Source organism: Oryza glaberrima, chromosome 1 (genome assembly GCF_000147395.1).
Source record: "Oryza glaberrima chromosome 1, OglaRS2, whole genome shotgun sequence".
Classification (NCBI taxonomy): Eukaryota; Viridiplantae; Streptophyta; class Magnoliopsida; order Poales; family Poaceae; genus Oryza; species Oryza glaberrima.
This window is the reverse complement of record NC_068326.1, coordinates 15,362,969-15,507,147: the sequence shown is the minus strand read 5'-3', so window position 1 is coordinate 15,507,147 and position 144,179 is coordinate 15,362,969. Positions and strand designations below refer to the sequence as shown.

General features: G+C 43.3%; 4 protein-coding genes and 2 long non-coding RNA genes across 33 annotated transcripts in view; 3 read left to right on the top strand and 3 right to left on the bottom strand.

The window, feature by feature from the left end:
- Positions 1–7,102, bottom strand: part of LOC127774575 (uncharacterized) — a 7,172-nt gene extending 70 nt beyond the window's left edge. Inside the window, exons 1-10 of one of the 14 annotated variants that reach the window (XR_008017784.1) lie at positions 7,020–7,102; positions 6,485–6,697; positions 5,867–5,933; positions 5,482–5,584; positions 3,173–4,727; positions 2,940–3,007; positions 2,264–2,324; positions 1,813–1,911; positions 1,639–1,736; positions 1–208 (exon numbers count right to left, since the gene is read on the bottom strand). The exon at positions 1–208 is cut by the window's left edge and continues 70 nt beyond it. This is a non-coding gene — a long non-coding RNA (uncharacterized LOC127774575). Of the gene's footprint in view, positions 209–1,638; positions 1,737–1,812; positions 1,912–2,263; positions 4,728–5,481; positions 5,585–5,866; positions 5,934–6,484; positions 6,701–7,019 lie in introns of those variants that run through there. The other 13 variants (XR_008017783.1, XR_008017775.1, XR_008017778.1 and 10 more) reach the window with 13 other exon arrangements.
- Positions 7,103–48,026: 40,924 nt separating this feature from the next.
- On the top strand, positions 48,027–52,583 carry LOC127760822 (uncharacterized). 3 transcript variants are annotated; one of them, XR_008015145.1, is made up of 5 exons: positions 48,027–48,826; positions 48,905–49,011; positions 49,229–50,321; positions 51,080–51,172; positions 51,785–52,580. It is a non-coding gene; the product is annotated as an uncharacterized LOC127760822 (long non-coding RNA). The 3 variants fall into 3 exon arrangements; XR_008015146.1 differs by having other exon boundaries at positions 48,030–49,011; positions 49,229–49,338; positions 49,970–50,321; positions 51,785–52,583; XR_008015144.1 differs by having other exon boundaries at positions 48,027–49,011; positions 51,785–52,581.
- An 18,235-nt stretch (positions 52,584–70,818) lies between these two features.
- Positions 70,819–78,022, top strand: LOC127753387 (dual specificity protein phosphatase 1B-like). The gene is made up of 5 exons (XM_052278875.1): positions 70,819–71,091; positions 71,622–71,757; positions 72,782–72,902; positions 76,535–76,680; positions 77,518–78,022. The coding sequence occupies exons 1-5, from the start codon at positions 70,936–70,938 to the stop codon at positions 77,556–77,558; spliced, it is 600 nt and encodes a 199-aa protein (XP_052134835.1). The 5' UTR covers positions 70,819–70,935; the 3' UTR covers positions 77,559–78,022.
- Positions 78,023–85,808: 7,786 nt separating this feature from the next.
- Positions 85,809–93,792, bottom strand: LOC127759682 (pentatricopeptide repeat-containing protein At5g19020, mitochondrial). 13 transcript variants are annotated; one of them, XM_052284021.1, is made up of 4 exons: positions 90,690–93,792; positions 90,503–90,589; positions 86,415–90,310; positions 85,809–86,201 (listed from the first exon to the last, which is right to left on the bottom strand). In XM_052284021.1, exon 1 carries the CDS (start codon positions 93,613–93,615, stop codon positions 91,642–91,644), a length of 1,974 nt encoding a protein of 657 aa, XP_052139981.1. In that variant the 5' UTR covers positions 93,616–93,792; the 3' UTR covers positions 85,809–86,201; positions 86,415–90,310; positions 90,503–90,589; positions 90,690–91,641. The 13 variants fall into 13 exon arrangements, with proteins under 13 accessions (XP_052139981.1, XP_052139969.1, XP_052139966.1 ...); XM_052284009.1 differs by having other exon boundaries at positions 85,809–86,886; positions 89,088–90,310; XM_052284006.1 differs by having other exon boundaries at positions 85,809–90,310; positions 90,690–90,808; positions 91,225–93,792.
- Positions 93,793–94,730: 938 nt separating this feature from the next.
- On the bottom strand, positions 94,731–108,850 carry LOC127776666 (tRNA (guanine(37)-N1)-methyltransferase 1). Its single transcript, XM_052303177.1, has 9 exons — positions 107,900–108,850; positions 107,314–107,412; positions 105,764–105,883; positions 105,527–105,693; positions 98,333–98,406; positions 97,372–97,514; positions 96,940–97,051; positions 95,778–95,893; positions 94,731–95,680 (listed from the first exon to the last, which is right to left on the bottom strand). The coding sequence occupies exons 1-9, from the start codon at positions 108,683–108,685 to the stop codon at positions 95,534–95,536; spliced, it is 1,764 nt and encodes a 587-aa protein (XP_052159137.1). The 5' UTR covers positions 108,686–108,850; the 3' UTR covers positions 94,731–95,533.
- Positions 108,851–119,642: 10,792 nt separating this feature from the next.
- Positions 119,643–120,488, top strand: LOC127763600 (uncharacterized). The gene is made up of 4 exons (XM_052288357.1): positions 119,643–119,786; positions 119,877–120,147; positions 120,238–120,340; positions 120,452–120,488. Exons 1-4 carry the CDS (start codon positions 119,643–119,645, stop codon positions 120,486–120,488), a joined length of 555 nt encoding a protein of 184 aa, XP_052144317.1.
- Positions 120,489–144,179: the final 23,691 nt, after the last annotated feature.

The following is a 144,179-nucleotide window of genomic DNA, read 5'->3' as shown; positions in this document are numbered from 1 at the left end:
TTTTAGTTCAAACATGAACACAATGCTTTCATTATATAAAAAATATAAGTAATTCCGCGTACAAATTGCTTTGGTGCATACACCAAGAGAATGCATTGGTGTCATAAATAATTGATGACAAATTTAAAGGTCATAATCATTGCAAATAGGACAATTGAAGAACAAAGGGCTCGACTTTCCAATATTAGATTCAGCATCGCATCACATCCTGAAAAATGTAAACAGGTTGAAATGAAAGCAAACATTAGCTAATTAAATCACATTCAAAAGAACCTGCAGACCTGCAGGTACATACTAATACCCTAATAGTAACATCTTATCATAGTGCGCACACACTAAGGGAAAAAAGGACAACCTTGTTTCTAGGCCTATCAGTGCTAGAGGAACATTGATCCATGGATGTATTTTTATGAGGTAGCAGCAATATATAGGAGTATTTTGCAAAATCACATTCATCAAGTTATAAACCAAAAAAAAATAGGATTTTACCCTTGAAGTAATGCCATTCTATCTTCTCACAGCTGCAGTTTTGTAGCCATATACAGGATAGTGTAAGTGGAGCCAAAATTGTAGCATATCTATTGTGTCATTTGTGGAATTACTAATATTAGTATCCTTCAAGCTGAAAGTGAGAAAAGCATAAGTAACTTAATAACTTATAAGTCTCCAAAGGCTCATCCATCTTTTACTAATATAAAAAAACATAGTGGCGGTGATGGTAGCATTCTATGATGAATAATATTGTACTATCTTTTTGGTAAATGAGTGAATCATTCCATTAGATACTCATCTGTATATGCATGAGGCCATTTCATTTAACGTGAACTATGTAGGAAATATTTTAGATTTGGGGATACCATTTTTTTTCTAGTTTAGAACTTTTGATATATTTATGACAACCATCGACAAAATACTAATTTCAACCAAGTATAACTTCCCAATTTTTTGCTGAAAACTAATCAACGTCTAGCATAAGATGCAGGGATACACAAACATGATTTACATATTTATAAAAATAGTCATGTGCAGAGCACCCACACAATACCAAGTGACCGCTGGCCCTTTTGAAAGCATGAAAGAGCAGGGAAAATAGATGGCTAAATCCACAATATATACATGCATTTTTTTGCGAGGATTATATACATGTAATCCATACACCTTTCTTAAATGAAATACATAAACAACTTGCAAACCAAAAATAAAAGCACAAAGGGACGCTTAAATACATAAAAAGAAGATATATTGACATTTAAAAGAAATCTTAATCGTATGAGTAAAAGCTAGAGAAATACTACCTCCGTTTTTTAATAGATGACGCTGTTGACTTTTTCTCACATGTTTGACCATTTGTCTTATTCAAAAAATTTACGAAATTATAATTTATTTTGTTATGAGTTGTTTTATCACTCATAGTACTTTAAGTGTGATTTATATCTTATACATTTGCATAAAATTTTTGAATAAGATGAATGATCAAACATGTGAGAAAAAGTCAATGGCGTCATCTATTAAAAAACGGAGGGAGTATGTATATAATTCAGCATCAATCCATGTATCAGTATTATATCTCAGTGCTGACATGAGTAAAAAAAATTGAGGTAGCAAATTCTTATATTAAAGGAGAAAAACAACACTCACCTTCCTGGTTAATGGGACTTTTTAGCCCACAGTGCACAACCTTTTCTGTAAGCTTGCAATTCATATCTACAGCAAAGCATTTGTAGCTTGCAATTCATCTGTAGGACAGGCATATAATAAAATCTGTCAGCCATCGGCAATGGCAGTGTGAGCATTTCTATTTTCTTTACTTACCAAACACTGTGAGGCTCTCAACAGAACTGGATAGGGCTCTCTCAATCATTTCATGGCCAAGGTACAACAATCCTCATCTAACTTAGATGCTTCACTTTCCTGATTACAAGTTTACAACAACATCTCCTTAAAAGTTTTGAACCATAAGCAAAATTTATGTATATGCCATATGGAACCAAAACCTTCAAGATCAAACTAAAAGGTAGTCTAAGGAACAAAATCTATGCCAAAACGGCAACGATAACTACTATATTTGAAAAAAAATACTTGATAATTCCAAAAAAAATATATCCACGAGATTCATTTGAGTAAATAATGAGATGGAAATAAAATGTAGCCTTGAAAGCTATTGTACCAATCAACAGCATTCTGCTTACTCATGTTCAAATGAAAAGGAGCACATACCATGCCCAGAGATTTGGAAGTATAAAACAACTGAAGCATCACTCACCATGGCTTCCACAATGTCCTTGACTGTTTCAAGGCTGAAATATTTTTCTATAGCCTCCAGCCTATAGTAACACAGAGAACAAATGAGATATACATGAACAAATAATACATTTTTCCTAATCAGTGACATGAACAATGTGGATGCTATACATACATTCACATGAAAATTCATCATTATTTAAGAATATAAAAAAGCATGCAAGGTGACCCCATTCTCAGCACATTCAAAGTGCAACCAATGTATATTACTACCAGTCAATTATATTACCAAGCGAACCTAGCTCCCAAAGAAATATATAAACCACAGCTTTACAGGTAATGCAAAGATTCATGAACCACACAAAACAGCACTCGGCTTGATTAAATGAATTAAGAACTATATGCCTTATAAATATAGAACTATCTATTCCATATTTCCATGACAGTTTTGTGTGTCTTTCTGCAGAATAATGTAATTACACTGAAATAGATGATGGTCTGAGTTCTGAAATGCAGTCCAAAACATTTTTACCAAGCAAAGGAAAGCATCTTGATTCTACTATAATTCCCATGCTATGTTTAAAAGAGGACAAGATTATCTAGCATTCCAGCAACTTCTGCATATGACATGTTAAAGCACTTAATAATACATTCTCAGTTTATAAATTAGAAATATATTTACTTCTTATATGTCTTACCTACAAATAATGCTATTCTTATCCGGATACACAATATCCCCATGTATAGAAATAATGCTGTCATCATGCTGAGAGAGAGAGAGGTCATTTGTGAAGAAGAGCAATACTGATTCAGAACTAATCATCAGCTGAGAAAAATAAATCATATTATAGTTTCAGGTTTGTCACTCTATTTAGTAAATAATGTTGTTCCACTTTTTTTTGTTAATGCGTAAGTTCCAATCTTAGCATACCTTTGTCGAGTTAAAATGATAACTACACAAGTTTCTTCTGTCTTTGACACCTTGGTCTCCACAGTTTCATTTCACTTTTCAAGGATGAATACAAATTACCAAAGGGGTCCGTGATTGAGCCCTCAAGAGAATCAAGACATGTGCTTAAAATAAGTAGTAAGCTCTATCTTCACCTTTTCTTCCCTTTCTTTGTCGTTTTTCCATTGACAGCTTTGTAGTTGATTTGAGACAGTGCAGATAGTATTTACTTTGATGGCATGAAGAATTTTGAGAATCAAACTGAAATGTTGTTAGAATGAATGGGCATGTGTCTGATACAGTTTCCCGATACCTGGGACTATTTTCTCATTCTATTCATGCATTTGGTTAGCATTGAGTGCATGAAGAGTAGCAAATAAGTCACCACAGATAATGCTGTAGAAAATCCATGGCCTTTTCATAATTAAACCAACTTCTATCCTGTTTTCATTTTATCATGCCAAAAGGAAAAGAAAGAAGAAAGAAGCATCATAATCATGTAACACTGTGAGGTAGCATTTCAATGCAATGATAAATCCCTGTCACGTTTTATTGCTGCTTATTTCATTTCATATTAGTTCCAGGTAAAATTTAAACAGGCACACTCCGCTCTTCATTAATAAGCTTATCTTCTGTGTTTTTGTGTAGTTGAAGGAGAAGAATTGGGGAGCATACACAACATGCTTTTGTGCAAGTCTATTTTAGATCTCCAGAAAGGAGACGATCCATTTGGCAGAAAATCAAAAGAAATCCAAGAAGACATGGCTTCTACTCTTAAAACTGAAAGGGGCACTTAAGGTTTAAATGGCATATATCATGTTTCGAAGAGCTTGACGTTTTATTTCTGGGAGTTCAGACTTATGACTTATGAGAGCATTCTTAGCTCTGATCAAGTATATTCTTTGCATCATTTTTATTTGCTTACTAACTTTACTCTTCTAGCCTTGAACTCTCTCAAAACAGAATGAGCGGAGTAACCTTGAATTTTAATCTTGCAAGACATTTCAATGTCTGGAAATTGACCTAAGTAAACATGTTCAGAGGGGAAAAAAAGGAAGAAGAGAGAAACAGCTGGCTGCTGGGTTATGCAAATGATCTATAGAATAGTTAGCAGAAACTCGTCTGGGGAAGCAAATTATGTGCATATTTCACGCAGGATCATTTGCACAAGGCCCAGCTTGTGAAGCCAATAATCTAATGCGGTAACCCAGTAATAAATTCGAGGTTCAGAGAGCATTGACATTCCAACTCGATGTAATCGAAGTAACCAAATCACCAAATACCCCCCATGAAAGCAAGGACAGCGGTATTGATTTCAGTATTTTACACCCCAAAATCAGAACACGAATTCGGCCACAGTAATCCAGATCTTCAGATGCATGAGGCCCGTCAAATACAGCAGAATAAAAATTATCATCAGAATTAATTTAGAGCCTCAACTGACCTGAATATATTGATCAATACAGCAGGGCCTAATCTGGAAGCTCAGGACGACATTAGCAAGATGCATGTTTGCATGGCTCCAACTCCTGGACTCCTGAGAAACCAAACATGGCCTTAGATATTTTCTCCTTTAACCACATCAAATCATTGAAGCAAATTACATTCAAATAAAAAGAAATAACAGAACCAGCCATAGAATATATGCATCACATCATTAGTAATTAGAAGTCATCAGAACACTGCAACTTAAAATGCCAGAGAAAACACATCTTTACTGCTATCAACCAATAGCACTTGGTTTCACTGGATATATTGGCATGATTTAATTTCCATATAGATACCAATTAATAGTGATGTTATCGTGTAATAAAAATATACTGCATATATGGAAAGCGAGTGATTCCTTTAAAGGAGCAGCTTGGAATATGCTGCTCATACAATGGAAGATGATTCTAAGGAACAAAACCTCTGGACCGATACAATGTAAACAAGACCAAAAATCATCTGGCTTTGCATCACTTGAAACAAAATAAAGTAAATACATAGTCTGAAATATACACTTCCTGATAATCTTGAAAAATCTAAGGCTTGATGACATATTTTATATCCACGGATAGTTTAACCTGCCATATTTATCTTCGCCCTAGCTTATCTGTATTCCACAAATTTATGAAGTAGAAGAAGTATATCTGCATATCTGACCTCATAGTACTGAATACACATAGGTAAAAGAGAAATGCATTCTTCAGTCTTGGTGAGACAGAATCAACAGTTAAGAAGACACTACAGATGGTCGACATATAAAACCACTCAGACATTGTTGTGGCTTGGATTAAGAATGTACGTACCCTGAAATTAGTGTCAGGTTCAAGAAAATTACCAGCATAACTGGTGCCCGTCGCAATCTGTCAAATTCTTCACTTACAAATTTTCCTCACTTCCCTTTCTCCTCTACACAAGCCATAGAACAAATAAATTTACATACTTTTAGTAAAAGAACTATAGCAGCCACATCAAACAGTACACTGGGGGAGGTTCGGTTTGGAATTGTGGCGCTTATGACATAGGTTTCGCTAGACTACTCTAGATCTTGCAACACATCACGAGCTTGCAAATAAGCATTGTGGTAGCTAAAGCGACAACCCATAAGAAAGATCAATGTTGCAGTGCTGATCAATTTATTTTCACCCCTTGATGCAAATCATCTAAAAACCTGGACTACCATCATATTACCTGAAGATGAATTATTGAGAGCTGAAGAACATGGAAAATTCTGGTATGCAATCCAAAGGTGTCAAACCTGACATGAAAAAGGAAAATGATCAGATCAACAGAGGCTCATCATACCACACCATCCTCAATTTTAAGTCAACCAATCTCATATTATTTGCAATTGACTGAAACCTCTGCATGAATTAATTATTTTTGTCTCTCTTTTCCTTATGGCTATCAAGCAACCATCAGTGACCAACTGCAGTCCCATTTTAAGTATTTAACATTTAAGAAACATTAAGTACAGTAAAATGGGAGATTGAGATTAACATCTTTTGAATAATAGTGCCAAATATAAGCTCATCCTCCTACCAGTTGTACTAAAAAAATTTGACTGCCAATAACCAATACGCTAACTACTAAAAAATTTCATCCAGTATGTGAAGCTTCTAAATTTTTCCACAAACACACTCCAAAATCCTATTCTATAACTAAGTCCCAAGAAAACCTAAAATACCAAGAAAAATACTAAGAAAGAGAATAGATTAATGCATCTAGAAATGAATCATAACAGATTGCTAGAAGTGATTCGCTATTGATTGTCCAGAGGGCAACGAGTATGAAATATAGCTAACCAACCTGGTCCTCTGTGTTTTCGGATGTCATGGCATGGTCACAGCAAGCAGAACAACCAGCTATGGTGGAGGATTGATCAGAGTCGTTTATATGATCCTCAAGCACAACACTGGAATGAAAAGGTGCCACATGTATAGAAATACAAATCTGAAATATTAAGTAACCATGGGGAAAAAATGGCTCACTCATTGGGGAAGCATGATATATTGCAGATTCCTTCAACCAAAAAAGCCAAAACCACCAAATACAAAACAAATTTTGAGACATTATCCAAATGCATTGGCTCTGAAGTGAAATGATAGGCATGTTACTGCAGATTTATTCGCGGCAAAAGAGTTTCAACTTTCCAATCACCCCTCCACAAACCCACTCCAAAACCCTATTCTATAACTAAGCCCCAAGAAAACCTAAAATACCAAGTAAAGTACTAAGAAAGAGAATAGATTAATGCATCTGGAAATGAATCATAACAGATTGCTAGAAGTGATTCTCTATTGATTGTTCAGAGGGCAACGAGTATGAAATATGGCTAACCAACCTGGTCCTCTGTGTTTTCGGATGTCGTGGCATGGTCACAGCAAGCAGAGCAACCAGCTAAGGTGGAGGATTGATCAGAGTCATTTATATGATCCTCAGGCACAACACTGGAATGAAAACCCAGTCAAAAAAACACTAGAATGAAAAGGTGCCACATGTATAGAAATACATATCTGAAATAGTAAGTAATCATGGGGAAAAAATGGCTCACTCATTGGGTAATTGCAGATTTTTGATGGGATGTCTCCATCTCTAAAGCAGCTTCTAGTATTAGTGCAAGACTGCTTCACTATGGAAGACATATAATCCTTTGAATAAGCATTGTAGTCCCTTTCTTTACTTGGCACTGCATGAGACACCTTGATGTGAGTTTATGGAAATTGTTCACAATTTTTTTATAAAAAAAGAAATCTCTAAATGCTATACAAATGGGAGAACCTATGGCAATGAGCATAGTGTTGATATTAGGTTCCGATGTTGTGATTGCAATGTCCCATTTTTCGAACTTTCTTCTAGAGTTCACCTAGAAAAAAAGATCTGATCAGTACTTCAATCCCAGCTGATGAGTTCTTTTAGATGGAATGGATGCAGGTTCTGTAGAACATCATAAACATGGCAAGATTAGGGTCTCTCAAAATTTCATCACCAACAGTGGCATTAGAGCACCTGGTAAATTGGTATAATAGTTAGGTTGCTCCATTGCATTAATAAAAAAATGAAAATCACTGTCAATGTTGATGTGCAACAATTCATGGTGTATAGGGGAAAAAACGAGATTAACTATTCCTCATGGCAACCTTAAAAGAACAACTCACACAAACCTGCACATCCTTTGTAAGCTCCTGTGCCAAGAGTTTAGTAGTCACCGTCGCCACCGCCGTCTCTGGTGCCATGAGTTGCTCGCTGCTGGTCATTGGCCTTGTACATTGACGGCAACGCGGCTGCCGATGAAGCGACTACCTGTGACCCAGAGGGCACAGATGGGAGGGAAGGGGAAGGCATTGGTGCGGCGTACGGTGGATGCCCCTGCTGCTGCTGCTGGTGGAGTGGCTTCTTAACGCAGTCTGTTGGCGACGGCGACAGTGAGGGCGACGCCGACGACCATGGCGACGCCGATGAGTGGTGGGCTGGGGTGTCCTTGTGGAGATGAGAAGCAGATCTGGCGCCGGGAGGACGAAGACCGCGCCCGCCTCAACCCCCACTCCCTCCGCCGTCTCCCCCTCGAGTTGATGCGTCCGGAACCTCGCGGCAGTCCCGCCGCCAGGATTGGGCCCTCAGCTTTTCGCGCCGCCTGTGATGCAGCCGTCGGCGCTCCGACCTCGTCGTTGACGGAGGCCGGAGGCGGAGACGGCTGCACTCGGTGACGGCGGTCGGAGACGGCGACGCAATGGCGCCAGCGGCGCAGGGCGACGGGGACGATGATGGCGACGACGCGAGGGGGATGCGGAAGCAGAGGCGCTTGGAGACGGTGACGCGACGACAGCGGCTGCGTAGGCGGAGGCAATGGCGCGAGGGGAAGGCGGAGGCGAGGGTGGGGGAGGAGACGGCGGAGGGAGAGGGAAAGGGAGAAGGAGAGAGTGGGGGAAGAGAGGGCGGAGGGGAGACGGACGGCGGCAGCTCGGCCGGCGATGGGGACGGCGGGAGGCGGAGGTGGCAGCGCGATGGGGAGGCGGCGGCGGGGGTGGAGGCGGCGGCGCGAGGCGACGGGGACGGCGTGAGGGGGAGGCGGAGGCGGCAGTGCTTGGTAGCGGCGCGAGAGAGGGAGAGCAAGCGGCTAGGGTTTGAGGGGTATGCGCTAGTGGGAGTATTTTTGCGAAAAAGCCCCTCGTCTTCCACATATCACAACAAAGCCCCTGTCCGCGATTTTTTCTCTTCAAACACAGGACGCGAGGGGCCTATACCTGATTACGAAAAACCGGAGGGCTTTTTCGAAAAAATCCAACCTCGCACTGTAGCTACTGTAGCAAAATCCGACGTGGACACGCCCAGCGTCCGACCCTTCCGCCACACTTAATAGTTTCTAATGAACCATGGCATATAGAATAATCAATTCATTATCATGAACAGGTCTAAGATCCCCTCTAGCAAACAGAGTCATGGCAATCCATTTGTGCATAAGCCTAAGAGTTAGATTATGGATGTCATTGGTTCTGGGTTTCTTATAAATCGGTGCACCAGAAATATCTTCCCAGAATATGTTTTTCTCAAAACCGGAAGTTGCCTTCCAAAAATCGACTCTACAGGATTCGGGGAAACCGAGAAGTGTACTCAATCCACTACATAAAAGATTAAACTCTTTACGGAAAAGTCAAAAAGTAACACCACCCTCTACTTCTCTAAGTGTGCACAGAAACTGTATAGTTAGTAGACAAGAGCCAAGCTCGTCTACCGTTGCAAAGGCGTGCCAACCCATGGTCCATACTTGTTTTCCGGAGTAGCTTTGGATCGTACGCTCGGTTGTGAGCGAATGATCAGTCCTTCAGCATCTGGTAGGCTTGTTTCTCTCGTCTGTCAACGATATCGAGGTCGTTGTCGGTCAGGAGCTGTGGTACAGCGTTAGTGTTCTCCATTGACACGTCGGCAGATGCCCGATCGCTCGACTGGTTGGATCGGGAGCCGGATCCCTTGAGCAAGTGGGAAAGCCGTCTCCTCATGACTGCACAAAGGCAAGAATACAAAGCGAACTCGAGCAGGGGTTAGCACAAGACAATATACCCGCCGGTTAACTTTGCACCAAAAGCAACTTGCTAATGCGAGAATGGAGGATTTTAACTATGAGGCTGTTGGCTGTTGTTAATGACAGACTTTATGCCACCAATACCTGCATAAATCAAGGAAATAAAACATCCAACATAGTGATAGGGTTAAATTCTGACATATTCCACGAGTGTTGGTGTATATTTGTATGCAGGTAATAAACCACCAAAGTTGGACCAAAAATAGACTTGAGTGAAGAATAATTCCTATCCATACCAAGAGTGGGCCAGAAACTACCAGAAAACATCTTTAAATGGGCTTTCCACTCACAGAAATGGATAGAGGACGCAGAGAAGGAGCAACAGGCCGAAGATAGGCTCTGTCGAGCCAGACCTGGGTTCGGCCCAACCACTACCATAGCCGTTCGAACTGGGGCTTCGTGTGGACGGTCTAGATGAGCTCCTAAATGACGGTTGGAGGGCAGAAGTGTCTTTTCGCGTTCCATAACCATCATACCTGTTGGTGATAAGCCCTAGAGGCAATCATAGAGATGATTGTATCACATACTATATTTACATATTTATCCGATATTGTTCCTTGAAATAGATAACTCATTATTGGTTAATGAATATGTGATTCTTTCATGAGACTCTTTATGTTGTATGCTGCTATTTTGGATGAAGCACAAAGAACAACTCGCACTAAGGTAATAAAGTTGTTTAAAGTCCAATGGAATCACCATACAGAGGACGAAGCAACCTGGAAACGGGAAGATTATTTACAATTAGAATTCCCGTATCTTTTTGAAGACTCCTAAGCAAATCTCGGGACGAGATTTATTTAAGGTGGGTAGGTTTGTAACATCCTCAAATTTTAAACTAAAATTTGACTGCATCATGCTGGCTTTTGACTATATTAGCAAAATTAAAATCATTGTTATTTGAACTCTTTTTATTCTTAATTTTGGTTCAAGTATTATTTCTTTAGAACTCTTTTAACCTACCCTAATTATTTCCTTTACCCTAAACCTTAGTGAATGTTGGCGGCTGTTAAATGCCGATTCTATACCGACAACATCTGCATAAAGTTCAGATAATAAAACATCCAACATAGTGATAGGTGCTTAATCTCACATATTCCACAAGTGTTCGTGTATATGTATATGCAGGTGATAAACCTCGATGTTGGGAGGAAATCTAGACTAAAGTGAGGAGAATTATGTATCCCTACAAGGATGGGTTATGAACTTCATCAAAATACTCGAGAGTCAACCCAAAATCCTGAGAAATAGGTAGAGAAGGTCTGGGGGGAAGATGCGCAAAGAGCCAGGCCAGATGGGCCTAGCTGTAACGCCCCGATTTTCGTTCGGGATTAAAAATCATTAAATAATGCATTTTCTAGAAATTAAATAAAAGCTAAAGCAATTTAATCAAGCGAAATATTGAGGGAATTAAAAATTTCCTTTAAAAATCATTGGCCGAGAATATTTTGTAATATTCTTTGTGCCCTAAATATTCTCTGAAATTTTCCCGTGAATTTTCGAAGCTCAAGAAGTAATTATAATAATACAAAGTTCATTTAATCAATTTAAATAAAAAGAAAAGAAAATAATCTTCCCCTTCCTCCCTTTCGGGCTCGGCCCAAATTCCTTCCCCCTTCCCCTCCGTCCCGGCCGCCCTCCTCCCTCCTTTGGGCCGCCGGCCCAGCTCCTCCCCTCCCTCTCCCTCAAGTCCTCTTTTCCTCCCCTAACCGGCCCCCTCTTGCTTTGGTCGACAGGTTGTCAGCTCCTCCTCCTTCCTCTGGCTGGCCGGCTGCAACCGCCATGGCCGCCTGAGCCGCCCCACGTCGCCGCTTTCCCCGCCCACCTCCTCCACCCTGCACCGCTCCCGCCCGACCGTGGGACCTCGTCACCCACGACCCCGCTCCCCTCCCCCACTCCGTCCCGCGAAAAACCGCCGCCACCACCCCCACGACGTCGTCCCACTCCCCCTCGAAATCCGCCGCTCCCCGGCCCTCTCCTCGCCCCCTTGAGCTGTAAAATCAATCCTCGTGGCCTCCTCTTCCTTTTTCCCCGTTTTCCCGAGTCCCCACGCCCTCTACCGAGATCTCCACGCCGATCCCCATCACCGCCGCTCGCCGGCGATCTCCAGCCGCGCGCCGCCGCTGCTCCCGCCGTCGTCGCGCCTCACCGCGTGTGCCATCCGCTTCGCCATCCCGCGCCGCACGCCGGCCTCCACTCGGTTTCCTTCCACCGCCATCGGAACCACCTCCCCACCGTGTAACCTCTCTCCGCCGCTTGCCGCCGAACTCCGGCCGCCTCTCCTCGCCACGCTAGCCACCGCCAAGCCGCGCCACCGCCACTATCGGCTTCGCCGCTCCAAGCCGAGCACCGGCCACTGCCTCGTTCCACCAATCCGTGGCCGAGTCATCACCTCCACCACCCACCCGAGCCGTTACTATCCTCCGCCACTCCGGTCGTCGCCTCCGGCCGCACCTCACTGCTCTCAGCCACCCCGCGGCCGCCATTAGCTTCACCACCGCGAGGGCAAGCTCGGCCGCCCATCCCTTTTTCCCCTGCACCACCAGAACCACCTCCCCGCCATACCACCCTACCGGTCGCCTTTTTCCGCCTTCGGTCGCCGTTCGCCTTCACCCCGGCTGCCGCCGCGACGCATCACCCACATCGCCGGCTTCGCCGCGTCCCGCTCTTCCCCGTCCGCCGCCCGGTCGCCGCCTTCCGCCGCCGGGAGCCCCTCCTCATTGTCGACCTGTGGAGCACCGCCGCCTCCCTCCGCCGGCTGCTCTCGCCGTCGCTGTGCCCCTCGGTGAGCTCCGCCACCTCCCTCTTCCTCACTGCCTCCGTTTCCTCTCGCCGCTTCCCGCGCTGCGCGCCGCCGCTCCTTGTGCCGCCCGCCGCCCGCCGTCGCCGGTGACTGCGCGCCGCCGCCCTCTGTGGTCGGTCGGGCCAGCCCCGGCTGTGCCCGTGCCCAGCCACCGCTCTCCTCAGCCGCCCGATCGGCTTGGGCCGATCTGGGCCGTCCATCCCGTGGACGGGCGGTAGACCGCCCTTGTGGTCCCGGTCCATGGTGGACCGAGCCCCCTTGAGCCGCTGACGCTTGGGACCCGCCTGTCGGCGCCGGCCACCTCTCTTGCTGACGTCAGCGGCAGTCCTTTTCCTTTGTGAAAATATTTAATAATTGCGCAATAATTCGGTAATAATTATAGATATTAATTTAATGGCTCAAAACCTTCTAAAATTCATATCTAATTCATTCGAACTCCGAATTGAGCCATTCAACTTGCAAAATTCATCTAAAATTGAGCTCTACATGTTTGTTTACTTTTTATGTACTGTTTTCTTGGTTTTTATTAGAGTTTTTCCTTGTTTTGCGTGCCAGCGTGTAGTTCCCGTCGTTTCGGAAGTCCGCGGTCGCGAGGAAAAGAGTTCGGAAGATCAAAGTGAAGAAGCAAGGCAAGTCACACATTCCCCTTTAGCATGTTGATCCCAATTTACAAATGTTTTACTGTTTGCATATAAATATGCATGTTTTGCTAATTAGCATGTTATGGGCGGTCGACCAGATTCACCGTGATTAGTCCCACCTTAATGAATCGACTCAATGCACTGTAGTTCAGGTGGGTTGGTTGGGCCTGTTCAATGTGGTGTAGTGTTGATCAGTGGAGATTTAATATTACCTTAATTACTCAACAGTTTTAGTGTTTTGCTCAATAAAATGTTTTACAACTGTCTTTATGCAAATAGCCACAAACCGTCCTTGTGTCCCCTTGCACGTCTGCATCGTTGGTGTGGCTTGCTGAGTACGGTAGTTGTACTCAGTCTTGCTATTATTCCCCCTTTTTAGAAGTGTAGTGCTTCTGAGCTGAAGACGAGGTTAGAAGACCAAGGCTCAGACCCCAGTTGAGTTTTGCCTGTGGAGTGGAGCTGAAGCCCCGCTAGGATCGCCTTTTTCCACTGCTGCTGCTTTTGTTTCGGTGTGAGGACTAAGTGCCTCTTCTGTAAGTATTTTACGCTTTATTTACGTTTGGAACTGTATATTACTTGTCGTTTTGTGTACCCTAGCTGGTCCTGGACAGGGATTTAATACACAAAATAGTCTGGAAATTTGGGTTAAATTTCTGGGCGTGACATTAGCCCAGGTTCAGCCGAGGTTCGGCCGAACTACAATCTCAGCCATCCAGGCTGGGGTTTGGCGTGGACGGTCCTGATCATCTCCTGATGGCGGTTGCAGGGCATTTCCGACAATTCACATTGTATAACCGTCATACCTACCCCTATATAAGGACATCACTCCCTCACTTCATTCACACACTTCCAAACTTGAGCTGAATTATAAGAGGCTCTATTGTACTATATTGTATACTAGAAATAGGAAGAGAGTAGAGTAGAAGAAGTCGGAAGAATTCCGGAGTTGTCGGTAATCTTCTCCTATTTCTTTTATTCTATTTATTACTCTGAATTCAATATTATATTCTTCCTGAGTAATTTAGATTTATCTTGTGAGAATTATTTCTTGGTTAGTTCCTAAGTAGCATATGGGATTATTGTTCACTATAAATTAACTAAAATATAGTGATTGCTTTGGTGAGTTATAAACACTAAAGTAGATATTAATTGCTTAGACGTGGTGTTTAGGTAATTATTATCCAGTAAATGCTGCGTATCCCACAGTACGTTTGAGGTAGGTGTAGAGGTGGTGACAGCCCTCGAGATCACTTAAGTCCTCCCTACCCGGGTACGTAGTAGAGCGACATCTGGAACAGTGGGATGCCAGTGCCTGAAGTATTGCATTAGGATTAAAGTTAAGCTTTCCCTAAACACTGTTTCTCACTAGAAAATCCTCTCTATCCTGGCCTATCATTTGCTTGGTGTCCTTGGATGAACCGGAGGAAGATTTGACCACACACGTTCCCTTGGACTACTCCGTAGGGGAAGTGCTATATCGGTATATCCATGCGCTTGCGGATTCTATCTGTGATCGTAAGAAATACCAACAGTGAATTTTAGCAAATTCTCTCAAATTTCAAACTTTAGCTTATTTTCTTAATTTACCCCTTTTAATAGTGAGAGTTTGCTATACTCTAAATCCTAGCGAAACCCTTTCAAACTTATAGATTAAATTCATTCTTTTCTAGGGAAAATATTCAAAATTCCTATTCGGCACTGTTCATTGCACCAAAGGTGCTTGATGAATTGCCTAGCCCAACTAGAGCAGCCCAACCTATTGCAAAGTCTAGGTTTGGTCCTTGGGGACCACAACCCACCCAAACCCGTGATTCTATTTGCCTTTCCACCCCCTTCCGACTTCGTCGCGCGCTGAGCCGCCGCGCGTCGGCTTTGAAGTCGCTCGCGCGTGCCCGACTGCCTTGGCACGCTGCCAGCCGCTCGACACACTCAGGCCACCGCCGCCGCACCAATCTTGATGAAGACAAAGCCGGGACGACCTCCGCCGCAAGTTACCGCCGCTGGACGCCTTGCACGCCCGTCCAAAGCCGCCGCCGAGTCCGATTTTGCTTCTACCCAGGGTGATTCGCGCCAATTCTTGCCGCAGGTTGGATTGAAGATAAATGGTGGTTTCCCCTCTCACAATTCAAATTAACCATTGCCGAGCTAGCCGTTTCAACCCTCGCCGCCGCCACGCACCAAGCTTGGGTTGGCGCCAACACATTGCCAGCCGTTTTCACCCATGGTCAAGTCAAGCCTTCGTCAGTAAGAATTCGAACGTGGCCTCCCGCCACTCAATTTGATCTCGCCTTCCCTCTCTCGGCCCTCTTGATGAGGACATCCCTTCCAACGATACAACCATGCCTATTGCACAACAAGGACCAATGACTAGAGCTCGAGCTCTCGTCAACGTAATTATCAGGTAAAGTCATTTCTAGCTAATCATACAAGTTCTTCCTAGAATTGGGTGCTACTAAGTGGTTGTTGTGATCTACTTGTTAGGAATATGGGAGAGGAACCAGATCGCAAGCAGCACTAGCAGCGCTGATTTGATGAAGTCAATGCTCTTCACTCTGGAGGGCAAACGGGGCAAATGAGTACTTGTTGGAAAGATCTCGTCGTCTACTTTCAGCTATGTGTGGCCTCACCATCAAATTTGACCCAGGCTGCTCAGAATGACGAAAATAGTTTTTCACATCAGAAACTTGGGCTTTGGCCTTGTATCTTTACAGCCCATTAGGGGTCCACAAAACTTAGGGTTTGCTGCCACCTCCTCTCCTGGTCATTCCTCCACCTATATAAACTCCTAGCAGCCACCATTTTGCACTTTGGGTTTTGTTTGGATGTAAGTTTAGCAGCTGCTACTTCCTTGTACTCGCGTGTGTCGGCTAGACCACCCGGATACTTGTATTCAGAAACCCCATTTTGGTTTATTTTAGTTTCATCTTTTGACAAGTGCCATGAGCTGTTTCCTTGTCATCTTGTTCTTCCTTGTTCTTCGATTGCTTGCAGGTTCAAGGTTGTTCTTGGCACGGCAAGAACAGCAACAACGTGGAGTCGGTGTACCGGTTGCTAAGGCGCAGCACCCCTGTGGTAGTTTTAGTCGGACCGCCAACGTCGTGCCCTCCCCCAAATCGAAGTTTATCCTCCTCTCATCGAAAGATCGGGAACCCCCATTGCTGCATCAAGTGGTATCAGAGCTCAAGTTGCTCGGTGAGAGATTTTATCACTTCTTTGTTTTTACCTATAACCCAAAAAAACCACAAAAATAGGTCAGATCCGAAATCACCAAAACAAGTTGAGCCTTTGCTATTCTACTTAGTCTTTGCTTGCTGAGTATTTGGTTGCATCGATTGGTTGAGTTGCTGGTTCTAATAGTTTAGTCCTTTAGAGTTTCGAGTTCTGCTCACGATTTCATCACCACAAACACTTCCACGATCACCTCATTCATCTTCATCCCGCAGCCACCATCACAACCATATTCACCACAAAATCCACCTTCAACCCCACCAAATTTTCGTCCACCACAACCAGCAGCACCCTCATCACCACATCAGCCACCCCCAAATGCATTTATTGCTGCCTCCACCAACAGCCAACCCTTTTGCAACTTTGTGAAGTGAATCAGCCCTTCCCAAGAAAGCATTCAAATGCTCTCACTTTTGACTTGTTGGCTGAATCATGTAACTAGCCAATCAACCCATCATTACTTCTTGTTTTGATTTGTTGGCTTAAACTTGTGAAATTTCGAAAATGTTTGGGAAAAGGTTATTTTGCTAAGGCTTGTTTTGACTTGTTGGCTAAAGCTTTGAGCTTGCTGTACAAAAAAAAGAAAAAAAAGAAAAAAAATCAGAAGTGAAGAGAAGGAAAAAAAAGGAAGGGAAGAGAGGAAGTTGTTGCTGCTGCTGTTTTGTTTGTGTTATTTTCGTGCTATTTTGAGTGGCTACGCTTGTGACTAGGCTCGCGTCTCTAAAGGGTTTTGCCTAGGACCAGCACAATACCATCGTTGAGCGATTATTCAACTTGCTTTGATTATTGTGATTCTAGCAGTACCTTGATATTACTTGCAGCCACCTATAGCTCCACAAATTTTTATCTACTACATCACAGGATCGTGCTTGTTGTCGGCTTCGGTACTACTAACCATTGTTGCTGTTCTTGCTGGTTGCTAACGCCTTTTACATAACAAAGTAAGAACATGTAAGAACTCGTTTGCACAAGTTTGGTAGAAATGGAGGTGGACAACACCTTGCTCCAATAGTTGATAGGACATATTTCTTGTGAATTGTTTCTTCCTATTAACCATGACAGGAGGATCGGGGGAGCACCCTCAACATTCTCCACGTACGAGGGGCATCATACAACATTTTGAGCGCCAAGTGAGGGAGCATGCTGAAGGCCTTGATGAGGATGTTAGGGTCGCCAATGATCGCCTTGGTCAATTGGAGGCTGCTCAAATTGACACCAACTCCAAGCTTTCCTCATTGGAGAGGTCCCTTGTGGCTGTGAACACTTCTCTTGCAGGTATCTTGAATACGTTGGAGAGAATGAGCAAAGATGGTCATGATGGATCGGCTAGGCGCAACCACAATGGCCATGATGCTAATAGCAGCATCGCAGCAAGGGAAGAACTGGAGTACGCTGCTGACACCGAGCATGATGAGGAGGTACTTGGTCGTCAACGAAGACAACAGCGCCGGCAGCGCCATGGCATGGGCGCTCCACCACAGCGGGAGGTACGTGATAATGATGATTCTTTAGGCAAGATCAAGTTCACCATTCCTTGTTTTGATGGAAAATATGACCCTGATGCATATCTTACTTGGGAGTTAGCCATTGATCAGAAATTTGCTTGCCATGATTTTCCTGAGAATAAACGTGTTAGGGTTGCTACTAGTGAGTTCACTGATTTTGCATCCATTTAGTGGAGTGAATTTGTTTGTTCCAATCCAAATAACACTCCCCAAACCTGGGATGCAATGAAAAGATTCATGCGAGCTAGATTTGTTCCTTCATATCATGCACGTGATTTGTTGCATAAATTGCAACAACTTAGACAGGAAAACAAATCTGTAGAAGAGTATTATCAAGCTTTGCAAACATGAATGCTTTGTTGTGGATTGGTGGAAAATGATGATGCTGGTATGGATAGATTCATGGGTGGGCTGAACCGAGAAATTCAGGACATTCTAGCCTACAAAGAATATAATTCAATATATCGTTTGTTTCATCTTGCTTGTAAAGCTGAAATGGAAGTGCAGGGACGAAGAGCTAGCTTCAGGACTAACATTTCTGCAGGTCGTGCTAGCTCTTGGACACCTTCCAACGCTGCTGCACCGTCAACTTGAGCAGCAGCACCATCGTCCTCAAGCAACAAGCTGCATCCCTCTACAACAAACTCTACACCATGCCCGAGTGAACCCACAAGAGGGGTTGCTGCTACATCTTCCAAGAGCTCATCATCAGTGGCATCATCAGGAAGGACAAGAGATATTCAGTGCCTACGCTGCAAGGGCTTTGGTCACGTGCGCAAGGACTGCCCAAGCACTCATGTAATGATCGTGAGAGCTGATGGTGGGTACTCCTCCGCTAGTGCTTTAGATGAAGAAACCTATGCTTTGCTTGCAACTAACAATGCAGGGGAAGGTGACGCGCCCCACCAAGATGAGGAACACATTGGGGCTGAGGCTGCAGAGGACTATGAGAGCCTCGTGGTGCAGCGAGTGCTAAGCGCATAAATGGAAAGGGCTGAACAGAATCAGCGCCACACCTTGTTTCAAACCAAGTGTGTGATCAAGGAACGCTCTTGTCGCATGATCATAGATGGAGGAAGCTGCAATAATTTGGCTAGTGCTGAAATGGTGAAGAAACTTGCATTGAGCACACAGCCACATCTGCAGCCCTACTATATTCAATGGCTTAATAGCAGCGGCAAGGTAAAGGTAACACGATTGGTAAGAGTACATTTTGCCATTGGTTCTTATCATGATTCAATCAACTATGATGTTGTGTCTATGCAAGCATGTTCTATGTTATTACGTAGGCCATGGCAGTTTGATAAAGATTCCTTACACTTTGGCAAATCCAATCAATACTCCTTTGTGCATAATGGAAAAAAACTTGTGTTACATCCTATGTCTCCTTAAGTTATTTTAAAGAATGAACTTGCTAGAGCTAGCAAACAAAAAAACAGGAGCATACTAGGAGTGAGCATCATATTGTGGCTAATGAACTTGAGAAGCATAAGAATAAATCCACCAACTCTATTCAAAATAATAAAAATGAGATTAAGCTGAAGGGATCTTGTTTCATTGCAACAAAATCAGATTTGGATGAAGCTGACACTGACACTGTTGTTTGCTATGCTTTGGTTTGCAAACAAACTTTATTTCCAATTGAGGATACTCCTATTTCTTTGCCTCCTCCGGTCACTAACATTTTGCAGGAGTATGCTGATGTTTTTGCAAAGGAGGTTCCACCGGGGCTGCCACCAATTCGAGGGATTGAGCTCCAAATTGACCTCATTCCTGGGGCCTCTTTGCCAAACCGTGCACCATACAGGACCCACCCGGAGGAAACAAAGGAGATTCAACGTCAAGTGCAAGAGTTACTCGACAAGGGGTATGTGCGTGAGTCTCTTAGTCCTTGTGCTATCCCTGTGCTTTTAGTTCCTAAGAAAGATGGCTCATGGCGCATGAGTGTGGATTGTAGAGCAATTAACAACATCACAATCAGATATCCTCATCCTATCCCTAGGCTAGATGATATGCTTGATGAATTGAGTGGTTCACTTGTGTTCTCTAAAATTGATTTGCGTAGTGGTTACCACTAGATTCGCATGAAGTTAGGAGATGAATGGAAAACAACTTTTAAAACTAAATTCGGCCTATATGAGTGGTTAGTCATGCCCTTTGGTCTCACTAATGCACCCAGTACTTTCATGAGATTAATGAATGAAGTTTTACGTGCTTTCATTGGCAGATTTGTGGTGGTATATTTTGATGACATTCTTATATATAACAGATCAATAGAGGATCATCATGGTCATTTGCCTGCTATTTTTGATGCTCTACGAGATGCACGTTTATTTGGTAACCTTGAGAAATGCACATTTTGCACAGATCGAGTCTCTTTTCTTGGCTATGTTATGACTCCACAGGGAATTGAAGTAGATCAAGCCAAGGTTGAAGCCATACATAGCTGGCCGGTTCCAACAACTATCACACAAGTGAGAAGCTTTCTAGGACTTGCTGGGTTCTATCGCCGCTTTGTGAAGGATTTTAGCACCATTGCAGCCCCACTACATGAGCTTACCAAGAGAAATGTGACATTCACTTGGTCTGCAGCACAAAGGAATGCATTCGACACTTTGAAAGATGAGTTAACACACGCTCCTTTACTCCAACTTCCTGATTTCAACAAAACTTTTGAGCTTGAATGTGATGCTAGTGGGATTGGATTGGGTGGTGTGTTGTTACAAGAAGGCAAACCTGTAGCATATTTCCGCGAGAAATTGAGTGGGCCTAGTTTGAATTATTCTACTTATGATAAGGAATTGTTTGCTCTAGTGCGAACATTGGAAACATGACAGCATTATTTATGGCCCAAAGAATTTGTTATACACTCTGATCATGAATCTTTGAAACACATTTGAAGTCAAGCAAAACTTAACCATAGGCATGCTAAATGGGTTGAATTTATTGAATTTTTTCCATATGTCATCAAACATAAGAAGGGAAAAGAAAATGTCATTGCTAATGCTTTGTCTAGACGTTACACAATGCTATCCCAACTTGACTTCAAAATTTTTGGCTTGGAAACAATAAAAGAGCAATATGCGCACGATGATGATTTTAAAGATGTGTTGTTGAATTGCAAAAAGGGAAGGACTTGGAACAAATTCATTCTCACCAATGGGTTTGTGTTTAGAGCTAATAAGTTATGCATTCCAGCTAGCTCCGTGCGTATGCTATTATTGCAGGAAGCACATGGTGGAGGGCTGATGGGAAACTTTGGTGTGAAGAAGAGAGAGGATATCCTTGCTGATCATTTCTTTTGGCCCAAGATGAGGAGAGACGTGGAGAGGTTTGTTGCTCACTGCACAACATGCCAAAAAGCTAAGTCACGCCTTAACCCTCATGGTTTGTATATGCCTTTGCATGTTCCTAGTGTGCCTTGGGAGGATATTTCTATGAACTTTGTTTTAGGGCTGCCTAGAACAAAGAAGGGGAGGGACAGTATCTTTGTTGTTGTAGATAGATTTTCTAAGATGGCGCATTTCATACCTTGTCATAAGAGTGATGATGCTACACATGTTGCTGATTTGTTCTTTCATGAGACTGTTCGCTTGCATGGAGTGCCAAACACCATAGTTTCTGATCACGATACAAAATTCCTTAGTCATTTTTGGAGAACCTTGTGGGCTAAGTTGGGGACTAAACTTTTATTTTCTACTACATGTCACCCCCAAACTGATGGACAAACCGAGGTTGTGACTAGAACATTATCTACAATGCTTAGGGCTGTTTTGAAAAAGAATATTAAAATGTGGGAAGAATGTTTGCCTCATGTTGAGTTTGCTTATAATCGTTCACAACATTCTACTACTAAGAAGTGCCCTTTTGAGATTGTTTATGGCCTTCTGCCCCATACTCCAATTGATCTTTTGCCCCTCCCAACTTCAGAGAGAGTGAACTTTGATGCAAAACAGCGCGCTGAATTGATGTTAAAACTGCATGAGACCACTAAGGAGAACATAGAGTGCATGAATATTAAGTATAAACTTGCTGGGAGCAAAGGAAAGAAACATGTTACTTTTGAACCTGATGATTTGGTTTGGTTGCATTTGAGAAAGGATAGGTTCCCTAATTTGAGAAAATCTAAGTTGCTACCTAGAGCTGATGGTCCTTTCAAAGTGCTACAAAAGATTAATGATAACGCATACAAGCTTAAGTTGCCTGCCAATTTTGGGGTTAGCCCGACATTTAACATTGCAGATTTAAAGCCATATTTGGGAGAAGAAGATGAGTTAGAGTCGAGGACGATTCAAATGCAAGAAGGGGAGGATGATGAGGACATCCCTTCCAACGATACAACCATGCCTATTGCACAACAAGGACCAATGACTAGAGCTCGAGCTCGTGAACTTAATTATCAGGTAAAGTCATTCCTAGCTAATCATACAAGTTCTTCTCAGAATTGGGTGCTACTAAGTGGTTGTTGTGATTTACTTGTTGTTAGGAATATGGGAGAGGAACCAGATCGCAAGCAGCACTAGCAGCGCTGATTTGATGAAGTCAATGCTCTTCACTCCGGAGGGCAAACGGGGCAAATGAGTACTTGTTGGAAAGATCTCGCCGTCTACTTTCAGCTATGTGTGGCCTCACCATCAAATTTGACCCAGGCTGCTCAGAATGACGAAAATAGTTCTTCACATCAGAAACTTGGGCTTGGGCCTTGTGTCTTTACAGCCCATTAGGGGTCCACAAAACCTAGGGTTTGCTCCCACCTCCTCTCCTGGTCATTCCTCCACCTATATAAACTCCTAGCAGCCACCATTTTGCACTTTGGGTTTTGTTTGGATGTAAGTTTAGCTGCTGCTACTTCCTTATACTCGCGTGTGTCGGCTAGACCACCCGGATACTTGTATTCAGAACCCCATTTTGGTTTATTTCAGTTTCATCTTTTGACAAGTGCCATGAGCTGTTTCCTTATCATCTTGTTCTTGCTTGTTCTTCGATTGCTTGCAGGTTCAAGGTTGTTCTTGGCACGGCAAGAACAGCAACAACGTGGAGTCGGTGTACCGGTTGCTAAGGCGCAGCACCCCTGTGGTAGTTGTAGTCGGACCGCCAACGTCGTGCCCTCACCCAAATCGAAGTTTATGCTCCTCTCATCAAAAGATCGGGAACCCCCGTTGCTGCATCACCTCTACCACCCCTGCCATACCCAATTTCCGAGCTCATCAATGGCGTTGATGGCGCCCGAGCTCATCGACATCTTGTGACCCTATAAGTAGGACCCCAATCCCTTCCTTGTCCATCATCGATCATCACCAACCATAACCCCACAACCCCAAAGCTCTGCTTTACCAATCCATCTCATCAACCATCCTCGCCCGCCGGTCGAATACCTTGTGCGCGAGCGACTTCACACCACTCCATCCACCCTCTACCCTAACCAACCCATAGAACAGCTATATTCAACCATGTTCTAGCATACTAAAGCCTAACCGAAGCTCTGCGTCGACACCTCGTCGCACCGAGCCGAGCATTGCCGCCCCTGCTCTGCTCTGTTCTTCGCTGCCGAGAAGTTTTTCCGGTCGCAATCCGTCGTTTCAACCTATCTCGGTGAGTTCTTCCGTTTTAACCATCTACATACTCCTTAGATTCCATTTTCGTAATTGGTTAGCACTAACATCACCCTCTTGACTGCCGACGTGAGCTCGACCACCGCCAATGGAGGCGCAAGTCAGCAAGTATCTTCCATACCTTGCCGAACGTCGGCAAGCTACTTAAATCCCTCTAGACACCTCATAGATGCTCTAGGAACCTTCCCTGAGCCATGCCTAACTCTCACCACCCCGATCACCTTCTCAGCTCATCCATGTCACCGCCACCCTAGCCGCTAGGTTACTCACACACCAAATTAACCCCTCCGCCGCCGCTCACCATCGCCGGGGAACCCTATCTACCTCCCCTCCTCGGCCGCAACACCTTTCCCCCTTTATTACCGCCGTAATCCCTAACCCTAGCGCCGCCGGCCGTAAATGGGGAACAGTTGGAGGTTGAAGAAGAGAAGAGAGGGAGAGACTGATCGGTGGGACCCACACACAATACCATTTAACATTTAATTTGATTTTCAAACTTTAGAAGCCCATATCTTTTAAAATATAGATCCATTTCTAGTGAAACTTGAACCAAAATTCTTCTAAAATCATTCTCTATCTTTTGAGACCACTTTTGCTATTTTTATATTTTATTTTATTTTTACCTATTTTTGGATTTTATTTGAATCCCTTTTGAATTTGAATTTTACATGTTTAACCCTAGGTCTTGAGGAATCTTATGACACATTAGATAATATCAGTCAATCTCAGGACATCGAGCAAAGCAAGTTACTATACACCTTTTGATCGTTTAAGCCTATATTTTACAAGTTATTTATTTATAACCTTTCTACTCAATACTCTACTTTCACATGCATAATTCAACCATAGAAACCCAGATAATTTAGTATTGCTTATTCTGCTTACAATCTGGTTAAAATGTTTTATACTTAGATTGGGACAGTACATGTGAATTGGATGATTTCCGGGTGGCTAGTACTGTCTCGATCGATATAAGTTGTCACCAGGTACTTATGTCAAACGAACGGGTGCGACCGCAGTTTCTAGAATGGGGACTGACCTAGTCATTATGTTAATTAGCAATGTGGTACCTCTGTATAGTGGCTCTTATTGTTAAGTCCTTGAGCAGGAGGCAACTGTCACACCCTGAAGTTCTTCTCCTAAGCCAAAATTGAATTTATAATTGGTCTCGAGAAAATACCGGTGTAAAAGCAAGAGTGAAAACCTAAATAAATTAATGCAAATAATAATCGGAATTGGCATGTGGAATTTTTCTTGAGTTCTACATGTTGAAATGTGCTAACAAGATTTTTAGTGGAATTTTCAGAGCTCTAGAAATAATTTTAACCAATCAAAAATGAGCACAAGCAATATTTAATCCCAAGAAAATTCATTTCCTCCTTTTTCTTTTTCTTTTTCCCCTTTTTCTTTTTCGAATGGGCCGCCGGCCCATTCTCTTCCTCCTGCCCCTCCCCGCTGGGCCGGCCGAAGGCCACGGCCCAGCTGAGCCGGCCGCATGAGCCCCTCCTCTCTCCCGGGGTCACCGACAGGTGGGGCCCACCTGTCGGGCCCGTCTCCCACCTCCAGCCGGCGCCGCCGCATCCCGCAACCGCCGCCGCCCCTCGCTCCCACGTCTCCCAGGCCACGTCGCCCACGTCGCCGCTCACGCCCGCCTTCCCTGCGCCCACTCCCTCTCTCTCACGCCCGCGCCCGCGCTCGAGACGGCCGGGATTCAATTTTTGAATCCCACCTCTCTCTCCTCCCCACCTCTCCCCACTCCGCCGGCGAAATCGCGGTCACCCCGGCCACGATCAACCCCCGCGGGCCTATATAAAGGTTCCCCGTTCCCTCCTCTCTCTTTTTCGTTTTGCAACCATCCGTTCCCGTGCCCTCCATCGCCCTAGCGCCGTCGTCCTCTTTTCCACCGCTGCCGACACCGGTCCGGCCACCGCTAGCCGTTGCTAGCCGCTGCGCCGAGCGCGCCGTAGACGCCGTCGCGTTCGCCGTCGTGCGGGCCACCCCGTCCACCCCTCCCGTCAGATTCCGCCGCCGGAACTCACTCCGCGCCGTGCGCCGATGAGCACTGCCATGGCCGCCGCCTTCGGCCGGCGTCCTCGCCCTCTTCCATATTCCTCTCCCTCTCTAACCCCTTTCACCGTGTTCACTAGGTGGTTCCGGAGCTCGTCCCGTCACCGTCATCGCCCTCCGTCGCTTGCCGTCGTCAATCGCCGTCGGTGAGACACCTCCTCCCCTTCCTCTCTCTCTCTCCCACGCCGCTTAGCCGCCACGCCGCCGCCTAGCCGCTTAGCCGCCGCTATCGCCGCCCGCGCCGTCGCGCCGCCGCCGCTCGTCACGCCGCCATCGGTCGACGCCGTCTGCCGCCGCCGCCCCGCGTTAGCGCCGCCGTGCGCCATGGCCGCCGGGCCGGCTTGAGCCGCCCGTGCACGCCGGCCGTGCGCTCCCCGCCACCATCCGATCTACCCTCGGGTAGATCGGGGCCGTCGGTTCGGCCGCCCGCATGGCGTGCCACATGGCCGCCACGTGTGCGCCACGTCGGCGCCACGTCAGCGCCACGTGGTGCGCCGCCTCCTTCCCCGGTCCGTGGACCCGGTCCACCGTGGACCGCCACCCGAGTCACTGCCATGTGGGGCCCGCTGTCGGCGCCGCCCCCCCTGTTGACGTCAGCCCTGGGATATATTGCGCAATAAATCAATTAAGGATTTTTCTGTTTAAAGTAAAAACACAGTGAATCTTCTAAAATTCATATCTAATTCATCCGAGCTTCGTTTAAGCCCATTCAAGTCGCAGTAAATCAAGAAAAATGCATAGAATCCATTAAAAATGTTTTTGTTCTCTGTTTCAGTAGTCTTATAGCCTGTTTGTATTGTTTGCTTTGTATGTCGCTTAGATTCCGGCTCTCCTGACGCTCCGGTGTACTTTGAAATAGTCGCCGAGGTTCCTCCAGCAGCAGAGCGAGGCAAGTCATGCTTGTCACTTGAACATGTTGATCCTATATTGCAAATGCTCTATCGTTTTCCTTTAAATACTGCATCGTTTTATAATGTTACTATGGGATCTTTACCTACTGTTACAGCCATGCTATTTTTGTACCATGCTCCTTTGTTAGCTTGGGAATATAACATGACTATATATTGGATTAGGGATTGCTTAGCCATGCTTAGTTCAACTAGCACACAATGGGGAAAATACATTATTGAGTAGATATCAGATTCTAGTAATAATGTTGGTTAATGCCACAGCTCCGGTGTTGGTTAATTAAAATATATTAAATGGTGGGTTGTGGGTGCATGGTTTTGATGGTCGCGCCCATGGCAATTAAGGACCAGTTCGCGGGATGCCCTGGAAGAACTTATCGTACTTACCACAAGCCAGCGTGGGCAACGGCTGGGCTTGTAGTGTAGCTTTCCTCTAGTTGACGCATCCAGGCAAGGGTGGGCGTGATGGAGCGGGGCGGGCCCTGCGACGGCCTCTGTCGCTTCCGGATTCACCTAGGCACGAGAGGGGACTGCCCGTTGCCGCTGGGGACGGGGGTGAAACCTGAGGTGTGGTGTGCTTGGCTAGAGGGGGTTATGCGAAGGGTCCTGTCATGGTCTCTTTCCGGTATGTCGTGGTGGTATGTCGGCGCACGGTAACGTGTCGTGGGGCTGTGTCTTGTAGGTATAGTTGTAAACCTCTGATCAGAGTAAAACTATTCGAATAGCCGTACCCGCGATTACGGGCGGTCAACCAGATTCACCGTGATTAGTCTCACCCCTAGTTAGCTAATGAACTGGTGTAGTTCAGGTGGTTGGTTGGGCTTGTTGCAACGTGGTGTAGCGTTGGACAGTGATTGGTTAATACTGATTAATTACTACAACTGTTTTACTGCTTTGAACTATCGTCTTTAAATGCCCGCTTTATGCAAATGAACCGTTCTAGCCATACCTTGATTATACCCTGCATCATACCCCCTATTCCGGTATGACTTGCTGAGTACGGTGGTTGTACTCAGCCTTGCTCTATTTTCCCCAAAACCCCAGAGTTTGAGTACGTGTCAGATGGTGGCTTCTCCGAGGAGTAGGTTTCGTCCGTGCCGTTGAGGATGCCTGTGGAGTGGCGTTCCCGCTGCAGTTCAAGTCAAGGCTTAGCTCCATTTATCTTTTAATTTTCCGCTGCATTTATGTAAGACTTTTATCATGTTTGTGAGACGTGGATCTGTATGTCAACTTTATCGTTTGTGTACCCCGGCCGGTCCTGGACGGGGGTTTTAATGCACATTCTGCTTGGAATTCTATTCGGGAATTTCTGGGCGTGACAAGTTGGTATCGGAGCCGACCTTGACCGTAGGACAAGCCAAATGGAACCTAAGAGCCCTCTGAATCCTTTTCATTGCATGTGTTGTTTGCAATTAGATTTGTTCTAGGAAAATTGGGATCTGTTCTTGTGGTTCAAGGGAAAAATCTTGGTCGCTCGTTTAAAGTGAGATTTGTCAAATTAGGTCAGTCTAGGGTTTTAGTAAAATTATTTGAGATTTATTCGACAGTCAATCGGGATTTGATGGGAGGAATGCATTAGGTCCTAACTCAGGAATATGGGTTGCAAGGTATTTATGCTCTTATTTTTATTATTAGTATGTATCTAATTTCTCATTATTTTATCGCTATGTAAGTCCGTCTTATTTATTCGCTCTCATGCAAAAATGATCTATTTGAGTTTTAATTGACAAAATTATGCTCTCATTTGTTCATTTTAATTGAGTTTTTTTTACTGCTTTATTTAAATTGGATTTGAGCATGCATTGATCCTACCCCTTTGTCTTCTCTAGATGGCCGACCACCCACCCAACCACCGCGGAGACGGCATGGATGATTTTGTGGCTGAGTTGGCTCGCATGACCTTGGTGGTGGGCTACCCCAACGCGCCGGAGTACTCGACCGTTCTGCCGCTCAGTGGCGAGCTTCCCCACCGTGTTCGTCTGGAGGTTCATGGCTATGTGGGCACTAGCCTCGCTAACATGGTGGTTGAGGCATCTGGAGGCACCGCAGATCACGCCTATCAGGAGGCAGCATACCTAATGATGGCCAGGCTTCGTGATCGCCACAGCTACATCTTCTGCAACACGGCGTACCGTTTCCACCCTCACCGAGCAAGTGGCAACGATATCAGCACCTTCCGCCCGACAGTCGGCGAGAATGACACCACCTTCGGCCACATGTGCGCCGTGATGAGGGGAATGGACAGGATGCACTCTGACCTGCACAAGGCATGCAAAGCCTTGAATGATGGGAAGCTTGTGAGGATCATAGCTCTGAAGGATGAGATAGCACGCCTGAAGAAGGAGAACGCTCAGTTGAAGGGTCTCCCAGCGCCAGGAGGAGTCCAGATCCGCACCACGCCCCGCAAGTCGACGACTACACCCGTGCGCATTCAGCTTGCACCCAGGGACCCACCTCCTCCCGCAGTGTCACGCTATGAAAATCGCCTATTTTAAAAGCTTACAAGTTAAACACTAATAACCTAGGAAAAATTTCAACATAAAATTGAGCTAGATAAAATTTCATTAAATACTTTGCTTGTTTATCTATTTTCTAGATTTTTCTGGGAATTATTTGAGCAAGGAAAGTATTTTTAATAAATGAAACATCATTTCACGAATTATTTTAATTGGAAAAGTTTTTAAAATCCTCTCCTAAGCCGTTGGGCTGATTTCAGCCCAACATCTCTCTCCCTCGCGCGCGTGCTGTGCAGCCCAAGCCGGCCCAAGTCGAGCTGCCCTTTTCTTTCCCTGTTCTGTTCTCAGCCCATCCGAAAGTCTAATTTGCTTCCCTTTGCACTGTTCATTTTCAACCTCAGGACAGCCGAACTGAGACCGAGTGGGCTCGGATTTTCCCCTCCAAATCCGACCTTTTCTCTTGTGTTTTCCTAAAATTAGTTGAGGGGAAATTATCTCCTCCTTATCCTCTTCCTTTCCCCTAAAGTCTCGGAGATTAATTTTGCCCGGATAAACCGAATCAAATTCGTTTTCGAGTTTATCTCTCCAAACTAACCCTCGGATTTTCCGGCTCAAATCCTCTCATTTGGAGTCCGATCTCTCTAGTCCAAGCCTATATAAAGCATCCCCTTGTCGTCCTCTTCCGTTTGCCTCAGGTCCCAAGCCGAGCCGTCGCCCGTAGCGCCGCCGCCGCCGACGCCGCTCCATCCGCGTGGCGCCGCCGCTAGCGCCGTCGTCGTCGTCGTCCGTCGCCGCCACCGGGTTCGCACGGTGGAGGAGCACCCCGTCCGCCCCTTCGCAGCCGCCAAAGACCACCGGAGCGCCGTCGCCGTCGGGGACCCGAGCGAGCCGCCGTCGGACCTCGTCGCCGGCCGTCGTTCGTCGTCGTCCGTCGTTGTTCTTTGCACCGGTGAGTTCGCGTCGTCGTCCTCTTCGCGTTGGTTTCCTCGGATAGCCTGACCAAGCTCTCTATCGCCGGTGGCCGCATCGTCCAGTGCTATGCCGGCGATGACGTCATCGTGACGTCATAAATCCTTTATTTAATTCGTAATAATTTTCTGTATTAGATGAAAATCGATTAAACTTCGGAAATTCATAACTAAATCATCGTAACTCGGATTCGAGTGGTTCAAGTTGCTAAATTCATCTAAAATCGAGATCTACATGTTAAAAATATGCACATGTACTGTTTATGCTTGTTTTTGTACTGTTTTGTTGATTTTGTTGATTTGCTTTAGTTTCCAACGTTCTGGAGGAGAGCGTTTACGTTGAGGAAGGTTCAGAAGCGTTTGCGGAAGCTTAAGGCAAGTCACACAGATCCCAAACAACCCTTTGAACATGTTGAACCCATTTAAAGCTAATGTTTTATTTCAACTTATGCATTATTTTCGAATGTCATCGGGTGGTGAGCCTTTCCCAATTAATTAATGGCCGAAGATGACTTTATTTTTCCTATGGGTTATAATTTGATTAGCTAGAACCTTATATATTGGTTTGGTTCAGCTAAATGCTATATGTATAATTGCTTAGCCATGCTTAGAAACATTAGCTAATTAATGGGATGAATCATACTACATTATTAATTATGGTTATATCTAATGGTAGCTCACGATGGTTAATCGTGTTATGATAATTAATTGATAATTAAAACCTGATTAAAGATGGGTTGTGAGCATATGGTTTTGATGGTTGTGCTCATGACAATTAAGGACTGATTCGCGAGCTACTGTTGTGAAACATTATTCGTGCCAACCACAAGCCAGCGTGGGCAACGGCTTTACCTTTTGTATAGCATGGTTCATTACGGGGTGCTAGACTGTGAAGCGGCGAGAAGTCCGTGGGGGTCGCTGGGGAGTCCATTGCCTCTGGTTTTGAGGGGGAGATTATGATCCAGGAACGGTGCACTGTGGTGAGTTGTGTTGTGTGAGAGGTATTGTCACAGTTCCTTTCGAAGGTATCGTGGTGGTATCGAGGCGCATGGTAATATATTGTGGAGCTGTGTCTTGTGGGTATAGTGGTACATCTCTGGCCAGAGTAAAACTATTCGAATAGCCGTGCCCACGATTATGGGTGAGTTTAACAATGTTTTTCGTGATTAGTATCACACTACTCATTAATGATAATACTGTGATAATTAATTTGACTCCTGGTTTGGAATGGTATATTCCTGGTATGGAGGTTTGATCTGTACAACCGGGGTGGGTTGTTCAGATGAGGTTGGGCCTATACAACACGGGTGTGTTGTATAGTGTTTATTTAATATTGCTTAATTACTCAACTGTTTTACTATTCTCAAATGTTTATTAATTGTTGTTGATGCAAATAAGCTATATAATGTCATCCTTTGTTATCCTGTGCACTTGCATATTTACTGTGTGGCTTGTTGAGTATGTCATATGCTCATTCTTGCAATATTCATTCATCAGAGGAGGAGTACTTCAGTGAAGGTGATGATCAGGAGGATTAGGCTTTGTTCGGGTCAAGTTGCTTGTGGAGTGGAGTCACCATAGCTATTTAGTCTTTTGTTTTTATTTTCGCTGCGTAGAATTTTATTCTTTTGAGAGGAACTGTCCACCTCTGTAACAATTATTTAGTTTGCGAATATTAATTAGCTGTTTAATAGTACTCTATTATCAATTTGTTATTGTGTGCCTCGCCTGATTCCTGGACGAGGATTTAACACACATGTAAGCGTTTGGAATTTTGGATAGAAATTCCGGGCGTGACACGGAGCTCCTCCAGCACCTCCCGCAGTTCCCGCAGCGCCCGCAGCTCCAGCTCCGGTCCCGGCTCCTGTTCCAGTGTCAGCTCCGGTGTCCGCTCTCTCCTTCGCTCCAGCGTCAGCCGCCAGGGGTCCAGCTAGTGGCAACGGAGGTTGGTTGCCTGCTACTCCCAGTGGCAGCCGCGACCACAGCAGCAGCAGTTCTAGTGGCTCCGAGCCGGACAGCAGCAAGACGTATCTGCCAGACTCCAGGAGCCGCTTAAAGGGACCCGGCGACGAGCAGGAGGACGCCTTCTACTCCACCAACCGCAGGAGCCGTTCCGAGCATTAGGCTCGTTTTCCCTTAGTTTATCGACTGCTTAGTAATTGCCTGTTAGTTTGTGTGTCTAGGTTTGTTCGCTTGTGGGTCAGTCGACGGTCGACATCATGTGCCTATGATGTGGCTGTCTTAATAGGGATTTTGCTTGCTGTTTTAAGTGTTTTAATTCATATCAGAACAATTGCAGTTTAAATTCCTATATAATAAAGCTTAGTTCCTGAGCATCTGTTTTTCTTCTTTTCCACCCCCTCCGTCTGCTCTTCCTTCAGATGGTCAACACCAGGAATGGCAGCCGCGCAGCCGGTGAGGGCAGCAACGGCGAAGAGTGCACCGACGGTGGATATCCCAACAGCGCCTCTGGCAACGGTCCGCCACCGCTCCTAGAGAACCCGACACTTGCACAAGTGATGGCCCATCAGACTCAGATGATGGCGGCCATGATGCAGCAGATGCAGCAGCAGCACCAGCAGATGCACCAGAGGATGTAGCAGCAAGCCGAGCAGTAGCAGCAGTAGTTTGGTCCCCCTCCCCCTCAGTCCAAGCTGCCGGAGTTTCTACGCGTCAGGCCACCCACCTTCTCTAGCACCAACAACCCCATGGAGGCGAATGATTGGTCCATGCCATAGAGAAGAAGCTCAATCTTCTGCAGTGCAATGATCAGGAGAAGGTCGCCTTCGCCACACACCAGCTCCAGGGTCCCGCGTCAGCTTGGTGGGACAATCACATGGCTACCCGTCCGCCAGGTACGGAGGTCACTTGGGCGGAGTTCTATTCAGGAAGGCACAGGTGCTAGACGGGGTCGTGGCACAAAAGAAGAGAGAATTCCAGGCACTCCACCAGGGCAACAGGGCAGTAACTAAGTACCTCCATGAGTTCAATCGCCAAGCGCGATATGCACCGGAGGATGTCCGCACTGACGCGGAGAAGCAGGAGAAGTTCCTAGCAGGCCTGGATGATGAGCTGACCAACCAGTTGATCTCCGGGGATTACGCTGACTTCGAGAAGCTGGTAGACAAGGCAATCCGCCAGGAGGATCAGCGCAACAAAATGGACAGGAAGAGAAAGGCAGCGCAGTTCCGGTCCAACCAAGGAAGTCACCAGCGACCGCGCTTCACTCCCGGACAGCAGGGTGGACCTACCACCATGATTGTCCACCAGCATCGCCCGTTCAACTCAAGCAGCTTCCACCAGGTCGCCAGTGGCAGCCAGAACCACCCGGAAGGTCAGCCCAACCGCAGTGCAGCTCCGCGCCCACCAATGGCCACAGCACAGGCAGCTCCATCAGTCCAAGCCAAGAAGGAGACTGGAGTAAAGCCAGGGTCCTGCTTCAACTGTGGTGAGCATGGCCACTTTGCTGACAAGTGCCCGAAGCTAAGGCGTGCCGGGCCAAGGTTTGCCCAAGCTCGTGTCAACCATGCGTCCGCGGAAGAGGCGCAAGCAGCACTAGAGGTCGTACTGGGTACGTTTCCTGTCAACTCAATTTATGCAACAGTACTTTTCGATTCTGGTGCAACGCATTCATTCATTTCAAAGAAGTTTGTTGGGGAACATGGGCTAATAAGAGAAGAACTTAGTACACCAATACGGGTTCATACCCCCGGGAATAGTTCCACCTCGGTTTAATTCAGCCCTTCTGTAACAATAGAAATCCAAAGATCACCATTTCTAGCCAACCTCATCCTTCTCGAATCCAAAGACCTAGATGTCATTCTTGGGATGGATTGGCTGACCAAGTTCAAGGGTGTCATTGATTGTGCGAATCGCACGGTAACCTTGACCAATGAGAGAGGGGAAACAGTGGTGTACAAGTCACCAGTCGCACTGAAGCAGGGAATCTCCTTAAATCAGATTGAGGTGGAGAATTCGGTGGTCACCGCGGAGAAAAGTTCGAGGAAATTGGAAGATATCCCTATAGTCTGCGAGTATTCAGAGGTGTTCCCTAAGGACCTCACTACCATGCCACCCAAGAGAGAGATTGAATTCCGGATTGATTTGGCACCGGGGACTGCTCCAATTTACAAGAGACTGTACAGAATGGTAGCCAATGAGCTGGCAGAGGTCAAGAAGCAGGTTGATGAGCAACTGCAGAAAGGGTACATTCGACCAAGTACTTCACCTTGGGGTGCTCCGGTCATTTTTGTGTAGAAGAAGGACAAGACGAAGAGAATGTGCGTCGATTATCGCGCACTCAATGAGGTCACAATCAAGAACAAATACCCTTTGCCGCGGATTGATGATCTGTTTGATCAGCAGAAAGGAGCCAAGGTGTTTTCCAAAATAGACCTGCGATCAGGTTACCACCAGTTGAGGATTCGGGAAGAGGATATTCCCAAGACAGCTTTCACCACTCGGTATGGGTTGTATGAGTGCACGGTTATGTCTTTTGGACTTACCAATGCACCTGCATTCTTCATGAACCTGATGAGCAAAGTGTTTATGGAGTTTCTTGACAAGTTTGTCATGGTGTTCATTGACGACATACTTATCTATTCAAAGTCCGCAGAAGAACATGAGCAACATCTCCGTCTGGTACTCGAGAAGTTGAAGGAGCACCAGTTATATGCCAAGTTCAGTAAGTGTGACTTTTGGTTGTCGGAAGTCAAATTTCTGGGTCACGTCATTACTGCTCAAGGTGTGGCAGTGGATCCATCGAATGTGGAGTCAGTTACCAAGTGGACCCCACCTAAGACAGTGTCACAGATTCGGAGTTTCCTTGGACTTGCGGGTTATTACCGTCGGTTCATTGAAAATTTCTCCAGGATTGCCAGACCTATGACTCAGTTGCTTAAGAAAGACGAGAAATTCAAGTGGACAGCCAAGTGTGACAAGGGTTTTGAGGAGCTCAAGAAGAAATTAGTGTCTGCTCCAGTTCTGAATTTGCCTGACCAGACGAAAGACTTCCAAGTCTATTGCGACGCGTCTCGTCATGGGCTTGGATGCGTTCTAATGCAAGAGGGCAGAGTGGTCGCTTATGCCTCACGGCAGTTGCGTCCGCATGAAGGAAACTATCCAACACATGACCTGGAATTGGCAGCGGTGGTTCACGCCTTGAAAATCTGGAGGCATTACCTGATTGGCAATCGCTGTGAAGTATATACGGAACACAAGAGTTTGAAATATATCTTCACCCAACCTGACCTGAATCTCCGACAGCGAAGATGGTTGGAGTTAATCAAAGATTATGACATGAGCATTCACTACCATCCGGGCAAAGCCAATGTGGTGGAGATGCATTGAGCAGGAAGAGCTACTACAATGCTTTGTGCACTGAGGGCATGTGTAAGGAATTGCAGCAGGAGCTTAAACATCTCAACTTGGGAATCGTAGAACACAGGTTTGTGGCTGCTCTAGAGGCACGGCCTACGCTCGTGGATCAAGTCAGAGCAGCTCATGTAAATGATCCTGAGATAGCTGAACTGAAAAAGAATATGAGGGTCGGAAAAGCCCGGGATTTCCACGAAGATGAACATGGCACAATCTGGTTGGGAGAAAGATTGTGTGTACCTGATGACAAAGAGCTGAAAGATCTGATACTCACCGAGGCTCACCAGACTCAGTACTCCATTCATCCAGGTAGTACCAAGATGTACCAAGATCTCAAAGAGAAATTTTGGTGGGCCAGTATGAGAAGAGAAATCGCTGAATTCGTCGCACTCTGTGATGTTTGTCAGCGAGACAAAGCAGAACATCAGAGGCCCGCAGGACTGCTTCAACCTCTTCAGATCCCGGAATGGAAATGGGAAGAGATTGGGACGGATTTCATCACAGGTTTGCCCAGGACATCATCTGGCCACGATTCAATTTGGGTAATCGTGGATCGACTCACCAAAGTTGCTCATTTCATACCAGTGCACGCTACTTATACAGGCAAAAGGTTGGTAGAGCTCTATCTCTCAAGAATCATGTGTTTGGATAGAGTACCCAAAAAGATAGTATCTGATCGAGGGAGGTAGTTCACCTCAAAATTTTGGCAGAAGTTGCAAGAAGAATTGGGTACCCGTTTGAATTTCAGCACAGCTTACCATCCGTAGACAGATGGCCAGACCGAGAGGGTCAATCAGATTTTGGAAGATATGTTGTGAGCCTGTGCGCTTGATTTTGGAGGAGCTTGGGATAAAAGTCTGCCTTATGCGGAGTTCTCCTACAACAACAATTACCAGGCTAGTCTGCAAATGGCACCGTTCGAAGCGTTGTATGGCCGGAAGTGCCGCACACCTCTCTTCTGGGATCAAACAGGCGAACGTCAACTGTTTGGAACAGAAGTGCTAACGGAAGCAGAGGAGAAAGTCAGAACCGTCAGAGAGAGGCTGAGAATTGCACAATCTCGACAGAAGAGCCACGCAGACAACCGCCGAAGGGAGCTCACTTTTGAAGCAGGGGATTATGTGTACCTTCGTGTTACTCCGCTCCGGGGAGTACACCGTTTCCAGATGAAAGGCAAGTTGGCACCACGCTTCGTGGGACCATACAAAATTTTTGAACGAAGAGGAGAAGTTACCTATCAGCTAGAACTTCCATCCAACATGGTCGGTATCCATGACGTGTTCCACGTGTCCCAGTTAAAGAAGTGTTTGATGGTACCCGAAGAACAAGCCGATTCGGAACACATTGACATTCAAGAAGATCTGACATATATGGAGAAGCCAGTTCACATCCTTGAGACCAGTGAAAGGAGGACTAGGAACAAGGTCACCAGGTTTTGCAGGGTTCAGTGGAGCCACCACTCAGAAGAAGAAGCAACCTGGGAAAGGGAAGATGAGTTGAAGGCCGCCCATCCGCACCTCTTCGCCAGCTCTTCCAAATCTCAGGGTCGAGATTCCGTTTAAGGGGGGTAGGTTTGTCACACCCTGAAGTTCTTCTCCCAAGACAAAATTGAATTTACAATTGGTCTCGAGAAAATACCGGTGTAAAAGCAAGAGTGAAACCCTAAATAAATTAATGCAAATAATAATCGGAATTGGCATGTGGAATTTTTCTTGAGTTCTACATGTCGAAATGTGCTAACAAGATTTTTAGTGGAATTCTCAGAGCTCTAGAAATAATTTTAACCAATTAAAAATGAGCACAAGCAATATTTAATCCCAGGAAAATTCATTTCCTCCTTTTTCTTTTTCTTTTTCTTTTTCGAATGGGCCGCCGGCCCATTCTCTTCCTCCTCCCCCTCCCCGCTAGGCCAGCCGAAGGCCACGACCCAGCTGAGCCGGCCGCCCGAGCCCCTCCTCTCTCCCGGGGTCGCCGACAGGTGGGGCCCACCTCTCGGGCCCCTCGCTCCTGCGTCTCCCGGGCCACGTCGCCCACGTCGCCGCTCGCGCCCACTCCCTCTCTCTCCCTCCCACGCCCACACTCGAGACGGTCGGGATTCAATTTTTGAATCCCGCCTCTCTCTCCTCCCCACCTCTCCCCACTCCGCCGGCGAAATCGCGGTCACCCCGGCCACGATCGACCCCCGTGGACCTATATAAAGGTTCCCCGTTCCATCCTCTCTCTTTTTCATTTTGCAACCATCCGTTCCCGTACCCTCCATCGCCCTAGCGCCGTCGCCCTCTTTTCCGCCGCCGCCGCCACTGCTCCGGCCGCCGCTAGCCGTCTCTAGCCGCTGCGCCGAGCCGCGCCGTAGACGCCGTCGCGTTCGCCGACGTGCGGGCCACCCTATACACCCCTCTCCTGTCGGATTCCGCCGCCGGAACCCACTCCGCGCCGTGCGTCACCGCCATGGCCGCCGCCTTCGGCCGGCGACCTCGCCCTCTTCCATCTTCCTCTCCCTCTCTAACCCCTTTCACCGTGTTCGCTAGGTGGTTCAGGAGCTCGTCCCGTCGCCGTCATCGCCCTCCATCGCTCGCCGTCGTCAATCGCCGTCGGTGAGACACCTCGTCCCCTTCCCCTCTCTCTCTCTCCCGCCCCGCTTAGCCGCTGCACCGCCGCCTAGCCACTTAGCCGCCACTAGCGCCGCCCGCGCTGTCGCGCCGCCGCCGCTCGCCGTCGGTCGCCGCCGTCTGCCACCGCCGCCCCGCGGTAGCGCCGCCGTGCGTCATGGCCGCCGGGCCGGCTTGAGCCGCCCGTGCGCGCCGGCCGCGCGCTCCCCTCCGCCGTCTGATCTACCCTCGGGTAGATCGGGGCCGTCGGTTCGGCCACCCGCGTGGCGTGCCACGTGGCCACCACATGTGCGCCACGTCAGCGCCACGTCAGCGCCACGTGGTGCGCCGCCTCCTTCCCCGGTCCGTGGACCCGGTCCACCGCGGACCACCACCCGAGTCACTGCCATGTGGGGCCCGCATGTCGGCGCCGCCCCCCCCCCCCCCGCCCTTGTTGACGTCAGCCCTGGGATATATTGCGCAATAAATCAATTAAGGATTTTTTCTGTTTGTAATAAAAACACAGTGAATCTTCTAAAATTCATATCTAATTCATCCGAGCTCCGTTTAAGCCCATTCAAGTCTCAGTAAATCAAGAAAAATGCATAGAATCCATAAAAAATGATTTTGTTTTCTGTTTCAGTAGTCTTATAGCATGTTTGTATTGTTTGCTTTGTATGTCGCTTAGATTCCGGCTCTCCTGACGCTCCGGTGTACTTTGAAATAGTCGCCGAGGTTCCTCCAGCAGCAGAGCGAGGCAAATCATGCTTGTCACTTGAACATGTTGATCCTATATTGCAAATGCTCTATCGTTTTCCTTTAAAAACTGCATCGTTTTATAATGTTACTATGGGATATTTACCTACTGTTACAGCCATGCTATTTTTGTACCATGCTCCTTTGTTAGCTTGGGCATATAACATGACTAGATATTGGACTAGAGATTGCTTAGCCATGCTTAGTTCAACTACCACACAATGGGGAAAATACATTATTGAGTTGATATCAGATTCTAGTAATAATGTTGATTAATGCCACCGCTCCGGTGTTGGTTAATTAAAATATATTAAATGGTGGGTTGTGGGTGCATGGTTTTGATGGTCGCGCCCATGGCAATTAAGGACCGGTTCGCGGGATGCCCTGGAAGAACTTATCGTACTTACCACAAGCCATTGTGGGCAACGGCTGGGCTTGTAGTGTAGCTTTCCTCTAGTTGACGCATCTAGGCAAGGGTGGGCGTGATGGAGCGAGGCGGGCCCTGCGACGGCGTCTGTCGCTTCCAGATTCACCTAGGCACGAGAGGGGACTGCCCGTTGCCCGCTGGGGACGGGGGTGAAACCTGAGGTGTGGTGTGCTTGGCTAGAGGGGGTTATGCGAAGGGTCCTGTCACGGCCTCTTTCCGGTATGTCGTGGTGGCATGTCGGCGCACGGTAACGTGTCGTGGGGCCGTCTCTTGTGGGTATAGTTGTACACCTTTGATCAGAGTAAAACTATTCGAATAGCCGTGCCCGCGGTTACGGGCGGTCAACCAGATTCACCGTGATTAGTCTCACCCCTAGTTAGCTAATGAACTGGTGTAGTTCAGGTAGTTGGTTGGGCCTGTTGCAACGTGGTGTAGCGTTGGACAGTGATTGGTTAATACTGATTAATTACTACAACTGTTTTACTGCTTTGAACTACCGTCTTTAAATGCCCGCTTTATGCAAATGAACCGTTCTAGCCATACCTTGATTATACCCTGCATCATACCCCCTATTCCGGTATGACTTGTTGAGTACGGTGGTTGTACTCAGCCTTACTCTATTTTCCCCAAAACCCCAGAGTTTGAGTACGTGTCAGATGGTGGCTTCTCCGAGGAGTAGGCTTCGTCCGTGCCGTCGAGGATGCATGTGGAGTGGCGTTCCCGCTGCAGTTCAAGTCAAGGCTTAGCTCCATTTATCTTTTAATTTTCCGCTGCATTTATGTAAGACTTTTATAATGTTTGTAAGACGTGGATCTGTATGTCAACTTTGTCGTTTGTGTACCCCGGTTGGTCCTGGACGGGGGTTTTAATGCACATTCTGCTTGGAATTCTATTCGGGAATTTCTGGGCATGACAACAACTATAGCCGCGAAGGGCAAATTTTTCCATTACCATGTACAGGTAAATGGTCTATGATACTCGAGTATAATTATGATTATAATTCTAAACCCTGATTGAGATGACGTGTAATGGGTAAGGCTTAACTCGGTGCTCAGTCTAGTCCTGAATAAAAGGACACGGATAGAGATGGATGAAGTGGTTGCGACGATGGATATCTCTGAGGCAAATGAAAGCTACACAAGCTGCGGCTCGGCAGTCGAGATGTCTAGGCAAATGAAGGCTACACGGGCCGGTGTCCGTTAGTCGAGATGCCATGGCACTGGACTAGTACGCGGGTGGTCTCACCCCTATGTGTGTGGCGCACCCGGTCTAGGTCCTGTTGCTAGGGGCTCAATCCTGGCCTGCTTGTCCCGGGATACCGGCCGTAGGCAGGGTTGGGTCGGTTCTTTTGTTCATGGCTAGGATGGGTGAAGGGTTATTGTGGGTATTTCTTAACGACATTGCTGGAAATATAATTCCTAACAATGGCACAGAAATACTTCTGGTATATTATGGTTACAGAGTTCATCCGCAAGCGCACGGATATACCATTATAGCATTTCACCCAAGAGTATTCCAAGGGTATCGTATTTATTTTATCCCTTGGGAAGATCATGTAGAGAGAGCTTGACTAATAATTTATATATTACTTGTGATAATCATATTCTAAACAGGGGTTAAGATAATCCAAGGGTAGAGTGACAGACAAGCATGAACTACTCATTCTCATAATAACTCATCTAAGCTAAGTGGAAAGAAAAGAGAAAGGAAATCTATTCCTATACTTCTATTATACATAGTATACATATATTCTAGTTAACTGATATACTAGCTAATACCCTATATCCGATGCCCTCTTGGTACTTCGAGAAGCCACCCCTGACTGCCGAGTTCCTTACGATAGCCCGTCATGACCATACAACCGGGGCTAAATACGGAGGAATACCCTCCCTAGGAAATTAACTTAGGATTATATACCGGCGCGGAGGAATACCTGTACTGAGCTGTCACCATCAGCGGCCCACCTCTCATCCGCAATATATAACCTCAAATAATGATATCCCATAATCTAGACACCACGTCTAAACTACCAGATACTACTCTAATATCATCGTCATGACATAGAGTAATTGCATAAGCAAACATTATACCCGCACCAAAGCATCTCCCAAATAAGCTAGCCGTATATTCAGTGTAACATGAACATAATGTAAAATTGGCATTCAAATACTCGGAAAGTGTTTCAATACCATAAATGTATAAAGAAGAGTATTCTAATAAAAGTACAATGCTTACAAAAGAGAAGAGAAGAGCTCTTCCGAAGGCTTCCGGACTCTTGATTTCTACTCTATTCCTATTCCACCAGCTAGATACTACTAAACTAAACTTGACAGAAATGAGAAAGCTATTGCTTGTGGTCTGTGAGTAAAGTGAGAATGGCAACTCCTTATATAGCCTCACAATGACGGTTGTGACGGTTGGAATGGTCGGAAATACCCTCCAACCGTCATTGGGGGCTAATCCACACCGTCCAGGCGAAGCCTTGGATCGGATGGCGCTGAGGAGGGTTCGGCCAAACCTGGGGTCGGCCCAATCCAGCCCAATTTCGGCAGGCGGCCTCCTCTGTTGCTTCTATTCACTGACTTGTCAATTTTGGCCCAATTCTTTGTATCAATTCTGAGTTCTTGGCCCATTCATACATAAGTCTGGTTCTCGACATCGTCCGATATATGCATTGCAAGCATCACTAGTTTATTATTGGAGATATATGCATCACTAGTTCTCTGCAAAAGGTTAATATACCTAATACTAGTGGAAGTTTATTATTCTAACAGATATATGCATTGCAAGCATCACTAAATCTCCTCTATTTTAGTAATATTGACGGTTGAAACTGATCGATAACGACCGTCAACAAAACCCCCCAAGCTTGAACCTTTGCTCGTCCCGAGTGAAGGACAAAAGGAAACAAAGACTTGGTTGTTGATCATGAGTTGCTACTATGATGCATATCTCAAAGATACAGGTGCAAGGTATATGTACTCTCTCTCAGATTAAATAATCTTTGGCACGGTGGCTTACCCTTACCCCTGATTCCCACGAGACACTGCTTCTCCTTGTCTTGGGTGGTTGAAAGACAGAACAGCAATTTAGAGTACCAATCACCCAATCTTTATTTAACTCTCATTCCGGAAGTTTTCAAATGATTTTGCTAAAGAAAGCCAAGTTCCTCAAATGATTCGCTCAGTCCCTCTAAGTGTATCAATATGAATTCCTCACCAAATGTTGCCTTTTTGATTCCCACTCTAAGGTTTGGTATGTGGAGCTCGGTAGGGATCAAACATGGCATACTTGCATTCACATTTATTACTAAGTCAAAAACTTAGACTAAAGCAGATAATTAAACATACTCAAGATCAAGATCGTGCAAAATGTGTGTGTGGTATATGGTGGAAATGGTATATGAGGAAAGATAAAAGAAAAATGCTTCTCCTTTGTGCTTACTTTCTTCTCCCAAAATCCTTCTTTTATTGATTAGGAGAGGGCATAGCTACATATTTTTTTTAACATCATGCTCATGCTTGATGGAGCATAACTTTATTTTTTTTATTTTTTTTCATGATCATGCCTTTCCCTCCTTTTCTTTCTCTGTTTTTTTTCAAAAGGACTTTTCTCTTTAGGGGAAGAAAGCACATGAAAGCATGGAGAATTTATTTTGGTGGTAATATGGAAATGGAATGGAATATTGCTTAGCTCCCAGTGTAGGAGTTTAGCATGTGCATATATGTGGGTGTATGATCTTGATCATAGAGCATGAGAAGTATCTACACAAGTCACAAGAGTTTGACAAAGTTCAATAGAATGACAAGTAACCAAAATGTATATGGTTTAATCATGATAGCATATTTTTGGCTCTGGTAGGAATTTATATCAAATGAGGAACTTTCAATTTTATCATTTTGAAAAACAAAACATCCGGAATTCAAGTCAAACTAGTATCAGGATCATAGCAACTCATATTACTATCTCATATCTCGCAACAACTTAGATTTAGATCAGCAAGTGCAGCCCATTTACCTCAGGTTCCCGGATAATTGTTGGCTACTTATATTTAACCTTTGAGAGAGCACTTACCAAGAACCCATATATCAGAGATATAAAACAGAGCAACTATTCATCATTTCAACAAAGAGAACTAGCTTGTCTTACCTAGCATGACTCAATCCTATCCTATCTTTTTTGTATTTTTCTATTTTGCAAATTTTTATGTTGTTTTCAAGTTTTGTAAGATGCAATTAGAAAGCAAATATGCAATTTGGAAAAGGAAATATGCAATTGGAAAGGGAAATATGCAATGTGATACAAGTTACCTCAGTGGGGGGAGAGATATCTCCCCCCAAGCTTGGCTTTCGCTCAGGGTCCTTGATGCGGATTGAACCCCTGAAAACGAAAGTACGCCTGAAGGTCATCGTGTTGTTGCTGCATCATGTTGTTGATGTTGGCAAACTGAGCATCAGCAGATTGTTGCCATTCTTGCGTTTGAGCTATGTGTTCCGTGAGGTTGTACTGGATCTCCCCTGTCTGCATATCAAGGGTGTCCATTCTCCTAGTGATTTCACCTAAGTCCCAACAAGAGGAACTCGAGCGCCATTCACTTGGAGATGGAGGCACAACACTTGATCTGGGAGGTTGATTGTCCCCCCATTGGATGTCATGAGGCGCATGCCACCGGTCCTCACTGGCACTTGCCCAGGTTGAGACTCCGATGCTATGGCGTGGAGCTTGGGTCCATCCGGGTGCATCCCTGGTTAGTGCCCAACCTGCCTCATACATCTGCACGGGTGTCGAGGATGATGAACTTTCTCGTTTCATCATTGTCACGTTGCGCGTCTCCCTGTATGTTCCACCTGCACAAGGTTCTTCTATGGTCTACAGGGGAATGGTTAGTTCATGGCAGTTGTACAAATGATACCCCGCATTTGGCAATGGGATTTCATTTGTACAACCAGGGAAAAAGTATACCAAAGATCCATCTACTCCATGTTTCAGAAAATGCCCTTGCACTAGATAAGCCTCATCAATACGCGGATGAGCAGCTGAGATAAAAACAATTTGTTCGCTAACGACACCTAGCCCTTTTGCTATCCGAGTAATCAGAGAAGTGCACTTAACAGGAGCAGAGAACTTTATACTTTCTAACCATTGTCTTATCATACATTTCACAGGAACAATTTTGATCTTTCTAACCATGATGATAATCAATTCATCTCCCCTAATGGGTCTCATATCACCTCTAGGAAACAAAGTCATAGCAATCAATTTGTGCATGAGTCTAATTGTAGGATTATGGATATCATTTGTTCTAGGTTTCTTGCAAATTGGAGCACCAGAAATATCTTCCCAAAACCTATTTGTCTCGAACCCAGAAATTCCTTTCTGGAGATCGATTTTACAGGAATCGTGAAAACCAAGAAGTGTACTTAAGCCTTTCCATGTAAGTGTGAACTCCTTATGGAAAAAGTGAAACGAAATACCATATTCTATTTCTTTCAAAGTGCACAGAAATTGCAAAGTAAGCAAATGAGAACCAGGCTCATCTACCACAGCAAATCTCTGCCAACCAACCGCTTTCCAAATAGAACGAAATTCAACATCCATACCTATCTTTTTCAGCAGCTCCGGTGCGTGTCAGCATACTCCCGGTCGCTCAGCATGTGGTAGACTTGTCTCTCCCGATCACTGACAAGGTCGAGGTCGGTGTCGTTCAGGAGTCGTCGCGGAACTTCGGCATCCTCCATCGAAACATCAGCTGATGAACGAGTAATAGACTCGTCATGATGACTTGATGAAGAGCCGGATCCCTTGAACAGACGAGACAGTCGCCTCCTCATTCTGTACAATGAAGCAAGAACGGACTAACTCGGCGGGGGTTAGGAATGACAAGAGTTTCACCCGCCGGTTAGTTTCACCAAAGCAACTTGTATAAATGCAACTAAGTGATTTGAATTTGAGGGAAACTATCAAAGCTTGAATGAGCTTGAGAGCAAATTTTGGAGAGGGAATGAAAATGTGTTGAAATGGGGTGCAGTCCCCTCTCCCGGCCGGTTGGCTTAAGTAATTGTAACACACCCGAATTCTAGGATTAAGAAATTTCCATCAAAACTAGTTGAAAGGAAAGTTCTTCAATTTTGTGAACCAAAAATTTCCATTTTAAATCTAGGTGAAGTTGATCTAACTCTTGCGTGAATAAAATTTTAGAATAAATTAAAACTTTTTCATCTTCAACCTAGGACTAGATGCAACTCAAGTGAAAGCATGGATACTTGCATAAAACATGTTTTGACTTGAGTCTTTCTTGTGCATTTAGATTTTTGGTTGGCATTGCATACTAGGACTCATGAGCATAAATAAAAGATAAAGTTTCACTAAGCAAACCTACAACCACACTTGAGCAATAATTATAAAGACATGAAAATGAGGTTAAATAGTATCACTATAGATCAAGAGTAGTCTAAATAAATTTCTTACAACTATTTAGATGCATCTAAGATTTGGAAATGTCCATATAAAGAAAAGACCTTGCTAATTATCTAAAATAATTCGTGCAAGATAAAATTATGGAAAAATTCATGTAGTCCCTACTTAATACATGCAACTCACTGTAATTTTGGTATAATTTAATAACTAAATTTGATACCTAAAATAAATCGGTCAAACCAGTCAAACAGTAGGTTAATTATAATCCTTAATCGGCTAAAAACCTACCCTCAATAAATGTGCATTAAACTGCATGGAAGTGTATAGGGGAAATAATTTATTCAAATATTAGGTTAATTATCATGAATAAATATAATTTTTACAGAATTTATCTTCTCTTCTAAGCCTCTTAAAAATTCAAACTAGTTTCCAATGAGTCCATCTTCTCCTAATTTTTTGAACAATCTATCCATAATTTTTTAGTACAACCAAATAAAATGGAAACTAGGTACATTCATCTGCCTCCAATAAAATCCATGTGATTTTATTGGAAACTCATATGCAATAAAAATTAATCTATAAATTAACAAAGAAGGGAGAAGAAATAAAATCAAGAAAAATTCCTGGAATTTGCCTGAGACCTGTGTCGGCTGTGCCCACCTGCTTCTGGACCCAAACTTCTCATCCTCACCTAATTTGCTCCGACCTGGGCCCACCTGACGGTGTCACAAGCTAGCTCCAACTCTGTGCATAACTTTTCCACCAATCTAAAGACCCAGAAAGAACGAGAGAGAGTGATCGGCTCTGGGCGTGCGCGACGCGTGGCCGAGACGTGGCAACGCCGAGCCGAGCCTCCTTCTCTTCCCAGCCACATCGCCCATCCTCACTCCTCACTCCAGTGCCGACCAAACCGAGAGAACAAGCTCTAGCTGCTTTCCTCGCCTTCGATCTCACCGCCGGCTGTGATGAAGACGACGCTCGTCCTCGCCTACGAGTCTTCGCCAACCCTATCTCTTCCACGTTCCATACTCACCTCACCATACGGAAAACTTCTCCTTTTGATTTCATCCTCTCTCGTGCAGCGGATCGACGGGAACGCCGACGTGCCCTCAAGAGCTCCAGAGCGCGCTCCAAACGTCGCTGTGGTGGCATCGTCGCCGTCGCCACCGATCTGGACCAAGCCGGGCCATGCCATCGCGCCATCGTCTTCGCCTCGTACTCCTCTCCATTTCCCCTCAAGAACCACGAATAATGGTGCTACGAGTGTGGAGATCGGCCACCGTCTTCTTCACCTCCGGTTGCCGTCGCCATTGTCGTTTCCGCCTCCTCCGGTGAGCCATTGCTCGATTACTCGCGCACACACCATCTCTCTGGCCTCACTAACCTCATGGACACATTTGCACGATAGTTCTTGGTGCCGATTGAGCCGTCGCCGTTCACCCGGGAGGTTCTTGCCGTCGCCAAGCCATTCTGCAAGCCACCGCTGCCGCCAAGACCACGGCAACCTTCGCTAGACTCATGGCGAGCATTCTTGAGGCTTTAGTGTCGCATGCATGCACTTTATTCATCTAGATCCAACCCCTAAAGTCACATGCACCACCACCCGAAACCATCTTTCGCTCGGACCCGCCGCTGGCGCTACTCCGATGTCCACTAATCGAGAAAAGTAGAGGAATGGAATCGTGAGAGAGTTCTCTTTATTTTATATTTGTACCCCAACCCCAAACGAGCCACCAATCGCCTCCGGTGAACCTGAGATCGAGCTCAGCCATGGCTGCTCTGCCTCTGTAGAAGACGAGGACCTCATTTTGAGAATTTAAACAACTATAAGGTTTATTGTACAATCTTTCCACTCAATGACATATATATGGGCCTAGGACTGCGGATTGATTCTTAAAAACTGTAAGGGTCTTTCTGCATATTCGCAAATCACTGACAGTGGACCCCCTGGAGATAAAATCTGAGACTATACAAGAGAGGAACTTGTAAAATCCATATAAAATCAAATAAAGCTTATTTTGAGATGATTCAAATTTCTTTGAACTCACTAGATTATGAACTTTAAAGTTATGAAATAAAAACTTGCACTCACAGTACAAATTTAGCCTCTAAAATTCATCTAAGATAAATCATATATAAAGTATATACAAATTTATAAAATGCATACAAAATACATTTCAACTCATTTTAGAGCAAACTTAGTTTCTACAGATCCACCAACATGTTCTCTAAAAACAAAGTGAAATAAAACATATACACACTTTACATCAAATGCCTCTAAAACTATTACCTTTAAAATGACTAGTTTTAGATTAGCTGAACTTTAGAAGTTTATATAAAATTCATCTTAGACCTTTTTTGAGTAAACACAAGTTCTATAGCATCATAAAGTGATGCACTTCAATGTTATCTATACTAATATAAAAAGTACGAGTTCATCCACAATTCTGCAATCCTTCGCGTGGGACCCACCTGTCATCTGGCCCAAAGAAACCGCACCATATCTCGCGCACGAAAAAAAGGAAACTACTCATATACAAAAAAAAAAGAACGGGAACACGATCTAACCTCTGCAATCCCCACGCCGCCGCCTCCTCATTCCTTCCCGAACCGTCGCACATCGACGCTCCGCCGCTCCTCCATCCCCTCCCGCTCCATCGCGCCGCCGCAACGCCAGATTCATCGCCGCCTCATCGGCGCCGAGAGCGAGGGTATCGTTGCCCCTCCCCTCCCCATCAGTCGCCGCGCCACCGCCCCATCGATCTCCGCCCGGCCGTCACCAATCTCGCAGCGCCAACCGTCGCCGGGTCCCCGTCGCCACGCGCAGCTGTCGTTGGAGCGAGCACCGTCGCATCGATCTCCTCCGCCCCTCTCTATCAGTCGTCGTGCCGTCGACGCCATCTTCACCGACGCTGGCTCGATTGAGGCACAGCCCTTGCTGACCGACAGCGTCGCCCGCCGCTGACATCTTTACCATCACCGACCTCCTCCTCGGACCATCGCACCTCGTCATGGTTGGGGTCCTTTGTGTCCGCCCGTTGGATCACCACACCGTGAATTCGGAGTTTGTTTGTTTTTAGGCCTGTTAACTTTAATGTCATTTTCAACCTTACCAATTTTTGGTAAAGTTTACAAAAAAAAGTAGCTACATTTAGTTTGCTGTCAAATTTTAGTAACTATATAAGAAATTCTACCAAAATTTTGGTAAATTTTGGCAAATTTTGGTAACTATGCCAAAATTTTGGCATTGACAAAATTTGGTAAGGTTTTTTTTGGCATCAAAGTGAACAGGCCCTTTCCTTTGTTTTCGTCTGCTCAGGTGACCAGCTCTTCAAACGCTTCCTATTGCTATATCTGTGACATATTGATTGGTTTGGGCTTTAATAAACAAATGCAGGCAAAGAAAACTCTGGATTTTTCTGGTGCGTGTGAGGATTGCTTTGGCAAGAGCTTTGTTTATGAATCCAACCATCCTTTTGCTTGATGAGCCAACAAACCATCTTGGTGAGTCTTCTAAAGGAAATCTAAGGGAAATATGATAACTTTAGGAAAATATGATGACTTTGATTATTCAATTTGATTTAATCGACATATAAAATGGGATCTTAATGTACTGCTGCTCCCTCTTGCCTTTGTTATGAGCTTCTTTTCACATATGGATCTATCAGTACTCAAGTATTATAAAATCAGTTCTAATCCATGTGGGGTATTACATGGGTAGATATGGCATGACGGAAGACGTGGATGCGGCTCTGGCGGTCGATTGGGTGGCAACGAGGATGAACCACAGCTGCGACTGCGCCCATGCACAACCACAACCAACTAGCTAAGGTACGACTACAAGTCCTGCGAGCAACTAACCACCATGACGCAATTCCGTTTGGGCGGTGCTCCATGTGGCTTTCCAGTAGATTTGATCCCCAAATTGATATGATGTAGCATCAAATGCTGTGAATACACTTTGTGAGTTTTGCCTTTGATCGAGACGAACTCCTGATTATAGCGTCCTAAGCCCCACATGGTGCGTGTCGGCATCCCTTTGTCAATTTCTAGGCCAAAAATTGGTGAAAGGTTTGTCAAGTGGTCTACTTTTGATTGGAAGCGTGGCTACTTAATTACTTATATCAATGTTGTTTGTCTGACTGATGCTCTACAGCTACAGTTTGTGTTATCTAATATAACTATTTTTTTTTCTTTTATTTTGGATAGATGTGGAAATGAAGCTTAGTAATTTTTATATTTTTGTTCTGTGAAGGAAATAGAAATAATACATGTTGTTTTTCACGATCATTTTGCATTGAAACTGAAATAAACTGACGACATCCTTTGTTTACATCAGACGACATCTTTCTAAAAGATTATTTGTTTATGTTGTTATTGCACTTGTCATACATGTTAGACTAAAATCAGGCCTCAAATTTTGACATCCAACTATTCGAAATCAATTGTTTTGTTTGTATAGCAATGAAGCCTATTCTCTTCAAAAAAAAAAAAGGCATAAATATGCTGAAAATGAGCTTCTGCTAATCCTGACATAAAAAGGAGTTGCAGCGATGTTGGGGATTTGGTCCTTGAGCTCATGCATATTGCAAGAGGTACCTAATTTGAGTTTCAAAAGTGGATGGTGCAGCTGTTCCACTTGATTGGTTACTATCAGGTGTTTGGGGTCAAGTCTGTAGTTTGCAAGGAATGAACCTCAGTGTCTGTTTGTTGCGGAGCCCTCCTCCACCGTCGTCCAGTCTGCTGCCCCCATTGCTGGTCGCGCCATCCAGTCCGCCACCCCCCTACGCACCCTCGGACGCCATCTCCAAAAGGTACAGATCCCCTCCTCCTACCCCCTCCCCCCCTCCCCACATCGATATGTGCTCTTTGCCCATCAGTAGCCCTGCCGTCGATCTTCCATCAACGTCGTGACATTGGGGTCAATTGAGCTATCATTGAAGTGTTATCTCTGTATAAACCACCACCTTTCTAGATACACTAGAGTAGTAAGAGTGTTGGAAGTAGTATTGCCCCTGCCTAAATAGATCAATTTATATATAAAGTTTCATTCAGTTTGGACCTGCATTGTTTTCCTATCATTTTGACGCATGATTGAGTTTCCAGGTTAGGAACACCATTCAGTTCCCTTGAATTTTTCTTATTAGCAAGCTTCTTGAGATACAAATATGCTCAATGTACAAAACTTCTTCCTGCGACGTACTTTGTTAATTTCCTCGTAGTGTCCTATAATCCTCCATATCAATTACCTTGCTACTTAAAATAATTTTGAATTCTGTTGTTAACTGCAGCTCAATAGGCATATATGTTTAAGCTGATCTGAATACTTTTTATAGAAACAACATGGAACCACAATTTGTGTATATGTAAAATTTTCAGCATTACTAAATGCTGCTACAGATCTTGGCTTTTATAGATTGCTGGTGCTGAATGTATCTGCCTTTTATCAAATAAAGCTCTTGTTTCTTAAGTTACTAATGGCAACTATTAATTTTATTTTTCTTGGTACGAGCTCTGCAAAGCATTTCCATTTCTCAGTGGTTGTTTATGTAAACCAATATATCTTTTTCAGGCTTCAGAAGCTTCTGGAGATATTATTGTGAGGGAAGAATAATATTTTGCTTACGTTGACAACCGAGAACTCTGCCATCTGAATTAAAAATTTGTATGATTCCATCTAATCCCATGATAAATAGTGAGAATCTATTTATAAAATATGTAGATCCCATCCTATTTTTATCCTGAATTATTCCATAACATGCAACACAATTTCCTATCCAAGACGATGCTGCTGAAACTATGCCGAAACTATAATAACTTGCCTTGAACATAAAGGTTCAGAAAAAAAAATGGAGTCTTTTAGCGCAGGTAGAGCTATAGAGCACTATCTTTCGAGAAAAAAATATACAACAAATATTCATATTATATTTTTTATTACACAACATTGCATGGCTCCTTAGTGTAGGTTGGTTTCCTTTAAGTCAGTTTTTTTTTATGTTTCTTTAGCATAGACGTAGATTTAGCACCAAAATTAAAAACGAATGTAGCAAGATAATGTTGAAATCTTGTGGTATAGATTATGAAAAATGACTCATCTGACAGGTTTGGTGCACCAAAATTGCCCCTCAGTTTAATTTGTGTGCTACCTAGAAAAGAGTAGTAACTAATTATGCTAAATGCATCATTATAGAAAGTATATAATGCTTTTTTATTATAGTGATAGGGATTGCCAATAGTTTCTGCAAGTAATTCTTTTTGCTTTCTCCCATTCTATTAGGTGTTTTTCAGGGTTTTCTTCCCAGGCATATATGCACATCATAACCAGGTGACCAAGGAAGCTATAACTTACATAAAGGACTCTCTCTCTCTCTCTCTCTCTCTCTCTCTGTGTGTGTATATATATATATATAATATGTATGTATGTATGTATGTATGTATGTATGTATATGTGGCAATTATACACTTCATATTATGCCAAACATTTATCAAACTATGACAAATTGTATATTTGGTATCATTGGTTGTTTTCCGTTTATATGACAAACTGTAAACAGAGAGATATGTGGTCTGTTTAATATGCATAGTGGGAAAACATAATAAACTCGTATTTATACGTGAGGGAACGTGCAAGCACGTTCACTAGTAAAATAAAAAGACATACTTACAGTATAATAAAAACCCCTAAACATTTGTGTAAGGAATAAGCAACATAGAGCATACCTTAATTTGTAAAATTTGTAGAAAATTCATCTTTAGTCCAAATGGAGTGAACCAAGTTACTATAGAACCAGCAAATAGTGGAATTCAATATAGTAAAATAAAATATGGCACATTTTGTACAGATTATAGCTCTAATATTTAAATAGATAACCTAGAAGTTAATCACCTAGTAATGGTTAAGCAAAATATATGTGTAGAGGTATTTAAAATGCACTCTAGCTATGAATAAACCAAAACAAAACTTGTTGGACCAGAGAAAACATAAGTTCCGTCCCTAACCACTAGAACTTGGCAACTATGCTCGTATATCAATTTCTAGGTTAAGTCACTAACATAGAACACTCTCTAGCTTATAAAATATGTAGTAGAGTAATATAAACTCTAAAATTTTGAACTAAGATTAAATTGGTTAGCTAAATTATTCATTTTTATGCATCTCTAGTAAATAGAACATGTTTTGGACATAAAACTTCTAAAGCCATATATTCATAGAGACTATATGCCTAGAACACGTTATAACTTGTAAAATACATAAAGAATTCATATTAACTCCAAAAATTATGAAACCAAATGTGTTAGTCTTAGAAAACACTCCTCTACACCTCTGTGAAGTCAAACTTAATAAACATCACTTTATAAAAATATTTTTTAACACTCCCTAGGTGATACTATCTTATACCGAGCAAACTTCTAAAATTCATAACTCCCAAATAAAAAGAGATAAAATAGAAATTCTTTCACCTAAAATTCATCTTAAACCAGTGCCTATCCTCTGTGCACAAATCATGCATTTTAGAGCATTTTGGATTTTTTTCGCATATTTCGGTGTTTAATTGCATAACGTGTACTTTATATAGATGAATGTTTAAACGGTGAAGAAGTGATTTAGGTGCTGATATTTTCCAGTTGCAAGGCAAGTCCCACCTCCCTCTCTTTGATCACTTTGAACCTATGTTTTGGAGGTTATTGAAAATGTTTGCAAATCTTGCATGTCGATTGTACACTAATAAATTAAAATTTTGTTAAACTTGTTAAACAAACTTCTATTACTTGCATTATCACCCTAACCCCACATATATCCATATCCTACATTCCTAACCTTAGGAACAATATGACTATACCACTTTATATATGAGTTTTGGAGTCATTAGGTTACTATAATGCTTAGCCATGCTTAGAATGATCTTCTTTATCATTATGGGTTCATTACAAATATGAAAATTGATTTTGAAATAATCTGAACAGAACTTTAATACTTGTGATTTTGATAAATAAAATGATGGAAAACATGGAGTTTAGGTTTGGGCCTCAAGTGGTACACATATGGTGATTAGTTGTGTACCGATAGGGGGAGAGTGCGCCCAAACCGACCTAAGGACTTCACTCAATGTTTGTTCATTATATTTACTGTACATCCACATGTGTTATTATGGGGTGACCTTGGCCTATTAAGTTAAGTGCTTGTCTAACCTTGCATTCGGGAGGCCGTTGTAGTAGTGATAGTGCCTACGAGTGAACTTTAGGGCTATTTGTGTTTATGTGAATTGCAAAGGGGACGACTGTACTGATCCGCTTTTTATGTGCATGATGTTTATGAGGGGACAACTGTAACGTTCCGCCTCACTTTTATTTATGGTTTGGTAGGGAACAACTGTATTGTTCCGCGTGAGGGGACGACTGCAATGTTCCGCCTCACGTACAACGTTGAGTGCCACATAGGAAGCGACTGTACCGGCTTGCCTATGGCGTTATATTGGTAAAGACCCCCCCAATATAATGACATTAAGATTCTAGACTTAGTGTGGAACAACACTCATCTTGCTCATGCAAGAATTGGACAAGACTTAATGTAAAAGCCTCGTTGTGACCTCTAGACGCACTCAATGTGTAGAGTGTGGTGGTACCGACGGGTACCGGATAAACTAGAGCGATTCACATCATGTGGGTAAATCTGTACAAACTCTGCAGAGTCTAAAAATTAATCGATTAGCCGTGCTTGCGGTTACGAGCGGCATGTGGATATGTATTGAGTATAGTCTTGTGTTTATTCTTCTAAATGCTGAAATTTACCTTCAAATTATGTTGAGATTTGAGAATGATCTCCTTGCTGCCATGGATGGCAATAAGGTGAATAGTTATACATGATTAATGCCTACTTTGATGCCCATATGCTAAGTACTAGCTTGCTGAAATTTATTTGAAAGCAAATCTGACTTAGAAATGTTTTATGCAAACAAAACTTGCTTTATGCTAAAAAGAACCATATTATGCCTTTCTTAATTATATGCCTTGCAAGTAGGGTGTTAGGCTTGTCTTGGTGCTTGCCAGTACATTATTTCTAATAATGTACTGACTCTTGCTCTTGAATTAACCTTTTGCTTGCAGGTTTTAGATTTAGTCTTTGAGTGATGCGGGTACCGTCTGCTTCTTCTAGGACTTAAACTTAATGGGGTAAACCCCTAGTCGGTGTGCTTCTGGATTGGGTAGACAAGCTTCCGTTGTTCTATATATTTATTTGGCTACTAGAGCCATACCTGAACTCTTCCGAAGACTTCCAGACTCTTGATTTCTACTCTATTCCTATTCCACCAGCTAGATACTACTAAACTAAACTTGACAGAAATGAGAAAGCTATTGCTTGAGGTCTGTGAGTGAAGTGAGAATGGCAACTCCTTATATAGCCTCACAATGATGGTTGTGACGGTTGGAATGGTCGGAAATACCCTTTAACCGTCATTGGGGGCTAATCCATACCGTCCAGGCGAAGCCCTGGATCGGATGGCGCTGAGGAGGGTTCGGCTGAACTCCCTGGTTCGGCCGAACCTGGGGCCGGCCCAATCCAGCCCAATTTCGGCTAGCGGCCTCCTCTGTTGCTTCTATTCACTGACTTGTGAATTTTGGCCCAATTCTTTGTATCAATTCTGAGTTCTTGGCCCATTCATACATAAGTCTGGTTCTCGACATCGTCCGATTGATTTGTCGTCTGTGTTGATGTCGATTCTCCTCCACTTTATTGTCATTCTCTGCAAAAGGTTAGTATACCTAATACTAGTGGAAATTTATTATTCTAACATATATATGCATTGCAAGCATCACTAGTTCCCCTCTATTTTAGTAATATTGACGGTCGAAACTGATCGATAACGACCATCAACAGTTATGTCACGTTTTTTATGATGGATTCCACTTGCAATGGAATGCAGAGTAAAGACGTGTCTTGTGGGTAAAGATGTACACCTCTGATAAGAGTATAATCTATTCGAATAGCCACACCCTCGGGTATGGACAAGCCTAGCAATGTACTAAAGTTAGTGGTTTACTTCTTAAAACTTGCGTAACAACAAAAATATGGAATGGTTGGCCTGGGTTTGGCTTGGGACGAGTTGGGATCCAGGTCAGGTTGCCAGTTCGGTCTGAATCATCGTAGGCCTTGGGTTAAGGCAGGTTCGTGTGGGTTCACGACCTTGATTAATAATATTGTGTAGCTCTTGGATCGTGTTTACAAAATAGCTTTGGGCAACTAAGTGACTTTTAAATGCTGTTTACTGCAAAACCTAACCTATATTATTATCCCCTTGTATCCCCTCGCATTAATCATGCATCTCCCAGTGTGACTTGCTGAGTACTGTGGTTGTACTCATTCTTGCTCAATCTTTCCCCCTTCAGTAAGAGAAGCTTTGGAGAAGAAGTCCTAGGTGCAGTCCTGGCTTATACCCCAGTTCAGCGCCTGTGAAGATGGAGCCGTAGGCCCGCTAGTCCGCTGCTGTTTATTTTTGATTGTCAGGCCTGAAGTGCCTTTGTAATAATGTAAATATTATCGATATAATAAAGATGCGTCTTTTGTATCATGTTTGTGTGGTGTACCCCGGCTTTTCTAGGACGGGGATTAATACACTAGCGTTCGGGAAAAGGTATTTTTCCGGGCGTGACATCCCGAGTGGATTTTCCTCCCCTCGTGGTGATCGCCTTAACATTTTCTAAGGACGGTTTGGGTTGCCCTAGAATCCGTCCCGCTTCCTTAGCAGGAACTAGAGCAGCTAGCTGCGCCAGCTGAGTCTCTATCATTTTGTTAAAACTCATCTGGTTTTGGAAAGCAAACTTGATGATATTCAATAATCTAAGCACCGTGTTTACATGACTAAGGTCGGCTAACAGCTAACAAACAGCTAATAATCTAGAGAAACAAACAGCTAACAACTTATTCTATGTCGGCTTATTATAATCTAACTTATAGTAATCTGGCTCAATAATCTGGACTGGACTAACCCACTCACTACATTGTATGGGATAAATAATCCAGGCACGCAAGAGTTTCAAGACCTCTTTCTTGATAACTTCTCTCATCGCATTGTTTAGCCGTCTTTGGGGTTCCCTTGACAGTGAGCTCTCAAGCTCAATAGGTATGCAATGGGTGCAGAGAGCGGGACTAATGCCCTTGAGATCTTGAAGAGAGCAGCTCATGATAGAGTGATGTTTCTCTAACACAGTTACAAGACGAATGGTTTCATCCTCAGAAAGCTTGTCACTTATGATGACAGGAGCTTCCTTGTTGCCATGTAGAAAAGCATAGCGAAGGCCCTGAGGAAGATGTTTTATTTCGATCATAGGCCGTGGCGGTGGTGGTTCTAAGGACGACAATTCAAAGGTTTCGCCCGATTCTTCCTCTTGAATGAAATCGGGGACATCATATTCCAGAAGAGATTCAGGGGGCTCAAATGGAAGAACAACCGTCACTTCCTCCGCAAATTCATCTTCAGGAAGGGCATCGGTCAAGGCATATCTTGACCATGAGAATGAGACAGAAAACTCATCCCCTCCTAATGAGAATTCGAGGCTTCCTAATTACGTGGTGTCGATGAGAAGTTTCTTAATTGGATGCCTGATTAGGACGTCAATGTCTTGGATTTCAAAAGCGTGGAAATCCATGACAACCTCTTTGTTATTGTGATGAACAAGAACATCTTTTATAATCGCAAATCCTTCAATCAACTGCCCAACATGATGTTTGAAGAATTTGTAGGTCAGTATTATCAGTCCATTGCCCAAATAGGAGAAAGCGAGAGATTTAGAGATCAGATTAGCACTGGCCGTTTGATGAACCCTGAGCTCCACTCGAGACACTCGAGGCTGTTGTTGGCCCGATCTGTCGGTGAGTTGATGATAACTACGATTTGGGAGAAATGTTGATGACCCGACTACAACCGTACGAGACGTTGTTGTGTTGCGTCTTAGCGATCGATACACCTCTCCGTGGGTTGTTGATCTTGCCGGTGTAGATCAACCTTATTCCTGCAAGCAAATCGAAGAAACAAGCAAGAACAAGATAAAAGCAATCTGAATTGCAGATAGGAATTGAACACAAATGATAAGTTGGGGTTTCGTAACAAGTAAACCGGCGATCTAGCCGATCACGGGATTACACGGCAAAGTAGCAAAGCTAAACTTTAATATAAACAAAACCCAAGAAACTCTAAAGGGCTACCTAGCTAATTATAATGGTGGGAGGACGACCAAAGGGACCCTAGGGTCATGATCCACATGGTTGGGGCGCACCTCACATGGGCCTGTTAACAACCAAATTTGGTAATCTGAGTATCGGAGATGAAGATAGGAGTGGAGTAGAATCCAAGATGGAAATCGTTTCGGAAATAGAGAAAGGATCGGTTAAAGTCCGAATCAGCTGCGATCAGGATCGGCAGAGTCCGAGTTAGACAAGGTTAGCCGATTGAGCTGAATCCGACAATATGACACGGCATACGTTGTCGGGTTGAGTTAATGTGCTTCATGAGGATTGCTATGCATGGATAGAGTTCTGAGAAGGCAATTGTATCTATTAATTAGGATATTTCATGTAATTTCCTTATAGATATGTTTGGGCAAAAGTCTGCTGCAAAGACTTATGGTATCTTAGAGTTTGTTAGAGATAAGAGTCGTGCTGATATGGACATATTTTGTAATCTCGCGTGTAAATAGACCCCGAGCCTCATGTAATTAAACTAACACACACGTTCAATACAATCTCGGCGCATCGCCACCCTTTTACTTTCGTTTTGTTTCGACGAGTTCTTGCTTTCGGGTTGAGCTGCATCGGTTTCGATCTTCAACTAGAGGTAAAACTTGTTATGGCGGTTTGCGTCCTCGGGATTAGTGCTTCCATCTTTATGATACTCTAATCTTGTTTATGTAATTCGTCGAGTTATCATATATCTTATATAATCTCTGGCAATATCGCTATCTAACGTTCAATCGGCTAACGTCTATTGCCAGAAGGCAGCCGATCAAGTTAAATACTGACGTTGACTTAGATTATATAAGATATCTACCACTCTATGAAACATCCAACGGCTTTATTGTCTAGATATTGTCCTTCTTTTCATACTTATAGCTGCATCAGTTGAGTTTGATCTTATAAGTCGTGATTAGAATCTCAATCTTTAGCCTGCCTTTGGTTGCCGATTAGGGTAACATCGGGGTTTCAGCCGATCTTACCTGATTTAACCACTTTTATCTTATATGCTCGATTGACATGTTAAATCTGCCCTTTATGTTAAGATCTTGCTGCATTTAAGTATATTAGGCTTTTGTTTGGTATATTCTACATGCTTTGATATCTTAATATAGAGTGGTATCGGAGTATTAGCCGATACATACTATATCTATCTGGTCGGCTATGCTAAGAACACATATAGTCTTGTTGTTAGTATAAATTTCAATCTAAATGATTTATACTGTCTCGGCATGGCGACCGATCTATCCCAATCACTTGATTTAAGTATCTATCGACATAAGGATTATATATTGTTAATATCTACAGCCGATCGAGTAGATTTAGTTCTTTCTTACTTATTCATGATTGTCGATCAATCTACATATGCCATCGGCTCAAAGATAAATGATATGTCATCGGCAACTAGCTGATCGACTATCGTTTATGGATTTAACCGCGGTTTCTTGTCTTTATTTCTTGTTGATTGCAGGATCAAATCAATTGGCATGTTCACGAACCTAAAGGCAAGTTTTTGGACCTGTACTAGAGTTAAGCAGATCTCCCAGGCCTCGTCTTCTTACATCAATAGGGCCCCACTTGGGCCGGGGTCTCAGACGAAGTTACATGCCCATAGGCCCATGACAGGTGACGCAGCACCTTGTTTCTTTGATTGCGGCCAACTGAGACGAAGTTTGATGATGCGGCTAGATCCGTTGGAAAGAGGACTCCGAGACCTTTCCATCAAGTACTCATGGGCCCAAAACAGAGCTCGTATGCAAATTTGGCGGCCGTTTGAAGTCAGCAGTGTAGTAGGTGGCCGAATCGGATTCCAACACTTGGAGGACTTGATCTTGTATCATCTTGTTCATCCATGATGTGAGCAATGGTTGTATCTGTAGTAGCCATGGTCACATCATCCTTCCCTTCTTCATGGAAAACCGTCCTCGGCTTTTCCATATGGTGCTCGTCACATAGTCCATTCAAAATAACTTGTTTCATCCAATCAAAACTAGAGAAACTCGAAGTTGTGTGATTAGCAATAACATGTTTCTCTGAATCCAAACAAATGAAAACTCTATGCACCAAATATATTCCTCTATCATTATATTCACCAAAGATATGAAAAATAGCATTAGTTGGGTATGGCAAATCAGACTTAGCAAACAATTTCTCCTCCAAATTATTAAGCTCACAAAAATCATCAAACTAAACATAGGCAAAAGTATTTAAAGAAGTTATCAATTTACATTCCTCAACATCGTTAGCAATGTGAACAACATGCTTAAAATCAGCACACAATGAAACACTAGAAATAGCATGTTCATTCACTAGTTGTGGTAGGGATGTAAGTGAAGCATTATCACACAACTCTTCTTTATCACAAGGAACAGCAAGTAAATCAACTTGTGACAAAGGCAAATCAGAAGTAGTTTCCACCAAAATTTGCTCTAGATTAGCATGGATAGTGGACAAATGTGACTCATTAGAAGCACACTCACCTTGAGTAATATCAGCACCATTTAATTTACCTTTTATGCCCTCTTTAGATAATATAGGTGCATCAGTCTTCTCTTCTTCCTTCGTGAGTGATGGAGATGACATCTCGAGCATATTGCTCTTCTCCTCATGGTGAATGTTCTGAGCTCCCTGCAAAATGTCAGTAATCGGAGGCACAAGCATAACCTGTTTCTCCCTTAGGCTCTTTAAAATATTGCTCTCAACACTGCAAGCAAGTATGAAAACACAAAATTTTTCCTCATCATTGTTTTGCATTCATCCCAAGTTTCAAGCTTATTGCCAACAGTATACCACCAAAAAGAAGCAGAACTGGTACACTTATTACTAGCAGCTTTAATCATTTGAGCATTAGAGAAATCATACTTATCAAATTGTTTGTCTACTGTTAGCTCCCAATTAACATAAGCGGCGGAATCATACTTACCATCAAAAACTGGCAATTTAGATTCTACCCTTGCAAGATCATTATCGTGTACCTTATATGCATTGCGTGGAGAAGTCATCATATCTCGTCGAAAGTGAAGAACTTGATGATCTCTTATTCCCTTGCTCAATCCTGCCATGGTTAGTAGCAAACAAGAAACACTACACAAGAATATGCACGCTCCTATCAACTACTAGGTAGTGGCAGCTCATGATATCACACATACTCAAGCTTTTAACCAAGCTCTTACAAGTTCTTACCAAAGCAAGCGGAATGGTGACATACACCGACTCAACCAAGCACCCCGATAGAGGTTGGATGTATCGATGCCTTGGCCAAACACTTGCTATACGGCTGCAATCTATTCTATGGAGCTCTGGGTAAGCTTAAATACGTAGCAAAGGAATAGCAAATGCTCGAATAAGAGAATGCAAAGTTGAATAATTGTTCAAAGTCAAGCACCGTGCTGGTCCTAGGCTAGAACGTGCTAGAGACGCGATCCTAAACACAAACGATACCACAAGATAACACCAGAAACAACTCAAGCACACTCTGATATATTAAATTCAGCTCAAAGATACAACTATTTTTTTCTTCTTTTCCTTCTTTCTTTCTTTCTTTCTTTTTTTTCTCTTTTCTTTCTTTCTTCTCTGTTTTTTTGGTGCAGCTTTTCTTTTTTTTTCTTTTTTTATGCACCATTCTGCCTTTTCTCTCCTTTTTTTATTTTTTTTAACAAAATGGCTTAAGGACCTCAATGCAAAATTACAGGGACTCAAACATAAATATGAAAATTACAGGGACTCGATTGTAAAAGTCCACACCAAAATTTAAAATTATACAAAAATAGAATTCACAAATTATGTCGGTTATGTTTTTCCAAACAGATCTCAAAACCGACATAAAACAGAATTTCTCCAAATTATTTGACACGACTCAGAACTGAGAGATAACGTGATTTGGAGAGGGAGGAGGGAGTTCGACTAATAAGTCTGGGCAGAGAGTTGTGACTGGGCACGTGTGGGACTTGGACTCTATGGAAACCGGAAACACGGTTTGGAAACTGTGCGCTAAAACAAGAAATCAACCGTTCTCCAAATATCCAATCTAATCTAATCTTCTCCTTCCATCTTTCTCACCCGCACATCACAGGCGCATCATCACGGATACAACCACGCAACAGAAAACCTAGATACAACTCAACAACTCCAAAACCGACTGACAGAAACTTCTGAAGACTAGAAAAATGAAACCGTGGCAGCGAGCCGATTCGTTTCCGTAGGTCCCGAAGACAACAAGAACACGGCGGCGGCGATAACAATGGAACAAAACGTGACCAAAACTCGAAACTCTAAATGAACTAGACGCTAAGACCAGCAACACGACGTGACGATGCAACGCAAAATTCAACAAAGCAAAAACTAAAAAGAACAATGCAATGGCATAATATGGCTAGGTAAATGATAAAAAAAAATTGTATGGCTATTTTCTGGTTATGGGAAGATCAAAACTCACCGATCAACGAAAGCTCTGATACCACCTGATGAACCTTGAGCTCCACTCAAGACACTCAAGGCTGTTGTTGGCTCAATCTTTCGGTGAGTGGATGATAACTACGATTTGGGAGAAACGTTGATGACCCGACTACAACCGTACGAGATGTTGTTGTGTTGCGCCTTAGCGATCGATACACCTCTAGGTGGGTTGTTGATCTTGCCGGTGCAGATCAACCTTATTCCTGCAAGCAAATCGAAGAAACAAGCAAGAACAAGATAAAAGCAATCTGAATTGCAGATAGGAATTGAACACAAATGATAAGTTGGGGTTCCGTAACGAGTAAACCGGCGATCTAACCGATCACGGGATTACACGGCAAAGTAGCAAAGCTAAACTTTAATCTAAACAAAACCCAAGAAACTCTAAAGGGGTACGTAGCTAATTATAATGGTGGAAGGACGACCAAAGGGACCCTAGGGTCATGTTCCACCTGGTTGGGGCGCACCCCACATGGGCCCCACTTGGGCCGAGGTCCCAGACAAAGTTACATGCCCATAGGCCCATGACAGGTGACGTAGCACCTTGTTTCTTTGATTGCGGCCAACTGAGACTGAGTTTGGTGATGAGGCTGGATCCGTTGGAAACAGGACTCCTAGACCTTTCCATCAAGTATTCACGGGCCCAAAACGGAGTTCGTATGCAAATTTGGCGGCCGTTTGAAGTCAGCAGTGTAGCAGGTGGCCGAATCGGATTCCAGCACTTGGAGGACTTGATCTTGATATCATCTTGTTCATCCATGATGTGAGCAATGGTTGTATCTGTAGTAGCCATGGTTACATCACCGTTGGACTATACAAAATGCCTACAGTATTCCCTCCTATTTGGCAAGGAATGGTATGAGGAGAAGAATTAACCCGAATTACTTTGGAAGAGAACTCCTTCTCTTTCAACCATTCATTGCTCATGATTGTGGTTAACTCCCCAACGGTTACTCCAAGATATTCATCTTCGATTGGATCGGGAGGTGGAGTAGGAATATGTGGCTTCTTTTTGTTGAAATAATTCAGGGTGTTTCCATAATCTTCATGAAAATCGTCCCTGAAGTCAGGAGGACATCCCGGAGTTCGAATTTCTTTGCTCTCCAGTGTTGATGGCTTGGGAGAGGATTCTTTAATTGAATCTACAGATGTGGAAAGGTCAGACTCAGGTTCGACTAAAGATGGGTCCTCACGACTTGACACAGATGCCTTTTGGAGGGGTTCAGAATATTGCTCAACAAAGGAAGTATTTTCCAAGATTCGATCTAGGATTTCCGTGCCTTCAGATGGGGTGTTATGAAAAAACGACTCTCCAGCAGTGATGTTAAGATGGAATGCAGACTCCTTATCTAAGCCCGTATGAAAATGTTGTAACAACACATTATCGGGTATAGACAAGTTAGGCCTAGATTGTACTAATAAAGTAAATCTGGCCCAAGCTATTGATTGATTCTTTTTCAATCTGCCGAAAACTGAGGATATGTACCTGAAGAGATGTAATATGGGTTACAGGGAAGAAGGCGAGGCATAACCTATCTCACAACATAATCTAGTTACCGTTTACATTCCCAACGATGTATGTGTACCATTGCTTTGCTCCCTCTTAAAGAGAGAACCGAATCAATTTCTACCATATGATTTCTTGTGTCATGTCTTGAATCATGAGGCATGAACACAATTCCTCAAACTCTCGCAGATGATGGTAGGGATTCTTTTGATCTAAGCCAGAGAAGGATTTCACCCTAATCATGTTTATAATTTTAGGACGAATTTCATAGCCAGATGTAAGAATTGGCTTCGATGAAGGAGGTGGCTCATAAAATTCACCCCTAGGAGCTGATAATTGATAGATAGGTTTGTGCTCCATGGTAGAGAAGTGTTTACAGGAAGGCTTCTCTAAAGGTATCCGGGTAGAGGTAGAAGAAAGAAAATTAAAAAGATACGATAATGAACAAGGTTCGGAGATAAACAACAACCGTTCCTCGGCAACGGCGCCAGAAATGCTTGTTGGTATTTCTTACGGTCACAGATAAAATCTGCAAGCACATGAATATACCGTTGTAGCATTTCACCCTGAAGTATTCCAAGGTATTGAATTTCCACAGGGAACGCGTGTGCTTAACTCTTCTCCAGGTTCATCCAAGGACACAAGGCATAAATAGGCAAAGGGGTAGAGAGGATTTGCTAGTGAGGAACAAGGTCTTAAGAAAGCTTAAGTTTAATCCTATCGTAATAATTTAGGCACTGGCTTGCTCGCTTCTACCAAATCACGCTCTACTCCATACCTGGACAGGGAGAACTATAGAGATCTCGAGGGCTGTCACCACTTGTAATACCTTGTATATTAAAAGATATTTAGGTTTTTAGTTTGGGTTGCTTGTTAAAATAAAGATGTTAATAGAAATAAATAAAAGAGCAGTTTCCATGTAAGTGAGCCAACTCAGCTTGGGTCTAGGCCCATGAGCCCAGCCCACTCCCTTGCCCATATGTAAAAACCCTGGAGGAAGGAGGGTTGGAGGAAACCGAACCCCAGCTCCCCAGCCTCCAACGGCGCCCCCTTCCTCCCCTCCTCCTATGCGTGTGTTCGCATCTCTCTCCCCTCTACAACAAATTGCTCTCATAGATCTCAAATCTAATAACCTGGATCAAGAAGTGAAGTGGAAAAAAGGAACGAGGAGAAGGAGAGGAGTAGAAGGAGGGGTTAGAATGGAGTCTCCCCTATTGTCTCCTCGCAAGTTCTTATGTTTTTTTAAAAAAAGCACTCTGGAGGAGGCACGGGACATTTACTATTTGCCATCCTTCCAAATGTCATATATCCAAATGCCACTCCCTCGAAATTTCATATGCCCATATACCACTTCCTCAAAATTTCATTTTCATTTACCATCTGGTCCCCACTAAAACTCTCCCGTGTGCCACTATTTTCATTTTTCTTGTCCATATGATGTTACTTTCTTTGTTTTCACCACTATTTGATATGGAAGATGTGGCAAAAAGACCTAAATGTCATTGGGGTTTGGCCCCATTGAAAATGTTTTCCCTTCCACTCCCTGACATTTAACAAAGCAAACAGCAAGAGGGAGAGGGAGAGAGAGAAAGACGGACAACGACATGAGCCTCAGCCACTTAATTGACGCTAATGCGTCCTCTCGGCGACGCTGCACCACCACTCTGCCTGTAACGCCCCAATTTTCGATTGGGATTAAAAATCATTAAATAATGTATTCCAGAAATTATATTAAAAGTTAAAGCAATTTAATCAAGTGAATTATTGAGGAAATTAAAATTTCCTTTAAAAATCATGGTCGGAAACATTTTTGTAATATTCTCTGTGCCCTAATGTACTCTTTGGAATTTCTCGTGAATTTTCGGAGCTCAAGAAGTAATTTTAAAATCACAAAGTTCAATTAATCAATTAAATTAAACGGAAAACCAATTAAAAATCCCCTCCTTCACTTTTCACTTTGGGCCTCTTCCGGCCCAAAGTCCTGCTTTTCCTCCCTCGTGGCTCATCCCGTCCTCCTTCCTTCCCTCCTTCCTTTCGGGCCGACCTCTCTACCTTGGCCCCTGTCTCCCAAGTCTATTTTTTCTCCCTCCTCCCTCCTCTCCTCGAGCCATCAACAGGTGGGCCCACCTGTCGGGGTCATCCCCTACCTCTGGCCGGTCCCAACCGCCGCCATGCCGCCCCATTCCGCTGCCAAATCCGCCACTACTCGCCCCCATTCCCGAGTCCAAACGGCGTGGACGCGGTCTGCCCCACGTCCTCCACCTCCTTCCCTATTTTCCCCAATTTTCGGCGACGGAATCGAGCCCACCTCCTCCACGTCAGCACCCCCACTTTGCCGGCCGTTGCCGGTTGATTCCGCCCCGATCGGCCACGATCTCCGCATCCGAAGCTATAAAATCCCTCCCCGTGCTCCCCTCGTCTGTTTCCCCTCCTCCCCGAGCTCCTCGCGCCCCCTCCCGCTCTCTTCACGGCGAGTCCATGCGCCGCCGCTTGCCGGAGCTCTCCAGCCAGCTTCTTCGCCGGCTTCTTGCACCCCGACCTTCGCTCTGTTTTCCCCCACCACCACTGAAACGCTGCTTCCACCGCCAAACCGAGCCGCCACTGCCATCCGCCGCCCCCGCCCGGCAACCACCTGCGCCCTAGCCACCGCCACGCCACGCCGCTAGCACCACCGGCTGCCCCGCCGCAAGGGCAAGCCCGGCTGTTGCCTCTTTTCCCCCAACCCGCCGCCGAAACCACCTCCCCAAAGCAAACCCGAGCCACTGCCGCCTCCACTGCCTCCAGCCGCCGTTTGCCATCACCACGGCCACCGCTGCGACGCGCCGCCCGCATCGCTGGCCTCGCCGCATCACGCGCTTCCCTGGCCGCCACCCAGTCGCCTCCGTCCACTGACGGGAGCGTCATTTACACCGTCGTCCCACGGGCGCCGCCGCCATATCCACTGTGGGACCTCCCTGTGCTGCTGCTCGCTGCCATCTGGCGCTCGGTGAGCTCCGCTGCCCCCCTCTTTCCCTCCTCGCCTCCCTCCGCTGCCTCCCGCGCCTGCCGCCACGCCGGTGGTCGCCGCCTCCCGGTCGGTCGGTCGGCTGACGCCTCTCCCGCTCACCCATGGCCGCTCGATTCACCTCGATGAATCTGGGCCGTCCACGTGGCCAGTGCTGCCCCGCGTCGGTACTGTCGTGGCGCCACGTGGGCACCACCTTCTCCCGGCTAGGCTGCCCTGGCCACCACGTGGCTGCCACGTGGTGCGCCCGTGCCTATTCCACCCGTGGACCCGGTCCACCGTGCGCCCGCCGCCTTGAATCACTGACGGGTGGGGGCCGCTTGTCGGCGCCACCCCTTCCCCTCGGCTCTCACCATAACTAATATTAATTGCGCAATAAATTCGGTTTAAATTCTAGAAATTCATTTAAATGGCTCAAAACTTTTAAAATTCATAACTAATTCATATGAACTCCAAATTGGGCCATTCAACTTGCAAAATTCATCTAAAATTAAGCTCTACACATTTTTTAACTTTTTATGTACTTTTTACTAGGTTTTTGTTAGAGTTTTTCCTCATTTTGTGTTCCAGCGCGTTGATTCCGCCGTTTCGGAAGATCGCAATCGCGAGGAAAGAGTTCAGAAGATTATTTTGAAGAAGCAAGGCAAGTCATGCATTCCCCTTGAGCATTTTGAGCCTAATTTACAAATGTTTTATTATTTGCAAATAAAATTGCATGTCTTGCTAATTACATGGGAATAGGGTTTTACCTATCTGTTCGCTTGTGCCATATTACTGATATCCATTCCTTGACAAACTTGGGTGATAATTTGACAAGCTTGTGTTACTTATGTTGACCTAGCTAGAACTATACGCTTAGCCATGCTTAATTACCACTAGCTCACATAATGGGATAATTACATTATTAGACATTTAGTATCATGACGAGTTGCGTGCTCTAGACACCCGACCATGTTTCATTGGTCGTAATTATCCAACTAAAGTGCAACTGAATGGTGGGCTGTGGGCATAGTTATTAAGACCGGACCTGTGATTGAACCGTTAGGGCACTCGGTTCACTGGTTTATTGGTTCAACCGGTCAAACCGCCGGTTTAATACGGTTCAAATATATATGTGTTACAACACTAGTCACAACATGTGGCATAGCCTGGTGGTTGAAACTCTCCTTGGGAACGAGGAGGGTGTAGGTTTGATCCCTTAATCTAGCAGCTTTTTCATATTTTCCCAACGGAAAATATGAACCAACTCCGGTTGAAAACCATTTCATATTTTCCTTTTTCGTATTTTCCCAACAATGCAGCTTCTGCTCCTCCACGTAACCGGCTGAACCAACTCTAATTTTTGTCCGGTTCTACAGAAAACCTTTTCATATTTTCCCAACGCTGCAGCTTCTTCTCCTCAACGTGACCGGTCGAACCAACTTCGGTTTTTGTCCGATTCTGCAGAAAACCATTTCATATTTTCCTTTTTCATATTTTCCCAACGCTGCAGCTTCTGCTCCTCCATGTGACCAGTCGAACCAACTCTGGTTTTTGTCCGGTTCTGTAGAAAACCATTTCATATTTTCCCAACAATGCAGCTTCTGCTCCTCCACGTGACCGGCTGAACCAACTCTAATTTTTGTCCGGTTCTACATAAAACCTTTTCATATTTTCCCAACACTGCAGCTTCTTCTCCTCAACGTGACCGGTCGAACCAACTTCGGTTTTTGTCCGGTTCTGCAGAAAACCATTTCATATTTTCCTTTTTCATATTTTCCCAACGTTGCAGCTTCTGCTCCTCCACGTGACCAGTCGAACCAACTCTGGTTTTTGTCCGGTTCTGCAGAAAACCATTTCATATTTTCCCAACAATGCAGCTTCTGTTTCTCCACGTGACCGGCTGAACCAACTCCAATTTTTGTCCAGTTCTATAGAAAACCTTTTCATATTTTCCCAACGCTGCAGCTTCTTCTCCTCAACGTGACCGATTGAACCAACTTCGGTTTTTGTGCGGTTCTGCAGAAAACCATTTCATATTTTCCTTTTTCATATTTTCCCAACGCTGCAGCTTCTGCTCCTCCACGTGACCAGTCGAACCAACTCTGGTTTTTGTCCGGTTCTGCAGAAAACCATTTCATATTTTCCCAACAATGCAGCTTCTGTTTCTCCACGTGACCGGCTGAACCAACTCCAATTTTTGTCCGGTTCTATAGAAAACCTTTTCATATTTTCCCAACACTGCAGCTTCTGCTCCTCAACGTGACCGGTCGAACCAACTTCGGTTTTTGTCCGATCCTGCAGAAAATCGGCTGGTTCAATTGGTTTTCACCGGTCCGTTTGCTCGCCGATCTTTTAGCTGGACCGGACTGGCCGACACCCTGGTTCTGGTTTTTTTGGTCAGACCGCCAGTCCGGTCTGGTTCTAATAACTATGGCTGCGGGTGCATGGTTTTACTTGTCGCGCCATGGCAATTAAGGACCATTTCGCAGGATGACCTGTAAGAACTTATCGTAGTTACCACAAGCCAGCGTAGGCAACGGCTGGACTTGTAGTGTAGCTTTCCTCTAGCTAACGCATCCAGGCAAGAGTGGCGTGATAGAGTAGGACCTGTGACGGCCTTTGCTGCTTCCGAATTCACCTAGGCACAAGAGGGGGCTGCCCGCTGCCTGTTGAGGAGTGGGGGCGAAACCTGAGGTGTGGTGCGCTTGGTTAGAGGAGGTTATGCGAATGGCCCTGTCACGGCCTCTTTCTGGTATGCCGTGGTGGCATGACGGCGCACAGAAACGTGTCGTGGGGCTGTGTCTTGTGGGTACAGTTGTACACCTCTGATCAGAGTAAAACTATTCAAATAGTCATGCCTGCGGTTATGGGCGGTCGACTAGATTCACCGTGATTAGTCTCACCCTTAATAAATTGGCTTAATGAACTGGTTAGTTCAGGTGGGATGGTTAGGCCTGTTCAACGTGGTGTAGCGTTGATCAGTGGAGATTTAATATTACCTTAATTAATCAACTGTTTTACCGTTTTCAACTATAAATGTTTTGCAACCGCCTTTATGCAAATAGCCACGAACCATCCTTGGATCCCTTTGCACGTCTGCATCATTGGTGTGGCTTGCTGAGTACGGTGGTTGTACTCAGCCTTGCTATTTTCCCCTTTGTGTAGTGCTTCTGAGCTGAAGACGAAATTAGAGGACCAAGGCTCTGACCCCAGTTGAGTTTTGCCTGTGAAGTGGAGCTGAAGCCCCGCTAGGATCGCCTTTTTTCCGCCGCTGCTGCTTTTTTTCGGTGTGAGGAATAAGTGCCTCTTCTGTAAGTATTTACGCTTTATTTACATTTGGATATGTGTATTAATTTGTCATTTTGTGTACACGTCCTGGATAGGGATTTAATACACAAAATAGTCCGAAAATTTGGGCTAAATTTTTGGGCGTGACGCCGCCTCCCCTACATCATACAAACATATAGTCCCTCCATCCCAAAAAACTCAACCTAGATGGAGATGTGACCCATTCTAATACAATGAATCTGGACATGTGTACTAGGATGGGTCAAATCTCCACCTAAATTGAGTTTTTCGAGACAGAGGCAATATATGCATGCCGCTAGTTTTGTCTACATCATCGTCATGGAACACGACTCCATAGTCAAGCGACAAAGCCGGAGATCAACAACAACAACATGCCTTGGTCGTGGTGGCAGCAAAAAGCAGGGCAGCGGCAGGCTCAAGTTTCGAGGGTGAGGCGACGAGCTTTGGACAATGCCAACACTAATAGCTCTCTACTTTTCTCCCTCCCTTCCTTTATCTTGCTTTATCTTGGTGGCCTTTTCTCCCTTTTTTTCATATGCTTTGCTCTTCTCAACTCGATCGGATCGAGTGAGGAGGGAAGAGACTTATAAGTGAGCCGAAAGGCATTTTGGTCTTTTCATCTTATCCTTCATATTGGACTGGATGAAATTGAAAATCTACGCCAGTGAGAAAAGGAAAAATAATGACACGCGCGAGTTGTAGTGAGACCGGATGACAAATAGAAATAAAAATAAAGTAGAATGGATTTTGGGAAAAAAAATTCTTTTCGTGTGAGTGGCAAATAGTTGAATATTTCGGGGGCCACTGCCCACCATGTATTCCTTGGCAGTGCTCCGCGAGTGATCAGCCGGTGTCCTCGCTTCTCTCCTCGCCACTTCCCCTATTCGGTCAGGCACATCTCCCCACCCCCCAACAATCATCGAGGAAGAAGAGGGAGGGACGACGATGTCGATGCCGGAGGCGGGGCGCTCGGAGAGGGACGGGCGGGAGCAGGACGACGACTACGAGCAGCAGCAGGCCAGGGTGCTCATGGCACTGATGCAGGGCTTCTGCGCCGCACGCTACCGGAAGGCCGACAACATCCCGTGCCCCATCGTCCAGGTTCCTTCCTCTTTCCCCGCCCATGTTCTTCTTCCTCCTTGATGTGATCAATCCGTTTGTTCTCGTGCTGCCGATTCGGTGATGGATGCGTCCGCGGGATGTCGGAGGTCAGGTTTCGGCTGATCGATCTGACACCGGATAATCCAAGGAGGTTGAGTTCTTTCGGGCGCTATTTGAGTGGATTTCTTGTTAACTGGTGCAAATCTGGGGAATTGGATGGAAAGAAAAAAAACAGAGTGCCTTTCTTTTTTTTTTATTCTCGCGATGAAGGACAGGATGATTGATTCACCGTTTATCCTAACTTTAGCACCGTTGATTGTCCGTGTCGCGAATGGAGAAACTACACTGATTAATTGGAAATTGGGAAACTCGATTGTGCTAATACGAGCTCTCCAATTCAATTGAATGCAAGGAAAAGCCAATCAAGTAGCAACATATTGCTTCTTTTACCGTATTTTTGCTTGAAGAATGCATTACTATGGTAAAGCTTTTTCCATCTATTTGATAGAATATCTTTGACATATTCGTAGGGGCTATACTTGGGATCTGTTGGGGCAGCAATGAACAAGGATGCTTTAAAGAGCTTGAACATAACCCATATCTTGATTGTTGCCAGATCATTAAATCCAGCCTTTGCAGCTGAATTTAACTACAAGAAGATTGAAGGTAACCACATGCCAGCTTGGTTTATCAGATTAAGTTGCTTGCACCATATAAATTTAGAATGTGTTGCTTGCACCATAACCACATTACAGTTTCTCTTCATAATGAAATGAAGTGCAGTCCTGCGTTTTCAAGAAAAAAAAAAAGTATGTTTGGTTCAAACAGGTCTATGTACTTGAGAGATGCATATTTATATTCCTACAGCTGCATATGTGGGTCAGCTTAAATTCAATTGATCATGGAATGGCAGCCTAGCAGGCGCTCATGTGGCTTTGATGTGCCATTTTTCTCCAGTCTCACCCGCAGCAAAGCTCATCTGTGAGAAAGCCCTCCCATGCTAGTTTCTATCCCCACACTTCCCTTTTCTCCTCCTCCAGCTACACCAGCAGCAAAGCTCACCTGTGAGAAAGCCCTCCCATATGCTTTTTTCTGTCCCCACACTTTTGAAGCACTATTTACTCCTTGTTTTCCATCTCTTCTGCCACACTCATTTTACTTCCTTTTTCTCCTACAATATAAAGCCAGCTATGTTTTGAGGAAGTTGTTTGGGGATGCAACAACTAAATTAGGGTTGTGGCAGGATGCAGAGAGAGTAGAGAGGGTGAGGAGGGATGGAGGGAGGAAGTCATGTAAGTGAAGCAATGAGCCATTCAATCATCCAATCATCTATTGCCAGTAAGAACCTAGTTAGAACCGAAGTATGCATATTTAGGAGTAATAATGCGCATCGCTTAAGTTCACATACCTATTTGAACTCTGTGTGCAAGTTTAAGAAATGTGCTGCATTTACTTCTAAATTATGTACTTTTCATCTGTTGTGTTGTAAGTTTACCAGACATGTTAGATTATCACTCAATCTGGAAAACTGTAATGTCAAGAGAAATGAAATAAGCATGGAGCACTTAAACTTCTTGACTGTGTCATGGTGTTTCAAATACCTATTGATGTGATTATACCCTCTTTTTTCTGTTGCCCTTGTCCAAATTCCCAAGCACTCCTAAATCATTATTTGTTTACCAATATACAGTACTTGACAGCCCAGACATTGACTTGGCAAAGCATTTTGATGAATGCTTTAGTTTCATTGATGAATCTATCAGCTCTGGTGGCAATGTTCTGGTTCATTGCTTTGCTGGACGGTCAAGAAGGTAATCATTCTTTTTCCCAACAGTCGTTTGGTTTCAACCATTTAAAGTGTTTGCTTCTATTTAATAACAATATTATATTGATTAAATTTCATAGAACTGCAACTATTTTTCAAAAATTAATAGCATCACGACAATAATTCATTACTTCTTCCGCAAGACATTTCAGAAAGAGTAAATTTGGTTGGTATCATAATAATAGTAGCAGGTTGCAAGTTATCATCACAAATGTGAAGATTTGCACAATACCATCATGAAGTCCAAAAAAAAAAAAATTGGACTATGGCTTAGCTTTTCCATGGATGACCACTGTTAACATCCAGTTAGTAGAGAGGAAATCAATGACACTATTGCCCCTTCAACCTTCTCCTGTTCTTGCAATTTTCTATCTTGTCGCAGATGAGATCAACAATGAATTGTGGATGCAGCCATGCTCCACCTCAATGCTTTAGTGTGGATATATAATTGATCCATAGTTTGCTCTCTTCTAAATGAAAAGTGAGGGTGAATTGGTCATTTCACACCCTTTAACAGTCAAGAGATATATTCCCCAAATTTCTTTGATTGTTGGTGGTATTTTCCAAACCCTATAGTTTGTGATGGTTCACTTGCCCAAGATTGCGATGGTATACCTCCTTTTCTGTAAACTGCAAGGATAGCACATGGTCTCTACATAAAAGGAGCTAATGGTGGTGGTGACTCTGCCACCCTTACACCTGTTGAGTTTGTGGATCTTCTGCAGACAAGTGGATGCTTGTGCATGTAGCTTTTAATAATGTTATTTGCACATTGATGTTTGTTTCAAATTACAGATGATTTTCTTCTTGGTATTATATAACAAATTCGAAGTTTAAAATTTATAACATTTTTATTTGAAATAAATTATAATTGATGGGTATCTAGCTAGTTCTATTAGAAAACTGCAACTCAACTGGAAATGAGATCGTTTGGCAAGTTGGTCTCAAACAGGGCCAACTCAGGTTGGACTTTAATGTGGTATAGCATGTGGTTATGATGGATGGGCTTGATATGTCCGGCAACCCTTCTATTCATGAAGTTGCAAGTTATTTATTAAATTCTGCACTAGTATTGCAGTTTTTTAATGCCCTGCAAAAGTTTCTGATATAACGACATATATCATTGCAAACTGTGATGATTGACAAAATAATTGCAATTTAATGCTATTTACCCAATTATTTGTATAAGTAATTATATATTTTTTGTATGAACACATTGAAGTTTGTGGCAGTGAAATATCTTCTCGTTTTTTTTATCAAGTGGAGTTGCACAAAAGTTGCTTAAAAAAATCAAATTAATCCATTTTGTTAAAAAACTAGCTAATACTTAATTAATCACGCGCTAATGGACTGCTCCGTTTTCCGTGCGTACTATTCCGGTTGGGAACAAGGAATAGCGAAATAACAGCCTTAATCACTTATATTTTTTTGTGTGTACTCATTCAGTTAAGTGGCAAGGCAATACCTAGTTGGTTTGTTTGATCAAGTGGAACCTTAGTTTCCCAAATTCTAAAACAAGTTAAATAAGATAGAGCTAGATAGTGTGGTATTCCATACAGTGCTAAGAAACTTTATCTTCTTCATCATGGGTTGGTTCAGAAGATGATATTTAGTATCTTGGATGCAACAATGTCACCCGCAGCATTGCAGTAATAATAAGCATGCACTGTTTATCTAACATGACTAAGGGTTTAGCAGTGTACAAGTGATGGATGCCGTCCAATAATAGTATGCCATTCAACAGAAAGTGCAACTTGTAATGTTTTATGGCAAATCAGTACCAATCAACCTAAGTACTTTGTGATGTGGACTATAGTAAAAATTATATCTGAAGACCTTTATGCACTACCAAGGACAATATGACATACATGCATACAAGAGCTATGATCCATTTTATTGTCCTTTCTGGATTTTATGAACTGCTTGTGTCTACTCGTTTTATTTTCCCTTCAAAGTTGATCAGTTCTCTCATTTGCCCTCATGAAATCTGCTCCCTCTTATACCCTTCATTCTCAAATTTTATCTTTTATTTTCCCTTCCTCCGTCAACATACCATTAGTAGATGAGTGAAAAACATGATTTTGACCTTGTGTATCATTTTCTATGTACCAAAAAAGCTTGTTGATTTTGGTAAAAAAAAATCTTGCTGGTTAATTATAAATAAATTAATACATTAGATTTTCACGGTAAAGGTTAAGATGCATCCAAGACAAATGAACCAAGTAAAAATTATTTTAGGGCTAGACTTTTATACTTCAATCTAGCTGTTCAGAAGCCAAGGTTGAAAATAAAAAAAAATTGAAAATCAATCTACAATTAAGTTCTAAAATTCAAATTCTGGCTGTGGTTGACAATTAATGAGCAGCCAATGGCAGTTAATTTCATGCAATATACTAATTGTAAAGGATTTTGCATAAAACTTCATTGCTCAAAGTATAAAATACACTATTGGTCCTTAAACATGGAGCGAGGTGTCATGTAGTTCCATGAACCTCAAAAATGCAAATCTAGATCCCTAATCTTGGTTTAATGTATAACTAAAGGTCTAGAGTGCAAATGACACAGCTCGGGCACTAATGTAGTCATCCACGGGGTCAAGAGTTATGTATTTATGTCCCTCTGCAATAGTATGCCCCCAAATAGACTCCCACTGCAGCCGTGGGAGAAGAGGCAAAGAGACGACGATTAGGGTGGGGACGATCGTCAGTGATCAAAGGTCACCAGGGCTGAAATAGACGACGTGATAGGGAAAGGGCGATTCAATGAGTCCGTTGCAGCATTATTGTTGCCGTGATCCACTGCCTTAATGGTAACAATCACGCAGCCAGGATCACTTTATCCTATATCGGCCACGGGGACCTATCGCCAACAATCCCAGCCCGCATAATTTCTGTTTCTTTGCCTTCCTTCTCACGGGCATGGTGTAGTGAAGGGGTCTAAATGCAAAATTCTCGCCACCATGGATGGCCACGTCAGCGCCTGAGCTCCGTCATCTATAGTTTGGATCTCAAGTGATACATTAAACCAAGATTAGGGAAGCAGATGTTCATTATACATGTTTAAGGACGTAGATGATACCATGGTCCAACTTGTAAGCACTGATCATGTATTTTATTCTTACTAAAATAACATTTAGGTTCATTAGAGATATATGAACCATCAGTTTAGTATAAAAATTGCTCCTGGCAACAAAAATAAAGTATAAAAATAGCTGCTGTGCATAAAAAGATAAGGGCAAAACTATCTTTTCACCCACCTAACAGTAGGTTGACGGAGAACTAACGGAAAGGGCAAATAAAGGATAAAAGTTAAGAATGCGGAGCACTAGAAGGAGCCAATTTTACGAGGGCAAACGATGGAAGCGATCAACTTTTAAGGACAAATAAAGAATTTTCTCGTAAGGAAAATACTCTAATAGATGTTAGCTTTGGCTGTTTTATGATGGTTTTCATAATGTGTATAAATTCTCAATTTCATTCCACTAGGTGAGATCACCCTTGATTAATTACGTGTTTCTTAATATATAGATATTTTGTAAAGAATATTTGAATTCATTAAGAGCAGATGTGTGGTGCTTTTTTTCTTTTGTCCTACTAACTAACTTCTCTGAATGTCTAGTGTCACGATTATTGTTGCATATCTGATGAAGAAGCATCAAATGAGCCTTGAGAACGCGTTGTCGCTAGTTAGAAGCAAACGACCTCAAGTGGCTCCTAATGAGGGATTCATGTCTCAGCTGGAGAACTTTGAGAAATCCATGCAAGGTAAAATTCAAATAGCTTTCTTTACTAAGTAAATTCATGTGTTTCCTTGATGTCAAGGTAACATGATATGAATTGATCACTTTGCATTATGAACACCAATAACTTGGAGTTGTTCTTCTCCTTAGCATTCTTGCCTCTGTTCTTGCAACTGAGAACTGTATGCCCTTGTTTCGATCAGTGGTTTAATGTACTATGGTCCCTAGCTTAGATAGTCATGTATGAATTTGCGACTAAGGAATCATGTATACGATAAAACTTGGTGGAAATAAACTTGAAGTTTAAACCAGAATGTGACCACTAGTGTTCACAAGTGATGAACATGAAGATTAAGTACGGGCACGCAAAACGAGAAAACCATTAGCACATAACTAATTGAGTTTTAATTATTTTAAACTTAGAAAATTAATTAATCTAATATTGTAGATAAGAGCAACTTCTATATAGAAAGTTTTTGCATGTAATACACCGTTTAGTAGTTTGAAAAGCGTGCTAACGGAAACTGAGGTAAAATTTGTATCTTCATTTGCTGACAAGGCCGTAGATTGAAAAGCATGCACCAGTGGTATGTCAAATTCTTGTGCAAATTTGGTCGCAGCTCATACATCATATTGTTCAACATTTCTCTTTAAGTTGCATACAAATTCAGGGCTAGAGAAATCAACATGCTATCCAATGAAGAGACAGTAAAGCTGCACATCATATTCCTAGGTCGTTCAATTATTTTTCTGGGCATGATTACTTACATCCATGTTCAAATGATAGTTTATTTGAGATTTATACATGAACAGAAGTTTATTTGAGATTTATACATGAACTGAAGCCGGTGTTATTGTGCAGTGGAGCAGGAGAGGAAACTTATGCAACCTGTGCAGAACTAACTATAGGCGTAAATGCATGTGTTGAGAATACACTGCTAATAGCTTGCGGAGCAGTCTAGAGATCAAGGCCGTAGTGCAAAATGTTATGAATTCTAGCTGCGGTATTATTAGCAGTCGTCTAATTGATGCTGTAAGCTTCAAGTGAAATTGGTGGTCAATGCAATGAAATACTCTGGGAGGGTAACCAATGGTTTTTGCCTTCTTTAAAAGTTCTGTTTTTGGTGCTTCATGTCACTTGGACAATATGCTGACATGGAAGGTATGTACGATTCATTGAATATAACATGATTCCTGGTTATTCGAGTATTTCATGTAACTAGAAAAAGAAAAAGTGTTTGTGCGTTGTAATGAGAAGAAAAGACGAGAAAATTAAGGAGAAGTTGAAAAGATTTACATTATGTAATTAATTCAAATACTTCACCATCTTCTTCATATAAAGAAAATATGTGTATATTTCTATTTCATCCCCACTACATATGAAACCACAATTACACACTGTTGCCACCAAGATTTGCCCTAGGAATGCAACACTTGATCTGTCCTGAAAAAGCAACACTGAAGTCACCTGGTACGATTGTGTGTGCGTGTAACGGAATGTAGGAGATGGCTTCCTTGCTGTGGCACAGATGCACAACAAGCCTATCGCACAGCAAGCCAGGAGCAGCACGTCTCCTGCTGCTGCTACCAGCCGACGTGCACGCAGCAGCCGCTACTCTGCCGTGGCGGCGTCGCCACCAGCAGGCCGGAGGGACTGCGACGACGGTAGACACCGGCGGCCGTATTGGGGATCGAACAAAACAACACAAAGGAAAGCAAAACGAGTAAAAGAAAATATGACAGAAATTTTGTATTGATTGATTGTGTATGTCTGTTTCCAATCGGCCTAGACCCATATATAGGGTGCCTCGTCTTTGGCTTGGTCCCACACTAGTTAGATTAGAGATCACATGGTATTAACCAAAACAATGAAAATTAACATAGAAATGAAAACGTTGCATATGCACAGCGCCTCCGACTTCCTTGCCTCTGTACGTCACCTCTATGCTGCCAACTTGATCATGTGATCTTCCATCCAGCATCACAGCATATTAATTTTGTTCTCAAGCTTTATCTTCCATAGAAAATGTACTGCTGCTACGCCAGGAGCCAGGAGGCAAAGTAAAACTGGAATTAAACCAGCACTTGCCCATATATTCTCTGATAATAACCTGATTAACCATTGAACAACCGAATTCAATTAAGTAGAAGAATAAAATCATCGGCTGTCAATTTTTGATATCAACACATGCCCCCCTATTTTTGGGTAAAATTTATTGTCCGAAAAATAAAACTAAGCTGCCCCAACATAATTATTGCAGTAGCTATAATTAACATACTCCTCAGGACGATGGTAAATAATTAAACACCGGCCATACTATAATTAGCCATAATTGACATATTCCTCGGGACGATGATAAACAAACTGACACACTTCTCAGCACGATGAAAACCATGCATCGGCCGTATTATCATTTTTTAAGCATCTTGCTAAACACTTGGATAGTACCTTTTTAAATATCTCCCAGCTCTAGGCAACTTATATCCTCGTAGACTTTGCACAAAATAAGAATTCCCGGGGACTATTTCTACAATTCTGGCCCTTCCCAATTTGGAGACCATTTCCCAAATTTATTATCTTTTAAACCAACAGGCAGAATTGTTTTCCACACTAAATCTCCAATTTGAAACGATTTTTCCTTCACCTTTTTATTGTAAGCTTTAGCTACTCTCAATTTATCTTTCTCAATCTCTCTCGAAGCTTTCAATCTTTCATCACTAACCTCATCTATTCCGTCCATCATTAAGTTGTGATAATCTACTGCCGACAAATTATTTTGTCTGCCAATCTAAGGGCGTCCAGATTCACCTCAACAGGCAAAATGGCCTCTTGCCCATATACTAATTCAAATGGTGTTACCTTTGTTGCACCATGCTTAGATATACGATGAGCCCACAGTGCCTCAGACAAAACCTCGTGCCATCTTTTAGGATGTTCCTCTATTTTCTTTTTTATCAGCCTAATTAAAGTTTTATTGCTTGACTCGGCCTGTCCATTGGCCTGAGCATAGTATGGTGATGAACAAAGCAACTTAATTTTAAAAGATTCCGTAAATTCACGAACTTGATGTGACATAAATGATGATCCTTGATCAGTTGTCAAGGTTTGTGGTATGCCGAATCTATGAATAATATGCTCTAAAATAAAATCAATCACTTCTTTATGGGTCATATTTTTTAGAGGAACAGCCTCTGTCCACTTTGTAAAATAATCTGTAGCTACTAAAACAAATCGATGACCTTTGGAAGAAGAAGGATTTATCCGGCTGATGAAATCTAAAGCCCATCCACGAAACGGCCATGGTTTAATAATAGGATGTAACATAGCAGCAGACGCTAATTGGATATCACCAAATTTTTGACATGACTCACACCCTTTATAATATCTAAAGCAATCTTCTAACATAGTCGGCCAATAAAAACCAGCTCTCCTTAATAACCATTTCATTTTATGAGCCGACTGATGCGTACCACATATACCTTCATGTACTTCACCCATAGCAACCTTACTTTGGTCTAAACTTAGACATTTTAAAAGCAACCCATCTATAGATCGGCGATAGAAATCTCCATTAAGTAATATATATTTTAGTGCTTGACGCCGAAGTTTTCTTTCTACAGTCTGACTAGGGTTCTCTAGGTAACTGGTTAAAGGTTTTCTCCAATCATCAGGCTCGACCACATAAATCTTAACATGCTCTAGCATCGGTCTTTCAATCATAAACAATTTACCTCTACTCACTCGATAACCGGATGCTTGTTGCGCTAGATTATTAGCTAGAACATTCTCTTCCCTAGAAATGTGTTTAATAACAAAATCATCTAAATTTGCTATGATCTCCAAACATTTCTCCAAATACATATTCAGTGATCCGTCAAAGCATTGATAATTCCTAGAAACTTGTTGCACAACTAATAACGAATCACCATACGCCTCTATATTCCTTACATCCATGGATTCTAAAATTTGCAATCCTCGCAAAAGAGCTTCGTACTCGGCTTGATTATTGGTGCAAAAATATTCTAAATGGACCGATGTCTCAAAAATATTGCCTCTCGGTGAAATTAAAACAACACCAACACCCTGTTCCTCTCTACAAGCTGAGCCATCAAAGTAAAGTTTCCATGGGCATACAGACGAGTAACTAACCCTCTTCATATCATCATTAATCCTATGATCAACAATAAAATCAACAACAATCTGGCCTTTCATGGATTTTAAAGATTCGTAAGCCAAATCATACTCTACTAAAGCATAAGCCCATTTTCCGATTCTACCACTTAGAATCGGCTTTTGCAACATATATTTTATGACATCGGTCTGACAAGCCACAACACAAGTACTAGATAGTAAATAATGCCTTAGCTTGGTGCAAGCATAATATAAGGACAAGCATAATTTTTCAATGAACACATACCTCGTTTCAGCTCCCAGAAGTCGACGACTCAAATAAGTAACAATATATTCTTTTCCCTCAACTTCTTGTGTCAAAACAGCACCAATAACACCCTCTTCTGCAGCAATATATAGCCGAAATGGTATCCCGGCCTTAGGGGCTCTTAGCACCGGAGAAGTAGACAAATACTTCTTAATTTCATCAAATGCTTGCTGCTGTTCTGCCCCCCAAACAAATTCGGTCTCTTTTTTTAACCGAAGTATGGGTGTAAATGCATTAACTTTGCCGGACAAATTAGATATAAACCTCCTCAAATAATCTACCTTCCCTAAAAATTTTTGCATGTCTAAGTTACACTGCGGCGCTGCTACTTTTCTAATAGCCTCTATCTTGGCAGGGTCTATCTCTATGCCCCTCTCATGTACTATAAATCCTAGAAATTTGCTAGACGACACACCAAAGGCGCATTTAAGTGGATTCATTTTTAAACCATACTGACGCATCCTCTCAAACGCTAAATGTAAATCGGCTAAATGGTGATCCATACATTCCGATTTAACAACTATGTCATCAATGTATATCTCTAATATAACACCAAGTAAATCATGAAAGATTAAATTCATAGCTCTCTGGTAAGTGGCACCGGCATTTTTTAAACCAAATGTCATAACGACCCACTCAAATAAACCGACAAAACCAGGACAACGAAAGGCCGTTTTAGACATATCTTCTTCGGCCATAAATATTTGATTATAACCAGCATTACCATCTAAAAAGCTAATCACTCTATGTCCCAATGCATCATTAATTAGCAAGTCAGCTATGGGCATAGGATACTCATCTTTAGGGGTGGCTTTATTTAAATCTCTAAAATCAATGCACACTCTCAATTTCCTAGTATTTTTCTTTTCAACAGGGACAATATTGGAAATCCATTGTGCATACCTACACGGCCTAATAAAACCCGCCTTTAATAATCGGTCTATTTCTTCTTTGATCCGGTCGTACATATTAGAATTAAATCTTCTAGGTGGTTGCTTATAAAGCCTAAACCCAAATTTAATGGGTAGCCAATGCTCTACTAGCTCTCGGCTAAGTCCAGGCATTTCATGATATTCCCATGCAAAACAATCGATATACTCTCTAAGTAAACCAATTACTTTAACTTTATAATCGGCTGTCATGTTTTGATTTATAAATGTCGGTCTAGGAATGGTGCCATCACCTATATCAACTTTCTCTAAAGGGTCAGCCGACGAAAAACCTTGTCCTAATTTTTCTACTTCATCAAAATCATCAATAGCCTCCCAAATATCGTTCTTATTTGACCGATATTGCTCTGCACGTTTTTGTAACCAATCTAAATTGCTTTCTTTATTCATTTATAACATCACACTACTGAGCCGAGCTGCAGAAGCCGGCTTTATAGACACGGGTACAAAACCATCCTTAGTGACAATAACATAATCATAATCAGAAAGATCTAAGCCTGTTAAACACTGAATATTACCATACTGCCAATCAACTGAGGCATCGGCTAAAGCAACGCAAGCCGAAGTATCTGCATGAACAACCTCTACATCATCACCTACCCACTGTATTAAAGTTTGATGCAAGGTAGAAGGAACACAATGGTTTGCATGTATCCAATCACGACCCAACATAACATTATAATTACCTTGCACCTCGGCGACGAAGAAGGCAGTAGGGAGAGCTTTGCTCCCAATAGTAAGCTCCATGGAAATAATGTCCTTAGCTTCTGTTGGCTCTCCCGTGAATATGTCCTTAGCTTCTGTTGGCTCTCCCGTGAATCCATTAAGTGTCAAATTAGCTTTTAGAAGCTCACTGTCCTCTCTGCCCAATTTCTTAAAAACTAAATATGGCATTAAGTTCACTGTAGCTCCACCATCAACCAACATTCTAGAAATAGGCCTCCCATTAATATGCCCTTTGATATACAATGGTTTCATATGGCGGCTCGATTCATCAGGCTTTTCAAAAATAACATCTTTAGGACCAAGACATAATTGTGCAATCTCTTCATCGACGACCCTAAATTCAGAAGGTAGTGTAAAAACCATATTAATATCCATTCTTTCTGGAAGCGGAGAGCCATCTCTAATTACCGGGGAACCACATTCTAACAGATCATGCTCTTCATCACTGTTTTCTTGAACTGAAGCTGCAACTTGTTTCGCCCTCCATTCCCTGCGAACACGTACCATGGGTTCAGGATTGATATCATTGAAAATTTCTTCTCTCATCTTCTCAGCCTTAGACTCTCTCAACTCTTGTGCGCGTAATATTTGCAGCCTCCGCTTCCGAGTGTGTCCAATATCTGGAGGGCACCATTGGAGCTGTTTACCTTTGCCGGGCTGCACAGACACATTTTCTCCACATGAACCACCACCACAATCAGCTGCTGGCACTGCAGCGGAAGAACTGTTCATTTCGGCAGGCACGGCTGTGATTGCGGTTCTGTTCATCTGGGCTGGTACTGTAGCAGTCGGAGCACTGTTCACCTGGGCCTGTTCTGTAGCAACCGCAGTACTAATCACTTTGTTACTCACATGTGAATTGCCGCTCGTCGACTGATCATTTTTTGCTGCCAAAACTGCACTCGAATTTCCTCCTGAATCGCCACCTTCTTTCACACGATACACCTTATTCACCAATCTACCATTTTTCTCATCATAAGACCGATTCCTTTGATTAGATCGGTCATCCCTAGGCCATGACAGCCTATCAAACACCGGCCTCCTTGGTGCTTCCCAACCTGGATGGAATGGTTCAAATGGCACTGGATGGAATGGTCCATATGGCACTGGGTGGAACGGTTGATAGGGCATCGGATGGAATGGCTCATAAGTCATTGGAGCAGGAGGCACCCATGGACCACACCAACCCCATGGTGGACAAGGAGGAAAACCAACAGGAGGAGGACCCCATGGTAACGGCATCGGTGGCCCAAAAGGAGGATATGGCGGTGATGCATGGAAATCCTCCCATCGACGATCCGGACCCTCAAACCTTTGCATTGGAGGTGATCTTGGTCTTTTAAAATTATTTGGCCGGCTAGCAACTCCTTTGCCGGCTCTTCCCTCATATAATCAACAACAGGCTCATTATATTTTTGCTTGACCGATGTCAGGTGTGCTAACCTCAACATCTCCAGTATAAAAGAACTCATGAAATTTCTGCTCCAACTAAGACCATATATGAATAGAATTGGGTGCAATAGCGGTAAACCATGCGAATGCAGTACTAGACAATGATAAAGGAAATAGCCTCAATTTTAAAGCATCACTAGTACCAGCTTCACCACACTGTGCAATAAATTGACTAATGTGTTCTAAAGTTGTCCTACGAGCATCCCTGGTAAATTTAATGAAATTAGGCACTCTAAAACCACGGGGGTATGGCACTGTGTCGTAAAAATCAGGATATGGTTTTCGATAAGTGCGTGCTCTACTCTTAGGTTCCACATCAAATGTTTCTCTAAAAACACTGACCAATTGCTTTTCCGGCACCACATGTGGCTCAGCCATAGGCCGATTAGGGGTCACACATCAAATTGTGGTTGCTGCTAAAAAATGTTAGGCTGTGGTGTACCATGCAAAAATTGTGTCATTTGGGTCGGCGGTGTATATGGTGCGTGTTGTAAAAAACTATTATTACTATTAGGTAATGCACCATATATAATGACTGAACCCTGTGGTGGAATACGAGGTATATTATACGCCACAGTAGGATATGGAGGCACAAATGTACTTTCTAAATTCCCATTTACTCGGCTATCATAATTTGAATTAGTGATAATCGGAGCCGAGCTAGCTGAACTATTTGGCTGTGGCAATGTGAATGGTGTGCCCCCCTGTCCAACATCATGCTGCATGGGAAATGGCAATGCTCCTGCACTACCAGCCGAACCCCCACCATTAGTTCGGCTATATATTTGTGTCATCGGCGTATTTTGTTGTGTTGTAAACATCGCCGATGCATCTAATCCTTGCTTTGATTTACCAGTAGTGCTAGAAGTTGAAGCATTAGTATTATGTGATACTTGTCGTTGTGTGTCCTTCCCATTTGATGCACCAATAACAGATTTAACACAAGCATTGAAACGAGCATCTAATGCGTGATCCATATTTTTAATAAATACTTCATGAGTATTAAAAACCACAGCACTAACTGATTGATCAATCATAAGAGCAATTTGTTCTTGGGTCACCGGTGGATCACTTACAGTGGGTTTTACCTTAGGTTCGACATAGACGGATGGCAGTGTAGCCTCCTTCTGGACGATACCTTGCCTCGTCTTCTGAAAGCACAATAATGTCAGCCGCTCCAGTTCTTGTTTCTTTCTTTCGATCGATTCCCCAGCGGAGTCGCGGAGTCGCCAAAATGTGTTGCCACCAAGATTTGCCCTAGGAATGCAACACTTGATATGTCCTGAAAAAGCAACACTGAAGTTTCACCTGGTACGATTGTGTGTGCGTGTAACGGAATGTAGGAGATGGCTTCCTTGCTGTGGCACAGATGCACAAGAAGCCTATCGCACAGCAAGCCAGGAGCAACACGTCTCCTGCTGCTGCTACCAGCCGACGTGCACGCAGCAGCGGCTGCTCTGCCGCGGCGGCGTCGCCACCAGCAGGCCGGAGGGACTGCGACGACGGTAGACACCGGCGGCCGTATTGGGGATCGAACAAAACAACACAAAGGAAAGCAAAACGAGTAAAAGGAAATATGACAGGAATTTTGTATCGATTGATTGTGTATTGTCTGTTTCCAATCGGCCTAGACCCATATATAGGGTGCCTGGTCTTTGGCTTGGTCCCACACTAATTAGATTAGAGATCACATGGTATTAACCAAAACAATGAAAATTAACATAGAAATGAAAACGTTGCATATGCACAGCGCCTCCGACTTCCTTGCCTCTGTACGTCACCTCTATGCTGCCAACTTGATCATGTGATCTTCCATCCAGCATCACAGCATATTAATTTTGTTCTCAAGCTTTATCTTCCATAGAAAATGTACTGCTGCTACGCCAGGAGCCAGGAGGCAAAGTAAAACTGGAATTAAACCATACATGCATGCATCACATTCAGGAGAAGCACTTGCCCATATATTCTCTGATAATAACCTGATTAACCATTGAACAACCGAATTCAATTAAGTAGAAGAATAAAAACATTCGGCAAGACCTCGTCCAAATAAAATAACCGAATAAAAATCATCGGCTGTCAATTTTTGATATCAACACACACACATATGTACGACGTTGAAGAGAAGAAAAGAAATGCCCATGAAAATTATGGTGAGTTCTGGACTGACTTGGTTATATGGTAGGTCTTACATCACCGTATTATTTAGTTTTGGAGTGGTTGGACGAAATAGTCGTGGCTGGGATGTTGGGCTTGGCTCGTTTGGGTTGATAGACGGATGTAGAATGGAAACATCCGGACGAACAATTGGACCTTCCCTAAGGTAATTGCCCAAGCATATAGCATTTAATAAATATGAGAATGCATGAATCTAAATTAGCATTACTAAGCATTTGTCATAAGTGACTAGGGACTCATACGTAATTATGGGTACAAAGGAATAAGGTAAACAATAGTCAAATGCATGTCACAATAGCAAGTAGGATATTCATCATTGCATACATTTTTATTTGTAAACAAAGTAAGTTCGCAATTGGGATTAACATGCTTAAGGGAGGGGTGATGACTTATCTGCTCAGGATAGTCCTTATTCTTGGTAATACTTGATCCACCTTCACCTCCTGGAAGTTGCATGAGTTGCCTCATGACTAACCGATACACATTCTATGATAGGCGATAAAAACCAATATTCAAACAACAATCAAATATGCTCAAACAAAATATAAATGTTGGAGTCATACCTAGGGCTGCTCATACTACTCTCGTTTGCTTATGGATTGTATGGTGCTAAGAGATCTCAAAATGGCGGTAGCGGCTTATATAGGCAAGGGGGAAAATTGAGGTAGCTTAGGCTCTAAATTACTCAACATGCAAGCACCTTATGGGCAAGAGAGCTTAGGGGCTAAGACTTCTTAATCCTTCTATTGTCATGATGGCTTATTTAGGAGCTAACCAACACACATGATACATACATTTTGTTAACATGCGGTTTAGTCTACTTACTGGGCTATGGATGGATTATCACTACAGTGGCTCCACTCTACATAAAATGATTGGCACTAGAGACGTGAAATGGCTCATAGAGTAATCTAAATGTAATGATTCAAATGGACAGGCTGGGGATTGGCTTATTAATGGAGATTGGAAATCACATAACATTAGCAAGACTAACGTATATGGTTGATTTATTTGTTGGCACAGTTTAGTTACTTCCGCTAGCATTATTACTAGAATTCTTCATGACATATGATGGGTAGATTTTTTCTAATTGTAATTAACATTCAACAAATATCCATGCTCAGTATGTTAGATTCGTGTGGTCCATAATATTGTAGTTAAGGATTATCTCATTGCATAATTTTACAATAAACAATCCTAAGTCGCAGTTGAACTACAATTATATGAGGTCAAGATTTAGAATTAATATTTTTCTACTATACATGCTTATCATGTACTCCTCTGTCCCAAAAAAAAAAAAATCTAATTCTAGAGATGTATCTAGACAACCTGTATGTCCAGATACATCCCTATGATTAGACTCTTTTTGGGACAGAGGAATGCAAAAGGTAGGCTATTGTTCTTCTATATAATTTAAATGGAATGTAGAGTAGCTGTGAGTGTAAAAATATACTAGTATTGGATCATTTACTGAGCATGAGCTATTTACTGTTTTGTTAATTAATGGGTGCTAACCAATCCAACTATATGCTATTGCACAAATCAACTTTATTTGGTGGTTCATTCATAATAGCTCTGTTATTATTCCTCACAAACAATCTAAGGACTGATCTATATGTATTCATATTTTTAGTGACAAAAATATAAGGCTAAAATTCATTTATATAATTTGGAAGTCATGTGTATAATTATATATGGACATATATTAATAAATGGCACTAGTATTTCCTAAGCTTCAATTAATTCGAAACAATACTTCTAATTGATTTACATGGTTTCTACAGTGGCACAACATGTTAAAGACAATTATTCTCCTACCTAGTTTACTGTACAATGACAATTTTCATTTATTAGCACATTTTTAGGTTTGCCAATATCTAACCATTTGACATTAGTTATTTTATAATTATAAAATAAATTTTATTAAATAATTAATTATATACCATTGGAAAGCTCCTAAATTTAGATGAATTCAGGTTCAAGTTTCACTCAAATCAGAGCTAAAATGAGTGAGATATAGTCAAAACAATATTCAAATTTGAAGTAATTCCAATAATTGTGAAACAGTACTGTTCCTAATTGATTTATTTTTATTCCGAAACATTATCCACAACCTACCATGGCTGACTTGTGGGGTCTAAGGTTTATTTATCTGATTTACCAAATTATTTCTCTTAAGAATAATTTTGTAGACCAAATGACAGGTGGGCCCGGCTGCTTGACTCTGGTCAAAATCGGCCTGAGGTCGTCTTCAACCTCTGGACTGGGAAGTAGACGCACGAGCTTTGGCTGGTGCGGGGCGGACTCGGCCGGGGATGGCTCGGCTACGACCAAGGGAGGTGCGAACGGGTTCCGACGGCCCTCCACCTGTGGTGGCGGCGCAACGCGGAGCAGGGGCGAGCGTTGCGGCATGGCAACGCCATGGCCGAGCTCAAGGAGGTTCGGGGCTTTGGCGATAGTCGGGGACTCCGGCCAATTTATCGAATGGAGGAGTGTACAGAGCGTCTTGGGGTTCGATTTTGCTAATAAGGTGGGTGAGAGGAGCTTTGGGATGGCATGTCCACGGTGAGCTCGACGACGGAGCAATGTAAGCTCGGGTCTGCATGGCTATGGGCGCTATTCGCCAAAATTGTTGGAGGCGCCAGCTTCTATGGCACTAGGAAGAGGCTACAAGAGCTAGGGATTACCATGATGGCGTGGAGGATAAGCTCGGCACCTAGCTCGGTCTCGGTTGATTCCTTTCCATAGTAGTGGAAGACCAGGTTTTGATGGCGCCCTGCTGGTTGGGTAGATCCTCTGCGCGTGAGCCATGTTTATGATTTTATTATTTCAGATCGGAAAGGAATTCTTGAAAAAAATTGACTATTACATATCACAATTGTTTGCAAGGGGATGACCAGAATATATGAAAATGCCGTTTGGAACTCTGGAGCATCTGCACCCATAATCTGCACCGTTGGATGCGCTTCAGGATGTGTGCTGCTTAATGTGCCTGGCTCTCAGCAAATGAAGGTTGCTACAGAGAAAAGAGGTGGGGAAGGTACACCTTGCACTGCAGCATTAACATTGGGGCAGCTACTTTTTGCTGCTCAATTCCCAACCGGCCCCTCACCCCTGCTGGCCGCACACACACCAGAGCCCCTCATTTTAACCCTATTTGAAATGGTTTTGGGAGTTGAGGGACACATTGTATCTGTATTTCGGTTCAGGGATGAATTTCAGACTCAATGACAAATTGAGGGACCTGAGTGAACTTATTCTGGTGGAAAATAAGGTGGGCTAGGTCCCTGGGGAAGAGGGCGTTAGGTGGGTTTGAGGGATGGATGGGAACATCCAGATTCAGCCTAAAAGATTTTATAGACTTTCATTCAAAATAGTTTTTGTTTCTAAAAATCCATACACATTAAATGTCTATAAGAAATACATCAAAATAATTTCTAAATATCTCAGAAAATTTCATAATGGTCCTCCTGTTGCAACACACAGGCATAATGCTAGTTATTAGAAAAACAATTTTTGTCTACAGAACATATTCTTCTTGGAAATGTAACATCTAAAAATTTACAGGACATCCAGTTCCACAAGGTCAAGATTTGCATATGACATTTTACAGGACTGTTCAGTTCCATAAGGCCACGATTTGGATGGGCAAAAACCCTGCCTATCCACATGTATGGGCATGATTTTAGTTCAATTTCCTGCCTATACACATGAATGTGCCAATGAGATGTCTTAATTTCTCCTCCAGAGTGAATCCATGTTAATATATGATAATATTAAGATTACATCCAAAATATAGCATCCTCTAAATTCTGATTATTCTGGATTCCAATCATCTCTATCACGTGTCCCATATGAACTTCCATTTTCTATTTCCCCTTACTTGTTATAGCTCCACTCTTTTACTAGGCTGCAAATAAGTGCATTGCTTTCAGTCATAATATTTATGACTGAATCACTTTTATTTTTTGTTATTATACCATGACAAACATTTTAAACGATGTCCGACGAATATGAACAAGGAGAGGATAAGAACATATACAGTTGCAATATCAATTTGACAATAAAGGTTACACAGTGACTGTTGTAAGGGAACACTTACCGGCCAAGATTTCAAATTGCAAAAAATTCCATAATAATTGAAAATATCATCTCTGTCTTGTTGACAATAGTTTGGATATTTTATTTGCTTTTGAGTAGCACCAGCAGCAAGTTCAAAACTTTGTATTAGAATAAAAGAAAGCATATACAAGATTGGATAACAAATGCATCATATAATGAGATATTACCTGACAATTGAGTTTCTTGTAACCTAATGTTCATATGTGAAGCTGAAGACCGAAATATGCCCTACTGTGTCAAAGTCTATAAGAATTATTGTTCCTTGAGGGAGCTATGTTTCTAAAACCTACAAAAGATAACATGATCGTCAAAATATTTAGATAATATAAAGGTGTATGGACTAAAAAAGCATGGATTAAGATTTAAGAGCATAGGATGATTGACATGTCTATTGTACAACACAAGTAATCACACTCTTAACACTAAATTTAACTTTTCTTTTTGTGTACCCAGAACATCTCATTACATCTCCAAACTTTTCAAGTGAGATTGTTTGAGCCAATTTTTTACAAATTCAAAATGCATCTTGCAACTGAAACAAAACCGTGCGCACACAAAATATGTGTGGTACTTAATATTTGTAGTCCTGTATTCACATACAAACTGCACCAAATAACTACTATCAATGCTAGAAAGATTCACTTAGAACTGGCCATATTACTACAATGTTTGTACGATTGAACATGGATGTCATTCATTTACCTTAAAAAGTAAAAGAGTCTAAACATGTACCGAAGACTGAATGCTGGCATCACTGACCTAGGATTATTAATTATCAGACATGTCAATTAAGCACTTATAACACTGAATATCGAAGTTCGGAGATGCAATTATCCAAATGACAACATGGCAAAGGCCAAGGGGACCTCCATAAGTGATGCTAATCTACTTTTCCAGCTAATCTTCTTGGCAGTCTAACAGCCAGTCAACTTTCCAATATGAATAGTTGCCATGTCATGTTAGAGATTCTTTAGTTCACATATTGTTTAGTCTAAAAGAGCAAAATAATGATTGTATGTGTTGGCTAACAGAACAGATCAAGCATGAAAATAAACTGCTTGTCGCAATTAGTTCACCGACATAAGAGCAGTTTTGCAGTTGTCACCAAAAGAGTGAAACCTATAATTGTAGAATTCCACTGCTTCCTGTAAGTCTTTCCAAATTCTCATTCTGGAGTTCCTTCCTCACCACTGACACATTGCTCCAATGACCAGCATCAGCATAGAGGTTTGACAAGGCTATTTTGGATGCTCCATGGCTTGGGTCAAGCTTTGACAATTCTTCTGCAGCCTTTTCTCCTAAGGCTACATTTCCTTGAGTCCTTGCAGCTGCAAGGATACAACCCCAGGCTACCACATCAGCTTTCATTGGCATCGTCTTAATAAGCAGTTCTGCTTCTTCCAAATACCCAGCTCGACAAAGAAGATCGACCATGCAACCATAGTGCTTAATTTCTGGTTGGATTCCATATTGTTGCCTCATGGACTCAAATTGGCGCTTCCCCTCAGCTACCATCCCAGCATGACAACATGCATTTAACACACCAAGGTATGTGATTGAGTTGGGTTTAATATTGGTGGTGCTTTGCAACTGTGAAAACAATTCCAGTGACATGTTCACATAGCCATGAATAGCTAAATTACAGATGATAGAATTCCAAGGAGACACTGAAATTGACTTATCCTTAACATGGTTAAATAGCTGAACTGCTTCAGCAATGCTACCACACTTTGCATACACGTTAATCAGTCCAGCGCTCAGTTTATCAGTAAGCTGGATTGATCTGCTGATTATGTAGTCATGGATCCATCTTGCTTGCCCCAAGGTGCCAGAATTGGCTACTGCAGACAGAGCACTTGCTAAAGTGATCTCATTAGGTTCAACACCAGCATCTAGCATCGAACAGAATATCTGCAAAGCCATGTTTGAATTCCCACTCTGGACATACCCAGATATCAATGTACTCCAAGAAATGGTGTCCCTCTCAGGCATGTCATCGAACAGCTGCCTTGCTTCATGCACTAGATTCCTTCTTAGTAGGCTAGCCATAAGGGCATTCCAGGAAGCTACGTGTGACTTGTCTGACAATTTGAATTGCATCTGGGCATGGTCAATAAAATCACAAGACCCGTAATAATGGATCAGGGTAGCCTGTACAAATGCATGAGCGTCAAAACCATTCTTTAGAATGACTGTGTGGAGTTGTTGCCCTTCTGAGACAGCGGAATGTCGAGAACATGCCTTGACCAAACCAACAAGTATCACCTCATTGGCCCTTATGCCCACCGTACCCACCATCGCAACATATGTCCTGAGAGCCTGCAGTAGGAAATCCGCACACATATATCCATCTATCATTGTCAACCAAGAGACCTCATCCCTCTCTGGGATCACACCGAACACCTCAGCAGCCATGTTAATCATTCCTGCCTTGACATAGCAATTAAGCATTGTATTCCAAGTGACAGTGTTTCTATCTGGCATTAGCTCGAATATGGAACGGGCAGAAGGAACCTGTGACACTGCTCCATATGCATGGACCAGGTTGGTGGCCACGATGACAAATCCATCAAGCCCACGCCGCACGGCAACGCCATGGGCAGCACCAACTGGTGCTGGTGCCCCGTGGTCACAGGCCATCGCCGTGAGCACTTCCGCAAGTGTAACCTCGTTGGGCTGCACGGCCTCGGTGAGCATATCGCGGAAGACGGCCAGGGCGCGCTCAGGATGACCGGAGCGCGAGAGGGCGGAAATGACAGTGGTGAACGAGACCGCGTCCCTCTGAGGCATCTCCGCGAGCAGGCACTGCGCGCGTTCGAGGCGGCCCGCGCGGGCGAGCGCGGAGAGGAGAATGTTGTGGGCGGTGGCGTCGCGGAGGAGCGGGGGTATTTCATCGAACAGATGGTAGGCGAGGCTGGGGGCGACGCGGGAGTAGAAGGCGAGGAGGGAGTTGCGGACGAAAAGATTGGAGGCGAGCAGGCCCGACTTGGCAGCGAGCGCGTGGAGCTGCTCGCCGTGGCGGAGGCGTGCGGCGGCCGACTTGAGGGACGAGACGAGGAAGACGGCGAGAGGTGCGCCGGCGCGGGTGGTCATGCGCGACTAGAGATGGCAACGCAACGGGGTGCCGTTCATCCCCGGGCGGGAGTGGGACGAGGCCGCCGTCACCGAGAACCGCGAGAGCGAGCGCCGCCGCGCTTGCGCGTCGGACCGTGGCGAGAAGGTGTGGGGATTCCGGTAAGAAGAGACTAGTTACATTTGGTTGACTACTGAGCTGCTGCGTTGAGATGGCACAGTATGGGCTGACCAACAAATCGATTGAATTGCGGGCCCGTTAACGGTGAACGGTAATGGGGACTGCAGTGCAGTCCCTCGGTTAACGAAAACCGTCAGACCTAGGCGCAACGTGAAGTTAAGGAATTCAGGGTTGAGTTTGTCACGAAAATAAACCAAACCAAAAGTTAGTATTCATAAATTTTGGCATATTTTAGTATTACTAAATTTTGGCAATGTTAGATATGTTTAGTTTGTAGCATTATATGTTTAGTTTGCAGCATTATCAAAAATTACAGTATTCGTGCCAAAAAAAATTACTAGTATTTATGTGAGAAGAAACTTTTGAAATGTCAAATTTTGGTAGAGTGCTGATACAATATTATGTTTAGTTTGTTATCGATAACACCAAAAATTATTAGCATTAAAACTTAAAAGTGGAAGCAATATGAAGAAGCCCTTAATTCATACTTACAGAACAAAAATTATTAGGGTTAAAACTTAAAAGTGGTAGCAATGTGAAGAAGTCCTTAATTCGAACTTTTACATTGGTTGGTCGAGGAGCTTATGATACAATGTCTATCTTGACGCTCCTAAATGTATCGTTGAGTGGTACTTCTTAAAATATAGCAACTTCTAATATTTAAAATTTGTCATAAAACATAATAACTCCACCATTATTCTCTTCTCGGTCAATCACAAACTTTCACCATTCAATTTTTTCCACCTACATCCACTTTTCAATTAATCACAACATCCGTTTCCTCAATTAGTTTTATCTACTTTCTTTATATCCGGCTGTTAGCATTAAAGATCTGATGTATTAGATTTTAGACCTGCAACGATATATTTAGCAAATTAATTTGGTCTTAATAGACTATGTATTTTCAAAGCTTAATAACCACAATGATATTCCACACACAATTTTAATAACTGGTGTCTTATTTTACTCTTAAGAAACAATGGCTATATAAAATTTACACATGTCCCAACGACAGACCACATTTAATATATACATAAAATTTGCAACCATATTATTCCAAGCTTGTGGGTGGTTCCAGGATCACCTAGAAATACGTAGCCAAAGATACATGTGTTAAAAAGAAAGAAAAACTATTCTTAGGAAGAGAAAAAATACATTTGTTTGCAAGGGTAACAATTAGCAAATTATATCCTTATGTCATGATGAACTAACTGTATATTATCTCACTTTAACAAAAATAAAAAATTATGTAAGTTAGACCATCTAAATGCTAAATGCTAGATAGGCCACTGCCCAAGGAGAAAAAAGAACTATCTAGAGAGAGAGAGAGAGGCACCAGTAGGTTCTTGATAATTCTAGCTATTCCATCGGAACAGAGGAGCCAACTCATCCACTACTGTGTATGGGGCAAATGGAAAAAATTAACTATTTGACACTCTTCAATTAATTTACCACTCGGATCTATATGTCATTAACACATAGATGACAAATAGTTAAATGTCCCTGGCGCTTCACCTATAGCTTTTTTTTTTATACTTTTCTCATCGTAAAATCCTTTTGGATTATTGAAGCAATTTCTACAAACGAACGACCTTCAATTTAGATATATGATGATCACGAATGATGTATCATCATGCATGTAGTAGGCCAAGACGATCAATTCTAACTTCAGCTTCAGCTGATGCATAAACACTACTGTCATTTTCATTCACCCACTAAAGAATATACAAGATGGTTAATTTGTTATAGGCCGTCCTCTTAACATGCAATATAATTTGGCTTTGCAAACGCCACAGATACTGGAAGGGTAAATGATGCACAAAGCATCCATTTTCCAGGAGCAACGAGCCGCACTCTATGCATTTCAACATCGGACACGTTCTCACCCAGCGTCAAATTTATCCTCTGCAATTCAAGGGGTGTGTGTCAATCGATAAACAGAACTATGTATACAACAGTTCTAACTTAAAGAAAAAAAATTTTGGTAATACTCGCTGCTTACCTCATGGAAGTCATATTCAGGATCTTCTGCTTTGGAGAATCCATACACGTGTATATTTGGCATTACACAAGAAGGCACAGCCAACTGGTGGTTCCATGAGATTCCTCTGAACACATCTGGGGAAACAGTGAAATCATAAAATAATTAATTGGTCCTGTGATTAGCCTAACTGTCAAAATTCCCATCCAAAAAACATCGGCTGCATATTGGCCATTAGAATGGACAGGTAAGGTTAGAACTAAATTTCAATGTTCACCGTTTTTTGCATAAATATACTAATTTTTTTAAAAATAATAAAATATACCTGATTTGCCAGGTGGCATGACGACACTGCTGTTGCCGCTCGGCAGCAGACGGTGTCACCACATGGCCAGGTAAGACCGACCGCCTGATGTCCCTAACCGAGCAGCAGCCAATGCTTGGTTGCATGCATAGCAGCAGCTAGCTAGTCAATTAGCTAGATTTGATTTAGTTAGCTAGCTCGTTAGTCATCATTGCGAATCGATTAACTAGTTCGTGGATGTTGTCGCCAAGCCGGGAGGCAAGACCGGCCAAGTATAACACGTGCTGCCTTGCCGCGGGGCGACAGCACATGGTGTAAGAGAAGAAGAAAATAATAAGACTGGTAAATGTCCCAAACGCCCGTCTCATTTAGTTCCCACCCTCTCCTCCACTCTCATCAATATACTCCCTAGTCCCTAGTCCCTACCACTCATAGACTTTCTTCCCCTATTTAGTTTCTATATTGGTAATGCCATTTTGTAGAAGAAAGATTTTCTCCCAAACAATTTTTCTCCCAAACATTCGATGCGTATTCACATTTGATGTGTATTCTGTAAATCTGCAATGTGTAATGCCATATAATCAATGTTATAAGATGCAGGTTACAAATTACTACATTTCAGCTGATCACAATCCAAAAGGCATTGCGTGTTCTTACTCTTCTATAGTAAAAAAGTGAGAGGAGAGAACCCGACATGAAACCGTGCATATCCTTTGTAATATACATCCCCAAAATTCAACAGAATTTTAGTGGATGTTTCACAACGGGCGAATGAGTGAATTAAGCCAATACCATACTAGAATGAAATTTGTTCTCTAATATAATCATAAGAACTCAAGATAACAGTTCAATTAAGTAACACAAGTAATGAAAACCCACCTAAAAATTCTGCAGCATCATTGGGCAAATTCATTACTACTTGTGTGACTGGATGCACATGTTGGCTTGAGTATATTGAACTGATAAACCTTCTAGCGTCCATGTTAAAAACCTGGTTCGACAAAACAATGAACAAACATCAACAAGAGCCCTAAAGACGGAGAAAAAAATCCACACTAAACCATTGGATACACTTGAAACAAGTCATTAACAAACGAACAAAAGCACTAAAATGGTGTATTTTCTAATTTCTAGTGGTGCAAAAAGGATTTCCAACCAAATGCTTTTCTGAGACAGCGGTAAGCTTTGATGCTAGGTTGCTAACAATGAACTTTATGTAAGCTACAATAAAATCTGAAAGCCATCACAGGAAATTTATTAATAAATAGAAAGACATGAGTGCTATCTCGCTTATCTCATAGTTGGAACTACCTCGATTTTTCTCTCGAGCTTGTTAAGAACAATGTTTCTCTCAAGGTACTCCACTGCAGTGGGGTTTAGGTCATTCGCATAGACATATTTGACCTTTCTTGCAGCTGATATTGCTATTGGACCAACACCAGAGAACACATCACCTGCATAAAGGATGTGGTAGCAATTGATCTTTCACTCACTACGGAAAAGGTTATAATCAAGTAAATATTGTGAAGCTTAAGAGAAGATGAAATTAAAAATGTAACAGTTACTGTGAACTACTCCAGAACCAGGGGTGCATACATCATAAAACATACTCGACCCAGATGCTCGACCATATTACATTACAGGAGTTGTAAAATACGATTATTCAGTACATATACACAAATACTGATTTATGTGATCATCAGAACACACCCCGTAAATGATGATTACATTATTTTCTTCTACATGGCCCATTTGGTTGTCCACAAAAGCTGAGCATGATGAAGAACATGCATGGACACTGATTATCATATTTAATATATGTTCATAATGAAGACAGCAAATGCTTTTCATGTGAATAGGAAGAGAACTGCAGGAATAAAATGGCAGTCAATCTTTTGCTGTCATGTTTACACAAGCTACCAGAACAATACAATACCAATGCAGAAACACTGCAAGACACAACATTTCAACACTAAACAGCGAACAAATACTTGCCCAACCTATGGTGCATTGCTATGTATACTTTCTAAAAATTGCCGCTGCCCCTGAGGAGGTATCAGGGTCAATACCAAAAGTAATAGTACACATGTTTGCACAAGTAGTGGCACATGACTATGTGTTTATCTTTTCTGCAAACACAGTGTAAATTGCTCTAAATAGAAAAGATCGATATCTTGAAAGGGAACAAAGTTACAAAACAATGTAGACTGTCATCCTGATTCCACAGGCCACAAAAACCTCTGTTATAATAAAAAGCAGGGCTAGAACTTACAAACAACATCAGAATTTTTGAAAACATGGTCAACAAGCCTCTGTCTTTCTGTTGATAATCTAGAATTCCAATAACTGCATAAGAAAATTGTTAGCCATTCATTATTGAGAATCGGAAACAAAACCATAAATTGTGTAAAAAAACACGCCAAACAGTTACATTTGGTGGTCTCAAGAAAATGTTAAGATATCTAAATATATTCTTGAAATCAGACAGAACTAGCTAACAAAAGGAATGTAACTAGAGTATCATGTATTCAGATTTAGTGATCAAGTTCAATACTCCCTCCTTCCCAAAAAATTAAGGCGTATAATTTTTTTGCAGTGTCTTCAATGTAAAACTTTGACCATTAATTTCATACATATATCATCAAAAATTACACAAATTAACATCATATGAAAAATATTTTTACGAATCTAATGATGTCACATGCATGACACTAAACATTATATTATTAGTACACTTTAACTGTTAGTCAAAGTTTGCAAATGTTGATTTTCCTAAAATTGTGGGTGCATTATATGTTGGGATGGAGGGAGCAGCATAGAGCATTGCATTTTCAGAGTCTCGGTTTCACTGCTAAAACAACATGGAACAAAATGCTTTGCAAGGAATAGTGGTGGCCAAAAATACTTTCTGAAACATCAGCCACGAGTCCCTGACATCCCTGAGAACCACTCAATGTAAATTAGAATGGGGAAATTGTGTTCTTCCCCTATTTTCAAACACAATTGTGATTTTACCCCTCTTTTTTTACTTTATGATTTTGCCATCACTTTTGTAACCGAAGCTCCCGTTTGCCCCTGGTTTGGATGTTTGTTAGGTGTGCCAAGAATTAGGGAGTTAAAGAAAAGAAAAAGGGAATGAAAAACGATTTACAGAATAAAAGGATTGTTATACCCCCAAATACAACATCAATTAGCCACACAGCCCTTACATGTGTGTTACCCCATTCTCCATACTAAACCCTGGCTCTCTCGTCATGGCAACGGCAGCAGCGGCGGGCTAATTTCATCAGTGAGCGGGCACGGAGCAGCAAGCAGGCATGAGAGCGCCGTGCGGCAGCGCGAGGGGGCAACTAAACGCGCAGGAGGAGGGGCGGCTCAGCGTGCAGGTAGAGACCTCTTCTCCCTGCCTCATCTGCTGGAGCCCCTCGCTGTTTTGGCCATAAGGCGGTGACCCTCTGCAGATATCGCCGCCAGGATGCGACCACCATGTGGTCTCCTAAACTGAAGCTGCATGTTTCTGGAAATACTACCTAAAATTATGGGTATTCATTGTTTCTAAAATTTATGAGCCGTCTAGAAAATTTCCAATTGAAATAATGTATTGAATTTTTTAATTCTACGGCTAATTAGTCGCCCTGTGGGATACATGTTTCAGAAAACAATAGAGCAGAGATTGTAGCAACAGAAATTTGCACAGAAAACTAGATGAATGAGCTTGTTTGGCAGTTGGCAGATCTGGTTGTCGAAATAGCAGCTTAAAAAACAGTAAGGTTCATGGCCGTTGTTTCAGAGGAAGAAGAGAAACAGAGTTTTTGGTTGAACATGTCCCAGTTGGCTAATCACTTGTCATCTGATATGAAGAATGATGTTGCTACTCATGCGATTTGGAGTCTATACATGCAAGAGAAAATAGAACTGATGAATTTGTTGTTGCAAGTGGAACAATTGAAGTCATGTTGCTCAATGACTTTTGCTTGAATATTTATGAAGTTGTCAAATGATGGCTGAAATTATATCGAAATTCTGTTATGTTTGTCAAATAAAACTCGATCAGATTTGAAATATGTGAAATTCAAGTCAGCACTGGGGCAAAGTTCTTGTCAAAATGCTTGGTATCAAAATAAGGGCAAAAACAGAACTAGTGTACAAAAGAAGGGAAAATATGCAAGGGCATACTTGTCTTTTTACCATATACTTAACACCGGATGACTTAACAGACCTGGGGTAGACCGAAGCTTCGGTTCGAAAAGCGAGGGAAAAATCACGAAGTCTGAAAACAAAGGGTAAAAAGACAATTGCACTTGAAAATACAATTGCCCCAAATGGAATACATACACCAGGGAAGCAAATTTGACCTCCAGGACGTCTAACAACACCAAGTAGTGTTTGGTTTGGGGACTACGTGGGATGGGATGATACCATCCCTGATTTTAGAGATGGAGTGATCCCATTTACTTGTTTGGTTTATTGGATGGAATGATCCCAGTTTTTTGTTTGGTAGAAGGGATGGGTAGGGATGGGATGAATGACATTTGGAGTGACGTTAGCACCATGTTACTCCCAGCGAGAAAAGGAGTGGAGCTGCAGAAGGATGAGCGGCGACCGGCGGCGTGAGCGGAAGGAGGAGCGGCGACCAGTGGCGCAGGCGGAAGAAGGAGCGGCGCTGACATCAGAGACAACGACGATATGGACGTGGTGGCCGCAGAACTCACCCTCGCCCGCCATCGCCGTCGCCGCCGCCTTCCCCGCCATCCCCGCCTTCGGATTCGCCGCCGCCACAGCTGGATTCGCTGCCGTTGCCCGAGGCCGCCTCCGGATTCGCCGCCGCCGCCCTCCCCATCACCGGATCTGTCGCCGTCGCCCGAGCCCGCCTCCGGATTCGCCGCCGCCACCGCCGGATTCACTGCCGTCGCCCGGGCCCGCCTCAGGATTCATTGCCGCCACCCTCCCCACCACTGGATCTGTCGCCGTCACCCGAGCCCGCCTCCGGATTCACCGCTGCCACCGAGCCATCCCCGCCCTTCCTGCCTTCACCACCGCCACCGCCGGATTCGCCGCCGTCGCCCGAGCCCACCTCCGGATACGCCGCCACCGCCGCCCTCCCCACCACCAGATCCGCCGTGGCCATCGCTTGAGCGCGCCGTTGTCGTCGAGCGAGCGAGCACGATGGGCAGAGGAGCAGAGCACGACGCGAGTGAGCGAGCGGGGCGAAGCGGCACCTCACGCCGTGCGCTCATCCCAGGTGGGATGAGTTCGTCCGCCAGATTTTTCCGGATGGCTTGGTCCCGGATCTGAGAGGAATATTCCTCTCTAGGAACCAACCCATTCCACTCACCCCTAAACCAAACACCTCTAAAAGTGGGTTCGTCCCGTCCCGTCCCATCCCATCCCACCAACCAAACACTACCCAAGAGAACAAGCAAACTTAAGCATGCACTTATCATGCAGAATTGATAAATGAGACCATTTACTATTCCCGCTACACATAGTTTCCAAGTAAAATTTAGAATAAATTGACAAAACTCGAACACTAACAAGCTATGGTTCCATCTCCAAGTAATTGAGTTTTCGCTTGAACCGAGGTTTTAAAACCCAATACAAAAATGCAGGTCTCCTTTGCAACGCTGGTAGTTGGTTGGTTATTGCTGGTTACCATAACTTACTGGAAATATTTGAATCCAAATAATGTTTACCGGCCAGTGACCGGTAGCCGGACCTATTACTAGTCAGTAACCAGGCAGAATAAATACATCTATAAGAAATCAATAACATTCTAATTCAAAATTAAACTATTCAGGCTCATTCGGTCCAATATCGAATGCCACCAGTTTCCATACCCTTACTTTGACACTATCATATTGTTGGCTAAGACATGATATTATTTCTAAATTCTATTCAGTATTCTAGAAAATGCTAAGCAAGTAAGCAGTAGCCACTATGTAGAGGCCAAGTAATCGGACTAGGCTGCCACCTAGATAGAAATATGGCTGAAAGGAGGTAATATCTATTCCTAGGTAAACAACCTAGTTGTGGAGATTATGGATACCCCATACTTACACGGCATGTATAGTCCGATTGGGTATGGGGTGCCATGTGTAGATAGAATATCTTTAGAAGGACTCGGGTTAAAATCTAAACTTGTATGTCAAGAAAATATCCGAGATCCTAGTCGGTTACGATTGTATTTTATCTGTAACTACATATTCCGTTAGGGATATGGACTGTATTTTGTAATACGGACCCCTTCCCCTATATAAGGAGGGGTCCGGGTGCCTCTAGGGGCACGAATTTCACCCAAATCATACGATCAATAATATACTCGGCGGATCAATCCCCGGACAGGAGTAGGGTATTACTTCTTGAATAAGAAGGCCTAAGCCTGTATAAAATTCCTTGTCTCTAAATCCATCCACTTTTCCAGCTTGATAGCCACCCCCTTTTAGTATTGCCGAAATCATGTTTCGACACTAGTGGTGGCCGCCATTTAGAACAGTAAAGCTGGTCATGCACTTCAGGTCCAGTTTGTGCTCACCTCCAATCTCATCGATCTTGCAATGACAATTCATTTGCCGGCTTGGGCCATTAAGGCCATTGATAAAATTAGACATGGATTTCTTTGGAGAGGAAGAAAGGAAGCAAGTGGTGGTCACCGTTTAATTGCTTGGCCCATAGTTTGTCAGCCTCAAGAGTTTGGTTGTTTTGGAATCTTCGATCTTAAGCTTCTCAGTTATGCTCTAAAGGGTGAGATGGCTTTGGATGCAAAAAAGGAACCATTGAAGCCATGGTCGACGTTTCCTATCCGAGTGAGGGGATTACATCCTTGTTCTACATGGCAGTGAGCCAGTGATCTCTGGGGTTGGGAATGGTGCTAATACGCTGTTTTAGAGAGATCGTTGGCTGTTTGGGCAGCACATTGAGGAAGTGGCGCCGCGCCATTTTGCTTTGGTGCCAAAGCGGAAGGTTAACAAGCGTACTGTTCTTCAGGCCTTAACCAATCGTTCGTGGATCTCCGATATTCAGGGAGCTTTTTCCATTGTGGTTAGAGGATTTTCTTGGCTTATGGAATGCCCTTTGCTCGGTGATATTACAACCAGGGTCACCGGGCATACATTCTTGGAGGTTCTCAACTTCAGGTGTTTACTTGGCCAAATCTACTTATGATGCTCTCTTTGAAGGGGCCATTTATTTTGGTCCTTTGGAGTGCATTTGGAAGTCATGGGCCCTGGAAAATGCCGTTTCTTCATGTGGTTAGTGGCTCATAATCGTTGTACAGCTGATTTGTCAGGTGGGGGATTTCGTATGAGCGATGGCAGAACAAGTTCGAAGCTACATCCAGTTCGGCAGATTGATGGTGGCTTGTAGGGCAAAGGTTAGTTTGAGTGTGTTACGAGTTTGTGCGTGTCTATTGAGTTACTTATCTGTTAGGATCAGTCTTGTTAGATTAGAGATATGATTAGGAGAGTATCGCCATCGTGCCTCGACATCTGCGGCGCCAGAGGCTTTGGCCTCCATTGTTTCATCCGTACAATCTACGGCAATTGCCGGTGCCAGGACCGAGCCTCTCTCTCTTTCACCGAAATGAAGAATAGAACCCCGAATCGGGAAATTTCTCAAGTGGTCGCCGCAAGACTAATTTAAGGTTCTATGCTATGCTACTCCTAAAACAAGATAAATATGAGGTTTCTCTTATAATTTCCAGGCTAACTAGCTCGATTAAGAAGCGATTACAATTGAAACAAAAGTGAGACAGGACCACATCATAGGATGCACTACTGCCAGCTCAAAAGCAGAGTAAAATGACAACTAGAATTCAACAGTGGTCCCCCGACAAGAACGGACTCTCAGATCTTCATTCCGATTCGCGATTAATCCTGACCGTTCTTTTCTCATAATCATCCTTCCAATGCATTTTCTTCAGAATCTTCAGACTTCAGATATTCAGTTAACTCAGAGACCATTCATCCATTTCAATTCCCAGCTCCTGACAGCCGGGCCGTGACAACTTGGTATCAGAGCATCTTCCTGCGCCTGTGAACATGTCGGGAACACAAGGAACAATGGGCAGAGCAACGCTGCGCTGGCAGCCATCCTCGACCAGCTGAAAAAGATGGAGATCACCCTGGGAGAGCATACGGCCACCATCACCCGCCTTGAGAGCAACAAGGCAACCACAGATCGCAAGGCAAAAGGCATCTACTCCCATCCAGGTGGGGGACACAACGACGGATCATCAGATGGCAAGGGTCTGAACAGCTAGATCATCTTTGAAGCTTGGTCTATTTTTGGTAACATCGGAATGATTGTGTTTTCAACGGAATAGCTCCAAGATTATCAATCGCCTTTATATTAGCAAGTGAGGAAGCCCGCCTATGGAATTTGGCAGGGACTAAGAGGCTCTCCTTATTAATGGATCCCGGCTAGGCATGGTTCTGGTTCCACCCTTGCGGTGGGTTGTTGTGTGGTGGCGCGAGTTCGTGTACTACTTGCTGTTCTTTGGCGTGTTCGATGCCTTTTTTCTTCTATTAATGCAATGATAGCTTCTTGCGTATTCGAGAAAAAAATTATTTGCTACACAAGGTTGGCCTATATGGGCAATGCCCAAGTGTATCTTTTGGGCTTCAAGTTCATTGTTTGGCCCCAGTTTTGCTCTTTGAAGAATTGAACAGGACTAGACACTACTAGCTGTAGTAGTGGATATATTTGTTTGCAATATTTTTTTCCTACAAGATTGGAGAGCAATATATTGCCATCCAAGGTAACGAGAATTTGAACTCAATCAAGATCATAGACACGATTCATATAAGATTGATTATCCTAAAGGATGGGAGGATCATTAGTCTCATGATTAAGTTAAGAAACATAGAAGATTATTATAATCAAACAATACACATCATTCAGAAACAATGAAAAATCAAACAGTAACAAAATTCTTAGCTTCCAAATCATTGCACCAATTAATAAGCAACCATAGATTTTTTTTTCGTCAAAAAAAAGCAACCCTAGATTGAGAAAAAGAGATCATATAGCACAGTAGCTAATCTTATGGATTACACGAGGGACTATTTATTCCCATACACCTATTCATAAAAAGCAATAGTCCTATTATGAACTTTTCAAAACATTCAACTAAAAATTTTCAAAATTTTCTATTACAAAGCCATCTTAAGAATGTGAATATTGAATTGAGATTTGACTATATCTTTATTACATGTATAGAATAAGAAACACTAGGGAAATCTTTTGGTGAAGATTTGTTACTGGAAAAGAGGTTAATGATAGCAATTAAACTATGGTTCAAGTGCAAACAATAGAATTCTTTATAGACATAGCACAACCACAAACTACAAATATGTAGGTAAGGATTTTATCCTGCAAATAATGAAATCATTTTGTTTTGTTATTTTGCAATCACAATAAATCAGAAATGTTGTGTGACAAATATGAGCCAAGAGAGGATAGAACATACACTGTTGAAAGATCAACTTGGAACCGAAGACCACTTTCAATAACCGTAGTTACAAGGGAATCAATACCAGCTAAGACTTCAAGCTGCATTGTTCTGTAGTCATTTTGAATAGCATCAATCTTATTGACAACAGTTTGGATCTTTGGCTTGTTTTTGTCCAGTACCACCTGCAGGTCAAATGTTAGAGCACAAGAAAACATACTCAAGAATGGAAGCTATCATGCAATTAGATATTACCTGAGCAATAAGCTTCTTGTAAGGTAAATGGTCATCCCTCAAGTTCAAGTGTGCAATATGCCCTACTGTCTCAAACCCTGTAGGAACGATTATTCCTTCTGGGAGTATTTCCTCTAAAATCTACAAAAAGTAAGATTCAATCAAAACAGTTAAGCAGCAGAAAGTGAACAGACAATGAGCATGGTGCATAAGAATATTTATTTTTTTCCATGTGAAGCAATGTTGATCAACATATCTAATAGACCCCACAAGTAACAATGTGATGACATGCTAATACAGTCCTCATGCTCCTGGAACATACAGTTTAATATCTAAACATTTCGGTAGATCAAACCATTATACAGCATTTGGATTGAAAACAAAATCTGTGGAGTTGAAATTTGTGCTGCCTAAAAGTTAATTAGTAATCCCACAATTCATATTTGTGCCTCGATAATGCATTTGTACGACTGAGTTTTCAATTGCATTTCTATGTTGTCACATCTTTGAAGCAAGAACAGAGTAGACCAATCATCTATGAGAAAACTGGGACCAGACTCTGATCTTGAGACAATTCAATCTAACCTGTACAGACTGAACTTTTGGTATCCGGTATTTGCAAAGGCAGTGTTACCTGGACAGTACAGAAGCATCAGATACTGACACAAATGAGAAGCTTGAAAAGAAAGAATTCTACAGACTTTGAAGAACTTGAAAACAATACAGTAAATTAAACAAGCATTATTTTAAATCTACAGAAATTGGATAATTTTATCCTAGAACAAAAGGTAAGCCACAAGGGTAAATACCATTAGAACTAAAAAAAGGTGTCTCAAAGGAACTGAGCATAGCCCAGTTGGTAAGGAGGTAAAATGGTTCATCTTACCCACCTTGGTCAGATTGACCCAGGCACCTAAGTATCAGCCACTTGTGACACATGTCAAACAAGACAAGTAGTCTGGCCAAGTCTAGGTAACACTGCCTGTAAGAACCAACTCATATTTTGTTTTCTCCTGGATAAAGTCTTTCACCTCTGTATTTTTTTTTACATGTGACATGCAACACTTGCACTAAGATGGTTTACATTTATCAGCTGTAACAATGTTTCTTACTTTGGCCGGTTTCAGCAAATTGAACAGCAGCAAGATGTTGTTCTTAGCATATATATAATTTATGGCTTCCAGATCAACAGACAGAAGCCCAGAAGGTTGAAAACACAAAATGAATGGCTATTTACTGCACATAGTCAAACCAACTTTGATGATTGATCCTTTCAATCAATCGCCAACTCATGATAGTAGTTGGCTCACACTTCTGCTAACTGATTCTTTGTGTTTAAATCCATGTGTATCCTATAATATTAGGGATTAGGGATACAACTGGAGACTAGAACATCTCAAGGACAACACTGGCATTAGATAACAAAGGAAGCCGTTGGTATAATGACCTAATCAAAAAAATGCACTAGCACAAAAAACAGCAAATACTTGGACAAAAATAATAACAAGAGATGAAGAGAACTGAAAGAAAATGATGCTTAGACCATCAACTGTAAACAGGTGGCAAAATACCTCATTCATTGGCCAGTAATTGTAGAACAAGGTCAATTGGCATTGCACAAGCTCGTAGGATGAAGATCCATCCTTGTTAGTTTCATGGTCCAACACAACCTGAAAAGTTGGCTTAACTAAAACTAGTAAACAGATTCCACTGAAAGAGAAAATCTACAAAAGTAAGATATACATCATTTCTTCATGTATCCTCTTGGTATCTATTTTGTAATAACTTCATAAACCTTGAAGATAATTTTGCAAAAAAGAATAAAAAATAAGCTACCATTTCTGGGTCCAAATAAGGTAATATTGTGTCAAAACCAGTGAAATACGTAAATTAAAATTTTAAACACGCTGAAAGTGTGATTTTCCTCATCTGGTCTCGAAAAGAATAGTTAGAAAGAAAATACTGTCTAGTCTGGTGAGTTCTTGTGAGTATCATCAAGGTAGAATGCTGAACCAATTTGGCCAGCGCACACCCAAACCTCATTTGATCACAGTTGAATCCACAGAATCATTCAAATAGAAACTTTTCCTAACCTATGTGATTTTTATTTCTACAACTGCAACTATGAAAGGCTATTTGGTGACAAGAATTCATCACCTTGATAGCCTCCGGGAGGTCATCAACCCTCTTGTTGGCATAGTTCTCGTCCAGGAGCAGCAACCGGGTGGGACCTCCTCTCCACGTGATCCTCCCGAACCCCTCCTCCCCGACCAACCCCATCCACTCGTCGCCGTGCTCCTCTTTTCTCTCTCCGATCACCTCCACCACATATACTTTGTCTTTAGTATCCCTTGCCGTAGCCGCAGCCTCGCCGCCTCCTTCATCCTTCTTCCCCTTCCGTTTCCTCGCGGGGGGCCGCGACATCTTGGCAAGGTTGGGGAATTGCACGAAGCCTCGGGCGTTGAACTCGCGGGCCAGCTTCTCTCGGCGAGCCACCGCAGTTGGCAGGGAGGAGGGAGTGGCGAGGCTTGGATGGGGAACGGGGAAGAGGAGGCCGCCGTCGTCGCCGGGTTGGCGGACGACGTTGCGCACGCGAGGCCAGTTGAGGAGGTGGCCACGGAGGCGACGCTCGAGGGGCGCACAGGCGGCGGCCGGGACGCGGAGGGCGGCGAGATCGAAGATGCGGGCGAAGGAGAGCAGGCCGTCGGTTTCGCCGGGCAGGCGGCGGCCGCGGCGGAGCGAGGGGCCATGGAGACTAGGTGGGACTTGAGGCGCTCGCGAGGAGGAGGTGGAGCTACTGGTGGTGGTGGTGGTGGTGGTGGTGGTGTAGGAGGAGGAGGAGAGAGGTTTGAGGCGGAGGTGAAGGAGGAGACGGCCGGAGGTGGGGCGGCGAAGGCGAGGGAGGAGGCAGTGCGAGGGGAGATCGAGGAGCGGCGGCGCCATGGAATGGAATGGTGGTGAAGTGTGCAGTGGACAAAACAGGCCTCCGTCTAGGCGTCTACAGTGTAGGAACAAGAGGGGGCATTATGCCTATAAATCTGAAGTCTTCAAACCGGCCTTGATCTGCTCTTCCGTGGCGTGGATGCTGTAGATTTTGTAAAAAAGCCCTCTCTTTTATACCTATTCTGTTATACGTTCTTGCTGTACATTTTTTGGCTTTAAAATATTTCGTTCAGGCCCTTCGAATCCTACGAAATCTGATACGAAGGAGACAAAAATCTAAAGTCTTCAAACCGGCCTTGATCTGCTCTTCCCTCAGCGTTTTGCGCTGGCGTGGATGCTGCCGCGTCGCGACACGTCAGCGCGCGCTGGAGGGCTGCTGGATTTCGCGTCCTCTCATGCGGCCGCGGCCGCGTCGTCTCTGTAGATTTTGCAAAAAAGCCCTCTCTTTTATAGTTATTCTGTTATGCGTTCTTGATGTACATTTTTCGGCTTTAAAATATTTCGTTTAGGCCCTTCGAATCCTACGAAATCTGATACGAAGGAGACAAAAAATGAGAAAAAGGACCGCGCCCTAAATCGTGAAATCTTAGGGGCCTTTGTGAAAAATTTCCTTCTTTCTTGCCTTCTGCCTCCCCTTCCCGAAACCCCCACGGCTTGTTTGGTAACTCGAGGGAAGAGGATTGGGAGTTTACACGAGGGAATTGATGATGAGATTAAGATGAGAATTTGATTTTTAATCCCAATATCTTGTTTGGTAGAGGTGATGGAAATTGATAGGGAATTTAGTTGGAGATTAGGTCATTAATAAAAACGGATGGCTGAGATTTGCTTAAACAAAGTAAAGAAGGAATTCCCTCCCAATTACCTGCCCCTACCCAGGTATTGAAAAGGAGGGAGTTCCTTTCTCAATTCCCCATCCTCATCCCACCAAAATTCCCATGTCTCCCAACCAAACAAAATTCTTAATAGTCTCATCCTTCTAAACTCCCAATCCCTCCTAAAAACTCCCTCCAACCAAACGGGCCGCCAGTCTCCAGCCGCGTGAAAGAAAAAAAAAAGAAAAAACCACCGCCGCCACGCCGCTCTCATCTCTCTTGCTCTCTCCTGCCCGCCGCCTGGATCTGCCAGCGCGGTGGCCGCCGCCCGCTGTCCTCGGAGCGCCGTGGCTGCCGCTCGCACTCCTCCCTACGCGCCCTGCCATTCGCTGCTCCAAGGGAATGTTGTGGATGCACGGTGTCATCGCTGCGCCCTCGCTGCTGGCGGTCTCGTTGCTACGCCGCCGCCGACGCCTACTCGAAAGGGAGGCCGTGGGTGCTGGATGCGGCAGCCACGATTTCCTTTCCGGCGGATCCGGTCACTCAGAGTGGAGGGCGAGCACTAGCGCAGAGGCTCATCAATGGTGTCGATGCCGGCCGTTCTTCCGCAGTGGTGAGTTCCACAGGGAAAGGGCCAGCTCACCACCCTTTCTTTCTTCACACTTTCCCTCTCTCTGTTTAATCCAGATCCAAACTGACGGGGAAGTTCGATGTGGCACATCTAGGGCTATCGGGTATGCTGAGCTCGGTGGTGGCGGCAGTAGTAGCTCGGCGGCGATGGAGGAGGTCAAAGCGTTGATGTTTGCCGCCGGCGTGGATGCTGCTGAGTCCTCGCACATTGGTCACGACCCACGGCTGCAATCCTGGTCAGTTTGGGGCTTTGTGTTTGCTTGCCACCCTATCCGTTTGATCTAGATCGTGTGGCCTTTGTTCGTCATAGTTTGTGCGGTGTCGTCCAGTTGCGTTTGTGAATTTTCGTTGTGTTTGACGGTGGGCAATGCATTATCGATGCAATTGGTCTATGGCTTTGGTGCCGCTGGCGTTTAGGCCATATGGTTAGGGTTGGTTTCATACCTACCATGGAATATGCCTATGTAATGAGGCACAACTGTGCATGCTTGCTCAGAGCATGAGTGCGGTTGTCAGCTTGGGGAGTGCGGTTGTCAGCTTGGGATGGTGCAAGCTGCTTGCTATGATTGGCTCAATTTTTCTCGGTTGCATCGGTGCCTATTGGTGAACCTGGTCTATATACTCCTCCTGGCTGTATTGTGGGGCCTTATCCGATGTAGTATTAGCGAGGCCTCTCATGGTGTATAGTCCAGGGTGTTTCCTTCGTTACGCGAGATGTATTAGGCTATTCCACTTTCAGGTGGGGTTGAATGCCATGGGGTCCATGTATGCTGCTTCCCTATTGGTGGGTATGGTTGGTCCTATTAGATGTGATGCACAAGTCTATGCCTTCTTCTCTATTATATATTCCTTTGCAGATGCCGGGAGCCATCTTCTTTTCTCCGCTTCCCTTTCAAAGTTGCACCATCGTTTTCATCGCTCTTTTGCTGCTTGCGTCCTCACATGTACTACTTGATACATCTATTTGTTGTTGCTTTTGATCATTGAATATGGCACGGTAAGATGTAGGCGACATTGTAGTTTGGTTGTCAGCGCTATTCGATGTCGCTTTTCCTGTTTTTAGGCCTTCTAATCATTCTTTGATTTCTGGCTTGATTTGTAGAGGGCCAGATTTGCACGGGCTGAAGCGGTGCTTCAAGGGTTCTTGATTGATTTTGCCAAGGAATGTTCGGGCTGCTGGTTCAATCAAGCAGTTAGGTTCTTTCTACTGTATATATATGCTTTAAACGATATGGAAATATCCCCTGTATTTGTGGTGCCTTCTGTTTCAGGTTTATGTTTGCTAACAATCTTTTTCTGTTGCGCAGCTCTGGTCACCTTTATTGGTGACCGTCCCTTTCTACCCTTTCTTCTATTTCTCGGTCAAGGCCTTTGTCTTCTGTGGGTATCTTTCTTGCGTGGCATCTTCTTGGTTACATTACTTCTGCTGCGTTGTCAACACATTGTGTGCTGTTTCGTATAAGGTATTTCCATCTCTCTCATACCCTATTTCAGTATTTCCTTTTCTGTTTATTGATTACTATTTTGCACTATTTTCTGCTTCTTTTCAATATTGTGCATTTATGGTGCTTTGTTTGTCGCTATATTAATAGCTTATTTCTGACACTTATCACTTGGTACATGCGTGTTGTTGGTTTCCTATGTTATTGCAGCCATATAACGGTCACTGCAGTGCCTTTTGTAGCCGTTGCATAGGTTCTTGTGCACACACTTCTCGCATAGTGCTCTCTTTCCTGATATTTTGTCCCTTGCTGCCCATAACGATGTTGCTTCCCTCCACCTCATCTTTAGTTCTTATCAAAGTCGGCTAGGTTTTTGCTTTGTTGTCTCTGAACTCATCTTTTCTTGCTTTAGAGCTATTATTGTGAAACTTCCTCTTTCCATCTAATATATTTGCTATTCACATCTCGCTTGTCCTGCTTTCTAAATGTTGTTCACAACGTTGCATGTTTCTAGCTCTACCTCCCTTTATCCAAAGTAAGATTAAAACTGTCATTCGATAGTTTGTAAAATGTGCATTTGACGTTTTAATCCTACATGGCTGCACAACTTCTGCACATTATCTCTGATTTTTTTTCGGAGAAGTTAGTAATTATTTTTAAGGTAAGCTAGCCATATGAAGTTTTAAAGGTATAACCTCTATTATTAAGTATTGGTTCTCTTTGGTAAAAAAAATACAACTAATCAATCTGCGCATTGCGACCTCAAAGGAAAAGTTTTGCTTCTCACCTGTCCTCGCTTTTATACAGATTAAATTGAAATCTAAATAAACACCCAGTGATTTGCAGGATGGAAAACATACACATGTATGGAGTTTATGTGACGGCTAGGAGAGTGGGAGAGTGGCACAGTTGCTTGCAAGACATCTTTTCCCTTTTGAAACAAAAAATATATATATTTTATATAGTGCAAGATATTTGGTCAGCGAGCAAATAAAAATGGACTAGCTCTGCACTTTGATTAGGCCTTTGCTTTTATATATAAACTCTTTCTAGCATTCTTTTTCTGCTGCTGCTTCGGAGTGACATTTCTCATTCAGCTCTGCACATTATCTCTGATTTTTTTTTCGGAAAAGTTAGTAATTATTTTTAAGGTAAGCTAGCCATATGAAGTTTTAAAGGTATAACCTCTATTATTAAGTATTGGTTCTCTCTGGTAAAAAAAATACAACTAATCAATCTGTGCACAGCGACCTCAAAGCAAAAGTTTTGCTTCTCACCTGTCCTCGCTTTTATACAGATTAAACTGAAATCTAAATAAACACCCAGTGATTTGCAGGATGGAAACCATACACATGTATGGAGTTGATATGATGGCTAGGAGAGTAGGAGAGTGGCACAGTTGCTTGCAAGACATCTTTTCCCTTTTGAAACAAAAAAATATATATATTATATAGTGCAGGATATTTGGTCAGCGAGCAGATAAAAATGGACTAGCTTTGCACTTTGATTAGGCCTTTGCTTTTATATATAAACTCTTTAGCATTCTTTTTCTGCTGCTGCTTCGGAGTGACATTTCTCATTGAGCTTTCAGCAGGGCAGCTATGCTGTTATGTATGTGATCTGTTAGCGCTGCAGTTGTCAAACTATTAAAGCGACTTGATAGTTCTGCATCATGGGTAGTGTGCCTTTAGACTATTATGTTTTTTTTTGCCTTTTCTGCAAGCTTAGTTCAATTTTTTTATGAAATTGTGCAAGATGTTAGGTCAGATCCATGCTTACTATTGCACAAAATAATTTTAAGGCACCTCTTATATCTATATTTAGGAGTATCCGTCACTGCAGTTTTTTGCTTTAGTGCCATACTGATTACTTCACATTAAACTTGCATGATTAATTTTTGTATTGTGCAATTAGTATTCAGTGCTTCTAAAACATTGCGTATTGATATTGGAGTTTGGCTTTTGATATTTTATTTATGGTTGCTGTATAATGTGAGGCTATTACTACAACATGCTCCCACAATTTCATCATATATGGCTATTCTTTCATGATACTACTGCTTGTCTGTATATACATACGATTATCTTTTGAATCCATTATGAATTCTGGAGACATTCATTTGCTGTATATACATAGGGTTTTGTTTAGTTTCATCTTATAGTGTATAAAGAGTAGAATCAGCTGTATAGCAATTTAATCATCAGACCAGAGGGAGGTTCAATGCCCTGTAAAGAAACATTTTCTCATGCATCAGGCTTAATGTATGTCCCCACTTAGAGTGTTTTCTCTGTTTCAGTTTTGCCTCAAAAGTAAAGGCCTAGCAAATTGTTGGAACCTTAGTTTTCAAAGACTTTGCTTTCCATTGTGTAAAGTAGATTTTGTTTTACAAATTTATTTGAGCCAAACTACTAATATATTACAGTTGTTCTCTGTTCAATGACAGCAGTAGTATTTTAACATGAGACAATGTGATTAAAAGAGGTTTTGTCTGTCCCAAAATTTTGGTTTTTTGTGTTTCTCAAACGTCTCATAGCAAAAGTAGCCAAGCATGCATACATATTGTGGCTTGTGCATTTTATCCTAGACAAACTCTAGGTGTTTCAAACTTGATGGTTGGTTGAATTCCTTAACTAGGCTGTGCGATAGTGTGCTGGTCAATTTGACACATACTAAATGTTGTGATCTTTGATGATTGATTTACTTTTTTTTATAGGTGGAAGAATTGGTGCAAGCAGACCTGGTTTTATTCTCCTCATCTTCAGTTCAGGTCCTCAACAACAGGTAACCAACTTCCCGTGCTACCATAAAGCTTCAATTTAGGACGTTGAGTGTATTGCTTTTATGTGTGTGTATTGCTGGGATAAGTGTGTTGCTGGGATATACTCCCCAGATGTCACAACAGGGTATAAACAGGGTTCAGAGGGTACGTGCAAGTCAAGAAAGACGAGCTGCAAACGCTTTGTTACGTCCATCTGCAATGCACATAGATACTACCGTAGTAGCATCGCCTCAACCTGCTCGAGTAGATCAAGGCAAAAGGCCACGTTCCCTTATGGATTTCACGCCTGAATTATCAAAGTTACATACACAGCGACGTTGTTCGTTGCGCTCAAAGATGCCTCCTGTGCCACCGGCACAAAATAGCAATGGTATGCTGAAAAGGTGTTTTTTTTATTGTAGTATACTGCTGCTAGAACTGCATAACTTAGATATGGTTAAAATATTTATTGACTGCAGTTGCAAATAGGAAAGCCAGTGGTAGTTCATCCCAGACAGATAAGGATTATATTCAATCTTTAAAGGGTTTGTATTTTTCTAATAAAAGCAAATCATTTTACATTTATTAAGGAAAAAAACTGACATAATCAAATATGTATGTTACAGCATCATACCCAGAACGATCGTACTACAGACCTCCGACATATGAATGCCCATTTTGTGGTGCCATCTTTTGGTATCAAGAGAGAGTTAAAACCCTCTCTGCTGTCTCGAAAAGAAAAATAGTTTACAACCTGTGTTGCAAAAGTGGCAAAATTGAATTGCCTCCTTTATGTCCTCTACCTGAACCGCTTGCAACTTTATTGAATTTCAATGGTGATGCACGTTCCAAAAGATTTTTGAGACAAATTCGATCATATAATTCGATGTTTGCTTTCACCTCAATGGGTGCAGCTATTGACAAGTCAATTAATAATGGGAATGCGCCTTGTGTTTTCAAAATCAATGGTGTTGTGCATCATAGAATTGGTACTCTTCTGCCATCACGAGGTGCACCACCTAAATTTGCGCAGCTATATATCTATGATTCTGACAATGAAATCCAAAATCGATTAAATATTTTCGAAAATGATTGCGACAATGCTGATAGACCAGACCCTGAAATTGTTAGCGCCTTAACACGCATGTTTGATACCAATAATGAACTTGTTAAAAATTTCAGATATGCTAGAGACCGCCTCTCTGAACATGGTAATGAAAAAATAACTCTTCGCTATTAGGCTGCAATGCTAAAGATGATGTGCAGTATAACCTACCAACAAGTGGTGAAATAGCTAGCATAATAGTAGGCGATTTTTCAGCAAAAGAATATAAATTTGGTGTGCTTGTTCACGATAAAGATCATGGAATGCATCAAGTGTCTTCATTGCATCCATCATATATGGCTTTGCAGTATCCTTTGCTATTTCCATATGGTGAACGTGGCTTCCATCTAGGCATTAAATATAGAAATTATGATGGAACTGGTAGAAAATATGCTACAATGCTTGAGGTCTACAGATACCTTATCCATTATAGACTAAATGAGCATAATCCTTTCACATGTTATGGCTGACTGAGTGACCAAAGTGTTGTTGATATCTTTTCTACTATCGAGGCTAATAGAATACAATACATAATAGATCATCAAGCTGATTTGCGTGCTGAAACTGTAGAAGGAATCGTAGATGCGATTGATAGAGGTGTTACTAATGGAGATTCTGTTGGCAAACGTCAGATACTTCCTGCTAGCTTTACCGGCGGTAGAAGATATATGGTGATGAATTATCAGGATGCGATGGCAATCTGTCCTGTGTATGGCTCGCCTGATTTATTTGTCACATTCACTTGTAACTCTAAGTGGCAAGAAATTGCAGAAACTATTCGATTTGAACCTGGCCAACAACCATCAGATAGAGCTGATGTAATTGTGCGAGTATTTAACATGAAAGTAAATGATTTTATCACTGATATTAGAGAAAGCAGAACATTCGGAAAAGTCCTTGCAGGTAGCACATATACTTTCTTTTCCATATAGTTTTTCCCCTATATATTTCTCATACCTTTTCATTGGCTTAAACCTTCTTAGTGCTGTATACTGTCGAGTTCCAGAAGCGTGGGCTGCCACATATCCACTGCTTAGTTTGGCTTGCAGCATCCACTGCTGATGTGTCAGCATCTGTAATAGATGGCTTCATCTGTGCTGAGATACCCGACTATGACACAGATCGGCTAGGATATGAATTGGTTAGTGAGTTCATGATGCACGGTCCTTGTGGCGACGCAAACAAAAATTGCCCTTGCATGAAAAATGGCAAATGCTGAAAACATTATCCTAAGGACTTCCAGGATGAAACTATTATTGATGAATCTGGTTTTACAATATACAGACGACGAAACAATCAACGATGCATAATTAAAAATCGAATTGCATTGGATAACAGATCAGTCGTGCCATACAATCTTGAATTGCTTAAAAAATACGAAGCACACATTAATGTTGAGTGGTGTAACAAGTCAAATCTGATTAAATATTTATTCAAATACATTACAAAAGGACATGATCATGCAAAGATATACTTTGAGACTACTTCTAAGACAGGAAATACGTCACCAAATCATGATCTAGCTCCTCTGGATGAGATATTAGAATACATGGATGCTAGATTTCTTTCCATGTGTGAGGCACTTCATCGCATATTTGAATTTGACATACATTATAGAGTGCCACCTGTTGAGCGTCTAATAGTCCATTTAGCTGGCAAAAATTATGTTAGATATGAGAAAGGTTCAGATTTGCGGGCGGTGCTCGATAGCCCTGCTGCGAAACGACCAATGCTGACTGAATGGTTCGAAGCTAATAGAAAATATTCTAAGGCACGGTTGTTAACATATTGTGAGTTTCCAAAGGAATGGTCATGGGAATCATCATCTAGAACATGGCGCGAGCGAACACCAACTGCAAAAATAGGTCGAATCTATTATGTGCACCCAACCTGTGGCAAACTCTATTACCTCAGAATGCTCTTGATGATAGTTAAAGGTGCACAGAATTATGCTGATGTACGCACATACAATGGCATTGTTTATAACACATTTAGAGAAGCATGTGAGGCGAGAGGTCTTCTTGAAGGAGATAATGAATAATACCTTCTATTTGATGAGGCCATACTATCTGCATCTTCGCGACAACTTAGACAACTATTTGTGACCGTTATTCTTTATTGCTCTGTTAGTAATGTGCGATCATTATTTGATAAGTATTGGCTTTATATGACTGATGACATCCATAGTAGATTAAAGAATGCATTAGATAATCCACGATGCATTATTCCACATGAGCACTTGCTTAGTCTCCTCCTGCATGAGCTTACAATTGTTTTTGCAAACAATGGTGGTAATATAAAAGATTTTGATTTGCCGATTCCAACATCTGCTTCACACATTCCTGGTAGTAATAGATTGATTGACGAGGAGCTTGCACCTGATCCCCTTATGATGTCCTTGCACGCAGATTCTTTAATAGCACAGCTAAATATCGACCAGAAAAAGATTTTTGACACCATAACCTCCTCAATCAGTGCAAACAAACCTGGATTTTTCTTTGTGAGTGGACATGGTGGGACTGGGAAAACATTTCTATGGAACGCTATGATTGCAAAACTTAGATCACAAAATAAGATTGTGCTCGCTGTTGCCTCATCAGGTGTAGCATCTCTCCTACTACCTAGAGGTAGAACAGCTCACTCCCGATTTAAAATTCCAATTGACGTTGATGAAACTAGCATTTGCAATATAAAACGAGGAACTATGTTGCCTGACCTCCTCATTGAAAGTGCACTTATTATATGGGACGCTCCGATGACACATAGGCGCTGTTTTGAAGCATTGGATCGCACATTACGTGACATTCTTTCTGAAACTTGTCTTACAAATTCAATCATACCTTTTGGAGGAAAACCTATTGTTTTGGGTGGTGACTTTAGACAAATCTTACTTGTCGTTCCTAAAGGTTCACGCCTCGCTGTTATTAATGCATCAATTACAAATTCAGACCTATGGAAACATGTGACGTTGTTATCCATGAATATAAACATGAGACTGCTAAATCCAACCCTACCAGAAAACACAAGAATTGAATTGCATGAATTCAGTACATGGGTTCTAGCTGTTGGTAACAGAACATTGCCTATGATTGCAAAAGAAAGTGAAGCTCAACCCTCATGGATTATAATTCCCGATGATCTTCTTGTTGTAACAGATGGTGACAAAATCGTTGCTATTGTCAACGAAGTGTATCCAAACTTTCTTGCATCATATAAAAACCCTACATATCTATCTTCTCGTGCCATTGTTTGCCCTGCGAATGCAGTAGTTGATGAAATAAACAATTATACTATTGATTTACTCCCAGGAGAATCAAGAATATATCTTAGCTGTGATACAATCTCAAAATGCTCAGAGCAAATTCCAGATTTCGACCTGTTATACCCACCTGAATTTCTTAATTCAATTAATGCAATAACTTTCCTACACACAAACTTGTTTTAAAGGAAGTTGTTGTTGTTATGCTTCTGCGAAATTTGAACCAATCGATAGGCCTTTGTAATGGAACAAGACTATTAGTCACTGCTTTAGGCGAAAGAATTTTACAATGTACAATGCTAACTGGATCAAACATCGGTGAAATAGTTTATATACCAAGAATCACATTAAGCACATCAAAAATGAAATGGCCTTTTACATTACAAAGAAGGAAATTCCCAGTTCGAGTTTGTTATGCAATGACTATCAACAAGAGCCAAGGACAAACACTTGAGCAAGTTGGCATATACCTCAAGAAACCTGTTTTCATGCATGGGCAGCTCTATGTTGCTATTTCAAGAGCAACAAGCCGAACAGGGCTCAAAATACTGATTGAAAACGATGACGGATCATGTGGAAACCAAACAAGAAATGTTGTTTATACCGAGATACTTTTTGCTACAATGGAAGCGGTGTGCCCTCACTGCCACATTGCATATATTTTATCTCTATATTTACCTACATTCTTGGTGTCACATTGGGCATCATTTCCTATTGCAGGCTTGGCCGCTCCATGCGTAGCTTTCCCTCCTCAGCTAATTGCAATGGCTTTTGTATATAAATTTTGGAGTAAATATATTGTACTCACATGTAGTATATGCTGTATCACTGCTGCACCAATAGGCTACTAGATTTCTATGTGCTGTTTTCTCACTTGCTTAGTTCATTACAGTGATGCTTCATATTTACATAAACTAAATATCTTCAATATTTATTTGCAGCCTTCCAATGGCGTACGTGTTTATTTCAGACCTTATGTATGGGGACACTGATAAACGGATCAAAGTGAGGGTATCAAGGCAATGGGACTACCATGATCTGAATGATGAAACAAAGATCTACCACACTGATCTTGTCTTGCTGGATGAAAAGGTTGTAGTCTAATTAACACTCATTTCTTCTTTATTAATACTTACATACAAACATGGTACTAACAAGGTGCTTTATATACACAATATGCAGGGCAATAGCATCCATGTTCAAATCTATCCACCTGCCATGATTAAGCTTAGGACTCTTCTACAGGAAGGGAAGGTTTACTACTTTGACTCCTCTGTCAGATATGCAAACAGAACATATAGGCCAGTTACAAACCTTTTGATGATCTCATTCACTAAATGGACAACCTTAGAAGAATGCATTGATGCTTCTGATGATTTTCCTGCCATAACTTTTTCATTGACACCTTTTCAAGACGCCCCGTCTCTTGTGGACAAAAATGCTTTCTATGTTGGTATAACCTCTTTATCCCTTTTTTGTCTTCGTATGTTTACTTCTTATACATTAGTGGTTTATTGTTTACATATATCTTCTCTTTAACCAAATATTATGGGTGTCATAACTGAAATTGGTGCAACAGACACTCTATGCCCAAAATCAAGAAACACAGAAACTTTGAAAAGAACAATGCAGATTTGGGATGCAAGGTAAGCTACAATATAGACTGAAATTTCCTTTTGTTATAAACTGCCTTTACCTTACATAATCCACACTAACTATTGAATCATTTGTTTGGCTCTTTGAAACCTTTCTAATAGCAATGTCAGGCAAGCATCCGAGCACAATTTTCACTGATCAAGATGTAGCCATTGTAGCAGCAATTGCTTTTGTACTCCCGGATACAAGTCATCGTCTTTGTTTGTGGCACATTTATCTAAATGGTGGTAAAAATCTTGGTCATGTAATTCATAAGCATCCTAACAAGTTTCTAACTGATTTTAAGAGATGTGTCTATGAGGACAGATCAGAGTATCATTTCAACAAGATGTAGCATGAATTGTTGAGTGAATACAAGTTTGAGGATAACGTATGGATGTCAAATCTGTATGCTTTGAGGAAGAAGTGGGCTATTGTGTTCCGTGACTCTTTTACAGCTGATATGACCTCGACTCAAAGTAGCGAAGGTATGAATAACGTCTTCAAGAAAAGATTTCATAGGAAACTTGGTCTTTCGGAGCTCCTTGTAGAATGTGATAAGGTTGCTGCTAGCCTTCATGAAAATGAGTTGCATGCATATTTTAAGTCACGAAACTCGAACCCCGTAACTTGCATCCCAAATTTACCTATGTTGAAGAACGCAGCTGACTCATTGTTGACGGTCGTAAGCGATCAGTTTCAACCATCAATATTACCAAAATAGAGGAGAACTAGTTATGCTTGCAATGCATATTCATGTTAGAACAATAATATTCCACTAGTATTAGGTTTACTAACCTTTTGCAGAGAATAACCATAAAGTGGAGGAGAATCGACATTGAATCAGACGATAAATCAATCGGACGATGTCGAGGATATACTTATCAATGAATGGGCCAAGAACTTAGAATTTTCACGATCAATTGGGCCAAAATTCACAAGTCTGCAAAGAGTAGAAGTCTAGGAGGCCGCCAGCCGAAAATGGCCTGGATTGGACCAGCCCATGGTTCAGCTGAACCCCCATTTGCTCCGTTGGATGCAAGGTTTGGCGTGGACGTCCAGGATTGCTCCAATGACGGTTAGAGGGCATTTCCGACCATTCCAACTGCCATAACCGTCATTGAGAGGCTATAAAAGGAGCTCTCATCCTCACTTTCTACACACACTACAAGCAAAGCTCTCTCATATTCTCTCAAGTTTAGTTTAGTATTCTTAAGCTAGTGGAGTAGGAATAGAATAGAAATCGGAGTCCAGAAGCCTTCGGAAGAGTTCGGGTATGGCTCTAGTAGCTTTCCTTTCCTCTTTTGTAAGCTTTGTACTTTTATTAGAATACTCTTCTTTATACATTTATGGTATTGAAATACTTTTCGAGTATATGAATGCCAACTTTACATTATGTTCATGTTATACTGATTATACTGCTAGCTTATCTGGGAGATGCATAGGTACGGGTATAATGTTTGCTTATGCAATTACTCTATGTCATGACGATGATATTAGAATAGTATCTGGCAGTTTAGACGTGGTGTCTAGATTATGGGATATCATTATTTGGGGTTATATGCTGCGGATGAGAGGTAGGCGCTGATGGTGACAGCTCAGTACGGGTATTCCTCCGCGCGTGTATATAGTCCTAAGTTAATTTCCTGGGGAGGGTACTCCTCCGTATCTAGCCCCGGTTGTATGGTCATGACGGGCTGTCGTAAGGAACTCGATAGTTAGGGGTGGCTTCTCGAAGTACCAGGAGGGCATCGGATAGAGGGTATTAGCTAGTTAATCATAAAACTAGAATGTATGTAATACTATGTATATTAGAAGTATAGGAATAGATTCTCTTTCTATTTTCTTTCCACTTAGCTTAGATATTTTAGTATGAGAATGAGTAGCTTCATGTTTGTGTGTCACTCTACCCTTTGATTTACCTTAACCCCTGCTAGACCATGATTATTACAAGTAAGATATAAATTATTAGTATGGTTCTCTCTACTATGATCTTCCCACGGGATTAAATAAATATGAAACCCTTGGAATACTCTCGAGTGAAATGCTACAATGGTATATCCGTGCGCTTGCGGATGAACTCTGTAACCATAATATACCAGGAGTATTTCTGCGCTATTGCTGGGAATTATATTTCTAGTAATGTCATTAAGAAATACCAAAACTCATATACAAGGAAGATGTATTCAAAGTTTGAAGAGGAGTTTACAAAGCAATTTTCATTATCATGTAAATTGTTACATAATGAGGGGTCAATCTTGACATTCATGGTTATGCCTATGGAATCAAATCATGAAGCAACAGCTGTGTATAATACTGTGGATATGACCATTACATGTTCTTGCAGAAAGTATGAGTCTATTGGTATGTATACACACTTTATATCGCGTTATAATTTCTAATACAAATTTATGAAAAATGGCATCCATATCTTATAGGTATATTGTGCAGGCATGCCCTTAGAGTCTTCAATATGAATGGAGTTTTCACTATGCCATCTCAATATATACTCAACAGATGGACAAAATATGCAAAAAGAGGATTTAATGTTGATAAACAAGGAAGTGAGAAGGAAACTTTGAAAACACATGCTGCACGTATCTCTCGAAAGGCGACATCAATTGCGTTGAAATGTTTAGTGTCGAAAGAACTTCTTGATGATTTGGAAAAAGCCATAAATAATCTGGACTTGGAGGCAGATAGTTCTCTAAGCAAGATGCAAGAAAAAACATGTGAGGTTCCTTTATATTCAAATGGTTGTGTTGTGGACACATTAAATGGTGCAATATTGATTAGAGTTCCTTGGGTGGTCAAAGGCCCAAAGAGTAGACGATCAAAAGACACAGTTGAAGAGAAGAAACAGAAGAGTACAAAAGGTGCTAAGAAGAAAGGTACTGATCCTGCTTATTCTAGCATGTTTTTTCCCATTCTTTGTTGTATAGTTAAATTTCTTATGCTCAGATATTTTTTGTTTGAACTATAGAAGAAGAATCAAATAATACATCAGAAAATAGAGATGAAGATGCTGGTGATGTGTGTGAACAATCTTCATCCATGGCTGCATATGATGTGTATGGGCAATCCTCGACCATGGCTGCATATGATGTGTATGGACAATCCTCGACCATGGCTGTTCCTTTAATCCAAGGCGGATATACAAGTCTTTTATTTGGAATTAAGCAAGATTCGGCCATGGCTACTAGAAAGTTACATTTTGATTAATAGCATATGGCACAAGTTATAATGAGTAGGCTTTTTTTAATGGATTTTGGTGTATCCATGAAATTGTACTCATTTATTATGTAGCACTATATTTTATTTTCATTTGCATCGTGTTACACTAAATTTTCATTGATGTTGTCACTTCTGCCCATGAATTTGATAGCTATGTAGGAGATATGAAATTAACTATATTGTTTCAGAAAGAACAGCTTCTATATATCATATTATAGATTTGAACTGTAAGCTTTTAGATCACACAATATTTCATATCTTATTTTCAAAAATAATAAGAGAAACACTCATAATTTTTTTAACACATCAATCACATTGCAGATTTGAGAACATCCAACACATCATATGTATTTCAAAAAAAATTACATTGTACAGATTACACAGGGATCCTTGCAATTTGACCAAAAAGGGGTCCAAACTTATATCATGTTGGCTACAATCTTTACAAACCCCTAATTTTTTTTAGATAATGGATTAACCAGCCTCTACACCCAAAGTGGATGTACACAGCTCAAACAAAACATACAAGAGTACTTAGACTCACACCCTTACAAAAGGTTCGACACCAATTCAACAACACGACCCGAGCACGAAGGCTCCCAGAAAAAGTCTTAGAAATCTACCATCTATCCAATGCAACACACAAGGGAAGATAACACTAAACTTCCAATCTTTCTGTTAAGTTCCACCCCCTCATTGCGAAAAAACCAGCAACTCTCTTTTCCAACAACAAGCAGCCTTCTCTTACTTTTTGACCATCTTTCTTCTTAAGTAGCAAAGACCACTGTCTTGCCCAAAAGGTTCCCCTAAAAATCACCTGCAACAAGAAGTTATCATTGGAGCCATTAAAGACTACATCATTCCGACATAACCAAACCGTCCAACATAAAGCTATGACCCCCACAAGGATTTGAGCTCTTAGCCTAGGTTGAACCCCCTTTAGCCAATTTCCCAACACATTAGCAATATTTCTAGGCGGTTGAATTCCAAAAGAAAAAAAGACTGCATTCCACATGAATCTCACCAAAATACAATCAAAGAAAATGTGTTGGATTGATTCCTTAGCCTCATAAAAGCAGCACTTAACACTACCCTTCCACCTCCTCTTGGCCAAGTTATCTTTTGTTAGGATTACTCCCTTTTTTAAGTACCACAAGAAAATTTTAATTTTTAATGGTAATTTGAGTTTCCAAATCATGTTCCTCTTAGGAATGACCTTCCTATACATGATTGATTTGTACATTGAGTTAATCGAAAAACACCCATTCTAAAGGTGCCTTCCAAAGAAAGTTATCCTTTTGCTCGATCAACCTAACTGTCAAAACCATTGAGACTACTTCCAACCAATCTTTTAGATTAGAACCCACTATAGCCCTTCTAAAGGGCACTTTTAGCGGCCTTTCACCCATAACCCCTGCCACTGACGCATTTTTGTTTATAACAAGATTGTACAGAGCCGGGTAGCGAGCAGCAAAAGAAGTATTCCCAATCCACTAACCCTCCCAGAATCTAACTTGAGCCCCATTGTGAACTTCTAAAGATCCACAAGACAAGGTGTTCTTAACCATCATAAGTCCTGGCCAAAAATGAGAATCCCCTGGTTTTTTCTCTACATGAGATAGAGTTTTCTTAGAAAGGTATTTCCTTCTCAACAGGTCTTGCCATACTCCCTCTTCATTCATAAGTTTATATAACCATTTGCTTAACAGACATTTACTTCGTAGTTCTAGATTTTGTATCCCAAGCCCCCCGCATTCTTTTGGCTTGCACAAAATGCTCCATTTGGCCAACCTATATTTCTTTTTATGCTCTTCACATTGCCAAAAGAATCATGATCTGTAGTAGTCTAGCTTCTCGAGAATACCTTTAGGTACCTCAAAAAAGGAGAGCATAAACATAGCTAGGCTACTAAGCACTGAATTTATCAAAACTAATCTGCCACCTACCGATAAATGCTTCCCTTTCCAGCTAAGTTTTTTCTGAATCCTCTCTTCTACTGCTTGCTAGTCTTTGTTTGACAATTTTTTGTGATGCATTGGTATCCCTAGATATTTGAAAGGAAAACTACCAGAACCACAACCAAACAGCCTGGTATACTCTTTCTCTACTTTCTTAGCCTTTCCATAACAGAACAGTTCACTCTTATGGAAGTTGATCTTTAGCCCTGATAACCTCTCGAAAGTACTTAGTACTAGTTTGAGATTTTTTACCTCTTCTAAATCATGATCCATAAAGAGAATTGTATCATCTGCATATTGCAGTATCGATAGTCCATTATCTACTAGATGCGGTACCACCCCATGAAAGCTCCCTTGCCCATTTGCCCTCTTAATCAAAATTGCTAACATGTCAGCCACCAAATTAAAAAGAAGTGGTGATAACAGATCCCCTTGTCTTAATCCTTTTTTTGTTTGAAAGAAATTTCCGGTTTCATCATTCACTTTAATTGCCACACTGCCACCTCTAACTATCTGATCTATTCAACGGCACCAAATTGGCGAAAATCCTTTCATTTTCATAGTCTGTTGTAAGAACTTTCAGTCTACTTTATCATAGGCTCCTAATAGTGTACAGACTTCACAGTAGGAATTACAGAGAAAGGCTACATTCATTATCTTGTCATTGATTGTTCTATGTCACTTCTTCAGCATCCACTTGTTCATTGCTCTTCTAATCTTGAATTGCCATTCATGCCGTACCCCATATATCTCACCTGCAGTTCTGCAACGCAGCAACCCAACAGCCTCCAACCTTACGCATTTGTCCCACAATGCATCCATCAAATTCCAAATTCAAACGTTGCACTGCATTGATGCTCCTGCAGGTAAACAGCACTGTTGACTCTTTCGATTGCAGCCAAGCCGAGATGATCAACTCCCATGCCCTGTCAAATGCTGCATCTCCTCAACAAGATGCATCACAAATTCCAGCACACCGGCTATCCTGAATAATTTGGCCTGTCCAAATAAACTAGCTAGTATAGGCCAAATTATGTCACAAACAGGTGTATGTACAAATATGGAGAGCAATTTAGTATTTGGCAATCAAATCGTAAAATCAATTGTTTAGTGTATGGAGCTTACAATTAACTGATAATTACTGTATATGAACATACAGTCAGGCTGTACATCTCGAGCTATCAAGCTGGAAGAATCATACATTTTATTCCATTTTATTCCTGAAACTATTGAGTGTACATGAACATGTAGTCAATGACAATTGACATACACCTATCAGGCTGAATGAACCATACATCCCATGCTAGCTGTTATCCCTGAAACATTTAACTGTAAAGCAAGAAGACACCTTCACGGCGGACAGCATAGCTGGCCTCCTGCACAAAACCGGAAGTTGCCAGCGACCGTGGGCGACGGCTACTGCGGGTGGAGACGGAATACGGCGGCGGCTCCCTCCGACAGCTAGGCGGTGCCCTCCTGTGCCTGGAGCACGGCAGTGGCGGCACCCTCCCACGCCTGGAGCAGGGCAGCAACGGCGGAAGGGCCAGGCAGCGCAAGGCAGCGACGGCGCCCTCTCGTGCCTGGAACAGGACAGCAGCGACGGAAGGGCATGCGCCCTACTGCGGATGAGAAAAGGGTGACGGGATAGGAAACGGGTGGAGGGGAACGAGCCGATCGGAGCGAGTGCGAGCCGAGTCGTGGAGTGTTTGAGATCGCTCTTGCGAGCCGAGCTGAGGTTGAGGAGCGATGCGGACTCGCATGTGCGGGCCAGCCGTGGGATGGACGCCTCGTCCACGCGTCGTGAATCCGCGTCAGGGCTGCACGGGCTGCTGTTTGCACCTGGTATGCACATAATTTTTTTTTTGAGAAACTGGTAGGGGAGAGGAAGCTATTTTGATGGAGAATCGAAGGTGGCTGAGTTGGTGTCTGGCCGGGCTTCCACCCATGAACACACGAAGGAGAAGTATACAGAGAGATAGAACGAGAGAGAGGGAGACAGAGAGGCATCGGTCAGGTGCATGGCGAGGTGGGAAGAAAGAAGATGGAGATATAGCTGGCTGGAAATACGAACAATGGATTTGGCTCATCATGGTGATTCCATTTTTGTAATTGATGGAAAGAAATTTGTGGAGATTATGGATACCCTATATCTACATGGCAGTTATATTCCAGCTGGGTACAGGGTACCGAATATAGATAGAATATCTTTATGAGGACTCGGGTTAGATTCTAAACTACTTGTATGTCAAGGAAATACCCGGGATCCTAGTCGGTTCCGATTGTATTTTATCTATAATCCCATATTCCGTTGGGATATGGGCTGTATTTTGTAAAGTGGACCCTTTCCCCTATATAAGGAGGGGTCCGTGTGCCTCTCGGGGCAAGATTTTTTCCTAGATCATACGATCAATAATACACTCGGCGGAATCATCCCCGGACAGGAGTAGGGTATTACTTCTTGAATAAGAAGGCGTGAACCTGTATAAAATTCCTCGTCTCCAAACCCATCCACTTTCCTAGCTTGATAGTCACCCCCTTTTATTATTGCCGAAATCTTGCTTCGACAGTTGGCGCGCCAGGTAGGGGTAGCGTCAAGTTTTTGCCGACTAAGTGCGATGGGTTCCGTCTCCGGCATCGACGACTTCGCCTTCCCTCCCGGGCAGGCGTTCCGGTTCGGCAGCCTCAACTTCATCACCAACAACCTCGGCAAGATCTCTCTCCTTGACTCGTATTCGAACCAGTCGGGGAGAGACCAGGTCTCCGCGCCGTTTGGTATTCTGAACTCGGCCAAGGCCTACTCCAAGATCATCTCTCCCGAGTCAGCTTCAAACCACTCGGACGAGATCTAATCTACTCCTCCGCGACCAGATCAAGATGACGGGTCCTATCCCTCAATCCTGATGAGACTTCCTGATGATTTGGCCGCTGTCTTCACAGCCAAGACATCTCCCACTCGAAGATCTAGGCGAGCTCCGGCTTCGGCCCCGATCCAATATAGATCTAGAGAGGTTGGCGTTATACTCCAACCTCTCGGGACAGTCTCGACGGAAGAGTTGGATGGCTACCTCAGCTCCCCTGGCGTCAGTTCTCGACCAACCGAGATCCTCAACTACGACGACTTCGGCTACCATTACGACCACAACGACTTCGACGACTTCGACGACAGCTATGAGTATAACTACTCGCCTCTCTTTTTCAGCGTATTCATGGCTGACAACGAAACGGAGGAACAGCGCCGAGCCCGACAAGCGGAGGAAGAGCGCACACGGCAAGAAACTGAACGTCGCCGACTGGAGGAAGAACGACAACGACAGGAGCGAGAATGACTACAGCGGGAGCAACAAGATCGCGAACGGATTGCAAAGGAGGTTGAAGACCGACGGCAGCACGCCTTGGAATCCGGGAGACGAGCGAGAGAACTCATCGGGCAACAAGACGTCGATGGAACAGCAGTTTTCCGCACCCCCAACAGAACGCGGTTGCAGCGATCACCCTCCTCGACACCCTCCTCAAGGAAGACACGCTCAATCAGGCCGATCATGTCGTCAACATCTTAAACCAGACGAAGACTATGATCGCTGCCTCGATTCCGGCCAACTCTGCAAGTATCCGCACCCCGACTGGTAACCGAGTCCCTCCTCTTCGATCTCAAGACTATCACCAACCAAGCCTCAGCATTACCGGCGCCGGATCTAGTCGTAGGAGTAGGGGACAAGATGAACGATCTGTTCGTTCGCCTCCTTAACGATATAGGGAGCGCCGAGTTGAACGTCCACACTCCCCACATCGAAGGCGTCCCGTCGATCTTCGCGACACCATCAACCAGCGCCGCGCGGCAAGAGGCCATCATTCACCAGATCGCTACGACGACGACATGGACGGAGTTGCTGCCTTCACAAATGATCTGCGTCGAGTGGATTGGCCAGCCGGCTTTAAGCCGACTGGAATTGAGAAATATGATGGCACCACCAACCCCGAGTCTTGGCTCACCGTCTATGGTCTCGCAATCCGCGCAGCAGGAGGAGACAACAAAGCCATGGTAAATTACCTACCTGTGGCCTTAGCGGATTCCGCCCGGTCATGGCTTCACGGGCTACCCCGCGGCACAATCGGATCATGGGCAGAGCTATGCGACCACTTCATCGCCAACTTCCAAGGCACTTTCGAACGGCCTGGTACACACTTCGATCTCTATAACATCGTTCAGAAGTCTGGAGAATCCCTTCGAGATTACATTCGACGCTTCTCCGAACAACGCAACAAGATCTCCGACATCACCGACGATGTCATCATCGCCACCTTTACTAAAGGCATTCGCCACGAGGACCTAGTTGGCAAGTTCGGACGCAAACCTCCAAAGACGGTTAAGTAGATGTTTGAAAAAGCCAACGAGTATGCCAAAGCCGAAGATGCTATTACCGCGTCCAAACAGTCGGGCACGACTTGGAAGCCAAAGAAAGATACGCCGACCGCAGGAGGGAGTGGAAGTAACAACCACAAGGATCGCAAGCGTAAGCCCGAAGAACTTGTGACAACAACCTCTCCATCTTCCCGACAACGTTCCCGCGTCAACACCTTCGACAAGATAATGAACTCCCAATGTCCGCATCATCCCAACTCCAACCACGCGGCCAAAGATTGCTTCGTCTACAAACAATTTGCGGAGCAATACGTCAAGAATGCACGTAAGCCCTCAGACGGAGATCAAGGCACATCAAAGAAGAAAGATGATGAAGACGATCCCCCGACTGGTTTTCAAGACCATCGCAAAGAACTCAATCACATCTTCGGCGGACCCCTGGCTTATGAATCTAAGAGAAAGCAGAAGCTAATAGAACGGGAGATCAATGCGGATTCAGCCCAACACGCCCCAATACCTTCGGTGGTCAGAGATAGCAATTAAGTTCGACCGCTCGGATCATCCCGACCGAGTGGTCTACCCGGGGAGGTACCCCCTGGTACTAGATCCAGTGGTTCGTAACGTCAAGCTCCGAAGAACTCTCATCGATGGTGGCAGCGCACTCAACATCCTTTTCGCCAAGACCCTGGACGATATGTAGATTCCTCGAACGGAATTAAAGCCGAGTAATGCACCCTTCCACGGTGTCATCCCAGGATTATCCGCTACACCACTCGGCCAGATTACTCTTCCGATTACTTTTGGCACTCGGGAGAATTTTCGCACAGAAAACGTTTGTTTTGAAGTTGCTGATTTCGAGACAGCGTACCATGCTATACTCGGACGACCGGCTCTAGCCAAATTCATGGCCGTTCCACACTACACCTACATGATGATGAAGATGTCTGGTCCTCGAGGAGTCATATCACTACGGAGCGACATCAAGCAAGCCGTCACATGTGACAAAGAAAGTTGCGAGATGGCCCAGACCCGCGAGATCACTCTCGCTCGCGAAGACATCCGACTGGCTGCGACCATGGCAAGCGAAGGAGAAGTGCCTGTGACCAAGCTGTCAAAGACCGAAGAAGGCGACGACAAAACTAAGAAGATTCCACTAGATCCCTCTGATCCTACTAAGACTGCTGTAATAGGTGCTGAGTTAGATTGTAAATAGGAAAGCGCGCTCATCACCTTTCTTCAAAATAATAAAGATATCTTTGCACGGAAACCATCCGATATGCCTGGTATTCCTAGAGAGGTGATCGAGCACTCTTTACATGTTAAGGAAGACGCCAAACCCTTCAAGCAACGACTCCGCCGTTTTGCACAAGACAGGAAGGATGCGATCAAGGAGGAATTAACCAAGCTGTTAGCAGCGGGCTTCATTAAAGAAGTCCTTCATCCCGACTGGCTGGCTAACCCAGTCCTGGTTCGGAAAAAGTCGGGGCAATGGCGCATGTGTGTCGATTATACCGACCTCAACAAGTCTTGTCCCAAAGATCCTTTTGGGTTACCTCGCATTGACCAGGTAGTTGACTCAACGGCCGGCTGCGAGCTACTCAGTTTTTTGGATTGCTACTCGGGATATCATCAAATCTGACTAAAAGAATCCGACTGCTTGAAGACCTCATTTATTACGCCTTTTGGGGCCTACTGCTACATCACCATGCCCTTTGGATTGAAGAACGCAAGAGCAACCTACCAACGCATGATTCAGAGGTGTTTTTCAACTCAGATCGGCCGCAATGTTGAAGCTTATGTTGATGATGTAGTCGTCAAGACCAAGCAGAAGGATGATCTGATTGCGGACTTAGAAGAAACTTTTGCGAGCATCCGCGCCTTCAGGATGAAACTAAACCCTTAAAAGTGCATCTTCGGAGTACCGTCAGGGAAGCTGCTCGGATTTATGGTGTCTCGTAGAGGCATACAGGCCAACCCGGAGAAAATCAACGCCATCCTCAACATGAAACCGCCGAGCTCCCAGAAAGATGTCCAAAAGCTGACTGGTTGCATGGCGGCGCTCAGCCGGTTCGTCTCACGACTCGGCGAGCGGGGGATGCCCTTTTTCAAGCTGCTGAAGAAAACCGACAATTTCCAGTGGGGACCCGAAGCACAAAAAGCCTTAGAAGACTTCAAGAAACTTCTCACTACTCCACCAGTTTTGGCCTCGCCACATCCACAAGAGCCGCTACTGTTATATGTGTCGGCGACCTCCCAGGTTGTGAGCACGGCCCTGGTTGTCGAGCGTGAAGAGGAAGGCCATATTCAAAAAGTTCAACGACCAATTTATTTCGTTAGCGAGGTTTTGGCTGACTCCAAGACAAGATATCCTCAGGTTCAAAAGTTATTATATGGTGTCTTAATTACCGTCAGGAAATTATCTCACTACTTTCAAAGTCACTCGGTCATGGTGGTCACATCGTTTCCACTCGGGGATATACTTCATAACCGCGAAGCAAACGGACGGATTGCGAAGTGGGCCTTAGAATTGATGTCTTTGGACATATCTTTCATGCCACGAACTTCGATCAAGTCACAAGCTTTAGCTGATTTCCTCGCAGAGTGGACCGAGTGCCAAGAAGACATGCCGGAGGAAAAGATGGAATATTGGACTATGTATTTTGATGGGTCGAAGTGGCTTACAGGCACTAGAGCTGGGGTTGTTTTAATTTCCCCGACCGGAGAAAGATTGAGATACGTATTGTGGATATATTTTCCTGCGTCCCATAATGTGGCGGAATACGAGGCGCTGCTCCATGGATTAAGGATTGCAATCTCTCTAGGCATTCGCCGACTAATCGTCCGTGGAGACTCTCAGTTGGTTGTTAATCAAGTCATGAAAGAGTGGTCCTGTCTAGATGATAATATGACCGCTTATCGACAAGAGGTACACAAGTTGGAAGATAAATTCGATGGACTCGAGCTCACCCATGTCCTTCGACACAATAATGAGGCAGCAGACAGACTGACCAATTTTGGCTCAAAACAGGAAACAGCTCCTTTAGATGTGTTCGTCGAACATCTTTACGAACCAACCGTGCCCAGAAAAGAAACAATTGAAGCCATGGATACTCAAGGCGTAAGCATGATTGAAACCGACTGGAGAGAACCTCTCATAAGATTTTTGACCAAACAAGAACTCCCTCAAGACAAAAATGAAGCCGAGCAGATTTCCAGGCGCAGCAGACTCTACGTCATTCACGAGACCGAGTTGTACAAGAAAAGCCCATCAGGAATTCTGCAGCGCTGCGTATCTTTGGAAGAGGGAAGACAATTGCTAAATGATATTCATTCAGGCATCTGTGGTAATCATGCTGCTGCACAAACCATTGTCGGCAAAGCTTATCGGCAGGGTTTCTTCTGGCCCACAGCTGTTTCCGACGCTGACAAAATTGTGCGAACATGTGAGGGTTGTCAATTCTTTGCCCGACAAGCTCACTTACCAGCTCAGGAGTTGCAAACCATCCCGCTGTCTTGGCCGTTCGCGGTTTGGGGGCTTGATATGGTCGGTCCATTCAAAAAGGCAGTCAGTGGTTATACTCATCTCTTTGTAGCTGTGGATAAGTTTTCCAAGTGGATTGAAGCCAAACCAGTCATCAAAATCACTGCGGACAAAGCTAGAGATTTCTTCATCAATATTGTACATCGGTTTGGGGTACCGAATCGTATTATTACTGATAACGACACTCAATTTACCGGCGGAGTATTTAAAGACTTTTGTGAAGACTTTGGCATTAGAATTTATTACACCTCCGTGGCACACCCCATGAGTAACGGACAAGTCGAGCGCGCTAATGGCATGATACTTCAAGGGAACAAAGCACGAGTTTTCGACCGACTGCGTCCCTATGCTGGCAAGTGGGCAGAACAGCTGCCGTCCGTACTTTGGTCTTTGCGCACCACTCCCAGTCGGGCTACTGGCTAGTCGCCGTTCTTCTTGGTTTATGGCGCAGAAGCAATGCTGCCAAGTGAGGTAGAGTTTGAATCCCTCCGATTTTGTAACTTCCGGGAGGAGCGCTATGAAGAAGATCGAGTGGATGATATCAACCGACTGGAAGAAGCCCGTGAAACAGCCCTAATCCAGTCGGCTCGGTATTTACAACGGTTGCGCCGTTATCATAATCGGAATGTTCGATCGCGAGCCTTTTTAGTCGGCGACCTGGTTTCGAGGAGAATTCAAACTACACAGGATCGGCATAAGTTATCTCCATTGTGGAAAGGACCGTTCATAATCGCTGAAGTCACTCGGCCAGGATCTTACCGACTCAAGCGTGAAGATGGTACTCTTGTAAACAATTCTTGGAATATTGAACACCTTCGTCGATTCTATGCTTAGGCATTTCGTTTGTATCTTTCCTCTTTGACTGCTAACTACAAGTTTTTTCCTTGAAGCTTTCAGTCGGGGGGATGCTATAATAATAATGGAACATGATTTTTATCAATTCAATTTGCTTACTTGATTTATCATTGCCCTGCTTGATTTTTTGGCTTAGTCAATGAGGACTGAAAGTTTTTTAATAACTTTTGCGAGTTCTAGGCTCAATAAGGTTTGACAAACACTTTTAAGAAATCAGAGGCTAAGTTAGAAATGTCTAGCACAGCATAAATTCATCAGTATTGTACAAATTGATCTTCCATCATCATCAGAATCACTGTTACTAATCAGTGTCAGTTCTTTCATCATCGGAATTATCAGACCTAGTCGGCCGAAGGTCAACATCTTGGAATCTCTCAACTACGTCAGCAGCAATCTTGTCAGCAGCTTTTTGCGCATCATTGATGAGGTCGAGGGCTGTTTCTTCGCTCGTCCCGTCTGCAAACCCATCAATGTCGTCGGTATCGATTTTGGGGTATAAAGATTTGGTCATGGCTAATGCCATGCTTGCTCCCATACTCCCAGCCTCCCTGATATTCTTGAAGTAAGTATCCGGAGCGACTCTTAGCTTGTCAAAGATCTCAGAAGCGTCAAGTGTACTCGGACCGGTGTTATTGAAGAACATGGCTTGGATGAGTGGGGTAGCGGCATTAGCGACTTTATCCCTGGCTCCTTCAAGCCTATTGATCTTGTCAACTAAGACATCAAACTGTGCCTGGGACTTGATTTTGCGATCTGCATCAATAGATTCATATCAGCGAACGGCTATAAGAACATGGGGAATCAATTATCATTACCTTCAACATCTTTTAAGGCCGAGTCCCTCTGCTTTGCTAATTCGGCCTTGTCTTTCTCCAGAGCCTCGACCTGCTTCTCTAGGTCGGAAATCCTGGCAGCTTGCACTGTAATGTTTTTCGGTTAATTGATATGACAAGGAAGGCTTCACGAATACGTCAGATAGATATGGTATTTACCTTTGGACGAACCACTCAATTCATAGTTGGATTCTTGAAGCTCGGAGATTCTATTCCTCAGATCATGCTCAGTTTTTCTCGCGAGCTCCTTGACCTCATGTAGCTGGTTTTTAGTAGCTTCGAGAGTTCCAAGATAGGGAACTAATTTCTCAAGAGTTGTGGTTTTCGCCTCATTCCTGAGATGAATCCTCTGCAATATGAATTTATCGGCGTTTCAGCAAGATATGAAAGGGGACAATTAAAGCTATGCACAAATGGACTTACATTTACAATACGAGTGGCCTGGCTGAGTGCCTTTTTTAGCAAGCCTACTTCTTCATCTTCTTTCTGCTTGCTTATCACGATTCCTTGAGGTTGCATATCGTCGTCCCACCACTTAACTAGGATGGGAGGGCGCGAGTCTTCAGCCGCCTGTATACGGGGAATTTCTTCTTCATCACCAATCATTGGTCCTAATGTATCCATGTATAAAGGTTAGACGATTGATTAGAGTCATTTGGATCAACACGGTTTTGGGCAAGGTGTTTACCCGTGATGATTTCCGAACGGGGACGAGTCGACTCTTGCGTCTTAACGGAGATTCTGGCGTCGGGTTACTGCTGGTGTCTTGTTTACGAGGGCTGTCTGCCTGAGCTCCAACTTCTGGAATCTCTTAGCTTGGTCCAGTGCCCGACTGGTTTTCTATCGGGGGCTCCTGGTTAACCCCGGCTCCAGCCTCGGCCGACTCGTTTCCGGTTGGGGGTTGATCACCAGATCCTACATTATCGGTTGCTGGCTGGTTATCACTCGGATGATCCTCAGCGGTTGGCTCGGTTTCTTTTAAGTTTGTTCCAGTGCTGGTCGGGTCAGAGTCTTTTCCCGAAGGATCTATATCAGATGGTTTCCTACAAGTTTAGTTATCAGTATTATTACTACACTGGGTACACATCAATGCAAGGAAGATCGTTATGTGATTTGTACCTGGAAGACTTCCTGATCTTTGGCACTGGACGACTGGATGTTTTTTCCCTTGGAGTAGCTTGCTTCGGCAGTTTCTTGGTTGTTTCTCGGTCTCCAGGCTTTCTAGCGGTATCGCCTTCGTCGTCACTCGACACCAACATCCTTTTGCGCGAATCTGGCTGGCTGGCTGGATCGGAGGTATTTGGCCGGGCTTCGGAACGGATTTTGGGACCCCCGCTCCCTTGACCGGTTTGGTGGTGGGGTGATCGGCGTTGAGTGATTGGGGGATCCGACTTCATCAAAGCAAATTCCTGGGCGTAATATCCTTCATTGTTAACTAATTCAACAAACAGACAAGACCATATTTTGTGAAAGGTTGAAGTGTTTGATTACATACCGGTGGAGGAGGATTGAAGGCATTGAATGGCACGACTGGCAGCAAGTGCGAATAGCTGACGACGATGGCATTTGAGAAGATCTTGTACATCCTTTCCTTCATGATCTTAAAGTCAAGAGAGTCTGGATCTTCACGATTTGGATCATGTTTGCCGTCAAACTCAAAAGCTGTGCGGGATCTCTCTTTGATTGGAGCTAACCGGCTTTTTATGAAGTGCCGAGTGATTTGTTCTCCTTGCAAATCCTGCTCCTTTAGCTTTATCATGCGCTCCATCAGTTCCACTGCTTGGGCAGCCTCATCTCCTGTAGGCAATGAATTCCATGTGTCTTGGTAGACCGGAGGGAGACAAGAATACTCGGGAAGGGCTGGTTCAGGATTTTGAACGTAGAACCAGTTGGCGTGCCAGCCTTTGTTTGAGGTCTTGAAGGGCATGGAGAAGTATTTTTGGCTTAGTGTTCCCCTGAGTTGGAAACCAGCGCCCCCAACAACGCATGGTTTGCTCTTGTTTGGCTGGGGATTGAGGAAGAAGATGCGGCGGAACAAGGCGAAATGAGGCCTCATGCTTAGAAAAGCTTCGCAGGCATGAATAAAATTGGCGATATGCACTATGGAGTTTGGATTCAGATGATGCAAGCTAATCCCGTAGAAGTTCAGAATTCCCCGGAAGAATCTTGAGGTTGGAAGAGAAAATCCGCCATAGAAGAAGTGAGAGAATACCACGATCTCGTGTGTATCGGGGGTCGGGAATGCCTCGCCGAACGCTGGTCGCCACCCGATGATTTCCTTCGCCGTAAGAACGCCGTGTGCCACCATTTCTTTCAGATTCTCTTCCGTTACATCGGAGGGAGCCCACTGACTCTCGAAACTTTCTCTCTCTTCCGCCATGGATGCAAGTTGAATGGATTGATTTGGTCCAAGATATAGCTGGAGGGGAATGAGGAATCAGTGCGGTGGACACGCGGAGAGGTTTCGTGGGATTTTTTGAGAATGGATTGGGGCGGATTGATGAACCCTAGCTTCGACGGTGCGGTTTGATACTGTAGCAAGGAGTGGGGAAATGGCGAGAGTCTCGGCAGGGAAGACGAAGCGCCGCTTGGACTTTGGTACTTTGTTAGGGTATCGGGAGTGCTAACAGGCCTGGGCCTATACGGTACTTCAGCCCAATATTATTACCAGCGTGGCCCATTATGATCTTTAGGGACTTAGGCACCTTTTGCTTTAGCAATTTGTGCTCACAATGATGTGACCTGATGCTGCTAAAATCCTTTTTAATGCGATTAGATAATTCTTTGGAATTACTACGATGCAAATAAAAGGTACCCAACAGAAAAGTGTTATACTATTTTTGTAAGCTTTTTTAGGCTACAAAAGCTGTTTGGGTTAATTTGAGATGACTGGTTTATTAGTAGTCATTCTCTTAGCATGTTATATGATTATTTTGATTATGGAAAGGGTTATAGCCTAGGCTATTAAACTTCTTAATTACCATGATCTTTATCATATTTGGTGGATCATTTTAAGAGTTTCCTACTCGGATTCTTGTCAAATGTGTCTTTTTGTGGACCTTTTGAGTGTTTCTCGCTCGGGCCCTTTTCATATTTTTATTCTTGATATATTCAAGTCCAAAAGCAGTCGGCTGGGTATTTTACTGAATACTATGTGTGCTCTTGCCGTCTGATGTTTGGTTGTAAAACCGCTCGGTTCTTGACTACCTGTTTAGTTTTTTAACTAACTATATAGTCGGGGGCTATACCTAATTAGGTGCATTTACTCGATGCACCATATTTTATTTTCGCCCTTCACAGTCTTTGATTCTAGTACTCGGCAGGCTAAAGCAGGAAGAGGTGAAGCACTCGGATTATTGTTTTTTGTTCTGAGATGGCTATTTCGGCGACTGCAAAGGTCTCGGGGGCTAGTGTGGAGATTATGGATACCCCATATCTACATGGCAGTTATATTTCAGCTGGGTACAGGGTACCGAATATAGATAGAATATCTTTATGAGGACTCGGGTTAGATTCTAAACTTGTATGTCAAGGAAATACCCGGGATCCTAGTCGGTTACGATTGTTTTATCTATAATCCCATATTCCGTTGGGATATGGACTGTATTTTGTAAAGCGGACCCTTTCCCCTATATAAGGAGGGGTCCGTGTGCCTCTCGGGGCACGATTTTTTCCTAGATCATATGATCAATAATACACTCGGTGGAATCATCCCTGGATAGGAGTAGGGTATTACTTCTTGAATAAGAAGGCCTGAACCTGTATAAAATTCCTCGTCTCCAAACCCATCCATTTTCCTAGTTTGATAGACACCCCCTTTTATTATTGCCGAAATCTTACTTCGACAAAATTGATTCAAGAGAGGAAGGGATTAGTGAGTAGATTGGAAGAAAAAAAAATGGCCATTCATACTCAGTGGTGTGTGTGGAGGAGGAAGGTAGAGAGGTCACCAGAAGTTTGAGAAACGGATTCAGCTTATCGAGGTAGTTTCATTTTTGGCATTAAACAGTAAGATTGATGAGGGAGATGATAGGATGGGTGATGGGAATTAGTGGATACGTTGCTGCTTTCATGGAGGAAAAACGTCCGAGGATTGAAGACGAAGCAGAAGCGGCGTGGCCGTGCGTGGGCAGTGGGGAGTGGGGAGGATGGCGGCTTGGGTTGCGTTGGGCTGGCTTTGGCCTGTGTACAGAGGAAAGAGATCGTTAGAAACGAGAGATCGAAGGGAAAGAAAAACAGGAGAGAGAGAGATATACAGAGAAATTGAACTAGGCTGCAATAATCTCTACTACTTTAAAATTCCGTAGTGGTGGCGGTGACTCCAACCCTGACAGACACATGTGATATTATCTGTTGGATCGGGATATCGGACGGTGATCCCATCGCACGCGATTCGCTTTTCTGGCTTTCCTCCCCCGCGATTCGGTTTCCTCCCCCGCATCGTGCGCGCGGCTCCGTCGCGTCGCCGCTGTCTCAGCCGGCCCACGCACAGCTCCGCCGCCTCCGTCGGCCCCGCGCCCCCGCGTGCCCCCGCCGGCGCACGCGCAGCTCCGTCGCTGCCAATGGCTGCGCAAGCCTGCGCCGCGTTCACCACCTTCGATCCGTCGGCCCCACGCACCCGCGCGTCTCCGCCGACTCCCATGTGTTGGAATTAATAGATAGGCCTTAACCCATTCGAAGATTAATTCTTTGGAAAATCACAAAAGCCTACCTCATGGGATGGCATGCATGTGGAGTTTAGTACCACCTTGCTTATTCTAGGAGAGGGGGACCTCCTTAAAAGAGAGGATGCCCTCCTAGCCACTTGAAGCATGTGTGGTGGAGAGAAGAGGGGGAACATGCGCGCGCTCGCTCGCTCGCCTAGCAGGGTAGAGCAGGCGGCGCGTGTGTACGACGAATGGTCCGCAAAATTGGCTCCTCACCCTTGCGTAGATGTAGCCTCCTTTTGCAGTTTTGTTTTGCTGCAGGAAATTCGGATTTGTTTTGTTTTGGAAACATTCTAAAAAAATCCGGTGCGTGAAAACGGCGTGGGGTCCAAATAAGTTACGCGCGACTTGTCCGGTTCGGTTACGCGGAGTGGAGATCGTGCGGGCGCCCTGATCAAGCGACCTATCTCTATATAAGCTGAGCCGCCGCCTTCACGCAACACACGCAAAATCAATCTAGGTTTGTCTCCTACTCTGTGCTGCGCCATCGCTCGTAGACTACTCCATCTTGCTCGCCGGCGTGCACCGGCGATCGGGAGAGCAGGTCTCCTGAACCTCTGCCTTCGACGTCCTGCACCGGGAGAAGGCGGCCATAAGGTTTTTGCGAAGCACTTCGCGTGACTGCTCCCTATTCGTCCGCGACGGCTCGCCTTCCTCTCCTCTCGCGTGCTGCGTGCCTTCGTTGACGCCCGCAACCGCGAGTAGTTCCTGCCGAGCAACCGGTCTTTCCGCCACCTCGGTACGTGTTCGATATGTTGCACATATTTGATCTGTTCATGTTTTACTGCTTAGTTTATATGCGTAGATCTAATGATGCGTTTATGCTAGTTTATATCTGCAATGTCATGATTTATTTATTGAATAAATTAAATCATTATGTGCTTATAATTTCAACACAGTGGACCCGCGAGGCTCCGTGGCCTCCACGTGATCCCTCGCGCCTCCGCCGACTCGGTCGCGGCTCCCCGGCTCCGCCGCCTCCGCGCGGGCAAGCCCCGCGGTCGCCTTTGTCGCGAGTCGCCATCTCCGCGTCGACAACGGCCGAAGCGGTTTCCAGCCCCGTGTGGTTCGGTTGCATGCACATGCATTTGATTCCCATCCTGCGAGTGTAAGTGCCATGCACGGGCGCAAGCTGCATGCATGTGCATGGCACTGTTCATGAGGAAAAAAAAGGAAGAAGAAGAAGAAGGAGAAAAGGAGGCAAGAAAGACAGCACGACTCTGGGCTGCGGAAGCGGTTCCGCATCGTGCGTAATCGCTAAGCGGCCTACGCCGGCCTCGCTGCGTGAGGCCGCCCCCGCGCCTACGGCCAAGACTCCGCGGGCCACACCCTCCGCCGACTCGCGCCCGGCGCCGGCCCCGTGGGGCGCATTTTGCCTCCGGCTCGGCCCCTTCCGCTGGACCATGCCACGGCGCAGAGGCTCGCGCCGGCGGACTCTACAGTCCTTCCGCTGGCCCCGCACAGCTCCGCCAGCCACGCCGGCCTTAAAGCCAAGCTCCACCGGCCACGCGTGGCTTCGCGCGACACCCCGGCCACTTGCCTTCGTGCACTACGGACGGCGCTGCCTCCATCAAGCACCGCGGCTTTCACCGCTAGAGGGGGTGGACTGACCTCCATTTCTCGCGGGCTCTGGACGGTGGTACCTCCGTCGAGCACCGCGGCTTTCACCGCTAGAGGGGGTGGACCGGACTCCACATCTCAAGAGCTCAAGACGATGTCGCCTTTTCAGTGTGGTCTTTGCTGAGCATGAGGGTATCCAATGCAAAATGCAGGCATAGATCAACACCCTAAGAAGCAGGGGCTGAAAATCATCTGCTCCCCCCGAACCTCGGAGCCAGCAGATGAGGGGGTATTGTTAAGGAATAACCCCATACTTAGAGTGTTGTATAAACTAATGTATAAAAGGACTAAAATATTCCTAAGAGGATGTTGTATATATGTAGCCAATCAAGAGCAAAGATGTAATTTCCTTTTACATATGAATAAAAGGAGCCCTCCAAGGGCAAGTGAGAGGGATCTCTCCCCCATTTCATTGATTCTCTTTCTCTCTCATTCACTCTTGTGGTCCTCACAGGGCTAAGCTTGGGCTCCCTCCCATTAGAGGGATGCTCTAGCCATGCATGTTGGATTTTGTTCCAACACCTACATTGTTACATTGTTCAATATATATAAAGAATATCATTTCACCTTTTTATGCAATATATAAACGATATACTTTATTAAACCCGTTGCAATGCACGGGCACCTAACTAGTAAGAAAGGAAAAAAGAAAAGAAAAAGAATAAAAAGAGAGGAAAAGGAACGAAAGGAGGAACAAGAAGGATAATAGGATTTTCTGGAAAAATAGAAATTTAGAGATTTTGGACTGTTGAGGAATTTCTCTGGATTGAGAATAAATACTTCCAAAATTGAGCTCCACTCCCAAAACTCAAATAGAAACCAAATAACTCTAATTAACAAACGATAAAATAAATGGCGGTGTGATTAATTTATTTAGTCAAATTAAACCTTTTTCATTTATGAAATTTCCATTAAGCTATTTTAGGCAAATAAACACGAATGCTAATTTTCAAAATTAAGTAAATTAGAAGACACGACAAACAGGACCTGATAAGGTGACAATATGTAGTAGTGGGTCCCACATAGGACCCACCATAATACCCACTTGAGCATTATACATTGCTGTTGCCCTAAAAAAATGAAGGAATAAGGATAGCTATGAAGTCCAATCCTATGGAAGCTAAACCTAAGGAATTGTAAAAAAAATGTGCATTCCGATATACCATAGGAAAAATGTAGGAAATCTGCCATTTGAAATATATTTTTTTAAGTTTGCATCAACTGACATCGGGCCTCATCTAGCCGTTAGCTTTGGAGTGCATAAACAGCTCTAGTTAGCCTTGTGCACCATTCTCCCCTGTTCTTTCTATTTGCTCATCAACCGTGGAAAACCGTGGAAGAAGCTTGCTGATCCTTTCTTCTTGTCACGCCTAGAAATTTGCTAACCCGAATTTCAAGCAGAATGTGTATTAAAATCTCTATCCAGGATCAGCCAGAGTAGACAAATGACAATTTGATAAACAGATCCACGCCTTACAAAAATAATAAATAATTCTTAGAAACGCAGTGGAAAAAACAAATAAGCTAGACTTAATCTTCACGACCAAAAGCATAGCTTTCTCCATAAACCACAGGCATCCTCAACGTCCAGAACAAGCTCAATTCTCATAGAACTCACCATACCAATCTCTGTCTCTGGGGTGGGGAAAAATAAAGCAAGACTGAGCACCAACCACCGTACTCAACAAGTCATACCAACGGAAATGCATGATGTAAGATATTCACAAAGGAATGGCTCATTGGATATTTCCAATAAAAGCAGCATTTATAAATCATATTTTGAATAAGTAAAACAATATATGTAATTAAGCAATATTAAATCATCACTGTTCAACGCTAAAACCATGTTGCAACAGGCCCAACCAAACCATCTGAACTACACTAGTTTAATGCGTCATATTATTATATTGAGACTAATCACGGTGAGCTGGTTGACCACCCAATAACCGCGGACACGGCTATTCGAATAGTTTTAACTCTGATCAGAGGTGTACAACTTTACCCACAAGACACGATTCCACACATGTTACCATGCCCCAAAGTATCACCGCGATACTGCAAAGGGGGAAATCATGACAAAATCCTTCATATAACCCTCCCTAACCGAACATACCCGCCTCAGGTTCCACCCCTTCCTTGTTCCAAGTCAGGCAGTCTCCTCTCGTGTCTAGATAAATCCGGAAACTGCAGAGACTAATATCCAGGTCCGAACTGCACCATCGCCTTTTCCCTTGCCATAGTATGTCAGCTAGTTCAAGTTATTTTACCAGCTGGTAAGTACGATTATATCTTCCAGGGATTCTTGAGAACTGGTTCTTAATTGCCATGGGCATGACTTCCAAAATCATGCACCCCCAACCCACCATTTAAGCATATTTTAGTTAATTAAACCATAACCATGGTGGTACGTCATAATATAATTAAGGACTAAATTATAATGAATTCCATTGTGAACTAATTGATCTAAGCATGGCTAAGCATTCCTAAACCAATCATCTAGTCAATTATAACCCAAGTTTTCAATGGCATAAGATATTCAATTGGCTGAGCACGATAGGCATCCATCCCACATAACATTCTGAAACAATGCAATTTAATAGAAAGCAGGGGATTTTATAAAATAGGTTTAACATGTGTATGACTTGCCTTGCTCTTGAGCTGACAGAATCTCGGCAACCACTTCAAAATAAACTGGATCACCGGAACTGTCGGAATCTAAATGATAAACAAAGCATACAAAAAA

Coding starts and splice junctions, on each gene's coding strand:
- LOC127776666 (XM_052303177.1), bottom strand. CDS start 108,685: ATGGCGCCGCCGCTCCTCGATCTCCCCTCGCACTGCCTCCTCCCTCGC. Junction 98,407..105,526: donor CAAGTTGATCTTTCAACAGT/GTATGTTCTATC, acceptor TTTCTTATGCAG/TTATTGGAATTCTAGATTAT. Junction 97,515..98,332: donor CAAAAATTCTGATGTTGTTT/GTAAGTTCTAGC, acceptor TCCTTTATGCAG/GTGATGTGTTCTCTGGTGTT.
- LOC127763600 (XM_052288357.1), top strand. CDS start 119,643: ATGGCGTACGTGTTTATTTCAGACCTTATGTATGGGGACACTGATAAA. Junction 120,148..120,237: donor CAAAAATGCTTTCTATGTTG/GTATAACCTCTT, acceptor CTCTTTAACCAA/ATATTATGGGTGTCATAACT. Junction 120,341..120,451: donor ATGCAGATTTGGGATGCAAG/GTAAGCTACAAT, acceptor CCTTTCTAATAG/CAATGTCAGGCAAGCATCCG.
- LOC127753387 (XM_052278875.1), top strand. CDS start 70,936: ATGTCGATGCCGGAGGCGGGGCGCTCGGAGAGGGACGGGCGGGAGCAG. Junction 71,758..72,781: donor TAACTACAAGAAGATTGAAG/GTAACCACATGC, acceptor ACCAATATACAG/TACTTGACAGCCCAGACATT. Junction 72,903..76,534: donor TTTGCTGGACGGTCAAGAAG/GTAATCATTCTT, acceptor CTGAATGTCTAG/TGTCACGATTATTGTTGCAT.
- LOC127759682 (XM_052284005.1), bottom strand. CDS start 93,615: ATGACCACCCGCGCCGGCGCACCTCTCGCCGTCTTCCTCGTCTCGTCC.